Source organism: Oncorhynchus gorbuscha, linkage group LG05, assembly GCF_021184085.1.
Source record: "Oncorhynchus gorbuscha isolate QuinsamMale2020 ecotype Even-year linkage group LG05, OgorEven_v1.0, whole genome shotgun sequence".
In the NCBI taxonomy this organism is placed as follows: Eukaryota; Metazoa; Chordata; class Actinopteri; order Salmoniformes; family Salmonidae; genus Oncorhynchus; species Oncorhynchus gorbuscha.
Window position 1 is genome coordinate 54,655,335 of NC_060177.1, and position 142,988 is coordinate 54,798,322.

The window sequence follows — 142,988 nt, forward strand, 5'->3', positions numbered from 1 at the left end:
GCAAGCATTTGACAGCCAGTAACATTTTTAGAGTGCCTGAGTGAGACATTTACATGTCTACTATTCACACACTTGCTTCGTTCCAGCTAGTTAGATGTGCAACCACTGACTAATCTATAGCTAGGGGCATATCTTTAGTCTAGCAATAGATACTGTTGTTTTGGCTGTATGCCAATCATTGAAAAAGATGATCAATGGTTAACCAGTTAGCTGGGATATAACAGTTAGCTAACCACGTACAGTAAAGCAGTCCATCAAGTAAGTCAATAAACACTTATTTTTGTGGCTAGTTTATAATCTTGAATCTAAAGAAGAAACTGAGAAATGTCACCTTATCGTAACATGAATGATATAATGGAGTTAGAAAGGTGAACCTCTATTTTGAAGGGACAGGAAGTGTTGGTTGTGCATTTGACATGCATTCCACATTTAACCTCACGCACATGTGAAAATCGGAATATCAAGTTGTTTTTTTGGTTTATTTGCAAAAACGAGATTCTCGTTCGCGACGGCTCTGTTTTAACGCAGAAAATGATTCATCAACATGGACCCATCCTAGAGCTCTGACTTCTATGATCTTAAATTCATCAACATCACGATTTTTCAAACTTGGTGCAAAACCACGCCCATAAGTAACCTAGCAACATTCAAAGCTGCGCTGACTGGTCAGAGTTTGGACATTCCCTGTGATGAAGTGAGACAGAATGAACGATGAACGCTAGAGGGGAATCACCGCAAACAGGGAGTTTGCTCGTGCCTGCCATGCCACGAACCGTGGGAGGTGTGCAGTTTCGCGGCCTCGTTTGAAACGCGCTAAACGAAAGGCAAGCAACAAGTGCCTCTATAGATAGCTAACATTACATGATTGTCAGCAATAGTGAATCAATGGAGCTATCTTTACAGCTAGAGCTAGCTATGCAGCATATCTTTTGCCAACTAGCACAAATGTCATGTAGCAAAGTATCTCAATATTCATTTCGTAAACACTTACATAACCACACTAAGCTAATGCTAGAAGACGCACACTACTAGACAGCTTTAGCCCAATCGGCATTGTAAACATAGCGATAACAGTTGTTATAATTCAGTTTACAAAACGACTCGTCTGGTGCTGGTTTTCTTTCCGAATTCCCAGTTGTCTTGAACGCACGCACCAAAAGTAATACGTTTCGGGATACTTTTTACTTAACAGTACGTGCTAAATTTAGTTGATTTCTGGTAGCCTATATCATCAAAATAAGAGCCCCACCTGTTTTGAAACCCACATTTTTAGCAACAAAAAAGGGGGGGGGGGTAATACGAGTCACATATCAGTTTGCAAACAATGTAAAAAATATATATATATCATTGAGTTATTAAAGCCGCATACAAACATAGTCTCTTTTTTGTTTTCTTGAGTAAGACAGCTTCAATATGCAGGTATTTCAGCCTAGCACAGTGCTTTCTCTGTTGGTGAGGCAAGTCGGCAGAAAATAGGAGCGTTGCGCTGTGATTGGCTCAGTGTTCTGTCACTTATGGGGACACTAGTCACCGCCAAGTTTAAGTCCTTAGTCAGGGTAGACATCGACAATTCAAGCCCCTTGGGTGCTGCCATAGAGTTACATCAGAAGTGCCCATCCAAAAAGGCTCAAGGTCATTAGCCCCAGATAAAATGATGTCAAAACACATTATATCTACTGTAGCTTTGATTGGACTGATCATGTCAACATCTTACTTTCAAAATCTTAGCTAGCAGTCATCATCATGAATCAAGTCAGCAATCTACCGGCAAATCCTTTTTAGTCCTTGTCATACGAATAGAAATAATGAAGAGAAATTATAGATAAAACGTATCTGTGCCCATCGGCCACTGGACATAAACATTCCACAACAAGTTGGAAATCGCAAATTCAACAATGAGTGGTTTGGAAGGAATAGTGACAGTGGCTAACTGCAAGCATTGCAGTTATAGCCCCTTATAAACTGTGCAGGGAGAGAAGACAGCTAGCTACATTTTGAAGTATTGCATTTGGATTCAAGTGGGTCGCCAACACCATATGTGTAATGCAAAGATTTTTGGTTAAGGGACAGGGCCGGTCAAAATGTATGCATTTGTTACCCGGAGGAAAATGGGGAAAGGTCATGCTTTTTCAATTTCAGTCAGGGAGTGTTTAGTATATTTTTCTTTAATCCAGGGGATGGTCATGTCATTTGTAATCGATTAAATGTCAGCATTTTAGCATTTACGTATTGGATTCTACTATGTGTAGCTTCTGTGTATAACCCAGAAATGCTGCATTCAAAACAATTGAGAACTTGGGAAACAAACAAACTCCGATTGGGAAAATAGTTCTGAACGGTAATCCAACTCGTATTCAAAGTCAGAAACGTTGGCATCTTTCTAAAGCTCAGATAATAATTCATCATTATTTGAGTTCGTTTTTTTTTCTCTCGAGTTCCCAGTTGTTTTGAAAGCACCAAAAAACTCTTGAGCAATTATGCGAGACCACAGCTTGTGAAAAGTTATCTAATTTAAGTGTTTCTTGCAGTCTTTATCCGTTGAAGATAAATTCAATGGGAGTCAAAAGGAGATGGTTCCTCAATGAGGAAAAAGTGATTGGATTAAATCAGGTGTTTGAGGAGTTGTTACCAAATGGGAAGGACGACAGTCCATGTGGAAGGCAGGAATATCAGTATGTCTATGAGTTGTTCTCCCTTTTTTGAGCAATACGTTTATCCTGTCATTTCATATAAATCTAATTTGTACAATTTTTTTTTGAAATTCACTGTAAATTCATTGGGTAGGCCTACAGGATAAAACAGTAGTTCCCTACCTTTTTTGGTTACTGTACCACCAACAGAATTTGGCTCTGCCCGGAGTACCCCTGAAGTACCCCCTCATGTGCATTTTACTAGTAGACCTATGGCGTCATGAGTCTTCTCAAGTACCCCTAGTGGATAGGCCAAGTAACCGGAGGGGTCCTAGTAGCCCTGGTTGGGAACCATTGGGCCCAAAGCTAGACTTGGCCTACAATAGCTTGTTGTACACTTATTTTGAAAAATGTATTTACTACTACAGCTTGCTCTTGCTTGCTGATTTTAAAATGAAGAAACCAAAATAACTGGGGCGTATTCATTACGTCGATTCTGTTGCAAAATGTTTCGCAAACAGACCTAAAATTGGAGGGACCTACCTGAATTATTCCAATAGAAACTCTTGTTTTTCTCCATTTGCTTCTGTTTGGTTCTAAACGGTTTCCATAATGAATACACCCATGGCTGGGAGCAAGAAGAAAGAGAGAGAGCACGTGCGATGTTGTGATCAAATACACCACATGAGTAGCCTGCTAATGTCCCTTTCTGGACCTTGTAAACTATACTCCCTCTATATAGATCAATTCTTGTATGTTATTTTATTCCTCATGTTTCTATTTTATTTGTATTATTATTATAAAACTCTGCGTTGTTGGGAATGGCTCGTAAGCAATGTTGCCTCAATTATTTTCCGGCACTGAGCAGATTTTTAGGTCTGTCGAGCTCACACTTGAATGCTGTGAAAATCCTTTGCAACTTCTGGTATATGTTTTCTGGTGCCCAAGTAGCCTGCTTTGGCTTTTTGATCAGTGTGGCCTACCATAAAAACTATGGAGAAAATGCATCCCATAACATTTTAACATGGAAATAGCTGTTCTGTCATTCAACCTACAGTAGCAGTAGAATGTGTGTTGTTCATTGTAGGCCTACAATCAATTAAACCTTTGAAAAAAAACATGTAGGGATTGACATGAACCTGTTTATCCACTTGTCCTTCAGAAAAGGAGGTGACTGAAAATGTGTTGTTTGATGCAAAATAAAATGCATTATTATTCCCATACCGTTATTACAGAGAATCAGACAAATTATGAAATCCTCTGCCTATTAGCCACTTAACTTATTCAAGCCTGTCTCAAAATACAACACTGCCCCTTTATTAAGACAGAAAAAAGCTCTTTACCTGACTTGCTTTTCAAAGATGGCTAGAAATGCATACGTTTTGTGCTCTTGTAGGAAGCAACAACTTCCATTGCTGAAATAATAGCTATAACTGGGCTACTAAATGACTTACTAGCAAAGAATATGAACAAATGTGATCTCAAAACAAGCGCATCTACTCACAACCACTCGTGCTGTAAACACAGTCCAGTTCAAAGTGAATGGCACAAATCCATATATGGCAATGGTCTATTTGCATATACTGTAGGGATACTGCAGCTCTGATAGGATACAGTGCACCGGTCTGTGTAGAGTATGGGCCTGTCAATGCAATAGAATCCTACTTCAATGCACTCTGCATACAAGAAAATATCTGTCATAGTTTGTTTTGTTTTGTTATGTTGCATTGAAAGTGACTAATATTGTGTTGATTCGATCTCAATTCCCACAGTAAATGGAAACGTTGATAGTGTTAACTAAAGGGGATAACTAGAAAGTTGAGTAAAGTTCAATCTCGTTGCTTCTCTGCGTGGGCTGACATTTCTTCTGTGAGGCAGTCCTGGGAGAGCTGTGCGCCTGTTCGCAGCTTAGAGGGAACATTGCTCGTAAGCAAGCATGTCACGGTAAAGTCTACAACAGTTGTATTCGGCACATGTGGCAAATAAAATTAGATTTGATTTTATGCAGTCATTTTGGTATGAAGCATTCGAAGAAGGATGTTTGAGTGGTTATTGTCTTGCTCTTCACTGTAATCAGAGGGCTAATACCAATACTATACATGCCACTCTCTCTTGGCTAAAAGTAAAGGAGAGACTGACTGCATCACTTTTTGTTTTAATATAAAAAGCATTGATATGTTAAATTGCAAATAGTTTCCATAGTTAAATTACACACAGCTCTGACACACACACTTACCTCACCAGCTATGTGTGACATTTTAAATGTATGTACACTACCGTTCAAAAGTTTGGGGTCACTTAGAAATGTCCTTGTTTTTGGGGTTACTTAGAAATACAGGTTTTGTGCTCTTGTAGGAAGCAACCACTTCCATTGCTGAAATTAGCTATAACTGGGCTACTAACTGAGTTACTAGCAAAGAATATGAACAAATGTGATCTCAAAACAAGCACATCTACTCACAACCACTCGTGCTGTAAACACAGTCCAGTTCAAAGTGAATGGCACCCACCAGCCTTATTATCCTTTTAAATTGAATTATTAATGACATTACATATGTCATAAGGCCTTTCTTTGAGGCCCTAGTTATACCCTAATATAGTAGTATTAGGAATCTTCTGGTTTACAGGTCGCATCAGGCCACACTATGCTGGCTTGCAAAGTGATGTGAAGTTCCTATTGGAATCGAGCCAGAGTTAGGATATCAAACACGTGGAATTGTCAAATCATCCGAAACCCGCATTCAGAATGAGTGCCAGGGTAAGGAAAATTGAGTACTGAGACTACCTCAATCATCTAACCCGAAACAATAATCTCAGTAAACTTTTGCAATAAATCTAATTACTAACAGATTGGATTAGTTTAGATAACTGTATGTTCTTTATCATTGTGTAGCATAAAATTAATCAACCATTCAATGTACATGCAATAACACAGATATTACAGTAAAACAAATCAAATCAAATGTATTTATAAAGTTATTTTTATATCCTCAGATTTAATAAAGTGCTTATACAGAAACCCATCTTAAAACCACAAACAGCAAGCAATGCAGATGTAGATGCACGATGGCTAGGAAAAACTCCCTAGAAAGGCAGGAACCTATGAATAAACCTAGAGAGGAACCAGGCTCTGAGGGGTGGCCTGTCCTCTTCTGGCTGTGCCAGGTGGAGATTATAAGAGTACATGGCCATTAAGGCCAGAATGTTCATAGATGACCAGCAATGTCAAATAATAATCACAGTGGTTGTAAAAGGTGCATCAGTTCAGCACCTCAGGAGTAAATGTCGGTTGGCTTTTCATAGCCGAGCATTCAGAGATCGAGACAGCAGGTGCGGGAGAGAGAGAGAGTCAAAAACAGCAGGTTCGGGACAAGGTAGCACCTCTGGTGAACGGGTCATGGTTACATAGCCGCAGGCAGAACAGTTGAAACTGGAGCAGCAGCACGCCTGGTGAACAGGTCAGGGTTCCATAGCCTCAGGCAAAACTGCCAGGAGTCATCAGGCCAGGTAATCCTGAGGCATAGTCCCATTAGAGAGAGAGATTAATTAGAGGCAGCATACTTAAATTTAAACTGACCCTATCCCCGACTATTGTAGCATAGACAATGGAAGCTGAGACAGGGGGGGACACTGTGACCTTGTCCAACGATAGCCCTGGACAGGGCCAACCAGACAGGATATAACCCCACCCATTTTGCCAAAGCACAGTCCCCACACCACTAGAGGAATATCAACAGACGACCAACTTACTACTACAAGGCCGAGTATAGCCCACAAAGTTCTCCTCCACCGCACAAGCCCGAGTTGGAGCAAAACCGGACAGGAAGATCATGTCAGTGACTCAATCCACTTATGTCGAGTATAACGAAAAAAGCCTGCCACGATGTGACACATCCCTCTTAGGTATGGCATGAAAAAGCACGAGTAAACCAGTAACTCAGCCACCGTAATAGGGTCAGGGACAGAGAATCCCAGTGGGGCAGAGGGGAGCCGGCCAGGCAGAGACAGCATGGACAGTTCGTCACTCCCGTGCCTTGCAGTTCACATTCGCACCCCTGGGCCAGGCTACACTCAATCATAGGACCTACTGAAGAGACAAGTCTTCAGTAAAGACTTAAAAGGTCGAGACTGAGTCTGCGTCTTTCACGTGGATAGGCTGACCATTCCATACAAATGGATCTCTATAGGAGAAAGCCCTGCCTCCAGCTGTTTGCTTAGAAATTCTAGGGACAATAAGGGGGCCTGCGTCTTGTGACTGTAGCGTACGTGTAGGTATGTACGGCAGGACCAATTGTAGTCCATGTAATGCTTTGTAGGTTATCAGTAAAACCTTGAAATCAGCCCTAACAGGAAGCCAGTGTCGAGAGGCTAGCACTGTAGTAATATATTACAATTTTGGGGTTCTAGTCAAGATTCTAGCAGACATATTTAGCACTAACTGAAGTTTATTTAGTGCTTTATCCGGGTAGCCGGAGAGTAGAACATTGCAATAGTCTAATCCAGTAGGGTATAGTAGTTAAGTAAAAAATACTTGAAAGTACTACTTATGTAGTTTTTTGGGGTATCTGTACTTTACTATTTATATTTTTGACTACTTTTACTTCACTAGATTCCTAAAGAAAAGCGTACTTACTGACCACAACTAATAACCACAACTACAGGCCACAACCACACAACTACAGACCACAACCACACAACTACTGACCACAACTAATAACCACAAATACTAACCACGACCACAATTACTGACCACAACCACACAACTACTGACCACAATTACTGACCACAACCACACAACTACAGACCACAACCATACAACTACTGACCACAACCACACAACAACTGACCACAGCCACAGAACTACTGACCACACAACTACTGGCCACAACTACTGGCCACACCAACACAACTACAGACCATAACTACTTACCTCAACTCCTGTCCACAAATACTGACCACAACCACACAACTACTGACCAAAAGTATGTGAGCAGCATTAGGTGAAGATGGATGAGAAATACTCCTACAAGACAGATGGAAATATATACTTTCTGGAAAATGTACCTGTTAGTGTATCAATAGCAACAGGATGGCCATTCTCTCATTTCAAAAGAAACGTTCTGGAATTTCTGTTTCTTACGATGTGAAAAAATCAAGAGCAACGGTGTAGTAGATGGTAAATGCAAACACAGGTTAGCCACCTATTGGGGAAGAATTCATTAAAACTATATGTATATGTACTGTAGACAAACAGTGGTTATGTGTAGGATGATCCGGCAGAATCAATTCTTCCTTAGCAGTTGACTGTACAGTATGTTATTATTCTACACAAGATTAAAACAATCATGAATGAGCATCATTAGGTTAATATGAATGAGAAAACATATTGAAAAAATGCAAGATGTTTTCAGGGAAAGTGTATTTTTCAGAACAAGTCAAATGGTGGTAACAATATAGGCAGTTTTCATGTTTTTCTCGTGTATCACTTTAATCAGATTATTGACAAAATGTCTGTCTTTCTCATTTTCTTCCACTACCACAAAAATAACTTTTAAAGAGCTTTAGCAAGCCTCACAATTTTACTTATAAAGTTACCCTCAAGTTATACCTCATTGTTTCACAGATTCATTGAATCACAGCCCTGCCAGACTGATATCAGTGCAGCGTTTAATGTAAGCTTGCCGGATCAGGCGGCTTTGTGAGGCTACAGGGGTCCTGAAATTCAAAATCAAATATCTAAATAGTCCTTGGTATGACCATCTTAAAACAATTCCATATGTTAGCGAATTAGAAAGACAGCCCCAGGCCCTTAGACCTTAATGTTGTGTGTTGTGTTCCAGTCACAGAGTTCTTGGATTGACGACACCTTCTGCAAGAGAGAGTGTATTAAATTCATCCCAGCATGTGGAGACATACACAGGTGCACTGGAATTGGTATTTGCTGAACAATGTCAAAATGTCATATGATAGTAGTGTTGGAATAATAATTGCAATAACTTTTACCATGTCTGGTTTTTGAAAAAGCTAACTTTTGGTAACCATACTAACTGTTCCAGGGAAACTCTAGCTATGTGGTTATGTTGCTCATGTATCATTTCCTGTTTATTGCAGATGTTCAGTCCCTCCAGGATATCTTGATTCTGTGATAGCAGAATTTTTTGCAAAATCCACAATTCCCCCGCATGTTATGCGAGGACTTGCATATTTGACCGCATAAAACAGTCAAATCATTCCAATATTATTGCATAAAAATGGACCCATTGCCGCAGTACAAGAAGAGGGCTCGTAATTTCAACCAATCACCACAAGCCACATGCCAACAAATGTTTTCCCTCGTCATTGCATTTTTTTTTTACAAATTTGACAAAATCTTCACATAATGTCATAATTGCAGCAGCAAAATTTTCATAAAAAATGTATCATAAAAAATAAAAAAGATATCATAAAAAATCTCTGCGGAATCCTGAAGGGACTGTGTGTCAAGTATGCCAAAACCTAATAAGATATGACTTTACTGTGTGTGCGTGTGTGTGCATGTTTTGAGAGTGAGATTTCCCATGTTAGTGTAAAGGTAAACTAACTCCATGTATAATATCATGACATTTATAGGGACAGCAATGCATTTTTGTGCCAATGTTTAACAACTATAAAGGTTTGAGTTTTTCCTCTCTCCCCCCAGATGCTACTGCGGACGTCTGGTAGGGGAGCACACCTGGCTGGAGACTGGCCCCTTCATCTCCCACTGGCCTGGGCCCCAGGCAGTGCAAGAAGAGAGGTGGTCAGTGGAGTGTCACACACAAGCCAGTGCCACCGATGCCTACGGAACCATTGACTTCCAGGACAGCGCTGACCGTAACTGCCATGCCAAGGTCTGTAGCTATTGCTGCATTCATGTGCTAGTCGAAACTAGGAAACTCCGAAATATCCAACTGAGCGTGCAACGATGCTACCCGAGTTTCCCACTTGTATTTACCACTTGGAAGCTTGTTAGGAACTGTTATCTCATATTCATGTGGTTGACCATGCTTTATGTGATGATGACTGTGCAGTACGTTCGTGTTGCGGTCGACACAAAGGCTGAGGCTCTGCTGCAGCTGATGCTGAGGGAGTGGCAGATGGAACGGCCTAAACTACTGCTGACGGTCCACGGGGGAGCAGAGAACTTCCCTCTCCCCCTCAAGGTTAGACAGGCCTTCAGCAAAGGCCTGATAACTGCAGCCCAGAGCACTGGAGCCTGGATATTCACAGACGGCATCAACACAGGTGTGTGAAATAATGCAGATTCATTTTGCACTGGGGCTTTAATTAAGACAGTAAGCATGGGTGGATGTGAGCATCTGTGTGTGTGATTTTGGCTGACTACATATATGTGTGTAAGTGGACTGAGTATCCGACCCTTCCTAGGTGTGTCCCTGTATGTAGGGGAGGCTGTGAAAGCATACGGCACCAATGGCCGCAGGAAGAGGAACGCTGTAGGGGTCACGCCCTGGGGCGTAATTGACAACCACGGTGACCTTATAGGGAGAGATGTGAGTGTTGTTCTCTGTAAATATATCAGTGCTTTTAAGGAACGTTTCAAATGAACCTTTTACTGCAGCAGGCTAAATCAGGGTCACACAGAATGTTTCTTGGTAAGTCTTAAACAAATTTACCTTCAAACAAAAGCATACACCTCACACACATGGTTATGGGCTTAAAAAAAGAAGACATCTATAGAGTTGAAATGTAGTGCATTTTGAGAATGCACTCCAATATTGCACTTGTATACATCACAGAAGACTGAAATAAAACCATTTGACATAGAAACACTGGATTTTAAGCGGCTTTTTTGAAATCAATATGAATAACACTCCACCCATGAGGCCACTAGGTCATTTGACTGCAGGAAAGAGCTACACCATTCTGCCACCTTATAAGTGTATTTTTTGCACAGATCTGTACTAATGTTAACCACAGAAATGTCACCTTTTATCTCCTTTGAGCTACCATGTGCTCTCACTTTTCCGCTTGGACTATGTCAAATCCTCTATTTTCTCTCAACCTGCTTTCTGACCTGTTTTTCTGTCCTGTTTTCTGATACTTAACCCAGGTGCTCAGGCCTTACCAGCCCCTGAGAAGCCCCTTGAGCAAAACTGTGTGTTTGAACAGCCTGCACTCCCACTTCCTGTTAGTGGACGATGGAACTCTGGGGAAACATGGCTGCCAGCTGGGACTCAGGAGGAAGCTGGAGAGACACATTCAACTGCAGAAGATCCATCCTAGTGTGTGGCTTTGTGCATGTGTTTGTCTGTGTGTGTGAATGAGAGTGTGTATGTGAATGTGTTGACGCGTGTGTGTGTGTGTGTGTGTGTGTGTGTGTGTGTGTGTGTGTGTGTGTGTGTGTGTGTGTGTGTGTGTGTGTGTGTGTGTGTGTGTGTGTGTGTGTGTGTGTGTGTGTGTGTGTGTGTGTGTGTGTGTGTGTGTGTGTAAGGAAAATAGAGACTCCAATGTGTGTGTGTGTGTGTGTGAGTATTGTAATACACATGTGTTTAACAGTCTATGTGTGTGTGTGTGTGTGTGTGTGTGTGTGTGTGTGTGTGTGTGTGTGTGTGTGTGTGTGTGTGTGTGTGTGTGTGTGTGTGTGTGTGTGTGTGTGTGTGTGTGTGTGTGTGTGTGTGTGTATCTCTCTCTGGCAGGGGTTAACCAGGGTGTGCCAGTGTTGTGTGTGGTGGTGGAGGGCGGCCCTGACATTGTGTCCATGGTGTTGGACTATGTGAGCAGTGTGCCCCCCGTGCCTGTGTTCGTCTTCGAGGGATCAGGCCGGTCGGCTGACTTGCTGGCATTCTTGCACAAACAGACCGCTATGGATAGGTGTGCAGTGCCACTCTCGTCATCTATACTTTTTTTCAGGTTTTCGCTCTCAAAATCACACTTTAAAAAAAATAGAGAAACAACATAATTGGATGTTCTAAGTACACAACAATGATAAAACCAAAAGTTAAAAAAGAAGGGTTCCGTTTTTTTGGGGTAGTTACCCGTTAACTCAAGTGTGAATGCATTTAGCACTGTTGTTTGGTTAGCAGCGTTTCTGTAGGGCACACGTGATGGAGTTTGCAAAACAAATGCCCACTGCATTGATGCAAATAATCATGATATCATTCTGCTAGGTAGGCATAGGCTTCATTCCATAGTCCACATTTAATTGGGATGTTTTTTGGGAAATCCTTTCCATCTACCAGAAGGCTTTCATTAACATCGCAGCATTTTTTCCTGTTCAGTATTTTTTGGGGGTGTGGGCAACAATTTAGCAGCGGCGGTACGTCACTGCTAAATTAAATCAGGGGAAACACTGCTTACGTGTTGAAGACTTTGGTGCTTGTCCATGTAGAGGAACGACAGAACTACAGAGACACACGATTGAATAGAGCCCTGAGGTTTCCCTGACTACCGCGCAACCTGTCCAAAGAAAATGCTGAGCCCTAAAGGACAGATTGAAGTTTACTAGGGGGGAGGGGCTGGTCCAACTTAAGGTGTAATAAAAAAAGGCACCTTTTTGGGGCCCCCAAAAGTAAAACATATTTTGACATGACCCTCCACAGCGACCCTGTGTTAATAAACGGGGATATTGACTTTGCCACTTTTGTGGCACTGTCGATGCCGCGCATGGCTACGGGCCAGAAGGTTGAGAGTTAACCGACCACCACAGACGAGCTCACTCTCCCTGCCTGTTTCATTTACACTACGATCAGAGCTGGCTGCAGATAGTGATCAGCTAGGGGGGGAATCTGATTTTCAACATTTTGATGCATTATTTATAATGATGTCAAATATATGCAACTCATTTTCCACCAACAGATTTCTGTGTCAATGCACCACACAACCAATAAACAAAGCATGCCGAATTCGTGCACTTCAATATCATGGTTTGCGTTTTCAACACTGCAATAGATAGGCTATGTCAATTCTGACAGAAAATACAGTAAATACTTCCCTCCCTAACTTGTGGGCTTACCCAGTATCGAAGGCTTGGCTTGACAATGTCTGAATGTCATTAAACTTTTTGGTGTTTCGTAACAGATGTCTCTTTCTTTTCATCAATTGGCCGCTGCACAGTTTGGATTAATTGATTGATTTTAATTGTCGGTTAAAAAAATACGTATACAGTGCATTCTAAAAGTATTCAGACCCCTTCTCTTTTTTCACATTTTGTTACGTTACAGCCTTATTCTAAAATTGATTAAATATTTTTTTTACTCATCAATCTACACACAATATCCCACAATGACAATGCGAAAACAGGTTTTTAGACATGTTTGCACAATAAAAACAGAAATACTTTATTTACAGACCCTTTGCCATGAGTCTCGAAATTGAGCTGAGATGCATCCTGTTTCCATTGATCATCCTTGAGATGTTTCTACAACTTGATTGGAGTTCACCTGTGGTAAATACAATTGATTGGACATGATTTGGAAAGGAACACGCCTGTCTATATAAGGTTCCACAGTTGACAGCACATGTCAGAGAAAAAACCAAGCCATGAGGTTGAAGGAATCAGGCCTTTATGGAAGAGTATCCAGACGGAAGCCACTCCTCAGTTAATGGCACATGACAGCCCACTTGGAGTTTGCCAAAAGGCACCTAAAGGACTCAGACCATGAGAAACAACATGCTCTGGTCTGACGAAACCACTATTGAACTCTTTGGCCTGAATGCCAAGCGTCACATCTGGAGGAAGCCAGGCACCGCTCATCCCATGGCCATATCATCCCTACGGTGAAGAATGGTGGTGGCAGCATCATGCTGTGGGGATGTTTTTCAGCAGCAGGGACTGGGAGACTAGTCAGGATCGAGGGAAAGATGAACGGAGCAAAGTACAGACAGTTCCTTGATGATAACCTGCTTCAGAGCGCTCAGGACCTCAGACTGAGGCAAAGGCTTACCTTCCAACAGGACAATGACCCTAAGCACACAGCCAAGACAACGCAGGAGTGGCTTTGCAACAAGTCTCTGAATGTCCTTGAGTGGCCCAGCCAGAGCCCGGACTTGAACATCTCTGGAGAGACCTGAAAATATCTGTGCAGCGACGCTCCCCATCCAACCTGACAGAGTTTGAGAGGATCTGCAGAGAAGAATGGGAGAAACTCCCCAAATAAAGGTGTTCCACGCTTGTAGCGTCATACCTAAGAAGACTCAAGGCTGTAATCGCTGCCAAAGGTGCTTCTACAAAGTACTGAGTAAAGGGTATGAAAACTTATATAAATTTTATATTTCATTTTTTATTTTTGCTTTATCATTATGGGGTATTGGTTGTAGATTGATGAGGGGGGGAAACAATTTAATCCATTTTAGAACAAGGCAGTAAACTTAACAAAATGTGGAAAAAGTGAAGGGGTCTGAATACTTTCCGAATGCACTATATACACAAATATTTTAAGTCCCCGAGATTGCACAATGAAGTCGGGAACTTATTTCCATTGTGGTCCTTATTTCTTTTACATAAATACATATACAATTACACAGATACAGACACATTACAGAGATACATTACATAAATACATATATGATTACATAGATACAGACACATTACAGAGATAGAGACAACAAATGCTCATCCTCAAGATGAGTATGGGGGGGATTAAATACAATTCTTACAAGCTTGTTTGGCTGGTAGCTTATTCATTAGATGTTTGGGGCTGCTGGTGAACCATGATATTCAGGTATAATCACAGGGAAACTGGACCAGTGCACTTGCCAGAGTCTTTAGGGTGTCTATAGCTGGGTTTCCATCCAATTGGCGACAGATTTTCATGTGAATATTATAAAATCTTCATAAAAACAATATGCCATTTCAGAGTTTCCTTTCCTGTTTTACTGGATATTTTAGAAATTTTACGGACATCCATATACATTCAGATATTGTTGGATTGTAGGAGTACATCTGGTAGGCCTGAAACAGTCTTCCTCACCTAAAGTTCAACTGTCGGACTCAGTTGGAGCGTCAGGGTGTACTGCCTTCATATCATAGGCATACAGTAGCTAAAGATGAATAATAGCCATACCATACCAAACCTTCACAAACATTTCTAAACTTTATTAGGGTAATATCAAAAGTAAGTCAAGCCATTGTTAATACAAGCAGAAGACAAAATCTCCCCTGTGCCCCCCCAAAAAACACACAACCCTGCCCAAAGCATCAACAAAAAAAATTGGACAACCCTCCCCTATTTGGATCACCCCTCCACAACAGTAAATTTCGATCTGTCCCTAACACAGTGGAAGACCCAGAGTTTTTCCTGGTCTAGTTACGTGCTCAGGAAAATCTCAGGGCTCTACTCATTTGTATGCGTAGCTCTGTAGTCAGTGTGTATGCGGAATACTGTATGTAGGTACAGCATACAGATGAAAAACATGCTGTTTTTTGGGCCAAAATATGACAAAAATTTGAACTGAGTGGAAGAGGAACCTAGCCATCCAGACCTCATATCTTAGCATATGGTCAGGCCAAATGGACCCATGTTGTTAGCCTGTGTCTTACTGTATCTCACTGGTGTATCAGTCTGTACTTACTGTGTTGGTACTGTGTACAGGCAGCTGGACACAGACATCAAGGAGGACTTCCTTCTGAGGATAGGGGGCATGTTTGGTCTGGAGAGAGCAGACGTCAACCAGCTCTACAACCTTCTGATGGAGTGTATGGACTACAGACAGTCTGTGAGTAATGTGACTGTGGGCCGGTTGCCTACTCATGGACTAAAATGCACTTTCAATTGAGATTCTCATTTAAAGAATGATTTAGGCTTAACCTGGGTCTAGGAAACCATCCCATCCATGTTCAGTTCATGATTATTTTCTACTATTCAACAAGCTCCCAGGCGTAGTATAATGTTTACATAAAGGGTGGAAATCCAATGACTGTCATTCACTGCATAGAACTATTTATATATTTATAAAACACAGATCACAATCTTCGACTCGGAATCCGAAGATCAACAGGAGGCAGACTGCGCCATTTTGATGGCCACACTGAAAGGTACCCCTCCTCCTGCCCTTTATGCTTGTGTCTTTCACTGGAATGTGTGATGCCATTCAGTAGATACTCAGATGAGACTTGACCTAGTCATGTCGTGCCTAGGTCTGTGGTGGTCATGACATTTTGTCAGCTGGTGATTGTCAAACAAATAACTGCCGGTTTGCTAATTGACCGTTAATTAACATAAACACATTTAGCGTCTCCTAGCTTCCATGCTTAGCCTACAAGCCACCGATGAAGACCTTCGTAACATCTACATTTCAAAAATTCAATTAAATCAATTTAATATAGCCTACACCATCACAATATTCTGTAGCTCACTTGGTAGAGCATGGCGCTTGTAACGCCAGGGTAGTGGGTTCGATTCCCGGGACCACCCATACGTAGAATGTATGCACACATGACTGTAAGTCGCTTTGGATAAAAGCGTCTGCTAAATGGCATATATTATTATTATTATTACAATAAATCCATGATGTATTTTTAGACAGGTCTAAAGAAACATGATATGAAGATAATTTAGTCTATTTCAGAAGAACAGAATAGCATACTCGAGTTGTCCTTATGTTGGGCCCTGATCTGGCTATGCCATATGGCTGTGGGCTACACTAGTTAATTTAGCAGACAAGATATGCTTAGAATTCTTTGGCATTATTTTATATTATTATATAGTATGAAGAATACAATTGAACATAGCTGAATAAAATTGAAAGGATATTTTCTCCAAACGATTTGAGGGAGTGCGCACATGCCGCTAGTCTATGTTGAGCGGCTAACAAAGAAACAGGTTCTCCGATTTGCTTAATTTAGAGTTATTTATGCAACTTTAGTTGTGATACAAATGTTGGGCTATATGTTTTGATATTTAATACATTCTAAAGGCTGCATGATGCGACTCTAATAATGATTTGAAAAAAGTTGCATGAAAGGCATGTGATTTGCTTTGTTGCTTGCGCAGGCTGCACACACTTCATCAGTCTCCCATTCACAATTTGACAAGCACTTGACAATGCCTCGAATTTCCCAGCAGCATCTCCTTTGTGTGGCTGTAATACCCACAAAAGAATAAATAAAAACATGCCTTTTGCGGCCAGTGGCCGTTGTGCCCTTGTGCTGAATATAATAATTTGAATTCCTTTCTCCCAGCTGTTTGCCCCAAAGCACCTCTCACTCACATGGCTCTCTCAGATATCTCAATTCTTATTAGCCAATACCCTTCACATGATAGGGTCCTTCTCGCAGGCATCCCAGGTCCTTCTCACAGGCTACAAGTGAAGACAGACAAATTGGGGATGCAACTGCGAGCGCCTTTATCTAATTCTGAGGTGCATATTGAAGGTGTTGGAGGAACTGTCCATATTTACTTTTTGTCAGCCAACAAGATGAGAAGGCCTAACGAACAGCAAAAGCACTGGCCCATGTCAATCTACTATCCTCAATAGTACAAAAGTTGACCTATTCTACTGGTCAAAATGTCCTTCTGTGCGATAAATAAATATTCCAAACATTGTCTGGGACAGTTGTGGGATCCGATAGATCTCAAATTACTACAACCACTAGCATCAACAAACGTTTTCAAATAAAATAAAATAACATTTTATTGGTCACATATACATGGTTAGCAGATGATATTGTGAGTGTAGTGAATTGCTTATGCTTCTAGTTCCGACAGTGCAGCAATATCTAACAATTCCACAACAAATACCTAATACACACAAATCTAAGGAAAGGAATGAGCAATGTCAGAGCGGCATAGGCTAAGATAGACAGTATAGAATACAGTATATATATATATTTATATACATACATACATACATACATACATACATACATACATACATACATACATACATACATACATACATACATACATACATACATACATACATACATACATACATACACACACACACACACACACACACACACACACACACACACACACACACACACACACACACACACACATACATACATACATACATACATATATATATATATATATATATATACATATATATACAATGGGGAGAACAAGTATTTGATACACTGCCGATTTTGCAGGCTTTCCTACTTACAAAGCATGCAGAGGTCTGTCATTTTGATTATAGGTACACTTCAACTGTGAGAGACGGAATCTAAAACAAAAATCCAGAAAATCACATTGTATGATTTTTAAGTCATTAATTAGCATTTTATTGCATGACATAAGTATTTGATACATCATAAAAGCAGAACTTAATATTTGGTACAGAAACCTTTGTTTGCAGAGATCATACATTTCCTGTAGTTCTTGACCAGGTTTGCACACACTGCAGCAGGGATTTTGGCCCACTCCTCCATACAGACCTTCTCCAGATCCTTCAGGTTTCGGGGCTGTCGCTGGGCAATACGGACTTTTAGCTCCCTCCAAAGATGTTCTATTGGGTTCAGGTCCGGAGACTGGCTAGGCCACTCCAGGACCTTGAAATGCTTCTTACGGAGCCTTAGTTGCCCTGGCTGTGTGTTTCTGGTCATTGTCATGCTGGAAGACCCAGCCACGACCCATCTTCAATGCTCTTACTGAGGGAAGGAGGTTGTTGGCCAAGATCTTGTGATACATAGCACCATCCATCCTCCCCTCAATACGGTGTAGTCATCCTGTCCCCTTTGCAGAAAAGCATCCCCAAAGAATGATTTCCACCTCCATGCTTCACGGTTGGGATGGTGTTCTTGGGGTTGTACTCATCCTTCTTCTTCCTCCAAACACGGCGAGTGGAGTTCAGACCAAAAAGCTCTATTTTTGTCTCATCAGACCACATGACCTTCTCCCATTCCTCCTCTGGATCATCCAGATGGTCATTGGCAAACTTCAGACGGGCCTGAACATGCGCTGGTTTGAGCAGGGGGACCTTGCGTGCGCTGCAGGATTTTAATCCATGACGGTGTAGTGTGTTACTAATGGTTTTCTTTGAGACTGTGGTCCCAGCTCTCTTCAAGTCATTGACCAGGTCCTGCCGTGTAGTTCTGGGCTGATCCCTCACCTTCCTCATGATCATTGATGCCCCACAAGGTGAGATCTTGCATGGAGCCCCAGACCGAGGGTGATTGACCGTCATCTTGAACTTCTTCCATTTTCTAATAATTGCGCCAACAGTTGTTGCCTTCTCACCAAGCTGCTTGCCTATTGTCCTGTAGCCCATCCCAGCCTTGTGCACGTCTACACTTTTAGTCCTGATTTCTTTAGACAGCTCTCTGGTCTTGGCCATTGTGGAGAGGTTGGAGTCTGTTTGATTGAGTGTGTGGATAGGTGTCTTTTGTACAGGTAACGAGTTCAAACAGGTGCAAATTTCTTCAGCCTTCTGAGGTTAAAGAGGTGTTGTTGCGCCTTCTTCACCACACTGACTGTGTGGGTGGACTATTTCAGTATGTAAGTGATATGTACACAGAGGAACTTAAAACTTTCCACCTTCTTCACTGCTGTCCCGTCGATGTGGATAGGGGGGTGCTCCCTCTGCTGTTTTCTGAAGTACACGATCATCTCCTTTGTTTTGTTGACGTTGAGTGAGAGGTTATTTTCCTGACACCACACTCCGAGAGCCTTCACCTCCTCCCTGTAGGCTGTTTCGTCATTGTTGGTAATCAAGCCTATTACTGTTGTGTCATCTGCAAACTTGATTGAGTTGGAGACGTGCATGGCCATGTAGTCATGGGTGAATAGGGAGTAGAGGAGGGGGCTGAGCATGCATCCCTGTTGGGACCCAGTGTTGAGGATCAGCGAAGTGGAGATGTTGTTTCCAACCTTCACCACCTGGGGGCTGGGTTGAGACCCAGGGCTTCAAGCTTAATGATGAGCTTGGAGAGTACTATGGTGTTGAATGCTGCGCTATAGTCAATGAACAGCATTCTTACATAGGTATTCCTCTTGTCCAGATGGGATAGGGCAGTGTGCAGTGTGATGGTGATTGCATCATCTGTGGATCTATTGGGGCGGTAAGCAAATTGAAGTAGGTCTAGGGAGACAGGTAAGGTGGAGGTGACATGATCCCTGATTAGTCTCTCAAAGCACTTGAAGTGAGTGCTACGGGGCGATAGTCATTTAGTTCAATTACCTTTGCCTTCTTGGGTACAGGAACAATGGTGGCCATCTTGAAGCATGTGGGGAGGGCAGACTGGGATAGGAAGAGATTGAATATGTCCGTAAACACACCAGCCAGCTGGTCTGAGGATGCGGCTAGGGATGCTTCCTGGGCCGGTAACCTTGCGAGGGTTAACACGTTTAAATGTCTTATGTCGGCCAAGGAGAAGGAGGTCCGTGGTAGTGGGTCGCGTCGGTGGCACTGTATTATCCTTAAAGCGGGCAAAGAAGGTGTTTAGTTTGTCTGGAAGCAAGATGTCGGTGTGCGCGATGTGGCTGGTTTTCTTTTCGGAGTCCGTGATTGTATTTAGACCCTCCCACATACGTCTTGTGTTGAGCCGTTGATTTGTGACTCCACTTTGTCTCTATACTGACATTTTACTTGTTTGATTGCCTTGCGGATGGAATGACTACTGTGTTTGTATTCTGCCACATTCCCAGTCACCTTGCCATGGTTAAATGTGGTGGTAGGCGGTTTCAGTTTTGAGCAAATGCTGCCATCTATCCACGGTTTCTGGTTAGGGTAGGTTGTAATAGTCACAGTGGGTACAACATCTCCTATACACTTCCTTATAAACTCACTCACCGAATCAACGTATACATCGATATGATTCTCTGAGGCTACCCAGAACAAATCCCAGTCCGTGTGATCAAAACAATCTTGAAGCGTGGATTACGATTGGTCAGACCAGTGTTGAATAGTCTTTAGCACGGGTTCTTCTTGTTTGAGTTTCTGCCTATAGAAAGGGAGGAGCAAAATGGAGTCGTGGTCACATTTGCCAAAAGGAGGGCAAGGGAGGGCCTTGTATGCATCGCGTAAGTTAGCGTAACAATGGTCCAGTGTTTTTCCAGTGCGAGAGCTACAGTCGATATGCTGAAAGAATTTAGGTAGCCTTTTTCTCAAATTTGCCTTGTTAAAATCCCCAGCTACAATATATGCAGCCTCAGTATATATGGTTTCCAGTTTGCATAAAGTCCAGTGAAGTTCCTTGAGGGCCGTCATGGTATCGGCTTGAGGGGGCATAGACACAGGACTGCAGGAAAAATCGTCTGTTCTCAGTTGCAACACTCACTACCGAGTTCCAAACTGCCTCTGGAAGCAAAGTCAGCACAATAACTGTTCGTCAGGAGCTTCATGAAATGGGTTTCCACAAGTCTAAGATCACCATGCGCAATGCCAAGCGTCAGCTGGAGCGGAGTAAAGCTCTCCGCCATTTGACTCTGGAACAGTGGAAACACTTTTTCTGAAGTGACGAATCACGCTTCACCATTTGGTAGTCCAACATACTAATCTGGGTTTGGCGTAGACCACGAGAATGCTACCTGCCCCAATGCATAGTCCCAACTGTAAATTTTGGTGGAGGAGGAATAATGGTCTGGGGCTGTTTTTCATGGTTCGGGCTTGGCCCCTTAGTTCCATTGAAAGGAAACCTTAACACTACAGCATACAATGACATTCTAGATGATTCTGTGCTTCCAACTTTGTGGCAACAGTTTGGGGAAGGCCATTTCCCATGCACAAAGTGAGGTTCATACAGAAATGGTTTGTCAAGATTGGTGTGGAACAACTCTGGCCTGCTAAGAGCCCTGACCTCAACCCCATTGGGATGAATTGGAACGCCGACTGCGAGCCAGGCCTAATCGCCCAACATCAGTGCCCGACCTCACTAATGCTCTTGTGGCTGAATGGAAGCAAGTACCTGTAGCAATGTTCCAACATCTAGTGGAAAGCCTTTGCAGAAGAGTGGAGGCTGTTATAGCAGCAAATGGGGGACCAAATCCACATTAATGCCCATGATGTTGGAATGAGATGTTCAATAAGCAGGTGTCCACATACCTTTGGTAATATAGTGTATTCACAAGTGATAGGCTAATATTGCCACCCATCAGACTATTATTGATTTAATCTGGTATTTACATAAACGTAGCAACAACAAAAAACGCTCCATTTTCAGGACCCTGTCTTTCAAAGATAATTAGTAAAAATCCAAATAACTTCACAGATCTTCATTGTGAAGGGTTTAAACACTGTTTCCCATGCTTGTCCAATAAACAATTAATGAACATGCACCTGTGGAACGGTCGTTAAGACACTAACAGTTTACAGACGGTAGGCAATTAAGGTTACAGTTATGCAAACTTAGGATACTAAGGCCATTCTACTGACTCTGAAAAACACCAAAGAAAGATGCCCAGGGTCCCTGCTCATCTGCGTGAACGTGCCTTAGGCATGCTGCAAGGAGGCATGAGGACTGCAGATGTGGCCAGGGCAATAAATTGTAATGTCCATACTGTGAGACGCCTAAGACAGCGCTACAGGGAGACAGGACGGACAGCTGATCGTACTCGCAGTGGCAGACCACGTGTAATAACACCTGCACAGGATCTGTACATCCGAACATCACACCTGCGGGACAGGTACAGGATGGCAACAACAGCTGCCTGAGTTATACCAGTAAAGCACAATCCCTCCATCAGTGCTCATTCTGTCCACAATTGGCTGAGAGAGGCTGGATTGAGGGCTTGTAAGCCTGTTGTAAGGCAGGTCCTCACCAGACATTACTGGCAACAACGTCACCTATGGGCACAAACCCACCATTGCTGGACCAGACAGGACTGGCAAAAAGTGCTCTTCACTGACGAGTCACGGTTTTGTCTTACCAGGTGTCACGAACCGGCTCGAAGTTCGTAACTAGAAGGGAGACAAAGCGGAGATAAGGAATAACAAAATATATTTATTAATAGAAGTAAACTAAATACAATTAACAATGATGTATGTAGTCAGTAATCAGTAGTGTAAGTGAATGTTTGCATACATAAATGTGATAATGAGGGGTGTTGAAAGGTGCCAAGGTGGAGTGGCAACTAGGTAGTTTTGGTCAGTGCCCTGGCGCACAACCGTATATGGACTTTGAAACTTGGCTTGAAAAGGAGAACCAACAATTGGCAGCAGAGCAAGAACCTGGTCACCTGGACTAAAGTGACGAGGCTCAGTTCACCGATCAAATATGCCCTTCATCCTCTCCTGTGAATATGATAGCTTCTCTTTAGCCATTTCACCAGCGGCATACAGGCGTACAGGCAAAATCACACACATAAGATACCAGGGACTGAGGGGTCTCGGGAGACATCCAGTCATCCTGGAGAACAGATAGAAGTCCACGCACCCTATGTCTAAAGGTAATTTGGACTGAAACCCGTACTTTCCTGTGAAACCTCCCTAGCAGCTAACCAAGGCAACCCCTCCTCACAATCCATCTCAGTACCATAAGCTGATGGAAACGTTCCAGCGCTCCTTGACTGCGTGTGAGAGGCACTAGACAAATTGTGTTTAATATGGAGCTGTTGGAGAACCTGACCAAACAGATTAAAGGTGAAATTAGATCCTTGATCACCCTGAATGACCTTAGGGATTCCAAACAGTGAAATAAACTGAGTCAAGAGGATAGGCAGCAGGAAACCTAGTGGTTAGACACATCACAGTGAAAAGGTAGCTACTACCCCTTTTAGAACGAGGCAGTGGACCAACACAGTCAACAATCAGATACTCAAAAGGTTGGCTGAGTACAGGAATAGGAAACAGTGGTACCGGCTTTATAGCTTGATTAGGTTTACCAGTTAATTGACAGGTGTGACAAGTTTCGATGAACTCAGAAACATCTCTCTTTAACTGTTAAAGGACTTTTATTCCTATATGTTCATCAACCAATTCAATTAAAACACTGCCCATTTCTAAGAATTTGTAAGATACTTATTTGCATAAAATGGACAGAGACCAGTCTCAAAATTAATCAATAGTGTTTATTCTCGAGAGTACTGATCATAATACAATGTACATTGGTTTATATCATATTTTGTCATAGCGTTTTGAATGCTGCTCCTCCTTCTCTCCGATACAATGGCAATATAGTTCACAAGCCTTCCCACATTGTATGCCACCTGTTAAACAATCTACAACAAGCCCAAGGTCTCTCCCCTCCCTGGGTAGGGACAGAATGTCCTGTAAGGAACACAGCATTCCAGCCAGTCTGACGATAGCTCCATTCGTTTCTAACAAGGAACAGACAGTCCTTCTAATTCTGGACGAAAACTACACATTACATTCAGTATTATGATTATAATAAGATTCATACGTCCATACAGTAACATAGTAGTATTCTGTTTAGTTATAATTTAGTAATTATTCATCAAAATCCCATAACATTAACCTAGGCCAAAAGAAATGTCTTAGTATGCGACTATAGGTTTTCCTCACAACCATATGTCCAGCAACATCGTTGTGGGATGTTGTCCACACCAACTCACGCAGCTTAACAGGTACAACAACCTGACTAATCACCTCCCCCAAAAAACAACTACCATGAGACACCCACTTTCTCATCGGGACATCCGCTTGGATAAAATAGACATGGGCAACATCTACCAACTGTTCCACAGGCACAATTTGGTCACTCAACTCTTCTAATGTGGAGTCAGTCCGTTGCTCCTTGATTATATCGGAGGGGGATACAGATAACGGGATAACAGGGAAAGCAGTAACAGACTTCTTTGTGGTATTCTCGTTAGCTGGCGCAGTGACCAGGTCGCCACGGCTCATAGAACGTGACACTGCACACGCAGAGAACGCCTCTGGGAAACTCTGCGCACTCTCATCAGGAATCCCTACAAATGACGGCTTAGCGGAAACCACAAGAGATGAAACACGACAGGCCATACACGCTCACCAGCCAAGTTATTCCCAAGGATAACGTCGATACACTCAATGGGCAACGAAGGACGCACCCCCACAACAACCTCACCTTTCACCAGTTCACAATCCAACATCAGTTTATGCAATGGAACTGACAGTGTTCAAACCTATTCTCCTAATTAGAACACTATTTCCTGAATCAGTCTCAGCAGAGAAGGGTAACACAGACTCCAACACAAACGACTCAGAGGCACCTCTGTCTCTCTCAGGATCTTCACTGGGACAAGGTCGTTACTTCCTAACATCGACACAACACCCTCTGTAATGAAAGGTAAATAGTCTGGGTCAATATTGACTTTCACATGCCCCATGAGCATGAGACAGTGTGTTAGGAGTGAACTGATGTGGGACAGGCGCTGCTAAAGCCGCAGGCTTAGATTTAATGTAAGCGCAAGTACTGAATTTACCCCTAGCCCTGAGAACCGGACCTTCGTTTTTCCAATGACCTGAACCATGACAGTAATGACACTCTTGACCAAAGTCAGCTTTACCACGGGAGTCAGGCGCAACCCTAGTTGAATGAAACTCACAGGTGAGCGAGGCCCAAATCTCTCCGAATGCCCCCATTCACTCCGAATATGGGGCTCTGCAAAGACACTTCTGTGAGTCAAAACATACTCCGTCCTCCAAAACCGAAGCTTCAGCGACAGTCTTTACTTTTCGTTCGTTAATGTACGCGGCTATACGATCAGGCATTGTGTCCTTAAATTGCTCTAGCATAATCATATCACACAGCCCTTGAAAAGTCAGAACTGCCGAGGCCGGAACACCATCGATTCAACTGTGAAGATAACTCTTGCGCAAACTCAATATGAGTCTGTTTATTATCCCTTTTTTAAGTTCTAAATCGTTGGCGGTAAGCCTCAGGAACCAATTCGTAAATCTGTAACACAGCCATTTTAACCTCATCATAACTGACACTAAGAGCTGAATATGCTTCATGCGCTTTACCAGTCAACACGCACTGCAACATTAAAGTGCGGTCAGAATCAGGCCAACTCCTAGCGTCAGCAACACGCTCTCAAACAACAACAAAAAATGTCTCAGGGTCCTTCTCATTAAATTTTGGCAACAACCGTAAGTTCCCAACAATATCAAACGTGTCCGGGGCACGACCGAAAGAGGAGTGACCCCTAGATAAATCTGTGTCACCTTCCCAGAGCAAACTCTCCCCTGAGAGCTTTCTTTCCCTAAACAACTCTAGCCGCTCTTGATTTTAGCACGCTTCAAATCCTGTTTCAATTCCAATTCCTTTTCATACTTTACCCGATCATCAAGCTCCAAATCTTGTTTAAATGCCAATTATATTTCATACTTCACACGATCATGCTCTAGCTGCAACAGAAGCAGCTCTATCTTCTGTTCAAAAGACAGACCACTAGGTCTAACAGATGGGGTGGCCATTGTAACGTTACGGGGAGATGGCGAGTCCTCGGCAGAGGCTGCCCCAGTGGTGACTTCAAGAATATCACTCTCCATCAAATTGGCCTTCAATATCAACCTAACATCATTTTTTTGATGTTTATTTACATTTACATTTAAGTCATTTAGCAGACGCTCTTATCCAGAGCGACTTACAAATTGGTGCATGAAAGTATTATGTTTAATACAAAATGTGTAACTACCTTAATATTGTAGGACCCCAGGAAGAGTAGCTGCTACCTTGGCATAATAAATACAAACCAGCGCACCTGGCACCTACTACCACACCCCATTCAAAAAGGTACTTCAATATTTTGTCTTGCCCATTCACCCTCTGAATGGCACACACAATCACTAATTTCAACCTTGTAGTGTTCAGTGATCTTCAACAGCTGTTCTTTAGTACATAATTCTAACAGTTCCTCTGATGGAAAGCGAATACATTTGTCTACTTAAGACGCTATAGTCCCAAGTAAATACAAAAAAATAAATCTAGCTCTTCTCCTCTGCTGAGCACACCAGACCGGACCACAAGAGAAATGACAATCACACTGGGCACCACAGAAGAGAGATGAGATTTATATGGAGCTTCCCCAAAACCTACAATAACTCAACCCTAGTCTTCGTGCTGATTTTCATTGGGTAATTACGCAATGTAGCCAGCAGGCAAGGGGGGGAAAAAAACACCCAGCGCACTGGCAGATTCCCACAAGCCAAGGATGTGCCACCGAGACAACTGCTCAGTCCACAGACACCACACAAAAATAAAAAACAAAATAACCATGCCCAACGTATTCCAAAGTGAAACACGTAGCTAAGCCTAACAGGGTAAGAAGAAAGGCTATAGCTCCGGGTAGTAAGTGTCACTACCCTACCCAAATCTCCCACTGAGGAACACAGCCGATTGTATTCACCTCCTCATACCGATGTCCAAACAGCGAGTAGAGCAAGAGTCTCCAGCCTGGGCAGGGGCCTGGAAACTAACCAGTGTACTCTCTCCAACGCAACACACAACCAACTATCCACTACAGTGGCAAGTTTACCAAACAAACAAAGGCAACCAATATTGGTTACCAAACATTACAACTCAAACAAGGGGTAACAAAAGATGCAAACAAAGCACCTACAGAATTCTCAAACATTAACTCCACGTTTTCTCCCAAACACAACACACATACTAGTAAGCCCAACGACACTAGTATTAGTCCTTCATAACGCAACAAAGTGCTATACGCCAAAATGTCTAGGAACCAACCTTATGGCCCGTTCCTGTAGGTTCATGCTCTACAACATCCGCAGAGTACGACCCTGCCTCACACAGGAAGCGGCGCAGGTCCTAATCCAGGCACTTGTCATCTCCCGTCTGGATTACTGCAACTCGCTGTTGGCTGGGCTCCCTGCCTGTGCCATTAAACCCCTTCAACTCATCCAGAACGCCGCAGCCCGTCTGGTGTTCAACCTTCCCAAGTTCTCTCACGTCACCCCGCTCCTCCGTTCTCTCCACTGGCTTCCAGTTGAAGCTCGCATCCGCTACAAGACCATGGTGCTTGCCTACGGAGCTGTGAGGGGAACGGCACCTCAGTACCTCCAGGCTCTGATCAGGCCCTACACCCAAACAAGGGCACTGCGTTCATCCACCTCTGGCCTGCTCGCCTCCCTACCACTGAGGAAGTACAGCTCCCGCTCAGCCCAGTCAAAACTGTTCGCTGCCCTGGCCCCCCAATGGTGGAACAAACTCCCTCACGACGCCAGGACAGCGGAGTCAATCACCACCTTCCGGAGACACCTGAAACCCCACCTCTTTAAGGAATACCTAGGATAGGTTAAGTAATCCCTCTCACCCCACCCCCCCTAAGTTTTAGATGCACTATTGTTAAGTGACTGTCCCACTGGATGTCATAAGGTGAATGCACCAATTTGTAAGTCGCTCTGGATAAGAGCGTCTGCTAAATGACTTAAATGTAATGTAAATGTAAAAAGGGAGACAAAGTGGAATAAAATAAGGAATAACAAAATATATTTATTAACAGAAGTAAACTAAATACAATTAACAATGATGTGTGTAGTCAGTAATCAGTAGTGTGAGTGTTTGCGTGCATAAATGTGATAAGGAGGGGTGTTGAATGGTGCCAAAGCAAACAAACAAACTGGCCACAAAAATTCCACAACCAAACTCTATCAGTGTGTCTGCATGGAGACAGTCTCCTCAATGAATGAGGAAGAGGTGTATTTATCCCGGAACACACCTTGGGCCCAGGTGTGTCCCATGTCGCTGACAACCCTCCCGGCTCCGCCCACTGACATCCTAATAAGGAAAACGAGCAGAGAAAGAATACGGCAGACAGAGTGGGAGGGTCGTCACGCCAGGCATGATGGTCGGATTTGCGTTTATTGTCGAAGGAATGAGCGTTACACCGATGCCTGTACTCTGGAGCAGGATCGATTTGGAGGTGGAGGGTCCGTCATGGTCTGGGGTGATGTGGCATAGCATCATCGGACTGAGCTTGTTGTCATTGTAGGCAATCTCAACGCTGTGTGTTACAGGGACGACATCCCTCATGTGGTATCCTTTCTGCAGGCTCATCTTGACATGAGCCTGCAGCATGACAATGCCACCAGCCATACTTCTCGTTCTGTGCGTGATTTCCTGCAAGACAGGAATGTCAGTGTTCTGCCATGGCCAGCGAAGAGCCCGGATCTCAATCCCATTGAGCACGTCTGGGACCTGTTGGATCGGAGGGTGAGGGCTAGGGCCATTCCCCCCAGGAACTTGCAGGTGCTTTGGTGGAAGAGTGGGGTAACATCTCACTGCAGAAACTTGGCAAATCTAGTGCAGTCTATGAGGAGGAGATGCACTGCAGTACTTAATGCAGCTGGTGTCCACACCAGATACTGACTGGTACTTTTGATTTTAACCCCCACTTTGTTCAGGGACACATTATTCCATTTCTGTTAGTCACATGTCTGTGGAACTTGTTCAGTTTATGTCTCAGTTGTTCAATCTTGTTATGTTCATACAAATATTTACACATGTTAAGTTTGCTGACAATAAACGTAGTTGACAGTGAGAGGACGTTTCTTTTTTTGCTGAGTTTATACTAAATAATATATCTGTGAAATTTGTTTTGATTTCGAATTGACCATTATCATGCTCCTGTTTCGAAACAGGGGCAGGGGAAAAAATACATATCATTTATGCTCTTAAATAGGGAATGGATGACACTTTTCCCATGGTTCGTTTTCATGCCAGCCAGGTAGGCTGTAAACCTGTTGTAAAGAGAAACAATGTGCTTAATATTAGGAAAGTTGAGAAATAAATATAGTTGGCCTAGCCTATAGAAAGCTGAGGGGATCCTCCTCATTTTAATAGAGGCCATCAAAACTTTGTTTTCTCACGGAATTGCATTAACTATTGGAAAGGTCAGAGTGATTAGAGGTACAATAGAGTGCTGAGTACCAGGCAGTTAGCAAGTTTGGTAGGCTACTAAGGACCATCAGCAGCATCAGAGCTTGGAGGAGACTGTGACTTAACAGTCGCATGGAATCACTGCCGGTGAGCGGTAATACGGTCACCATAGCAGCCCTAGTCGTGCCTGTTCTGTGTTCTCAGGGCTGAATCCTAACTTGAAATATGAGTTCACACAAATGTACAATAAATCTACACGTGATCTTTAAAATTGTGAGTTAGGCAGGGCGGATGTTGCGTTAGGATCGGCCCACAGTCGTTAACAGATTTTGTGACAATTGACAGGTACCAAGTCATCTCCAGCGGAGCAGCTCGGTACGGCTCTGGCTTGGGACAGAGCAGACGTGGCTAACAAACACATCCAAGTGTACGGCCAGTACTGGCAGGTAACACAGACAAGGAGGCAGCCAGGGCAAAGCTGCCCAGTGTCATTGATTTTATGTTGATTCTTAAAAATAAAAAATTGTATTCATAAAGTAAAATGCAACTGCTGTGTTTGATGGTATGACAGTCATGCTTGATGGTGGTGGTTGTTGTCTGTCAGGTTGGCTCGTTGGAGCAGGCCATGCTGGATGCTCTCATAATGGACCGGGTTGGCTTTGTCAAACTGTTGATCGACAATGGTATGTCCATGAACCGCTTCCTGACCGTTTCACGTCTGGAAGAGCTCTATAACACGGTAATGACTTAATCACTTTCTCTCTTATCGCCTTTTCAGCTCTGTATTTACGAGTTACAATATATTGTATGCTGTACATAAAGAAGCAATTCTGTGTTGTCATATTGACACTACATTGGCTGTTAGCTTACTCATATACCATAATTGCCATAGCAGTGGTTTCCTTTGCAATCACAGTAATACAGTGTAAGTATCTCTTTGGTTGTTTGGTTTTCCCACTGTTTGAAAATGTTTTGTAGATCACATAGCTCTTTGTCATGAGTCCAGCTGTGGATGATATTTACAGTCATAAACAATATTCAATAATTCATAACTTTCTAAATGATATAGCTCCATAAAGAGACAAGTAACACCATATATGATCATATAAAATTGTGGAAGTTTGTTTTCTGAAAGTTAAAATGGTCTGGTCTACCACTTCATTCCGTAGGAACAAATGTATTATAATCCAGAAAACTAGCCATTTAAGTATTATTCTGGTTGGCATTTGGTTGTTTCTGAGTTGATTGTGGATAATGTCATCATTTTTTATAGCAACAGGGACCAACAGACAATTTCCTCCATCACCTTGTGGAAGATGTGAAACAGGTGAATACGGTTGAACATGCAACATTGGGGAAAATGCAAGGTTTTCCTACGTGTGTTTCTACAGTATTTGTGTGTTGAAATATTTATGGGTGTGTGCACGTGTGTTTTTGTGCGTGTGTGTGCATTTGTGTGTAGAGCCATATACCCAAAGGATACAGAGTCTCCCTCATCGACGTGGGGCAGGTGATTGAGTATCTGATTGGAGGAGCCTATCGAAGCACATACACACGAAAACACTTCCGGGCCTACTATAACCACTTACATGCCCACTGCATGGTAAGTGACCATGGTCGCGTTTCAGGCCAACTATTTTGCAGTTGCCTGCCAGATGTCACAACGTCTGGATAGGTGTTTAACCTAGTCCTATAAACTGACCGCATCATACGATATAGGTTGTGTTCCTCTGCTCAGACGTTGCATGCATCAACCAATGTTTGCGTGTCAAGTCATCGACTGTGCCGTCGGGCACCGTATTGCTATAACGTACACTGAGTATTCAAATCATTAGGAACCTTCCTAATATTGAGTTGCACCCCTCCCTTTTGCCCACAGAACAGCCTCAATTTGTCTGGGCATATCGAAAGTGTTCCCCAAGGGATTCTGGCCCATGTTGACTCCAATGCTTCCCACAGTTGTGTGAAGTTGGTTGGATGTTTTTTTGGGTGGTGGACCATTCTTGATACACACAGGAAACTGTTGAGTGTGACAAACCCAGCAGCGTTGCAGTTCATGACACAAACCGGTGCACCTGGGCCTGGCACCTATTACCATAATCCGTTCAAAGGCACTTTTTTCTTGCCCATTCACCCTCTGAATGGCACAGATACAAAATCCATGTCTCAATAGTCTCAAGGCTTAAAAATGGTTATTTATCCTGTCTCCTCCCCTTCATCTACACTGATTGATGGGGAGTTAACGTGTGACATCAATAAGGAATCATAGCTTTCACCTGGGTTCACCTGGTCAGTCTAAGTCATGGAAAGAACAGGTGTTGTATACTCAGTGTGTGATGTGGTTAGCTGATTGGCCTTGTTATGTTCTAAATGAACTGAGTAGAAACTCACCCACGATTGTTAAAGCTCAAACCAAGTTTATTCCCCCAAAGGGTCAGACAGCTGAACAGACCAAGATATATTCACACAAGCCCTGGTATTTAACCCTTCCTCCTATGTTGAGTCTCCTCCTTACATCTCTGAACTGCTAATACACCTCTGTGCTGGACATAACTTTAGTGATATCTGTTCTTCCTCACTTCATCTGACCTATGTCCCCACTTCTCCTCAACTCACGGCTGTCGTGACTTGTACCAGACTGTGGCCATTCTCCTTCCATAGGATCCCTGATGTCTAGCAATAGAATATTCTGACAGAATGTAATGTTCTACATTCTCCCTCAGTGACATGAATAAGGATATTTCAAGTTTTTCATCAGCCTACATATAATACCTATCCAGGTGTTGTAAGATCTGTTATGCGTCAGCGACGTCTTGCAGAGGAACACAACCATAGTAATGTGTAGCCCCACTACTCAGTCGATAGCATGGCACACAGCCATTGAATGTTGCATGCAGTGTGACTACAATGTAGTTGGTCTATAACACAGCCCATGTTAAATGTCTGTATACAGTACACACAGAGCAAGATATCACCCTTGGCCGTCAAGCAGTTGTAAAAATGGACACCAATAATATAGCTGTATTCGTTTTTGTTTGTTATTTTTTATTTTGAAATGTAACCTGGTGTACATTTCACTTTGCACTGATTTGAGTGGGTATCATTTCCAGGACACTGGACTGGACAGGATAGTTCAGGACCCCGGACCAAACAGGGAAGCCTGCACCCTTCACCCACCCCAAAGCCCTAACAACAGTCCGTCATGCAAACCTGTCTTCCACACTGCTCAGCCCTACAAACGCAAGGTCTGTGAGAGATCTGGGACAAGAACAAACCGATCTGGGACTACGCTAACTTTTCACCTACAAATGCAGTCTTTTAAAGACAATTGTCTCCACTCACACACTGAAACACACACACACACACACACACACACACACACACACACACACACACACACACACACACACACACACACACACACACACACACACACACACACACACACACACACACACACACACACACACACACACACACACACACACACACACACACACACACACACACACACACACACACACACACACACACACACACACACACACACACACACACACACACACACACACACAGGCTATTGATTGCTAGTATATTCTGTGGCTACAAATACCCCATGTGCATTAGTGTTCTCATTGGCTATCTGCCTCTCCCCTCCCTCCTTTCTCTCCAGGAGAGATCCATGGTCCCCAGGGACCCGAAGGAAGCCCAGCAGCAGAGCTCCAAGCTGGGCGACTCTTCTCTGGTAGTGTTCAACTTCAACGACCTGTTTGTGTGGGCCGTGCTGCAGAGGCGCCAGCAGATGGCGCTGTTCCTGTGGCAGCATGGGGAGGAGGCCATGGTCCGGGCTACTGTGGCTTGTAAGCTGTACCGCGCCATGGCCCACGAGGCTAAGCAAAGCAACATGGATGACACCACAGCGGAGCAACTCAAAACCTACTCGCTGTCAGTCTTTCCTTGTACACATCTTGAAATGTTTGTTTAGTAGTAGTGTGTCTCTGGGGTTTTGTGTATGTTGTTTCAGCAGAGTGGACTTTTGTGGTTGTGTGTGTATATTACTATGTTTATGAGTGTGTGTTTTCTGGTCTGTGTTTATCAATGTTCGTGTGTGGTGGCATGGTTGGCCGCAGGGACTTTGGTCAACTGGCTGTAGACGTGCTGGACAATGCCTTCAGGCAGAACGAGCGCATGGCCATGAAGTTGCTGACCTCGGAGATGGAGGCCTGGAGCCACTTCACCTGCCTGCAGATGGCCGTGTCCTCCCGGCTCCGCCCCTTCGTCTCCCACTCCTGCACCCAGATGCTGCTCACCGACCTGTGGACCGGCCGCCTCAACATGAGGAAGAACTCCTGGTTCAAAGTGAGGTTCTCAAACTCATTTGGTCTTCAACAAGGTCTGGAGGGCCACCCGGTATTGCCTTGCCCTCAAAAGCCACGGGCCGTACTTACTAAGACAACCACAGATCGCATTAAATCAGTTCATGGGCTGTATCTAGCCCAAGGGCCGACAGTTTGAGTGTTCCAGGCACCTTGTCTCCTTTTAAGATCCTGGAAAGTAATGTAAAACCAGTGCACCTCGATGTTCTTTCCCCATGATAAGATTGAATGACTGCATAAATAAGCATAAGTTCATGTGTGTTCTTATGTCCATTAGTATATTCATATGATTAGTCTATTAATAAGTCTATTAGTCTATAAATATTTCTAGTGTAGTAAAATCAGTCGATGTTGTACTGTTCTAACAGTTACCCCTCAGATTCGATTTTTGTTTATGTGTCTCAATCTGGTGTGTCAGATCATCCTGAGCATCCTCATGCCCCCTGCCATCCTGCTACTAGACTTTAAGAGCCAGGCGGATATGTCCCATGTACCCCAGTCCCAGGAGGCTTTGCAGTTTATTTGGGACACGGGGAGACCAGAGGCAGCCCAGGAGGAGGGGCATACAGTAACTCAGGTGCCAAAATGTACACCATACACCAGTCTCTCTGAATTTCAGTCCTTCAAATCCTTTTAGGTTGGTATTCTAATGTGAGATTGATGCTAATGTTGATACCGGAGTCGTTTTTATTAGACATCAAATGGTAGGAAATGGACTGAAACAGGGAGGGACTTTTCTCATTATTGATTTGCGTTGCAAAGCGTTTTCTGATGTGTGCCCTAATGAACCATGATCTCGTGCTGCTCTGAAGGAGGGCCAGGATGTGGAGAAGGGGTCAGCATGCTGGGAGAGGATCTCAGACCCCGAAGCTGACACAGTCATACCCGTTACCACCCCGTGTCTCTTCTGGACCAGGAGGCTGTACGAGTTCTACAACACTCCGGTCGTCAAGTTCATGTTCCACACGGTGAGCTAGCAGCACCCCACTTCTGTTAATCACGGTCATTTCTCCCATACAGTTTGCAATATGTCGAGGGGGGGGGGGGGGGGTCATTATACTCTTCTACGCCTCAGGACATGCGTATTATACAAAGACCTTTTGTTGAAGATATTCCTCAGTCTGACACGAATGACAGTGATTAGACTCACTTAGATCCCTGTGTCTTGGTGACGTTCTCACTCTGGTCCGCGAGCTGACGCTTTTTTCACTGTGTGGTCTAGATGTCCTACCTGGCCTTTCTCATGCTGTTCTCCTACACTGTTCTGGTGAAGATGGAGGACCGGCCCAGCACTCAGGAGTGGCTTGTCATTGTCTATATTGTATCCACCGCGGTGGAGAAAATAAGAGAGGTGAGTGTGTAATACATTGAAGACTAAAACCTGCTCTGAGAGCAGCTGTATCATCTCTGGCATGTTAGACTCAAAAGGTCTGACACAGGTTATCCGCTATACCTGATAGGGAATTTCACATCTATCGATCCTTCTTTTCCTCTCTATTTCTCTCGCTCTCTACTTTCTCGTTCTCTTTTCACATGTTCTCCACCTCTTTTATCACTGTTCAACCTCACAACCAGTCTGAATACAACTTCACACATTTCCTTTATTTTTGACATGCAGTCTCATCTTTAACTTAGTAGGACATTGTAATTGCTCACCTTACAAATGCACTTGTTTGTAATTCAAACTTGATGATTGAAGAGTACCAGCAGCGTATATGATGATTGTATGTGAGTGGATGTGTGTAGAGTCAGTATAAATGTGTGTGTGTGAGCAAATGATGGAGTGAGTGTTTGTATGTGTGCTGGAGTGTCAGTGTGCGTAACTGTGTAGGGCCATGTGAGTGTGCATAGAGACAGTGCATATTGTTAGCAATTAAGCAGTCATTTTGGCATGGGGATAGAAGCTGTTCAGGAGCCTATTGGTGTTAGACAGTGCACTGGTAACGCTTGCCATGTGGAAGCAGAGAGAACAGTCTATGGCTTGGGTGGTTGGAGACTTTAATGATTTTCCGGGCCTTCCTTTCAAACCGCCTGATATAGAGGTCCTGGATGGCAGGGTACTCAGCCCCAGTACTGTCCGCACTACCCTCTGTAGTGTAAGATGATCAAGGGAAGTGCTATTGCTGTACCCTTATCCATCTCCTCCTCTGTTCCTCTGGTGATGTAGAGGTTAATCCAAGACCCGCAGTGCCTAGCCCCACTCCTATTCCCTGAGGTGCACTCATTTGTTGACTTCTATAATCGTTAAAACCTTGATTTCATACATGTTAACATTAGAAGCCTCCTCCCTAAGTTTTTTTTCTCTCACTTCTTTAGCACAGTCTGCCAACCCGAATGTCTTAGCCATGTCTGAATCATGGCTTAGGAAGACCACCAAAAACCTTGAAATTTCCATCCCTAACTATAACATTTTCCGCCAAGATAGAACTGCCAAAGGGGGCAGAGTTGCAATCTACTGCAGAGATAGCCTGCAGAGTTCTGTCCAGGTCTGTACCCAAACAATTTGAGATTCTACTTTTAAAAATCCACCTTTCCAGAAACAAGTCTCTCACCGTTGCCGCTTGCTATAGACCACCCTCTGCCCCCAGCTGTGCCCTGGACACCATATGTGAATTGATTGCCCCCCATCTATCTTCAGAGCTCGTGCTGCTAGGTGACCTAAACTGGGACATGCTTAACACCCCGGCCACCTACAATCTAAGCTTCATGCCCTCAATCTCACACAATTTATCAATGAACCTACTAGGTACAACCCCAAATTCGTAAACACGGACACCCTCGTAGATATCATCCAAACCAACTTGCCCTCCAAATACACTTCTGTTGTTTTCAACCAAGATCTCAGCCATCACTGCCTGCATCCGTAATTGGTCTGCGCTCAAACGACCACCCCTCATCAATGTAAAACGCTCCCTAAAACACTTCAGCGCGCAGGCCTTTCTAATTTGACCTGGCCGGGGTATCTTGGAATGATATTGACCTCATCCCCTCAGTAGAGGATGCCTGGTTATTCTTTAAAAGTGCTTTCCCCACCATCTTAAATAAGCATGTCCATTCAAAAAATGTAGAACCAGGAACAGATATGGCCCTTGGTTCACTCCAGACCTGACTGCCCTTTACCAGCACAAAAAACATCCTGTGGTGTACTGCATTAGCATTGAATAGCCCCTGCGATACGCAACTTTTCAGGGAAGTTAGGAACCAATATATACAGGCAGTTAGGAAAGTTAAGGCTAGCGTTTTCTAACAGAAATTTGCATTCTCTAGCACAAACTCAAAAAAGTTCTGGAACCCTAGGAAACACTTACCACCAATAAATCCACTATAATTGAGAATTTCAATAAGCATTTTTCCACCATGCTTTCAACCTGGCTACCCCGGTCAACTGCCCGGCACCCCCCACAGCTACCTGCCCAAGCCTACCCTATTTCTCCTTCACCAAAATCCAGATAGCTGATGTTCTAAAAGAGCTGCAAAATCTGAACCCCTACAAATCAGCCGGGCTAGACAATCTGGACCCTCTCTTTCTAAAATGATCTGCTGAAATTGTTGCAACCCCTATTACTAGCCTGTTCAACCTCTCTTTCGTATCGTCTGAGATTCCCAACGATTGGAAAGCTGCCGTGATCATCCCCCTCTTCAAAGGGGAGACACTCTAGACCCAAACTGCTACAGACCTATATCTATCCTATCTTTCTAAGGTTTGCGAAAGCCAAGTTAACAAACAGATAACCGACCATTTCGAATCCCACCGTACCTTCTCCGCTATGCAATCTGGTTTCAGAGCTGGTCATGGGTGCACCTCAGCCACGCTCAAGGTCCTAAACGATATCTTAACCGCCATTGATAAGAGACATTACTGTGCAGCCATATTCATCGACCTGGCCAAGGCTTTCGACTCTGTCAATCACCACATTCTTATTGGCAGACTCAACGGTCTTGGTTTCTCAAATGATTGCCTCGCCTAGTTCACCAACTACTTCTCTGATAGAGTTCAGTGTGTCAAATCAGAGGGCCTGTTGTCCGGACCTCTGGCAGTCTCTATGGGGTTGCCACAGGGTTTAATTCTCGGGCCGACTCTCTTCTCTGTATACATCAATGATGTCGCTCTTGCTGCTGGTGATTCTCTGATCCACCTCTACGGAGACGACACCATTCTGTATACTTCTGGCCCTTCTTTGGACACTGTGTTAACTAACCTCTAGAAGAGCTTCAATGCCATACAACTCTCATTCCATTGCCTCCAACTGCTCTTAAATGCAAGTAAAACTAAATGCATGCTCTTCAACCGATCGCTGTCCGCACCTGCCTGCCCGTTCAGCATCACTACTCTGGACGGTTCTATCTTAGAATACGTGGACAACCACAAATACCTAGGTGCCTGGTTAGACTGTAAACTCTCCTTCCAGACTCACATGAACCATCTATTTAGCAACAAAGCATCCTTCACACATGTTGCTAAATATACCCTCGTAAAACTGACCATCCTACCGATCCTCGACTTCGGTGATGTCATTTACAAAATAGCCTCCAACACTACTCAACAAATTGGATTCAGTCTATCACAGTGCCATCTGTTTTGTTACCAAAGCCCCATATACTACCCACCATTGCGACCTGTACGCTCTCGTTGGCTGGCCCTCGCTTCATACTCATCGCCAAACCCACTTGCTCCAGGTCATCTACAAGTCTCTGCTAGGTAAAGCCCCGCCTCATCTCAGCTCACTGGTCACCATAGCAGCACCCACCCGTAGCACTCGCTCCAGCAGGTATATCTCACTAGTCACCCCCAAAGCCAATTCCTCCTTTGGCTGCCTTTCCTTCCAGTTCTCTGCTGCCAATGACTGGAACGGACTGCAAAAATCACTGAAGCTGGAGACTCATATCTTCCTCACTAGCTTTAAGCACCAACTGTCAGAGCAGCTCACAGATCACTGCACCTGTACATAGCCCATCTGTAAATAGCCCATCCAACTACCTCATCCCCATACTGTATTTATTTATTTAGCTCCTTTGCACCCCAGTATATCTACTTGCACATTCATCTTCTGCACATCAATCTCCAGTATTTAATTGGTATATTGTAATTACTTCACCACTATGGCCTATTTATTGCCTACCTCCCTTATCTTTTTTGCACACACTGTATATAGACATTTTCTACTGTATTATTGACTGTTTGTTTATTCCATGTGTAACTCTGTGTTCTTGTATGTGTCGAACTGCTTTGCTTTATTCTTGACCAGGTCGTAGTTGTAAATGAGAACTTGTTCTAAACTAGCCTACCTGGTTAAATAAATGTGAAATAAAAAAATAAAAATTGAATTGCCATACCAGGCAGTGGGGGATTTGAGGGCCAATGCTGTAGTCCACCATCAGCTCCTTGGATTTACTAAAGTTGAGGGAGAGATTGTAGTTCCGGGCCCCACCCTGCAAGGTCACTACCTCCTCCCTGTAGGCCATCTCATTGTCGCCGGTGATCAGGCCTACCACCGTCGTGTCGTCAGAAAACTTGATGATGGTGTTGGATTCGTGCATGGCCACTCAGTCCTGGGTGAACATGAAGTACAGGAGGGGACAAAACACACACACCCCTGTGGGGTCCCCGTGTTGAGGATCAGCGTGGCAGATGTGATGTTGCCTACCCTCACTACCTGAGGTCGGCCCGTCGGGATGTCCAGGATCCAGTTGCAGAGGGAGGTGTTCAGTCCCAGAGTCCTAAGCTTGTTGACGAGCTTGGAGTGGACAATAGTGTGTGGACAAACACTGAACTGTAGTCAATGAACAGCATTCTCACATAGGTATTCTTAGTATCTAGGTGGATGTGTTATGCAGGTGAATGAGGACCCAAAAGCGACTTGGCGAAAACAGAGTTTTTAATCCAGTAAAGTAACTTTACAATCAAAAGGCATAATTCTACTCGTAATGACGAGAACAGACTGGAGACTTGATCAAGAACTGCAGGTTGCCTCGGGAAGGCACTTGAACGTAGCAGACTCAGACACCTGCTCACCACGCAGCATCTGAGGGAAACACGACACGACAGGGCGATACATAGACACAGCACGGTGAACAATAGACAAGGATCCGACAGGGCAGGAACGGAAAACAAGGAGAGAAATAGGGACTCTAATCAGGGAAAAGGATCGGGAACAGGTGTGGGAAGACTAAATGATTGATTAGGGGAATAGGAACAGCTGGGAGCAGGAACGGAACGATAGAGAGAAGAGAGAGAGGAAGGGAGAGAGAAAAAGGGGAACGAACCTAAAAAGACCAGCAGGGGGAAAATGAACAGAGGGAAAGCAAAATGACAAGACAATCTAAGACAAAACATGACAGTACCCCCCACTCACCGAGCGCCTCCTGGCGCACTCGAGGAGGAATCCTGGCGGCAACGGAGGAAATCATCAATAAGTGAACGGTCCAGCACGTCCCGAGACGGAACCCAACTCCTCTCCTCAGGACCGTAACCCTCCCAATCCACTAAGTATTGGTGACCCCGTCCCCGAGAACGCATGTCCATGATCCTACGTACCTTGTAAATAGGTGCGCTCTCGACAAGGACGGGAGGGGGGGAGGGAAGATGAACGGGGGTGCGAAGAAAGGGCTTGACACAGGAGACATGGAAGACAGGATGGACGCGACGAAGATGTCGCGGAAGAAGCAGTCGCACAGCGACAGGATTGACGACCTGGGAGACACGGAACGGACCAATGAACCGCGAGTCAACTTACGAGAAGCTGTCGTAAGAGGAAGGTTGCGAGTGGAAAGCCACACTCTCTGGCCGCAACAATACCTTGGACTCTTAATCCTGCGTTTATTGGCGGCTCTCACAGTCTGTGCCCTGTAACGGCAAAGTGCAGACCTCACCCTCCTCCAGGTGCGCTCACAACGTTGGACAAACGCTTGAGCGGAGGGAACGCTGGACTCGGCAAGCTGGGATGAGAACAGAGGAGGCTGGTAACCCAGACTACTCTGAAACGGAGATAACCCGGTAGCAGACGAAGGAAGCGAGTTGTGAGCGTATTCTGCCCAGGGGAGCTGTTCTGCCCAAGACGCAGGGTTTCTGAAAGAAAGGCTGCGTAGTATGCGACCAATCGTCTGATTGGCCCTCTCTGCTTGACCGTTAGACTGGGGATGAAACCCGGAAGAGAGACTGACGGACGCACCAATCAAACGACAGAACTCCCTCCAAAACTGTGACGTGAATTGCGGGCCTCTGTCTGAAACGGCGTCTAACGGGAGGCCATGAATTCTGAACACATTCTCGATGATGATTTGTGCCGTCTCCTTAGCGGAAGGAAGTTTAGCGAGGGGAATGAAATGTGCCGCCTTAGAGAACCTATCGACAACCGTAAGAATCACAGTCTTCCCCGCAGACAAAGGCAGACCGGTAATGAAGTCTAGGGCGATGTGAGACCATGGTCGAGAAGGAATGGGGAGCGGTCTGAGACGACCGGCAGGAGGAGAGTTACCCGACTTAGTCTGCGCGCAGTCCGAACAAGCAGCCACGAAACGGCGCGTGTCACGCTCCTGAGTCGGCCACCAAAAGCGCTGGCGAATAGACGCAAGAGTGCCTCGAACACCGGGATGACCAGCTAACTTGGCAGAGTGAGCCCACTGAAGAACAGCCAGACGAGTGGAAACAGGAACGAAAAGGAGGTTACTAGGACAAGCGCGCGGCGACGCAGTGTGCGTGAGTGCTTGCTTAACCTGTCTTTCAATTCCCCAGACTGTCAACCCGACAACACGCCCATAAGGAAGAATCCCCTCGGGATTAGTAGAAGCCACAGAAGAACTAAACAGACGGGATAAGGCATCAGGCTTGGTGTTTTTGCTACCCGGACGGTAAGAAATCACAAACTCGAAACGAGCGAAAAACAACGCCCAACGAGCTTGACGGGCATTAAGTCGTTTGGCAGAACGGATGTACTCAAGGTTCTTATGGTCTGTCCAAACGACAAAAGGAACGGTCGCCCCCTCCAACCACTGTCGCCATTCGCCTAGGGCTAAGCGGATGGCGAGCAGTTCGCGGTTACCCACATCATAGTTGCGCTCAGATGGCGACAGGCGATGAGAAAAATAAGCGCAAGGATGAACCTTATCGTCAGACTGGAAGCGCTGGGATAGAATGGCTCCCACACCTACCTCTGAAGCGTCAACCTCGACAATGAATTGTCTAGTGACGTCAGGAGTAACGAGGATAGGGGCGGACGTAAAACGTTCTTTTAGAAGATCAAAAGCTCCCTGGGCGGAACCGGACCACTTAAAACACGTCTTGACAGAAGTAAGAGCTGTGAGAGGGGCAGCAACTTGACCGAAATTACGAATGAAACGCCGATAGAAATTAGCGAAACCTAAAAAGCGCTGCAACTCGACACGTGACCTTGGAACGGGCCAATCACTGACAGCTTGGACCTTAGCGGAATCCATCTGAATGCCTTCAGCGGAAATAACGGAACCAAGAAAAGTAACGGAGGAGACATGAAAAGAGCACTTCTCAGCCTTCACGTAGAGACAATTCTCTAAAAGGCGCTGTAGAACACGTCGAACGTGCTGAACATGAATCTCGAGTGACGGTGAAAAAATCAGGATATCGTCAAGATAGACAAAAACAAAGATGTTCAGCATGTCTCTCAGAACATCATTAACTAATGCCTGAAAAACAGCTGGCGCATTGGCGAGACCAAACGGCAGAACCCGGTACTCAAAATGCCCTAACGGAGTGTTAAACGCCGTTTTCCACTCGTCCCCCTCTCTGATGCGCACGAGATGGTAAACGTTACGAAGGTCCAACTTAGTAAAGCACCTGGCTCCCTGCAGAATCTCGAAGGCTGATGACATAAGGGGAAGCGGATAACGATTCTTAACCGTTATGTCATTCAGCCCTCGATAATCCACGCAGGGGCGCAGAGTACCGTCCTTCTTCTTAACAAAAAGAACCCCGCCCCGGCCGGAGAGGAAGAAGGCACTATGGTACCGGCGTCAAGAGACACAGATAAATAATCCTCGAGAGCCTTACGTTCGGGAGCCGACAGAGAGTATAGTCTACCCCGAGGAGGAGTGGTCCCCGGAAGGAGATCAATACTACAATCATACGACCGGTGAGGAGGAAGGGAGTTGGCTCGGGACCGACTGAAGACCGTGCGCAGATCATGATATTCCTCCGGCACTCCTGTCAAATCGCCAGGTTCCTCCTGAGAAGTGGGGACAGAAGAAATGGGAGGGATGGCAGACATTAAACACTTCACATGACAAGAAACGTTCCAGGATAGGATAGAATTACTAGACCAATTAATAGAAGGATTATGACATACTAGCCAGGGATGACCCAAAACAACAGGTGTAAAAGGTGAACGAAAAATCAAAAAAGAAATAGTCTCACTGTGGTTACCAGATACTGTGAGAGTTAAAGGTAGTGTCTCAAATCTGATACTGGGAAGATGACTACCATCTAAGGCAAACATGGGCGTAGGCTTGTCTAACTGTCTGAAAGGAATGTCATGTTTCCGAGCCCATGCTTCGTCCATGAAACAACCCTCAGCCCCAGAGTCAATCAAGGCACTGCATGTAGCACCCGAACCGGTCCAGCGTAAATGGACCGACATAGTAGTACAGGATCTAGATGAAGAGACCTGAGTAGTAGCGCTCACCAGTAGCCCTCCGCTTACTGATGAGCTCTGGCCTTTACTGGACATGAATTGACAAAATGTCCATCAAATCCGCAATAGAGGCACAGGCGGTTGGTGATCCTCCGTTCCCTCTCCTTGGTCGAGATGCGAATACCTCCCAGCTGCATGGGCTCAGTCTCTGAGCCAGAGGAGGGAGATGGTTGCGATGCGGAGCAGGGAAACACCGTTGACGCGAGCTCTCTTCCACGAGCTTGGTGACGAAGATCTACCCGTCGTTCTATGCGGATGGCGAGAGCAATCAAAGAGTCCACACTGGAAGGAACCTCCCGAGAGAGAATCTCATCTTTGACCACTGCGTGGAGTCCCTCCAGAAAACGAGCGAGCAGCGCCGGCTCGTTCCAGTCACTAGAGGCAGCAAGAGTGCGAAACTCTATAGAGTAATCCGTTATGGATCGATCACCTTGGCATAGGGAAGCCAGGGCCCTAGAAGCCTCCCTACCAAAAACTGAACGGTCAAAAACCCGAATCATCTCCTCTTTAAAGTTCTGGTAATTGTTAGAACAATCAGCCCTTGCCTCCCAGATAGCTGTGCCCCACTCTCGAGCCCGGCCAGTAAGGAGTGAAATGACGTAAGCAACCCGAGCTCTCTCGCTAGAGTATGTGTTGGGTTGGAGAGAGAACACAATATCACACTGGGTGAGAAAGGAGCGGCACTCCGTGGGCTGCCCGGAGTAGCAAGGTGGGTTATTAACCCTAGGTTCCGGAGGCTCGGCAGGCCAGGAAGTAACAGGTGGCACGAGACGAAGACTCTGGAACTGTCCAGAGAGGTCGGAAACCTGAGCGGCCAGGTTCTCCACGGCATGGCGAGCAGCAGACAATTCCTGCTCGTGTCTGCCGAGCATGGCTCCTTGGATCTCGACGGCAGTGTTACGAGCATCTGTAGTCGCTGGGTCCATTCTTTGGTCGGATCCTTCTGTTATGCAGGTGAATGAGGACCCAAAAGCGACTTGGCGAAAACAGAGTTTTTAATCCAGTAAAGTAACTTTACAATCAAAAGGCATAATTCTACTCGTAATGACGAGAACAGACTGGAGACTTGATCAAGAACTGCAGGTTGCCTCGGGAAGGCACTTGAACGTAGCAGACTCAGACACCTGCTCACCACGCAGCATCTGAGGGAAACACGACACGACAGGGCGATACATAGACACAGCACGGTGAACAATAGACAAGGATCCGACAGGGCAGGAACGGAAAACAAGGAGAGAAATAGGGACTCTAATCAGGGAAAAGGATCGGGAACAGGTGTGGGAAGACTAAATGATTGATTAGGGGAATAGGAACAGCTGGGAGCAGGAACGGAACGATAGAGAGAAGAGAGAGAGGAAGGGAGAGAGAAAAAGGGGAACGAACCTAAAAAGACCAGCAGGGGGAAAATGAACAGAGGGAAAGCAAAATGACAAGACAATCTAAGACAAAACATGACAGGATGAGGGCAGTGTGGAGTGCAATTGAGATTGCATCGTCTATGGATCTGTTGGAGCGGTACGCAAATTGGAGTGGGTCTAGGGTTTCTGGGAAGAGGGAGTTGCTGTGTGCCATAACCAGCCTCTCAAAGCACTTCATGATTACAGACGTTGACTGTTACAGGGCGGTAGTCATTGTGACATGAAGCCTTAGAGTTCTTGGGAACAGGAATAATTGTGGTCTTCTTAAAACATGAGGGGATTACAGACTGGGACAAGGAGAGGTTGAAAATTACTGTTAATATCCCTGCCAGTCTTTCTGTACATGCTCTGAGAGCGCGCCCTGGTAGCTGTGTGTAGCTGCTGTGTAGCTGCTGTGTAGCCTAACCTACTATGTTTATGTTATTTATTTATTTTCTGAACCACTCCAAAACGAAGTTCCCTTGCGGGGAAAATAAAGTTCTTATTTTTGGTCTTCAACTTTACCATCAAGCACATGAGAATCACAATGATAACCAATCACACTGCCTGTCATTAGTTATACAGTATGCTTTATGACGTCACCATCGTGAGGCAAGAGGTTGCCAAGGGAGCCAACAAATCACTAGCCACATTGTGCTTCTCAAGTCACATCCTACATAGGAGTAGGCGATCTCTGGAATAGGCTAATACTTTTGAGGAGAGTGTTTGTAGTGCGTAAATGAACTAAAGGAAATAGAGATTAGCCAAGAGGATACCTACTAATGGGGAGAGGAGCATTGCTAAATGGACCTTGCATCGGGGGCAATAAGTGCCACCAGTTTTTGCAATCTATAGTTACCTATATTTCACTTATCATTCATTTCATCAAGACCGATACATCTATTGACATCATGTTTGTATGACTTAAAGAGATGCGCCGGAATTTTGGTGACTAACAAGTATTTTATAAACCTCCTGCTTTGGGCTGGATAGGTTAATGTGTAGTTTATACATGCATAATCTATGAGCGGAATTAGTTTTACCTCAATTAGCCACAAAATCCCTAGTTTGAAAGTGACGGTTTACTGGTGGCTGTGCAGTGCCATTATCCCTACATTTTCCCCACACCTGGGTAAGCCCCCTAGCAATTAGAGTTCTAGCTAATGAGCTTCAGCCCCTTGCCATTTGAGTGACAGCTAGCAAGTGGCAAGAGAGAGAGAGAGAGAGCAATGACGTTGTGTACATATGTGATGTAGTATGCAATTTTCTGGGACCACTTTTTGGCTCTTGAGCACTACTTTAACAACTGCTGGCTAAAAGGTATACACAACTACTGGAGAATCTCTTTAGACCCCCACAATAATAGACTGTTCCTCCTCTGCATTAGACTTTACATAGTGATTCTTTCTACCAGCTCTCACAGTTTCACATCAGAATGAGACGTTCATCCACGTTTCTCAAATGTCACACATCGCGCATCGCGCCGACAGAAACAAACATCTTTCTGGTAAGAAGAGGGGCGGGGGCATATGCCTTATGGCTAATGATACATGGTGTGATGAAAGAAACATACAGGAACTCAAATCCTTCTGTTCACCTGATTTAGAATTCCTCACAATCAAATGTCGACCGCATTATCTACCAAGAGAATTCTCTTCGATTATAATCACAGCCGTATATATTCCCCTCCAAGCAGACACATCGATGGCTCTGAACGAACTTTATTTGACTCTGCAAACTGGAATCCATTTATCCGGAGGCTGCATTCATTGTAGCTGGGGATTTTATCAAGGCTAATCTGAAAACAAGACTCCCTAAATTTTATCAGCATATCGATTGCGCAACCAGGGGTGGAAAAACCTTGGATCATTGTTACTCTAACTTCCGCGACACATATAAGGCCCTGCCCCGCCCTCCTTTCGGAAAAGCTGACCACGACTCCATTTTGTTGATCCCTGCCTACAGACAGAAACTAAAACAAGAGGCTCCCACACTGAGGTCTGTCCAACGCTGGTCCGACCAAGCTGACTCCACACTCCAAGACTGCTTCCATCACGTGGACTGGGATATGTTTCGTATTGCGTCAGATAACAACATTGACGAATACGCTGATTCGGTGTGCGAGTTCATTAGAACGTGCGTTGAAGATGTCGTTCCTATAGCAACGATTAAAACATTCCCTAACCAGAAACTGTGGATTGATGGCAGCATTCGCGTGAAACTGAAAGCGCGAACCACTGCTTTTAATCAGGGCAAGGTGACTGGTAACATGACCGAATACAAACAGTGCAGCTACTCCCTCCGCAAGGCTATCAAACAAGCTAAGCGTCAGTATAGAGACAAAGTAGAATCTCAATTCAACGGCTCAGACACAAGAGGTATGTGGCAGGGTCTACAGTCAATCACGGACTACAAGAAGAAAACAAGCCCAGTCACGGACCAGGATGTCTTGCTCCCAGGCAGACTAAATAACTTTTTTGCCCGCTTTGAGGACAATACAGTGCCACTGACACGGCCTGCATCGAAAACATGCGGACTCTCCTTCACTGCAGCCGAGGTGAGTAAGACATTTAAACGTGTTAACCCTCGCAAGGCTGCAGGCCCAGACGGCATCCCCAGCCGCGCCCTCAGAGCATGCGCAGACCAGCTGGCCGGTGTGTTTATGGACATATTCAATCAATCCCTATACCAGTCTGCTGTCCCCACATGCTTCAAGAGGGCCACCATTGTTCCTGTTCCCAAGAAAGCTAAGGTAACTGAGCTAAACGACTACCGCCCTGTAGCACTCACTTCCGTCATCATGAAGTGCTTTGAGAGACTAGTCGAGGACCATATCACCTCCACCCTACCTGACACCCTAGACCCACTCCAATTTGCTTACCGCCCAAATAGGTCCACAGACGATGCAATCTCAACCACACTGCACACTGCCCTAACCCATGTTGCTGATTTATGTGCTGTTGGGTTGTTTTTCAGCAGTTTCTTTCTGGTAGCTAGATGTGTTTTCTTTCTACTAACTGTATTGGTAAGTCATGGTATTTAACAAACTTCAAAGTACACTCAAAAAAAAATGATGGGTTCAACAAGCGTTCTTCTAAGATCCCCAAAGTTCGTCGAAGAACCCTAGGGTTCTTGGCACTGAAAATGGCCCCCAAAAGGTTCTTCCAAGAACCCCAAAGGACGGTGGGGTTCATCAAGGAACCTCCTTGGTTGGTGGGGGTTCTTGCAGGAACCTAAATTCCCAACTGAAACATTTGGATTTGAATTTGAAAAGGACAGCAGGTGCAGACACTTAACTGAAAAAGTAAAGATCTCTTCAAGTTAAGGTAAGGTTTGTCCCTTATATGATCTAAATTGATATTGTTTTATGACAATACCCATTTATCTTTTCATATTTGTGCAAATCTTTCGAAAACAGAAAAAGGACACAATTCAATGGATATCAATCAACAAAGAGGTAAGAATATGTAGGCCATAAGATTATGTTGAAGGCTAGCTTTATTGGGTGCAGATGCCTGAACTGGTCACTTTTGTGTCTGTAGGTATACAGAAAAGGAGGCAAACAAAGCCAATTGGTACTGGTTTGTTATTATGCAGATCACATTTACCCTCCTCCTCCCATCCCTCTTCAATGAATATCCTATAAGCCATAATGTTATGGACAAGGTATGTGTATTAAAACCATTATCAAAACAGTTTTTTTTCATTCACATAACCACAAAAACCAAGGTGTGAATACTGTTGTGTGCATGTTTTGTTAATCATCTGTATAATAAAACAATTTTGGATTCACAGACTTCACCCTCCCTACACCTCTGATGAATATAACAGGAAACCTGTTAGATCAACATTCACTACAAAATAATTCTGGCTATAGATACAGAGAACATCAACACATTATCATCAACACGCCAGAGGAAACACCAATTTGACTTGGGCCTCTGCTGGGAGTTTACCTCATATTTGGATTTTTTTCATTCTGCTTTGCCACTAAAATCATTAACACTGACAACTAAAATATTGTTTATTTTAATGCATATGATTAATAATATGATAATAATAAGGGGGTAGTTAAGGAAATTAACCCCAAAAGGTTCTTTGAGGATCCAGTGAAAGGGGTTATTTTTTTTCAGATTGTATTTAACAAAACAGCATTCACACCTTGGTCTTCGTGGTGAATGTGAATGAAAAAAACTGTTTTGATAATGGTTTTAATACACATACCTTGTGCATAATGTAGAGGCCTCTGGGATATTCATTGAAGAGGTAAGGGAGGAGGAGGGTAAATGTGATCTGCATAACATACCAATAGACATACCTTTGTACGCCTCCTCGTCTATATACCTGCAGACACAGACACCAAAGTGAGCAGTTCAGTCATCTGCACGCAATACAGCTAGCCGTCAACATATTCTTACCTCTTTGTTGATTGATATCCATTGAACTGTGTCCATTTTCTGTTTTAGAAAGACGGGCAAAAATATGAAAAGATAGATGGTATCATCATGAAACAATATCAATTTAGATCATATGGGGACAAACCTTAACTGAAATGTAACGACCTCCTCAATTTAGGGTAAGTGCCGAGACCTGCTGTTCTTTCAAATTCAAATGTTTCAGTTGGGCAGTTAGGTTCCTGCAAGATCCCCCACCAACTACCTCCAATGGGGTTCTTGGAAGAACATTTTGGGGCCATGTTCAGTGCCAAGAACCCAAAGGTTCTCCAAAGAACTTTGGGGATCTTAGCAGAACCCCTCATTTTTTGAGTGTAGTTATACCAATTTGTAGCAGACAGATGGAAGTTGTTCCTATCACATTTGAATGTAGTAACAATCTCTGAGAAATTGACAAACAATTTGTATTTAACTAGGCAAGTCAGTTAGGAACAAATTCTTATTTACAATGACGGCCTAGGAACAGTAGGTTAACTGCCTTGTTCGGGGGGCGGAACAACAGATTTTTACCTTGTCAGCTCGGGGATTCAATCTGGCAACCTTTCGATTAGTGGCCCAACACTAGGCTACCTGCCACCTCACAATTCAACAATCAGTGGTGTAAAGCACTTAAGTAAAAATACTTTAAAATACTACTTACTGTAAGTAGTTTTTTGGGGTATCTGTAAATTACTATTTACTTTTTTTTTTTACATTTACTTCACCACATTCCTAAAGAAAACAATGTACTTTTTACTCCATATATTTTCCCCGACTCCCAAAAGTAAACATTACATGTTGAATGCTTAGCAGGACAGGGAAATGGTCAAATTCACGCACTTATGAAGGGAACACGTGGTCATCCCTACTACCACCTGGCAGACTCACTAAATGCAAATGCATCGCTTGTAAATTATGTGTTGGAGTGTACCCCTGGCTATCTGTAAAAAATGTCATCAAGAAAATGGAGCTGTCTTCTTTGCTTAATATAAGGAATTTGAAATTATTTATACTTTTACTTTTGATACTTAAGTATATTTACAATTGCACTTTAACTTCGTAGTCATTGTTTGATTTCAAATCCAAACTTTGAGCATTGAGCCAAAATAAGAATAATTACTGAGGGCACTGTAAATCATATCGTAGGCCTAATAGTACGGTGGAGCTCTTTATACTTGTACACAATATAGCTGAGTGACAGTTATATTGCCTTAAAAAAGCCTTACCTTAAGGCTTTTCTACTTGTAACAAATTCTAGATCTAACGTCTAATTTACCACAAAATCGTTTTGTTGAAATATCCCCAAAAGTTGTGATGAGACAGAGGGATTTTTTTTGTTGAGCAAGAGCAGTGGCAGCCAGTGAAAGTGTTTGGAAAATTATTGGGTGACATCTTGAATTTCAATTTGTTTAAAAAAATATATACAAGTAGAAAAGCCTTAAGGTAAGGCTTTTTTTGTCAGTGACACTCATATTTGTCTCCGTTAAAAATCATCGCACTCCTAAAATGTAGGCTATGAAAACGTAGCTCAAGAGAAATTGAAAATCTCTCTAACTTTGCTCTTTTCAAACTACGACTGTATAGCCTCATATAATGGTCCATGTGAGAAGCTCTGCTAATTTAACCCATTTCTTAGGTTATTTCTGCACATTTTGATATTGCCTATAGTGACCATGGCTGGCAAGTGATCTGCGTTACATGACTCAAATCACATTGCGAGACTTGTGTTCGGGACCAGTTCTTGCGGTAACGGGTGGGAGTCGGACAGAGACAGACAGTTGGTGCGGTATGAAAAGCTGCGGAGCGGGACGGGAGCGGGTTGAATTCATCAGTCCCGCGCAGACCTCTACTCTGCACCCACTCAGTGTACTTCTACTACTAGCCCGTGAATGTTCATTTGCTGCAGACGCGTTTCTGTTTAAACTGTCTTACCACAGCTGTTCCACAATTTCAGACGACCACACTGGTAGCTACAGTATCCCAATCCTACTACTTCACTGTCTCAATTTACCAGTACAACTCAAATATGTAGCTGCAAGACAAACAAAGCTGGCAACAAAAAAAAATGCAGACAAAAGTTGTGATTTACCGTCACATACAACTAGCTTCAACATGAATGGACTACATGTAATGTGAATTAATTAGGAAAAGTGGCTAACACTGGCATCCATTGCATCGCCTTTTATTTTCGGTGTGAGCGGTCTTCTGATTCTGGTCATAGAATACATGCATACACAATGTCTTGTATTAAGTCACCATTGTAATTCAAGGAATTGCTGTGGGAGACAAAAGAGGTATGATTTCAATTCCATGGCTGGATCAAGCTACAGTTCTACATGTTCTATTGTTGAGTCAAATTTCATTCTAATTTAAAAGTTTAGGGCTAATCAGATAATCAACAGCAGCCCCTAAACAAATGGCTTTACTTTACTACTATGCAGCCCATTGGCCTTAAGGAGGGAACACATTTGGGACACAGCCTAAATGTGTGTACTGGCTTTTTATGATAAAAAAAGTCCAATAAATCAGTAAATGTGACAAATGTGTGGGTTGTCTGCCTGTTAGGTGTTCATGTCGGAGCCGAGGAAGCCCAGTCAGAAGCTGAAGGTGTGGTTCGGAGAGTACTGGAACGTGTCTGACTTCCTGGCCATCCTCCTCTTCCTGGTGGGGCTGGCACTGCGCTGGCACAGCGGGTCCTACCGGACGGCAGGGCGGATCACCTACTGCCTGGACATCATCTTCTGGTATGTCCGGATGCTGGACCTGCTAGCGGTCAACCAGCACGCTGGACACTACCTCACCATGATCACCAAGATGGTGAGTACAGCCTTTCCTTCCTTGGGCTAACATCTAGGGTACGTACAAAACTATATTCCCTATATAGTGCACTACTTTTGTAAGCCATTTCAGGCACACCCTACTGGGTTAGTGTAATAGAGATCCTGAGTGACGCAGCGGTCTAAGGCACTGCAGCGCAGTGCTAGAGGCGTCACTACAGACCAGTGTTCAATCCCGGGCTGTATCACAATAGGCGGCTCACAATTGGCCCAGCGTCGTCCGGGTTAGGAGAGGTTTTGGCCAGGGTAGGCCGTCATTGTAAATAAGAATTTGTTCTTAACTGACTTACCTAGTTAAATAAAGGTTAAATAAAATGCATAGCTCCACCTAATCACAGCCCAGTGTTTTTAGAATCTTGGTCTATAGCCCTCAAACACAACTCTGGAACTCAATGTCACGATCGTCCATTTGAGGAGACCGCAGCGTGGTGTGAATACATACTTTTAATTATAGCCGGGGAAAAAACGGAAGTACACTAAACAAACTAAACAAACTAACCAGACACACGTGACCGCTATAGAAACTGAGTGCTAACATGCAACATCACATAGACAATAACCCACGAACCACAATACAAAACAGGCTACCGAAATATGGTTCCCAATCAGAGACAAAGACAATCACCTGCCACTGATTGAGAATCATATCAGGCCAAAACACATAGAAACAGACTAACTAGTCATGCAACATAGAATGCCCACTCATATCACACCCTGACTAAACAAAACATAGAAACAAACAACGTAAATAATGGTCAGAGTGTGACACTCAAAGCCAGTTCCACTGCATTTTTCCATTGTTCCCTTCAAATCAGGGAGTGATTTAGACTTGGGATACCAGGTGTGTGCAATTAATTATCAGGTAGAACAGAAAACCAGCATGCTCCGGACCTCGTAGGGTAAGAGTTGAATACCCCTGGTTTATAAGGACCCAAAGGGATGCACATTGTAGTTCTAGTCTAGCAATGAAATATCTGATAAAGCGAATCAAGGGCTTGTTGATGAGAATCAGGGATTTTATTTTGTTGCTTGGACAACTAAAATGTGCACCCTTGTGTGACGCCCTAGCACCAGGATAAAACAAACAGACTTGTGCCTCATAGGGATGTGACGGTCATGGAATTTTGGATAACATTTATTGGTCAGCCAAATGACTGTGGTCACCATTATAGAATTAGTAGAACCGGCGTCCCCATTCAAATAATTGATGGCATAATGGGTGTACTGGTGGCCATTGCGAGTGTACCCATAGGATCAAAGCAGGAAATAAAAGCAGGAAGTGTACCCATCAATATGTCCTATGATTTGCGATTTGTGATGTGATTACTATGGAAATTACCAGCCAGCCATGGCGGGGGAGTTTATTAGCCAAATTTCCAGGCTTAGATGTTCCAAGCCCGTTCTATTCATTATATTTCTAGGTGTGCTGCTGCTGCAGGGAGCGGGGCGTTGTCTAGGGTTGTTTCAGCAGGGAGCAACAAAGTTTCATTATGTTGTAAAGAGTCCATGTTACCGCAGAAACGGGCTCAACCGCACAAATGCCTGACAATCTCTTCTTCAGTCAGCTGTTCGTTCCAGAAAAAAGGAAACAGTTATGACGGTTATTTTATTTTCATGGTGGTCTTCATACATAACCGTTGGTTACATAGTTATACGGTAATTGTGCCAGCCCTAATGCCACAGCATAGGGAAGTATTCAGACCCCTTTACTTGGTGGAGGCCCCTGTGTTCTTGGGGACCTTCAACGCTGCAGACATTTTTTGGTAACCTTTCCCAGATCTGTGCCTCGACACAATCCTGTCTCGGAACTGTACGGACAATTACTTCGTCCTCATGGCTTGGTTTTTGCTCTGACACGCGCTGTCAACTGTGGGACCTTATATAGACAGGTGTGGGCATTTCCAAATCATGTCCAATCAATTGAATTTACCACAGGTGTAAAAACAAGGATGATCAATGGAAACCGGATGCACCTGATCTCAAGTTCGAGTCTCATAGCGAAGGTCTGAATACTTATGTAAATAAGGTATTTCAGTTTCAGTATTTCCTGTTTTCACTTTGTCATTATGGGATATTGTGTGTAGATTGATGAGGATGTATTTTTATTTGATAAATTTTTAAAAAGTCTGTAACGGAACAAAATGTGGAAAAGGGTCAAGGGGTCTGAATACTTTCCGAATGCACTGTAGTTCTAAAAAGGGCTTAAAATTGAACATTTTATTGTGATAAAAAAACAAGAAACAATGTGTGATACAAATGTAAAAAGTCAAACATCCTTCCTTTCAATTAAGTTTCCATGTGAGAATTGCCAGAACACTCTGAGATAACCCAAAATATTTACCACTCCCGCTTGCGTGGAATCGCCCATTTTAAAATATTTTCCTCTATGTTCTCGACCCATCTGCTCAGACCAGTAACATGTTTTACATTGTGGTCATGATGGCCATCGTGCTGCTGAGTTTCGGGGTGTCCAGGAAGGCCATCTTATCTCCAGACGAAGCTCCGTCATGGAGCCTGCTCAGAGATGTGGTCAACCAGCCATACTGGATGATGTTTGGAGAAGGGTACCCCGATGAAATAGACGGTGAGTAACTACTAACCGGTGACCAGTTACAGTTGTGCTTCCGTTTGGTTGGAGTTGCTTGCAACACCAGAGTTGTGGGGGTGACTCCTGCATGGGCCACAGTCAATGGGAATATGGTGCCATTTGAGACACCTTGTCCCTTTTGTGTTTATGGCAGCCTGTGCAGAAGGCAAGCCGTGTGCCCCCGGGGCTTTCCTCCACCCTTTCCTCCAGGCCGTCTACCTCTTCTTCCAGTACCTCATCATGGTCAACGTCCTCCTTGCCCTTCTCAAGTAGGGACTCTAAACCCTCCATTAAAAAATATAAATTATCTTTTGAATCTGTCTTTCTCTGCCTGATTGTGTCTTCCTGTTTATGCTTTTATGTACAAATTGGGTTTTGCAGCATCTCTCAGTGCTTTACGGTTTGTTATGGATCTTTTTTTTTTGACAGCAATGTCTACTTTAAAATGAAGTCCACGTCCAAAAAGCTGTGGATGTACAACCGTTACCGTTACATTATGACCTATCAGGAGAAGCCGTGGCTGCCCCGCCCCTCATCAGCCTGAGTCACGTGACCCTGTGTGTGACCGCCATTTACCGGAAACACAGGGGCTTATCTGAGAAGGAGAGGGACTCCTGTCGGCTTAGTGAGTGTGTGTGTGTGTGTGTGTGTGTGTGTGTGTGTGTGTGTGTGTGTGTGTGTGTGTGTGTGTGTGTGTGTGTGTGTGTGTGTGTGTGTGTGTGTGTGTGTGTGTGTGTGTGTGGGCGCGTGTTTTTGGATGAGTACAACTAATTTAACCTTAGTCTCCTATGCTGTTGTTCTATGACAGTATTGATTCAAAGCATTTCCATGTGGTAGGAAAATGCTACAGTACTTCTAAGTGAGTGTATGTGTGTTTGAAATATGGACTTGTTTGTAATCTTTCTCTCCCTCTGTCAGAGCTTTACCTCGGCCGAGAGGAGCTGAAGAGGCTTCATGAGTTTGAGGATAGGTGTGTGATGGCGTATTTCCACAAGAAAAAACAAGATGTTCTCTGCAGCCAGATCCACAGGATCCGAACCACTGCAGAAAGGTGAGACTGAGATTTCGATAGCCATAGAGTTTTCAATAGCCATAGAGATACCCTTTTTGTGACTCCCCTGAATGTCTCTGTGTCCTTGACCTGACAGGGCTGAGGAGATGGGTGTAGTTATTGGTGAGGTGTCTGAAAGGGTCCATTTCATCCAGGACAGCCTGCAGGTGCTGGACAGCCAGCTGGGCCAGCTGCAGGTCCTGTCCGCCCTGGCCGTGGACACCCTCACCCTACTGTCGGCCTCTGACAGCCTGCAGCAGAAGGAAGCCCACCTGGGACACTGCCGGCCAATTGCCCACTCCCATCACCACTCACCCAACAGCTGTACCCTCCCCCACATTGACATCACGCCCTGCCACACACCCAAGGCCTACCACAGCACCCCACCATCCCTGCTGTGGGGCCTCACCTCCCTCAGCCACCGTCCGCCACTGGAGTGGCACCCGGGAACATGGGGGGACAGTGGCCGTGAGGGGTGGGGGGCTGGCGAGACAAAAGAGGAAGAGGAGGTACAGAGTATCATGGTGCATCACGGTGGCGAGGTATGGCCGGTTGGTTTTGGCTTTGGCCCGCATGACTCTCTGCCTCACCTGGGCGGTGCAGGGCTCAGAGACAAGACCCCCTGTGAGTCGTGCGGGCCTTCCCACTGTGGCTCTCCCCTGCACCCCTGGACCTGGGCTGTAGAGGGTTCTCTGGAAAACCCCCACTGCAAACCCTGGGCCTACTACGACCCTGAGATGTCCATGGAGGAGGACAAAGAGGGGGAGGTTGGGCAGCCCTTTAATGTGGATGTGTCGAGGGCCTCTAGCCATGACTTTCTGTTGTTGGACCCCCAGGACGAGAGAGGCTGTGGGGCCATGGGTTTGGTGAACCCTTCCTTCTGTAAGGATGACGACCCTGGGGCAGCTAGCTCCAGACTGGGCCAGTGGGGCAGGAAGTGTCCTCATCGGTGGACATGTCTGTCCAAGGACCAGCCGCATAGACACAGGCGCTCTCCTTCCTCTAGCATGGACAACATGGCTCTATCTAATCCCTCCCTGAGGCCATTACAAGCCTCTTTCCCCGCCCTCGACTGCCTATCAGGGGAGCGGATCTTCACAGCTGACATACCCCTTGGCTGCAGTAAAAGCAGAGGTATTGTACCACCCTCTTATGCTTGGTGAGCATTAGCAACAACGTGCAAAGAAGGCTCAGTAACCCAATATTTTATTTTGTCATCACATGTGTATTATGTACCTCATTTCAAATCAAATCCAATGTTATTTGTCACATGCTTCGTAAACAACAGGTGTAGACTAACAATGAAGTGCTTCTTAATGGGCCCTTCCCAACAATGCAGAAATAAAAAAAAGAGAAGTAGTAGAAAAACAATAACACAAGGAATAAATACATCATGAGGAACGATAACTTGGCTTTATACACGGGGTACCAGTACTGAGTCGATGTGCAGGGGTGCGAGGTAATTGAGGTAGATATGTACATATAGGTAGGGATAAAGTGACTAGGCAATGGGATAGATAATATACAGTAACAGCAGCGTGCAGTATTTGATGAGGCAAAATAGTTTGTGCAAAAAGGGTCAATGTAGCTATTGGTTAACTATTTAACTAACTATTTAGCTGTAGGCCATCATTGTAAATAAGAATGTGTTATTAACTGACTTGCCTAGTTAAATAAAGGTTAAATAAAACAATTCTAAAATTAAAAGCAGTTTTATAGCTTAGGGATAGGAGCTGTTCAGTGGTACTGCTTACGTGTGGTAGCAGAGAGAATATTCTATGACTAGGGTGGCTGGAGTCTTTGACAATTTTTAGGGCCTTAGGGCCTTCCTCTGACACCGCCTGGTATAGAGGTCCTGGATGGTAGGGAGCTCGGCCCCAGTGATGTACTGGGCCGTCTGCACTACCCTCTGTGGCGCCTTGCAGTCGGATGCCAAGCGGTTGCCATACGAAGCAGTGATATAGCCAGTCAAGATGTTCTCAATGGTACAGATGTGAATGCTACGGGACGATAGTCATTTAGACAGGTTAACTTGACGTTACCATGGCCACATAACCATATACGAGTACAATACCCATAAAGTAAAGATTCCACTAATCCATTTCCCAATGCATCTCCAGTGATTCTACCTGTCCTGGTTGTGTTTTGCAGAGTGGTCCAAGTCGTCTGACCTGGCGATGACCTCAGGGAGCAGAGAGAGGTGTCAGGCCAGGAAAACAGTCAAGATTTTGGAGGGGAGTTCTTCAGATGCTGTAAGACAGACAGACAGACAGACAGACAGACAGACAGACAGACAGACAGACAGACAGACAGACAGACAGACAGACAGACAGACAGACAGACAGACAGACAGACAGACAGACAGACAGACAGACAGACAGACAGACAGACAGACAGACAGACAGACAGACAGACAGACAGACAGACAGACAGACAGACAGACAGACAGACAGACAGACAGACGTCTGAACACTGAACCTGTTCAATCAGACTCAAACTGCATCAGCCATTTAACTACTAGGTCCTGCACAGTGCCAGTCTAACGGAGCCATAGCTATTTATATCAGTACATGTAAAGCTGTGTATAGCCCATGTAAATTGATTGATTTGAGATGACCCTTCATTGACCTCTTTGCTCTGGTGAAACAGGTGGACTCTTACCTTTCTGACGTGTGCAGGAAGAGGAGGCACAGGGGAGGAGAGCCTGTGTGCTGGTCTGCATCTGCTAGCCTCAACAAGTTCGGTATGTGTCAATGAGCAGTTCCCATAGAGACAGAAACAGGGCACACCTTTCTTTGCCATAGATCACGTCTGTGACAGCATTGTAAAGCTGCACTCCATCTCTATGACAGTGCTCTACCCAAAATGTCAGAATGTACCTGAACCTAAAGCTATGGATATATCCTACACTCTTAGGAAAAAGGGTTACAAAACGATTCTTCGGCTGTCCCCATAGGAGAACCCTTTTTGGTTGCAGGTATAAGGCTTTTGTGTTTCCATGTAGAACCCTCCATGTCGAACCCTCTGACTTCATATCAGCTTTTGACGATTCACCATTATCTTTTCACCAAACACCCTCTGATGTCAATATTGTTACAGATTTGGAACCCCTGGATACTTTGCAGAAAGAGCATTTTTCACGTCAGGTAAGATTTTATGTTGTGTATAAGCAGTTATATTTCCTGTATTATAAACATGTTAAAGGTCCAATGCAGTCAGTTTTATCTCAATATCAATTAATTTCTGGGTAACAATTAAGTACCTTAACTGTGATTGTTTTCAGTTAAAATGGTTAAAAAAATATATATATATATTAAAAAATAGCTTCTTAGCAAAGGGCAATTTCTCAAGGAATAATTTTTCTAGGACAGAACATTTGCTGTTATTCGCAGAGCAGTTTGGAATTCTTTCGTATTTGTCTATTAACTCATTTACTGTGTAGTGATGTTGTCTTGGAAGGCCAAAACGCCATCCCACCTAAACAGGCTGAAATGTCTTTTCAAACAGCTTTTACACTAAAAGGTCATTATCATAATTTTCACAAATTCATAGTATTATTCCAACCTCGTAGTGTGAAAATATACACAAAAAACAGTGAAATCATGTTTTTGACTGCCATGGGCCCTTAAGTAATAAAACCGTGGAGATGTATACTGTATAGCGATATCTCTATTATAAGGGTTGAAGACTAAAACTATGGCTGCGTTCCAAGCTGACTACATTGCAGTTGCCTGCCAGATCTCACAGCGTCTGGATAGTTGTTTAATTATCAGCTAACCATATCATATGACATACGGTACCTTGTGAACGTCTACTCACCCTTGCAATTTATATGTTTTTGCCTTAAATGTCTATTTTCCCCACCACTGATCTACAGTTTACTCCACATTTAAGTGAAATAAAAACTGTCATCAGAAATGAATACAATTTTCTTAACAAAGACATCGTGATTGCAAAGGTCTTCACACCCCAGGAGCAAATATTTTCATAAAGAATCACAATTTCTTGATTGGTGTCCATCTGTTTGCAAAAGTAGTGGCTCTCTTGATTTGAGAGCAACTTCCTCTGCCTATCAAGTATCAAGGTAAGACCCAAGTGCAGACGAAGTTGAAGTAACAATGTTCATTGTTACAACAGGGGCAGGCAAACGACAGGTCGTGGCAGGTAGGGGTCGATAATCCAGAGTAGGAGCAAAGATGCAGGACGGCAGGCAGGCTCAGGGACGGGCAGAGTGGTCAGGAGGGCGGGTACAGGGTCAAGGGTCAAAAACCAGGAGGATGGGAAAAAGAGAGACTGGGAAAAGACAGGAGCTGACAGGACAAATGCAGGTAAGTTTGACAAAAAAAAGACGAACTGGCCCAGACTGACAGAAAACACAGGTATAAATTCCTGGGGGAAGATTGGTGACACTTGGAGGGGGGGGGGGGGGGGGACAGGTGAAACTAATCAGGGCGTGACACTGCCTCTATAACGTCAGAGGATAGTGTATAGAGAATTCTGCCATACATCAATCATTTCCAAACAAACTGACTGAGCAATTTTGACCAAAAACAATGGATATATGTTGGCCTAAAAGTTGTACATAATTGGTGGAATATTATTCAAAATGATTCACAGCTGCAATTGCAGCAAGTATTAACTCTGGGGTGTGAAGACCTTTGCAATCAAGATATCAGTTAGTTATTATTGTTAGTCATTTTTAAAATGTTTTATACATTTTCCTTCACTTTGAAAATGTCGAGTAAATTGTGTAGATCGGAAAGAAAAAAATCTAATTTAATCCCTTTTTAAATAAAAATGTAAGGCAGCAGTATGTGCAAACTGTGCAAGGGGATGTGTAGACTTTCACTAGGCACTGTAGCAATCTGATGCCCGACTGTGCAGTCGATGACATAGCAATCAACTATTGGTTGATGCAATGCAACAACTGTTATGTATGTTCTGCTCTTCTCCTGTAGGATTCTAGTCAGTCCGTGTTGACCAGCTGGGCCTGCTCTGTCAGCCGCAGGTCCTCGTAAGTCTGCATGGGGCGGGATGAGCTTATAAGATCACATGTATTGTACATGTACCCTTTTTACACTATCCCGGTTCGGCTTAGTAGTGTAAAAAGTCCAAATGGAGTCCGACCTGGGTTAAAAAATGTTCTTGAACTTTCAAATACTTTTGAGCGTTTGATTGAGCCTACCTGGAGTGACAGATGAGCGGGGTTTACTGTTTTTGTACTATCCCATTGGTTCCATTGCGGCAGACAAGATCAATCAACCACAGCTAGTGATTTGCTAGCAGTTAACTAGCAGTTAGTAATTGAAGGAAAACACATTTGATCTCAGGTCTGCATGGAGTAGTGCTGGAATTGTGGAGAAAGTAGTCATTGTGGAAGTACTGAAGTTGTGTATAGTAGGCTAGTTTTATCTGTTCTGTATGTTCTTCTGTTGTAGAGTGCAGGGTGGGATCACACCTGAAGGTAGGCAACCTGACTCGTGTCGAGATAAATTGCTTGTATATAAAAAAATGTATATATTTGTTTTCACTCTCATTCTTTTTCTCATCTTTCCCCTCTTCTAGAATATTCACCTTCCAAATCAAAGTCGTAATTGTTAACTGTAATTGTTCATTCTGTTCTGTTCTTTGTTGTTTACTCTGTGTTTGTCTGTTACATTTCAATCGATGGAAGACCTGGACCCACACTACTCAGGTACTCCTCAACAATCACATGAATCATATTTAAAAAATATATAGCTGCAAGCAGCAATGAACGGTGTTCACAGGTTGACAGATAGGACACAATATCAGTTGGATATCAAAGTAAGCACTTTATCATGTGGGAACTATCTTATTTTATGTGCAAACAGTGAAAGCATTACCATGTTTATCTCTCAATACCACACGGATGACACTAGCAGGACCAGATTACCGAATGGGCCGAAGGGCATGTGCCCAGTGGTCCCCGACCTCCAGGGGGCCCCCAACCAAATGTATTTATAATTTTTTGGGGTTGTGCCCCCCCCCCTCCAAATAGCATATGATAGCAAAATGTGTAGGATAGCAGGAAATCAGCTTTAAAAATGCTAAATGTTAAAGGGTAATTTCACTGCTGCTCTATTCCACTATATATGTCCATTAATATGTTATTAACATATCATGTGTCATAAAAATAGATAACTTCACTACATGAGAATATCAGCATTTCTGCATCTCATTTCCTTGTTGTAAGCCAACCACAATATCTAGAATTCATAGCGATATCAGGACAAGTATCTCACTGTTGAAGGTGGATCCAGTTGATGTGGAGAAATATCAAAATGTCTGTGTTTGTAACCAGCACTTTCGGCCAGAGGATTTCTAAACTGATGGGTTTTCCAGGTCGTCAAACATTGAAAAGTGAAGCTATTCCATCTATTTTCCCTTTCAAAAAAGAAGGCATCCGATCAGCCAGCATATCAGCGCAGCAGAAAAGAATTCATGCTGAGGTAAGGTAGCTAACATTACCTAGCTAACAAGCTAGCGAACTACATTTGTTTATCTAAACCAAAATCTAGCTAGCTAGCTAGATTTAATAGTATGCTAGCTAGACATTCCAAAGCATATCAATATAATTAGCCAGCTGCTATCTGGCGACGTAGCTTTGCAAGCTAATGTTAGCTTCGTTAGATTATGTTAGTTACAGCCTACCGGACCGTATCTGGTCTAGCTATCAACATCAAGCTCAACACTATGGCTCCATGATGAGCAGATACAGTGCATTCAGAAAATAGTCAGACCCCTTGACTTTTCCCACATTTTGTTACGGTATAGCCTTATTCTTAAATTGATTAAATTAATTGTTTTCCTAATCAATCTACACACAATACCCCATAATGACAAAGCAAAAACTGTTTTTTTGAAAACATTGCAAATGTATTAAAACAAAAAAAACAGAAATACCTTATTTACATAAGTATTCAGAGCCTTTGTTATGAGACTTGAAATTGAGCTCAGGTGCATCCTGTTTCCATTGATCATCCTTGAGATATTTCTACAACTTGATTGCAGTCCACCTGTAGTAAATGCAGGGTTGGTCCTACAAAGCCAGAGCCCCCTGATGGAAGAACATAATATACAAAGGAAATCTCAAAGCTACTAATGAGAACCTTGACGACCTTATACCTAGTCGGTGGGGATTCCGGTGGGGTACCCCCACCCAGGTAGTGGTAGTGCTGACAACACTGGCTCCTTTGGCTGAGAAGCAACCTTACACATGAATGGTCTCAGGATGCTTTACTGTTGGCATGACACAGGACTGATGGTAGCGCTCACTTTGTCTTCTCCGGACAAGCTTTTTTCCGGATGCCCTAAACAATCGGAAAGGGGATTCATCAGAGAAAATGACTTTACCCCAGTCCTCAGCAGTCCAATCCATGTACCTTTTGCAGAATATTAGTCTGTCCCTGATGTTTGTCCTGTAGAGAAGTGGCTTCTTTGCTGCCCTTCTTGACACCAGGCCATCCTCCAAAAGTCTTTGTCTCACTGTGCGTGCAGATGCACTCACACATGCCTGCTGCCATTCCTGTGCAAGTTCTGTACTGGTGGTGCCCCGATCCCGCAGCTGAATCAACTTTAGGAGATGGTCCTGGCGCTTGCTGGACTTTCTTGGGGGCCCTGAAGCCTTCTTCACAACAATTGAACCGCTCTCCTTGAAGTTCTTGATGATCCGATAAATGGTTGGTTTAGGTGCAGTCTTACTTGCAGCAATATCCTTGCCTGTGAAGCCCTTTTTGTGCAATGCAATGATGACGGCACGTGTTTCCTTGCAGGTAACCATGGTTGACAGAGGAATAACAATGATTCCAAGCACCACCCTGAAGCTTCCAGTCTGTTATTTGAACTCAGTCAGCATGACAGAGTTATCTACAGCCTTGTCCTCGTCAACACTCACACCAGTATTAACGAGAGAATCACTGACATGATGTCAGCCTTTTGTGGCAGGGCTGAAATGCAGTGTAAATGTTTTTGGGGGATTCAATTAATTTGCATGGCAAAGAGGGACTTTGCAATTAAATACAATTCATCTGATCATTCTTCACAACATTCTGGAGTATATGCAAATTGTCATCATACAAACCGAGGCAGCAGACTTTGTGAAAATTAATATTTGTGTAATTCTCAAAACTTTTGGCCACGACTGTACACTACCATTAAAAAGTTTGGGATCACTTAGAAATGTCCTTGTTTTTGAAAGAAAAACAAAACATTTTGTCCATTAAAATAACATACAGTTGATCAGAAATACAGTGTAAACATTGTTAATGTTGTAAATGACTATTGTAGCTGGAAACGGCTGATTTTGTTATGGAATATCTGCATAGGCGAACAGAGGCCCATTATCAGCAACCATCACTCCTGTGTTCCAATGGTACGTTGTGTTAGCTAATCCAAGTTTATCATTTTAAAAGGCTAATTGATCATTAGAAAACCCTTTTTCAATTATGTTAGCACAGCTGAAAACTGTTGTCCTGATTAAAGAAGCAATAAAACTGGCCTTCTTTGGACTAGTTGAGTATCTGAAGCATCAGCATTTGTGGGTTCGATTACAGGCTCAAAATGGCCAGAAACAAAGTACTTTCTTCTGAAACTCATCAGTCTATTCTTGTTCTGAGAAATTAAGACTATACCATGTGAGAAATTGCCAAGAAACTGAAGATCTCGTACAACGCTGTGTACTACTCCCTTCACAGAACAGCGCAAACTGGCACTAACCAGAATAGAAAGAGGAGTGGGAGGCCCCGGTGCACAACTAAGCAAAAGGACAAGTACATTAGAGTGTTAGTTTGAGAATCAGACGCCTCACAAGTCCTCAACTGGCAGCTTAGTTAAATAGTACCCGCAAAACACCTGTCTCAACGTCAACAGTGAAGAGGCGACTCTGGGATGCTGGCCTTGTAGGCAGAGTTCCTCTGTTAAGTGTCTGTTATGCAGGTGAATGAGGACCCAAAAGCGACTTGGCGAAAACAGAGTCTTTATTCCAGTAAAGGAAATAGGCAATACTCCTGGACAATCAGAGCAGAAAACAAAACATAAAAAACTAAATTCCACTCGTAGTGACGAGGACAGACTGGAGACTCGACCATAAACTGTAGGTTTGCTCGGGAAGGCACCGACCGTAGCAGACTCAGACACCTGCTCACACGCAGCATCTGAGGGAAACAAGACACGACAGGGCGAGACAAAGACACAGCACGGCGAACAATATACAAGGATCCGACAGGACAGAAACGGAAGACAAGGGGAGAAATAGGGACTCTAATCAGAGGGCAAGATACGGAACAGGTGTGAAAAGATTAGATGATTGAGTAGGGGAATAGGAACAGCTGGGAGCAGGGACGGAACGATAGAGAGAAGAGAGAGAGGAAGGGAGAGAGAAAAAAGGGAACGAACCTAATAAGACCAGCAGGGGGAAAACGAACAGAAGGGAAAGCAAAATGACAAGACAATATAAGACAAAACATGACAGTGTCTGTGTTCTTTTGCCCATCTTAATCTTTTCTTTTTATTGATCAGTCGGAGATATGCCTTTTTTTTGCGACAAAAAAATGAAGAATGGGAGAAACTCCCCAGATACATGTGTGCCAAACTTGTAGCGCCATACCGAAGAAGACTCAAGGCTGTAATCGCTACCAAAGGTGCTTCAACAAAGTACTGAGTAAAGGGTCTGAATACTTATGTAAATGTTATATTTCATTTTTTTGCAAACATTTCTAGAAACCTCTTTTTGCTTTCTTATTATGGGGTATTGTGTGTAGATTGAAGAGGGGAAAAAGTTATTTAATCACTTTTAGAATAAGGTTGTAACGTAACAATGTGAAAAAAGTCAATGGGTCTGAATACTTTCTGAACACATTGTAAATATACTGAGGCATAAACATGGTCCATGTTTTGTTGTCATAGTTTGTGTATTCACAAGTAAGCTACAACTTCTACTGTAGTTTGTCTGTATTGTCTGTATTGTGGAGACTAAGTTGATTGTTCATGCAAGACTTGAAGTCTAATTTGCAGAAAATAAGGTCTTGGTTACTGACTGGTTTCTATTGGAGGTGCGTATTGTGTGGAGGGGATGGTGTGGGGAGACTGACTGGTGTCTTGTGGAGGTGGGTATTGTGTGGAGGGGATGGTGTGGGGAGACTGACTGGTGTCTATTGGAGGTGGGTATTGTGTGGAGGTGATGGTGTGGGGAGACTGACTGGTGTCTGTTGGAGGTGGGTATTGTGTGGAGGGGACGGTGTGGGGTGACTGACTGGTGTCTTGTGGAGGTGGGTATTGTGTGGAGGGGATGGTGTGGGGAGACTGACTGGTGTCTTGTGGAGGTGGGTATTGTGTGGGGAGACTGACTGGTGTCTTGTGGAGGTGGGTATTGTGTGGAGGGGATGGTGTGGGGTGACTGACTGGTGTCTTGTGGAGGTGGGTATTGTGTGGAGGGGATGGTGTGGGGTGACTGACTGGTGTCTTGTGGAGGTGGGTATTGTATGGGGAGACTGACTGGTGTCTTGTGGAGGTGGGTATTGTGTGGAGGGGATGGTGTGGGGAGACTGACTGGTTTCTATTGGAGGTGCGTATTGTGTGGAGGGGATGGTGTGGGGAGACTGACTGGTGTCTTGTGGAGGTGGGTATTGTGTGGAGGGGATGGTGTGGGGAGACTGACTGGTGTCTGTTGGAGGTGGGTATTGTGTGGAGGGGACGGTGTGGGGTGACTGACTGGTGTCTTGTGGAGGTGGGTATTGTGTGGGGAGACTGACTGGTGTCTTGTGGAGGTGGGTATTGTGTGGAGGGGATGGTGTGGGGAGACTGACTGGTGTCTTGTGGAGGTGGGTATTGTGTGGGGAGACTGACTGGTGTCTTGTGGAGGTGGGTATTGTGTGGAGGGGATGGTGTGGGGTGACTGACTGGTGTCTTGTGGAGGTGGGTATTGTGTGGAGGGGATGGTGTGGGGTGACTGACTGGTGTCTTGTGGAGGTGGGTATTGTGTGGGGAGACTGACTGGTGTCTTGTGGAGGTGGGTATTGTGTGGAGGGGATGGTGTGGGGAGACTGACTGGTTTCTATTGGAGGTGCGTATTGTGTGGAGGGGATGGTGTGGGGAGACTGACTGGTGTCTTGTGGAGGTGGGTATTGTGTGGAGGGGATGGTGTGGGGAGACTGACTGGTGTCTATTGGAGGTGGGTATTGTGTGGAGGTGATGGTGTGGGGAGACTGACTGGTGTCTGTTGGAGGTGGGTATTGTGTGGAGGGGACGGTGTGGGGTGACTGACTGGTGTCTTGTGGAGGTGGGTATTGTGTGGAGGGGATGGTGTGGGGAGACTGACTGGTGTCTTGTGGAGGTGGGTATTGTGTGGAGGGGATGGTGTGGGGAGACTGACTGGTGTCTTGTGGAGGTGGGTATTGTGTGGAGGGATGGTGTGGGGTGACTGACTGGTGTCTTGTGGAGGTGGGTATTGTGTGGAGGGGATGGTGTGGGGTGACTGACTGGTGTCTTGTGGAGGTGGGTATTGTGTGGGGAGACTGACTGGTGTCTTGTGGAGGTGGGTATTGTGTGGAGGGATGGTGTGGGGTGACTGACTGGTGTCTTGTGGAGGTGGGTATTGTGTGGAGGGGATGGTGTGGGGAGACTGACTGGTGTCTTGTGGAGGTGGGTATTGTGTGGGGAGACTGACTGGTGTCTTGTGGAGGTGGGTATTGTGTGGAGGGGATGGTGTGGGGTGACTGACTGGTGTCTTGTGGAGGTGGGTATTGTGTGGAGGGGATGGTGTGGGGTGACTGACTGGTGTCTTGTGGAGGTGGGTATTGTGTGGGGAGACTGACTGGTGTCTTGTGGAGGTGGGTATTGTGTGGAGGGGATGGTGTGGGGAGACTGACTGGTTTCTTTGGAGGTGGGTATTGTGTGGAGGGGATGGTGTGGGGTGACTAACTGGTGTCTTGTGGAGGTGGGTATTGTGGGAGGGGATGGTGTGGGGTGACTAACTGGTGTCTTGTGGAGGTGGGTATTGTGTGGGGAGACTGACTGGTGTCTTGTGGAGGTGGGTATTGTGTGGAGGGGATGGTGTGGGAAGACTGACTGGTGTCTGTTGGAGGTCTTTCCAGGACACTTGCAGTACAAACAAATCTTCTGCAAGTGGTAGAAGCAGTGGGGGCTGAACAAAGTGTACAAGCCCAGAACCCACCACTTCATGGAGAGGCTTTTCCACCTCGTTGTGAAGTGCAGAAAGGACCAGATAGATGTCTACAAGGAGCCAGAGTCACAACTCCCCAAAGCCAACATCTCTACAGCGCCAAAACCTGCTAAACCATTACCCAACACAAGAGTCGCACCAGTTTAAGAACATTCTGGAACCTGCTGCAACGTTCAACCAACACAACATCCATATTCAGTTAGACTGATGTTGTAGTATAATATAGAATACCTATTATGCTCCCAACTGCATTGTAGTATAGATATTACTAGCTGTACATATGTAGATAATTGTGTTTTATATAAGTACTGTCAACTGACTAAATGATTCCAGCTGCATCAGAAACCAATAAAGTGAGTGACTTCAACTTGTGGATCAGTTCATTGTGATGTCCATGAAATATATTTGGATAAACTAGCTCCAATCTCACTGCTAAAACAAATGATGTAGGAAGTTGGTGTATCATTTAAATTTTCATTTCTTCGCAAGTAATATTGACAGTCTGTCAATATAGCAAATAAGTAGACATTATTTGCTCTAGAGACTGAAGTGAGTTTACAAAGCAGTATGCAGGAACAGTTATGGCAATGTTGCCAGTTGCCATATGTCATAACATATATATATATATACAGTAGAATAAAAATGTACTACTAATGCCTTTAATAAGTATTACAGTTCTACAAAAGGAATACTTGCATAAGGTGTGTTTGGGTGGTGCATTAGGTGTTCGCAGTCACTTTGCTACAAGGGGAGATTGTTGTTATTGTTGTGACCTTTCACATCTCCTCTTGAGAGTCATCAACTTCTTTTTTTTTTTTTTATTTTTTTTTTTTTAAAATTTTACCCCGTTTTTCTCGCCAATTTTGTGGTATCCAATTGTTTTTAGTAGCTACTATCTTGTCTCATCGCTACAACTCCCGTGCGGGCTCGGGAGAGACGAAGGTTGAAAGTCATGCGTCCTCCGATACACAACCCAACCCAGTCGCACTGCTTCTTAACACAGCGCGCATCCAACCCGGAAGCCAGCCGTACCAAAGTATCGGAGGAAACACCGGGCACCTGGCAACCTTGGTTAGCACGCACTGCGCCCGGCCCGCCACAGGAGTCACTGGTGCGCGATGAGACAAGGATGTCCCTACCGGCCAACCCCTCCCTAACCCGGACGACGCTAGGTCAATTGTACGTTGCCCCACAGACCTCCCAGTCGCGGCTGGTTACAACAGAGCCTGGGCGCGAAGCCAGAGTCTCTGGTGGCACAGCTGGCGCTACAGTACAGCGCCCTTAAACACTGCGCCACCCGGGAGGCCCAGAGTCATCAACTTCTTCGTATCCACGTGGTATTGTCGCATGGGCAATCATTGTGTACTGTCTGTATTTCTACTGAAGCAGCATGATGTTTAATATGAGACATCTCACAGACAGTGCCTCTTTGCTTGACATCGATGGAAAATCAAAAGAAATCAGCCAAGGCCTCAGAAAAAAATTTGTAGACCTCCACAAGTCTGGTTCATCCTTGGGAGCAATATCCAAATGCCCGAAGGTACCACGTTCATCTGTACAAACAATAGTACACAAGTATAAACACCATGGGACGACGCAGCCGTCATACCGCTCAGGAAGGAGACGCGTACTGCCTCCTAGAGATGAATGTACTTTGGTGCGAAAGGTGCAAATCAATCACAGAACAACAGCAAAGGACATGGTGAAGATGCTGAAGGAAACAGGAACAAAAGTATCTATATCCACAGTAAAACGAGTCCTATATCGACATAACCTGAAAGGCCGCTCAGCAAGGAAGAAGCCACTGCTCTTAGACCACCATAAAAAAGCCAGACTACGGTTTGCAACTGCACATGGGGGCAAAGATTGTATTTTTTGGAGAAATGTCCTCTGGTTTGATGAAACAAAAATATAACTGTGTGACTATAATAACCATCGTTATGTTTGGAGGAAAAAGGGGGAGGCTTGCCGAAGAACACTATCCCAACCGTGAAGCACGGGGGTGGCAGCATCATGTTGTGGGGGTGCTTTGCTGCAGGAGGGCCTGATGCACTTCACAAAATAGATGGCTTCATGAGGGAGGAAAATTATGTGGATGTATTGAAGCAACATCTCAAGACATCAGTCAGGAAGTTGAAGCTTGGTCGCAAATGGGTCTTCCAAATGGACAATGACCCAAGCATACTTCCAAAGTTGTGTCAAAATGGCTTAAGGACAACAAAGTCAAGGTATTGGAGTGGCCATCACAAATCCCTGACCTTAATCCTATAGAAAATGTGTGGGCAGAACTGAAAAAGCGTGTGCGAGCAAGGAGGCCTCCAAACCTGACTCAGTTACACCAGCTCTGTCAGGAGGAATGGGCCAAAATTCACCCAACTTATTGTAGGAAGCTTGTGGAAGGAGAACTGCAACATTTGACCCAAGTTAAACAATTTAAAGGCAATGCTACCAAATACTAATTGAGTGTATGTAAACTTCTACGCCACTGGGAATGTAATGAAAGAAATAAAATCTGAAATAAATCATTCTCTCTACTATTATTCTGACATTTCACATTCTTAAAATAAAGTGGTGATCCTAACTGACCTAAGACAGGGGATTTTTAGTAGAATTAAATCTCAGGAATTGTGGAAAAACTGAGTTTAAATGTATTTGGCTGAGGTATATGTAAACTTCCGACTTTAACTGTATGTACATTTCCAGCTGCAGACTGATAACGCGACGTCTAGGATTTGCTTCTTCTGTAGTGATCAATAGTTTCAGTGTTTATAAGCGTTTTGCAACATTTGGCTCGTGCCTCAGTGTCACGTTCTGACCTTTATTTCCTGTGTTTTGTACTTAGTTAGTATGGTCAGGGCGTGAGTTGGGTGGGTAGTCTATGTTTGTTTTTCTAGGTTTTGGGAATTTCTATGTTTCGGCCTAGTATGGTTCTCAATCAGAGGCAGGTGTCATTAGTTGTCTCTGATTGAGAATCATACTTAGGTAGCCTGGGTTTCACTGTGTGTTGGTGGGTGATTGTTCCTGTCTCTGTGTTTGCACCAGATAGGACTGTTTTAGGTTTTCTCACGTTTGTTGTTTTTGTTAGTTATCTCATGTGTAGTTTCTTTATAAATTAAAGAAAATGAATAACCACCATGCTGCTTTTTGGTCCGCTTCTCTTTCACCAGAAAACCCTTACACTCAGTCTGCTTGGTCTATAGAGCGGTAGATTTCTGAACCATTTCTAACGTTTTCAGCTGGCGCTGCACGTAACTGGTCTCATATGTTAATTATTCAGTGCGTCCTTTTAAACACTTGGGGAAAAACGGTGTTCCATTATGTTTTGCATAATCTCTGTGCTCACGTGGGCGTGGTTACTGACTTGGTAAACTTGACATAAAACATAATTTTCTCATTTAGAAGACTAAAATCACATTTCTATCTTTTTTAAAGTATTCTGATACTTAATCATGTATTTTTATACAACATTCAGATGCAAACCTCATAATTGAGAGGTACAGTTATATGGTTCTACAGTCTTTCATGATGTCACAACGAGGGTTCTTTCAGTCTGAACATTTACACATTCTCAAAAATATAAATATTGTTTAATTCTCCAATTTTGGGGCGGTAGGAGTTTTGGCGGGAGAAGGTCCTTTGTTCTGCTAAGGTCTCTCCCTCCATACTGCTTGACAAGGGAAGGTATTTACGACCATCATAAAACCCGCCCCGGGGGTGGGAGGGGTTGCCTAGCCAGCACCCCCGATCTCCATCTCAGGACTGGCAAGTCATAACACTAGATATCCTGCAATGTCCTGGCAGACAGGAACATCGTTGAGACAAGTCCAATGGCTCTATTGAACAAGGACAACCATATCTACTCACTGCTAGCGTGATCATGCAATCGGTGAAACACAAAGGCCACAATAGTTGCTACAAAACATGGCTCAAAATCAAACAATGATGTCATTGGTTGAACTCTCCCGGCGCAAAAATTCTAAAACACTGCTATAGTGCATAATTATGTCTGAAACACCTCTCATCACAATTATGTAAGGAGACTGGAAAAACACCCCAAATAGACTAGTCTGGCCCTTGACACAAGTTAAGTCTAATCTCGTGCTGTAGCTTGATTATCTTTGAATGCAGCACAGAATGATTCTTAAAGTCATTACTTAATGTATGTAGTTTATATACCAATTCTGGGGTTTATTCGACTAATGGTTTATGTTAGTGTTGTTTTCACGATATTTCACGTTGTTCGTCTGCATAATTTAAATCTAACAATAATTTGCACAAGACAAAGTCCACTTGATCAATAGTTATTTGTCAGGATTTGGCCAGGGTTGTTCCGGTTTTTGGTCACTAGATGCCCCCATTGTGCCTTTTGACCTTTTGTTTTCCCTTGATCCCCATTATTATTTGCACCTGTGCCTCGTTTCCCCTGATTGTATTTAAACCCTTTGTTTTCCTCTGTTCTTTGCTCTGTGTTTGTATGTTAGCACCCAGCCCTAGTACTCTGAGAACTCTTGTTGATCCCGGTGGACTCTCTTGTGGAATTCTGTTTTTTGTTCTTGTTTGTTTGTTTTTTGAGTATCTTTTGAGGCTTTTTGTGCTTTACCTTCCACCTTGTGGATTTACCTTTTTTGTCTTGGAGGATTACCTTTGTTCTTGTAGGATTCCTTTTGAGGTTGTGGAGTTACATGTTTTCCTGAAGAACTTCACTTTTTACTTCATTAAATACACCGTCTCAAGTACTGCTGTGTCTGCCTCATCTTCTGGGTTCTGCCGACTATTCGTGGCTCAGTTGGTTAAGTGACTGTTTCTCACTCCGGAGACCCGGGTTCGTAACCGGGTCCTGACAGTTAATGCTCTTGTATCCAAAAGTGTCATTGGTGCCAATGGCATCTATAGTACCACTAACTGGTCTGGTGCAGCCATCTAAGGTTGCAGTGACTTTATATTCACACAGCTTCTAAGGACAAATACATAAGGTTTATACATAAAATTTTACACACCGAATTTCATGCCCCAATGTCCATCGGCTCAGTGGTGTAACGTGTCTGACTTTGAAGACAGCAGCTAATCATTCTCAAGTTTATTAGAGGCTAATTCATTGAGTCTACTGTGTATACCAAATCTGGTGTCAATCGGACATAATGGTTCATGAGAATACGTTCTTTAGCATTAGTATATGTACTAACGTGCATTTGCAGGTACAGTGACGCCATATTTGAATGCAGCAATTAATCATTCTCAAAACCATTAAAGACGGATGTAATAAGTCTAAATCCAACATCTGGAGTGAATCTGATGTGTGGTTCATGAGGAGAAGATGATTGCAGATGATTATTGTCAATAGCTCAGCCCTCTTTTGACAAATCCCTTAGATTTTCTCAACTAAGTTAAGACATTACATTTACATTTAAGTAATTTAGCAGACGCTCTTATCCAGAGCGACTTACAAATTGGTGCATTCACCTTATGACATCCATTGGAACAGTCACTTTACAATAGTGCATCTAAATCTTAAAGGGGGGGTGAGAGAGATTACTTATCCTATCCTAGGTATTCCTTAAAGAGGTGGGGTTTCAGGTGTCTCCGGAAGGTGGTGATTGACTCCGCTGTCCTGGCGTCGTGAGGGAGTTTGTTCCACCATTGGGGGGCCAGAGCAGCGAACAGTTTTGACTGGGCTGAGCGGGAGCTGTACTTCCTCAGTGGTAGGGAGGCGAGCAGGCCAGAGGTGGATGAACGCAGTGCCCTTGATTGGGTGTAGGGCCTGATCAGAGCCTGGAGGTACTGAGGTGCCGTTCCCCTCACAGCTCCGTAGGCAAGCACCATGGTCTTGTAGCGGATGCGAGCTTCAACTGGAAGCCAGTGGAGAGAACGGAGGAGCGGGGTGACGTGAGAGAACTTGGGAAGGTTGAACACCAGACGGGCTGCGGCGTTCTGGATGAGTTGAAGGGGTTTAATGGCACAGGCAGGGAGCCCAGCCAACAGCGAGTTGCAGTAATCCAGACGGGAGATGACAAGTGCCTGGATTAGGACCTGCGCCGCTTCCTGTGTGAGGCAGGGTCGTACTCTGCGGATGTTGTAGAGCATGAACCTACAGGAACGGGCCACCGCCTTGATGTTGGTTGAGAACGACAGGGTGTTGTCCAGGATCACTCCAAGGTTCTTAGCGCTCTGGGAGGAGGACACAATGGAGTTGTCAACCGTGATGGCGAGATCATGGAACGGGCAGTCCTTCCCCGGGAGGAAGAGCAGCTCCGTTTTGCCGAGGTTCAGCTTGAGGTGGTGATCCGTCATCCACACTGATATGTCTGCCAGACATGCAGAGATGCGATTCGCCACCTGGTCATCAGAAGGGGGAAAAGAGAAGATTAATTGTGTGTCGTCTGCATAGCAATGATAGGAGAGACCATGTGAGGTTATGACAGAGCCAAGTGACTTGGTGTATAGCGAGAATAGGAGAGGGCCTAGAACAGAGCCCTGGGGGACACCAGTGGTGAGAGCGCGTGGTGAGGAGACAGATTCTCGCCACGCCACCTGGTAGGAGCGACCTGTCAGGTAGGACGCAATCCAAGCGTGGGCCGCGCCGGAGATGCCCAACTCGGAGAGGGTGGAGAGGAGGATCTGATGGTTCACAGTATCGAAAGCAGCCGATAGATCTAGAAGGATGAGAGCAGAGGAGAGAGAGTTAGCTTTAGCAGTGCGGAGTGCCTCCGTGCTACAGAGGAGAGCAGTCTCAGTTGAATGACTAGTCTTGAAACCTGACTGATTTGGATCAAGAAGGTCATTCAGAGAGAGATAGCGGGAGAGCTGGCCAAGGATGACACGTTCAAGAGTTTTGGAGAGAAAAGAAAGAAGGGATACTGGTCTGTAATTGTTGACATCGGAGGGATCGAGTGTAGGTTTTTTCAGAAGGGGTGCAACTCTCGCTCTCTTGAAGACGGAAGGGACGTAGCCAGCGGTCAGGGATGAGTTGATGAGCGAGGTGAGGTAAGGGAGAAGGTCTCCGGAAATGGTCTGGAGAAGAGAGGAGGGGATAGGGTCAAGCGGGCAGGTTGTTGGGCGGCCGGCCGTCACAAGACGCGAGATTTCATCTGGAGAGAGAGGGGAGAAAGAGGTCAAAGCACAGGGTAGGGCAGTGTGAGCAGAACCAGCGGTGTCGTTTGACTTAGCAAACGAGGATCGGATGTCGTCGACCTTCTTTTCAAAATGGTTGACGAAGTCATCTGCAGAGAGGGAGGAGGGGGGGAGGGGGAGGAGGATTCAGGAGGGAGGAGAAGGTGGCAAAGAGCTTCCTAGGGTTAGATGCAGATGCTTGGAATTTAGAGTGGTAGAAAGTGGCTTTAGCAGCAGAGACAGAGGAGGAAAATGTAGAGAGGAGGGAGTGAAAGGATGCCAGGTCCGCAGGGAGGCGAGTTTTCCTCCATTTCCGCTCGGCTGCCCGGAGCCCTGTTCTGTGAGCTCGCAATGAGTCATCGAGCCACGGAGCGGGAGGGGATGACCGAGCCGGCCTGGAGGATAGGGGACATAGAGAGTCAAAGGATGCAGAGAGGGAGGAGAGGAGGGTTGAGGAGGCAGAATCAGGAGATAGAGGAGGCTGAATCAGGAGATAGACATGTACAATGGGCCTACATTCATATGGTTCATGAGAAGTATTTTTTAGGCATTTGTTTTTAGCATATTAGCTTATGTGCTAATATGCATCTACTGGTATAATGTGGCCATATTTTAATGCATTTATGTTATTTTTTCAAACTCTTTAGGGACTTGTGATGAGTCCAAAGAACACATTTGGAGTGAATCTGACTTTTAGTTCATGAAAGGTAGATTTTGTAAGATTAATTTAAGCATTAGCGTTACATTGTGATATTTTTTAAGATATCAATACCAAACTGTATATGGCTCATCGTAGTAATGGCTTTAATGAACCTGCAATGTTTCAAGTAGATAGGCCATTGTGGAGCAGATTTATGAAGGATTTAAATGGACACAGAAAATCGGATTTCCTAATTTTATCTATAATTCAGCCATCTCTGAACCAACCCCTTAGCTTTTCTCAAACTAAGTTAAGAGATTCGTACCATGGGCTTACCCACTGCATTTTGTGTTATTTAGAAAATCATTTAAAAAAAGTTACCAATCTGTGCTTGAGTTATTTGACCATGTCACGAAAAAATAACACACAGAAACAATAGGTTTCACAGCTTTTTTGTGAACCACAAAAATATTTCTAATACTATATTACCTCATTCCATGTGTGTTTTTATCTGGCTATGTTGTGTTATATTGTGTTCCATTGTGCTGTGTTATGATTTGTTATATTGTGTTGTGTTGTTGCCATGTCAGCCATGGAAAAGAACAACCTGATGAGGCTTGCTCACACCATACCTTTCACACCTGGCTCCATAATGGGTAAGTCATCAGTCAGTTACGTTAAAGGGATAGTTCACTGTTTTTGAATTTTAGATCTTTTTTTACTCCTAGGTTGTGGTTGTTTCCTCTAAAATGTTCTTAAATTTGTTAGCTGGTTTATGTAGCACTTTCTAAAATAATCTGGCTAGCATTTTATGAGAATATAGCAATGCTACTGGAATTGGCTGTTTCTGTTAGGGATTGATTCAGAAGCATGCCATCTCCCCCATTGTTGCATGGTCCCTGGCAGCGGGAGAGGAGGTGAGTGTCTACTCCCTGGAGGAGGTAGAAGCTGCAGGTGCGGAGTCCTCCGTAATCTCCTGGTCGCCCCGGGGGCTGTCTGCAGTGCTGCAGCCGCTGTCCAGCGAGGGCTGTCTAGATGGGGCCCTGCGCAGGGCCATGCGCGTGTTGTGTACCTGGGCCGAGGGGGACATCCTGAGTGTGGGCTGTGTGTACGTGGTCAAAGCCTTCCAGCCCAAGGTGATCCGAACCTGGCAGAGGGTCTTCCACAGCGACACCCCCCTCCAACTCTGTCTGCGGGTATACAATTAATATATAACTTCATTATATACATTGTATACTGTAACATCATATATTGTTGTTAGGGCCAGGAGTGTTTTCTGACTATGAGACCTGTTAAACTCTGGGCCCTGGTTATTGTTAGCCTATAGTATCCTATAGTTATAGGCTATAATTGGTGCTCAGATTCTTTACTTGTTCAGGTCACATAGTCAGGGAAAACTCCTGGTCCTACTTATGTATATCCACTTTCCACAGACAGCTGTTCACAACACCTTATTTTTATTGTGTCTATTCGTTGTCTTATTTTTGACCCTAATGTTTTACTTGGCATGTATTACATCCACTAATAGCATCATTCTGGCCATCTCTTATCCTTACAGGAGATACAGCAACAGAGAGCTGCTCAGAAACTCATGCACGTGTTCAACCAAGTCAAACCAGAAAACGTGCCCCTTTCTCCCAGGTCAGTACTCAACATTTAGGACTTGTCTACATTACACGTGTGTGTGTGTGTGCGCTTGTGTGAGCTGATTGACTCTGTCTGTGTAAGGATGAGAGACAGGCGCAGGAATACGTAATAGGTGTTTTTTAATTATCAACCCAAAACAAAAGAACGAGATGTAAAACCTCTAAAATAATTCACAGGACAAGACCCGTAATAACAAAAATACATGTCACACCAAAAACCAAAACCAAACAAGACCAACGGTCATGGGACAATGAGCGACAAGGACAATGGGGAACAGAGGGCACATGTATACACATACTAATCAGGGGGAATGGGATTGGTCCGGGTTTGGTGGTGATGATCCAGTTCAGTGACATCTAGAAGGCTGGTGAACAGAATGAGCAGCAGTACCAGGGGAATCCATGACAGTTTGAATGTGTGCACACATGTGTACGTGTGTTCATATATGCATCAACGTGTGTGTGTGTGTGAGAGAGATATATGTGTTACATATTGTAATGTGTTTCTCCCTCCTAGGTTCCTGGATGTGTCTCTTCTTCACTGTCACTCAGACGGACAGTGGTTGACCATAGAGAGGAACATGTTGGGTGACTTCAGGAAGTACAACAATAACACCGGAGAGGAGATCACCCCCTGCTGTGGAATGGAGGAAACGCTCCTGGCCTTCTCCCACTGGACCTACCAATACTCCTGTAGAGAACTACTGGTGCTGGACATACAGGGTCTGTCTCTCTGTCCTGTTCTGTCTGTCCGTCCGTCACATTCTGCTGCGCTGTCTGTACGTCTGACTATGGATAGATCAGAATGTTGTTAACATCATGCTTTGCTCTTTGTCATTTATACTGTTTTGCACCCACATCACCTAAACAGGGTCATCCTATCAACTACTACATTGAATTGAAGTCTCTTCTGTCTTTCCTTAATCTTTCACAGGAGTGGGGTCGGAGCTTACAGACCCATCGGTCATCCGAGCGGACGACAAAAGGTACTCGCCTCACGCGGTGGAGGTTCAGTGTGTGACACCGACACTTATCATCTTCTTGACATACATTATTTTGAGGTTTGAAGATGTATCTGACAAACGTAGATTTTTGGAGTACCCTATTCTGCCCCTGGTCTAACTGTAGCTTGACTGGTGACATGGTGTTTGGTCCTGCTAACCTGGGAGACACTGCCATCCAGAGCTTTGTCCTCAAACACACCTGCAACTCCTGTTGCAAGAACCTCGGACTCTCGGGTAAGAGAAAGGAACTATTCAGACCACCACTGTCATAAGGGGGTTATGGAGGAGATAGTGTGTGTGTGTATGCGTGCTTGTAATCTGTGAGACTATGTTGTCTATCAGACAGTGGACCTGTAGTGCTCGTGTGTGTGTGTGTGTGTGTGTGTGTGTGTGTGTGTGTGTGTGTGTGTGTGTGTGTGTGTGTGTGTGTGTGTGTGTGTGTGTGTGTGTGTGTGTGTGTGTGTGTGTGTGTGTGTGTGTGTGTGTGTGTGTGTGTGTGTGTGTGTGTGTGTGTGTGTGTGTCACATTCATGTCTTCACCTGGGACATCGCGTTGGCTTGGAGATGAATGCCTGAACTTCAAATGAAGATAGAACCAGCTAATTAAGCCAAGGGAAGAATTTATTTTGATGACAACAAAGCATTGGAGGCAGGGGGAGGGACTTGCTTTGTGCGGTGTGCTGGGCTCTCTTTGATTACATATTAAACAGGGCTTTGTGCTGGCAGAGTGCTGTGGAGACATTAGCTTTGATTAGATATTAATTGCAGTCTCTGGGTAGACCCGAGACACACGATACTAGCATCTAGAGGGAGCCTCGAAATTCACTCCAAAATAAACAAGTGAGCAAACAGATAAACACACATGCAAACATTCAGCCATACTGGTTTTGATATTTTCAAAGGTGCTTTTTTCTTCTTGTGTCCTCTCCAAGATTCCCATGAAATCAAAACATATTAATGAAAAATCCATGGACTTCCTCTCTGGTCTGATCCAATTATCTTTTAAGTGGCAATGACTACGTCGACTGATTGGAACTGATTGATGTTTGTGTTGTCAGATTTGAAGAGGAGCACAGACAGCTGCGGGAAAACAGAACACAGATCTTCTGAAGAGGAAAGTGGAGGGATCGTGACCAGAGTGTAACCTCTGACTTGAAAGCAGAAGTCCGCCATCCTAACCACTGCTTCAGGTGGGATGAAGTTGCCATTAAATCATAAAGACACTGATCAGTTTAGTTTCTTTCTCCCGAAATGGTTATGGATAGGAATAGGGAAGGCTTACTTGATCCAGAGGTGTGCTTAAGGGAAACTTCTACCATGAATAAAAGCACTCACTTGGGGCTTTGCATGGATAGTGTACATTGTATAACGTCATGTGGACTACCTCTTGTGTTAGATGGCTGGTAGGGCTTTGGTTTAAAAAATGATTAACATTGCACTAGTCTCAACAGCAAGCCAGATGCCGTAGTCTTGCATTCGTTCCAACTATGGCGTGCATAGTGGAGGGAGGCCAAGGCGAATACATTTTATGTACATACACTCCCCGCCATATTTATTTGGACAGTGAAGTGAAATTTGGCTCTGTACTCCAGCATTTTGGATTTGAGATAAAATGTTTCATACGAGGTGACGGTACAGAATGTCACCTTTTGAGGGTATTTTCATACATATTTGTTTTACCGTTTAGAAATGAAAGCACTTTATGTATCTAGTCCCCCATTTGAAGTTGTCATAAGTATTTGGAGAAATTCACTTAAAGTGTATTAATGTATTCAAAAGTTCGTATTTGGTCCCATGATCCTAGCACGCAATGACTATATCAAGCATGTGACAAAACAGGAAACCGTCTTTAGAGACAGTGACCAAATTGCTCTGGCTGGACTCAAGCATTTCTTTATGAAATTAAAACAAAACTTGATAAAAAAATGTAAAAAACGATTTATTTATCAAACATTGCACATTAAAGCTTCAATCTAGGATTTTTTTTTCTTCAGCAAAACAGTCCCTCTCAAATGTTTTTTTTTCTGTTTTCAAACACTCATATTTTCATTTTTTTTAGCAATGCTGAATGCTAAAATGTATTGTTATGCTGCTGATGTTCAAACTGGTTACATGAAAAAAAACTGTTCTTCTCATCGAGCATTGGCATAACTCGGTTGACGCATGGTTTATGTCTTACATTCAGAATTAAAATACTAATACAAGAATAACTCAACCTGATCTCTTGGTGGTTGGAATTCGCACAGCTCAGACTCAAACTATTACACGTATAATGGATAGCATAGATTTTTTGATACTGCTATTAGTCCCTTCACAGTTCCCATTGAAGATGTCAGCATTGTTACCCTTAAAATGCTAGTTTGTGTGTTTGTATGTGAATGGAAAAAGAACAAGACAGAAATGCATCCATAACATTTCTTTTATTTTTCTTCCCACAAAGAAATGTCTACAAAAGCGATAAAATATAGAATTTAACAAAAATCACTTCAGACCTTGACTTCATTATTTACATCTCGAAGGAGGAGACACTGAGATGGCTCAGGAAAACTCAGAACTTCAATACAACTGGATCACCAAAGCTCTTAATTTATGTCACAACCTCTCACTCACTCACTCACTCACTCACTCACTCACTCACTCACTCACTCACTCACTCACTCACTCACTCACTCACTCACTCACACACACAAAGCTGGGTCACAGCTGGGTCAAAGTTCTAAGGTCTGAGCTGACTCAACAAGTGAAAAAAGCAAACATATAAACAAACAATTCAATGTAATGAAATACACACTTGCCTCAAAATTCCCCTTTTTGATTGGACCTCAAGTAAACTCACAGTAAAGCAACTATTTCCCATTACGCCAGTCGAGCTTGTCCTCTCTAACTATGGCACTTGAAAAAAACGTGTTCCTTTAAAAAAGTTTTTTTAATTTTTTTAAAGTTTCTGTACCCCATACCTTTAAGGGTTTTGGTCACAGATGCTACATTTACTTTACTTTCTCACCCTGGGAAGCAAAGACATTCTAATCAATAAATTAACCATTTCAACACTACTCCAATAGCACACACGTTTAATGCATTAAGAAAGTATACAAAGCATCAATAGAACAAAGAACCTCAATTTCTCCCTCTCATTCATTCACTCTCTCTCTCTTACACAAGCCCCCACACGCACACACACATACACGGGTTCTCTAAGGAGGCAGAAGTTGGGGTGTAAGTGTATTTGACTAAGCATGTGAAACGTTTCCGATGAAGTATATAAAATGGCGGCGCACGTTGTCCAGTGGTCTCGTTGGGATTAACAACCAATCGATCGTTGGGATTGTCTGCGCTCCATGGTGTCTGTTGATGGAGTAAAAGGCGCATAATGTGTTCAGTCCCTCACACTGAAAACGCTACTCCATAACATTCAGAATAAAATAATCCCACCCCTGCCAAACCCACCCATCACTCCCACCCCCGACCCACAGCATTGCTTGAGAAAACACAAAAGCCCCAATGTTTCATTGCCATGAAACGGCATGCAAAGATAACAGAACGACAATAGGCTATTAGTAATAAGAGTAATAGTAATAATAATAACAATAATAATAATAATCGTAATAAAATTCAAATAATCTTACAATACAGTAGTAAATGCTTTCCAGATATTATTGCTACAGTACCTTACAGTGTTGATTTGTCACTCAGATGACCAACCCCGTCCCCCAAACCCAACCCCAACCCCCTGATTCACAGTCTAGAAAGGGAAAATAAAAACAAAGTGGGTTTAAATTCACTGTCCTATAGGCATGGAATGGTTGGACGCCAGCTTAGTTATGGTCTTCCTTCATTGTAACACAAGCAGCATATCTAGAACAGGGGTGGTTTTATGAATGCACCTGAAAATGTTATTTTCAGGACATTGTTAAAGGAATTTCTGGGACTATTGTAGATAATGGCTCTCCCCATTATATGGACCCGGACAGTGAATCCTAGACAGACAGACAGACAGACAGACAGACAGACAGACAGACAGACAGACAGACAGACAGACAGACAGACAGACAGACAGACAGACAGGCAGACAGGACAGACAGAGACAGACAGACAGGACAGACCTTGTCTGGGTAGGTTCCTTCGCTGGGAGCCACCAGCATATTTATCTCTCCCAAAAACGCTTACATTTAAAAAAAATGTAAAAATGTTATTTTCATGCAAAGACAGAATAATCGTTGCTCCCTGAGAGAGATGCTGTGTAGTGCATTGAAATGCAAGTGATTGTCTTTAACGAGCCACTGACCTCTGACCTATGAGGGGAGAGGGATGGGAACTGCTTTTGGGCCGGGGGGGGGTGTATAGAATGAGGGGGTGGGGGTGGGGAGCTATGACTAGAAGCTCATCCTGTGTATACAGAGGATAACAGGACAACATAGTGGTCACTGCATATGGGAAAGGGTGGGGGGTAATGGATATGGGAAGAGGAGGAAAATGTCTCCGGTCATACTGTTCTGTACACTGGCACTGGCTAGCATCTATTCTCCACTAAAAGCTCAGAGGGATTTGGCAACTGTGCGAAACACGTAAACGTGTCTATTATAACATCTAAGGAAATCCTCGAAGATCTTCAACATTAACATTTAAAAAGCATTTGAAAAACATTCTAAACTGTTCATAAATTAAACAAAACAGGAAGTGATTGTCTATCATAGCTTACTATAAAGATTATACAATGTATTGCAACTTTAAGTGGCAAATGTTTCAGTGAAGAATATCTATTACCCCTAGAATAAGCAGTGCAAGATCTACAGTCTCAGAGTGCACTCTCTGTAATGTGGAATGTGTTTCAAGTATCCATTTTAATCTGAAAGATTGAACGTCCGATTGTCAGTCAAATTGAAAGAAATGATCAGTGGACATCCTGGTGTATCCACTCCAGCTAATCATGACTACCCTGTGATTGACTGTTCTAGAAGGACGAGGCTGAGCAGAGGAATGCAAGGGTAAGGAAAAAGCAGTGTGAAAGTTCTATCTCCTCGGAGAGAAAGAGCGAGAGAAAGTATTCTTCATTTAAGATGCCCAGTGATTAGCATGGGCGTAGATTGTGCAAAATGAGGGGGATGTAAGAGAGGAAGAGGTTTATGCAGTGTCTAGGATTCTTATATTCACTGACTAATAACTAAGCCATCATGAAAAGACACCAAGATCAACACAGTCGTTTTGGCTAGGTGGGGTGGAGAGAGGTGGCGGTAGGTTTAGGGGGGGCTGGCAGGATGGCAATCTGCCAGAAACTTTTTTTTTCTCACACAAAATAGAATATTTATGTACATATCGTCACCTTGAAGAGTAGCCATAATTGTTTTACTCCTTCTTTTACAGTTGAATAGTTCTCAACTGAAAGATGCAATACCCTCTTCACATATCAACAGAGCCCAGACAAGGTTTCTCGACGTACCGAGAGCACCCCCCCCCCCCAGGTTTAACCCAATATTCTTTAACAAGTCTCCTTTAAATCTTGACCAATTCTGTACACATTAATCTATCAAATAAAAAACACATAGACAGGTTATCAGCCACATAGGGCAGCTGCAGTTTTAACTTAGGACTAAAATATTAACAGAAAAATAAGTAATACTGGAATCCGCTCTGTACTAAAGAATATCTACAATAGTTTTTTCTGAATCCACACGAACCCCCCCCCCCCCCGACCTTCAATATCACAATATCATGTAAAAAAAAATGTATCAAAGATAAACAAATTGACTTACCCAGTTAAAAGACAGCTTAAATGTGCTAGTTAAAGTCTGTACATTTCTGATCAGTTCTGAAGAGCCCCTTGGTCATGGGTGCATTATATACATTCTTTAGACTGTATCGGTGAATAGGGTTGGATAAGTGCTGGACATTCCTAGTGTTTGCGGCTGTAAGTGTCTGGAGGGTCCGGGCCTGGGGTCCGGGCTTTGCGGTTGCGGTAATGATGCGTCCGCGGTCACGGTGTGGTCCACTCTCTGAGATTGGACCGTAGGCAGTCACTTGGGTATGGTGATGGCTGCATTGGGGTCGGGATTGAAGAGCTCCTTGTAGAGTGGGGGGAAGAGCACATTGACCGTCTCGGGATGAAGCTGCTGGAAGGCCTGTAGCTCCTCGGTGTGGAGAGTACACAGGGCCGACAGCGTGGGGATCCGACCAATCAGCTACAGAGGACAGAGAGGAGTCAGCAGTCAGGGGTGATGGGTCAAGAAGTCCCAGGCTGTACAAACCGCAGCTTAAGCAAAAAAGGCTGTCTAAAATACACTGCCATCCAGGGGTGCAACTTTCACTGGGGAAGGGGGAAATGCCCCCCCACACGCATTTTTGTCCCCCTCCCAGTTTTATCATTGGAAGGTGATACAAAACTAGGCAACGGTGTGCTTTAGGACCACGCAAACGCCTCAGAGCGGTCAGGTAAGCTGTATCCGATTGGATAAAACTATATATATATATACAGTGGGGAGAACAAGTATTTGATACACTGCCGATTTTGCAGGTTTTACTACTTACAAAGCATGTAGAGGTCTAATTATTATCATAGGTACACTTCAACTGTGAGAGACGGAATGTAAAACAAAAATCCAGAAAATCACATTGTATTTTTAAGTAATTCATTTGCATTTTATTGCATGACATAAGTATTTGATACATCAGAAAAGCAGAACTTAATATTTGATGTAATTTGCAATTACAGAGATCATAAGTTTCCTGCAGTTCTTGACCAGGTTTGCACACACTGCAGCAGGGATTTTGTCCCACTCCTCCATACAGACCTCCAGATCCTTCAGGTTTCAGGGCTGTCGCTGGGCAATACGGAATTTCAGCTCCCTCCAAAGATTTTCTATTGGGTTCAGGTCTGGAGACTGGCTAGGCCACTCCAGGACCTTGAGATGCTTCTTACGGAGCCACTCCTTAGTTGCCCTGGCTGTGTGTTTCGGGTCGTTGTCATGCTGGAAGACCAAGCCACGACCCATCTTCAATGCTCTTACTGAGGGAAGTAGGTTGTTGGCCAAGATCTCGTGATATATGGCCCCATCCATCCTCCCCTCAATACGGTGCAGTCGTCCTGTCCCCTTTGCAGAAAAGCATCCCCAAAGAATGATGTTTCCACCTCCATGCTTCACGGTTGGGATGGTGTTCTTGGGGTTGTACTCATCCTTCTTCCTCCAAACACAGCGAGTGGAGTTTAGACCAAAAAGCTCTATTTTTTGTCTCATCAGACCACATGACCTTCTCCCATTCCTCCTCTGGATCATCCAGATGGTCATTGGCAAACTTCAGATGGGCCTGGACATGCGCTGGCTTGAGCAGGGGGACCTTGCGTGCGCTGCAGGATTTTAATCCATGACGGCGTAGTGTGTTACTAATGGTCTTCTTTGAGACTGTGGTCCCAGCTCTCTTCAGGTCATTGACCAGGTCCTGCCGTGTAGTTCTGGGCTGATCCCTCACCTTCCTCATGATCATTGATGCCCCATGAGGTGAGATCTTGCATGGAGCCCCAGACCGAGGGTGATTGACCGTCATCTTGAACATCTTCCATTTTCTAATAATTGAGCCAACAGTTGTTGCCTTCTCACCAAGCTGCTTGCCTATTGTCCTGTAGCCCATCCCAGCCTTGTGCAGGTCTACAAATTTAACCCTGATGTCCTTACACAGCTCTCTGGTCTTGGCCATTGTGGAGAGGTTGGAGTCTGTTTGATTGAGTGTGGACAGGTGTCTTTTATACAGGTAACGAGTTCAAACAGGTGCAGTTAATACGGGTAATGAGTGGAGAACAGGAGGGCTTCTTAAAGAAACACTAACAGGTCTGTGAGAGCCGGAATTCTTACTGTTTGGTAGGTGATCAAATACTTATGTCATGCAAATTAATTACTTAAAAATCAAACAATGTGATTTTCTGGATTTTTGTTTTAGAATCAGTCTCTCACAGTTGAAGTGTACCTATGATAAAAATTACAGACCTCTACATACTTTGTAAGTAGGGAAACCTGCAAAATCAGCAGTGTATCAAATACTTGTTCTCCCCACTGTATATATAATTGTCCCCCCACTTTTAAAACCAAAGTTGCACCAATGCTGCCATCTAACAGTGCCTAGGTTTGACGCTCTTCGATGTGACGCCTCACAACAGATGTACTCTATGAGGCTCAGTGATCTGAGTGGTGATGCGCCCTACCTTAGCCAGCGTGTCCTCATCCATGTGGTTCTTCTGCATGATGTGCTGCAGCGCAAAGTAGATCTTCTCCTGGAGCTTCTGCACCTTCCTGGGCTCCATCAGCCACGGCCGGTCTGACAAAGGAACACACAACCACATCACATGCCAATCAATCAATCAAATGTATTTATAAAGCCCTTCCCTTTTTTTCTATCAGCAGAAACCCAGCCTCAAACCCCAAAGAGGAAGCAATGCAGATGTAGAAGCACGGCGGCGACGTAAAACTCCCTGTAAAGGCAGGATCCGAGGAATAAATTGTGTCCGTCTTACTACTAATAAAGACAGCCTCGGTAATGTCAGTCACTGTGACCGCAGCATTCTCCAGCCAGGCAGTGCCTCAGTAAGGTCTGCCTGCAGGTGGCAGCAGAAGGTAACTGTGGCTGTGTGTCGTCAGTACTGACCTGTGGAGATGAGCACTGCTGCGGAGAACAGGGCGATTTCCTCCTCAGTGAGCTGCAGAGAGCACAGACTCTTGGCAAAGTCAAACACCGCGCTGACCAGATCGTCACAGCCTGAGAGAGACAATAGAGAGGCGGTCAATTCATTGTCATAGTTATACGTTGTCCAGAGCATTATGGGTACTGTAGTACATCACGCTCCTTAGATGACAGTCGATGAGGTGGTACAGTAGCGCTAGCAGCAGTGCCTTACCTAGAGCTTTGAACATCTGCATGCCCCCGTACTTCCCCTCAAACAGCACTGTGTTGTTGAGTGGGTTAAACGCGCGACACATTCTAACCAGGACCACCTCCAGACAACCTAGAGAGAGAGAGAGAGACACGTTGATTACTTCTTGCTAATCCAATATGATTTTCATGTTGGTGCTGCGTCGTTGATACATTAAAAAAAAAATGTTTTAAAGGATGTGGAAACGTGGCTGTTTCAAGCAGCTTGTTTCCAGTAGGTCAACAGTGTCAGCTCACCTGACTTGAGCAGAAGGATCTGGTCATTCTGGCACAGCTCCATGAAGCCGGAAATGCGCTTGGCAAACTCCACCACATACTGGATGGCATGTGTGATCTGGATGGCACACTGCTGCCACAGCATGTCTCGCGTCTGCAGAGAAATACACACGTTGGCAAGTTCAGAACTTCAGCTCGTATACACACTGCTATAGCACTTCCGCAAGTGCAAACAAATAGAAAACGTATTTAACACACGTTTATGCCACAGGACGCGCAGAGTTGTATTTCCCTTTTTACAGTTCAATGAAGTACCATACAGGAATAGGGAAAATGCATACTTAGAAAATTGTCAGCTCCCTCGCTACTCAGAATATGCAAAGTACAATATCAGCAAATTGCTTTTGTGTGTTCTATAGTGTCTGTCTGTAAGATGAATCTCTATGGAGAATATTTCAAAGGGTTCTTCTGTAATGACCCATAATCCATTAGACACAGAGGAATGAGAGAAGTCACGGTGATATAAAAGAACTAGTGCTGTTTCACACACACACACACACACACACACACACACACACACACACACACACACACACACACACACACACACACACACACACACACACACACACACACACACACACACACACACACACACACACACACACACACACACACACACACACACACACACACACACACACACACACACACACGCAGGCGGAGAAAAGGAGCGAGAGAGAGATAGAAACAGAAGAAGGAGAAACGAGCAGAGAAAGAGAGAACTTGAGAGAAAAAAAAGAGACAGAAAGAGAGGGGGGTGAGATTCTGTAGACAACCAGAGTTTGGAAGAGAATGAGGGCAGCGGTATAGCGAACAAAAGAGACATTGGATGACAATAGAGTTGGGAGGTGCTCAGAGGTTGTACTGTAGGTTAGTGAGCAGTGTAAACTCGGCTGGTCACAAGGAATACACACACACACCACAGGAGGCTGCTGATAGGAGGACGGCTCATAATAATGGCCGGGAACGGTGCAAATGGAATGGCAACAAACACCTGGAAACCATGCGTTTCATGTATTTGATACCATTCTCCCGATTCTGCTCCAGTAATTGCCACAAGCCCATCCTCCCCAATTAAGGTGCCACCAACCTCCTGTGAGGTACACACACTCGTCACACTCACTTTGCTCTGGTACATCTTGATGTCATCGTAGGAGTGTGTTTGCCAGGCCAGCTGCTGGAGCTCATCTGCTGTGTATTGACAGGTCTCCAGGTGAGACTTTATAATGTTCTGGGCGATACGATCTATGGAGGGAGAGGGGGTGAAGATACAGAGTCAGACACACTTTGATCACAATTCGAGCAAAACGGTAGCTTACCATTCATTGTCTATGGAGCATGAATCCAATGAACCGTACACAAGCTTAATGAAAACTAACTTTATTCAACTTCCGAAGGTTTCAGTCCTCATGCAACTTTCTATGTAGTCTCGTCCACCAGCCTGGGGACAAAGTTTATTTTTATGTATCTGAATCTGAATTGTAGAAAATAATTGTTGGGCTAATTGAAACGGGGTGTAGAAAACAGCAGAACGGATCTTTAAAAGAATCAGCTAATGTATTGTGTACCCCCATCCAAGTATGTGACAACTCCAATAGAGAGTGCACTAGTAAAACTGTGTTCAGCTGACTTGACATTGCAACCTTAGTAAGGCAGGCAACACTCAAGCTTCACTCTGCAATCTGACAGGGTGTTTCTTGCATTAATGGGCTGAGCTTCAATATGATGCCCCCCCCCCAGGAAAGTCTGATCTCAGGTTGCTCACACTGCTTATCACAATGACAGCTTATCACACTTAGCTTCTCCATGACACCTTCCTGTTAAAATCATCAACTAAGGCCTGGTGTCTTCCTGCCCCCTACATCACTCGGGCCTCATTATGTCATGCACCTAATGTTTTTGAAGGCGGCACTGATGGTCCAATTGAACACCTATGAATAAACTTAACCCTAACCCTTAGTTACCTAGCTCTCCCATGCTGACATTGCTTGGCGCCAGCTGACTGTCCTGGTAGGAGCTGTAGTTGAACAGGTTGGTCACCGGGGTCAGGTCGTAGACAGGCTCCTGTTTTATGTGCTTCATGCCCGCCATGTCCAGGCCTGACTGATCCGGGGAGGGCTGGGTGGAGTCCATACTGTGGTAGTAGCCGCCGGGGGCACCACCATTCACCTGGCCCTTGGGAAGTTCGATAACGTGGCCGTTGGCGTAGGTGCCTCCGATCTCGTGGTTGAGGGTGTTAAGGCCGTTGGTCAGGCTGGAGGAGTAAACGCGCGCCAGGGCCTCGGCCTCTCCAGTCTGCTGCTGCCGCTCATTCAGGATCCGCTGCTGGTGCTTCTGCACCTCGGCGTACAGGCTGTCTCGCTGCTTCTTTGACATGCGGCCAAACTTCACCGCTACGCACAGAGGGAGGGTTCTTTATTAGTCACATTGTGTTTGGTTTCTCTCTCAGCTTCACCTGTGCTTTTACATTCCAGAGATGACAATAGTAATAGACGATCTTAAAGGGATAGTTTGTGATTTTGACAATGAAGCCCTTCATCTATTTCCCTAGAGTCAGATAAACTTGTGGATACCATTTTTGTTTCTGCACCTAGTATGAAGGAAGTTTGAGGTAGTTTTGCAAGCCAATGGTAACTAGCGTTAGCGCTAGCATGCTAGCTGTAACCGAAGCCTTTCAGTTTTTGCGCTAAGCTAGTTAGCATTGGCTCGCGAAACTACCTCGAACTTCCTTCATACTGGACGCAGAGACAAAAATGATATCCATGAGTTCATCTGACTCTAGGGAAATAGATGAAGGGCTTCATTGTCAAAATTGCAAGCTATTCCTTTACGTAAGCGAGTGTCTACACTTGTGTTTGTGTATGTATTTGTGTGTACATTCATGTGTGTGTCGAAGGGGTCTCACCATCTCTGGACATTCCGAGTGCGAGACACTTCTGTAAGCGGCAGTGTTGGCAGCGGTTTCGGTTGGTCCTGTCGATCAGACAGTTCCTCTGGCGAGGGCAGGAGTATGCGGCGTTGTTCTGCTGACTGCGTCTGAAGAACCCCTACAGGACAATCACAAACACGAGCGGTCAGTCAATGTTTAGTAAATAAAGGAAAATATAGGCAAGAAGATATAAAACAAAATGACAGAGGAGAAGGATGGACAGAGGGAACAACAGAGCTGTGTTGACAACTCACTTTGCAGCCCTCACATGTGATGACTCCATAGTGGATTCCTGATGACTTGTCTCCGCAAATTTTGCATGGTATAACTTCGATTTGGGCTGTGAACAGAGAGAGGGTAGGGAATAACACACACATACCCGAGTTACATAACCGTTTTATTGGATCACACACACTTGCCTGTACTGTAACAGTGTTAATGGCCGCTCAACTTTTCCCCCACTGTCGGGGGCCTCATTAGTGTTTGTGTGTGTGTGTGTGTGTGTGTGTGTTCGTGTGTTCGTGTGTGTGTGTTTCTGTCACATATGACCCAGTGAGGGGGCACAGCACTCCCAATCAGAAGGAACCTCTCCAGTCAGCAGGTCACTGTGACATTGGGACATCCTGTTCATTTTAGCAGTGTTTTTTTTGTAGTGGTAATGACAGGAACACTAGTGACAGACTTTATGTCAGGACGATGAGCAGGGGTCCTTAGATGTGCTCCCAGGATTGTAGTGGGGTTACATCACCAAAGTATCTTCCTTTATTCACTCACTCGCATTGTAAATGTAGTGTACTGTAGGACTGAACTGTGTACTGTAGGTCTGAAATCGCCACACACAGAAACCATTAGGAGTGTCCAGTGACCACAGTAACCAGTGTAGCCACGTAGTTCAAGACAGAGAAGGAGAGTGACAGATAGATCGAGCGATAGGTGGCACATATCTGCTGAGACTGCACACTCACTATAAAGAGATTAGACACTCAATCTAATCCTAAATGACTTCCTTCCTCCCAAGCTGTTTCCTTGTGATGCACACTGGCTTATCCAAAGCACCAATTCCCCAATATTCTTTCTGTACCTGAACCTGGTAGAATCCGGTAAGATGGTTATTAACAGACATTTCAGGTGATAATAAAACATGTTTTGTTGAGTTACTTTTTTCTTGAAATGTTTCTCTAACTTTACTGCAAGTCAAGCTAGCTAGCAAACGTTAGCTAGTTAAAAGATAGGCTAGGTTGAATATAAAATTGTGGCTAGCAACCTCAACCTAACAATTACCATCACAATACACTTAAATGGGAGGCAACAGTCATATATATATATATATATATATATATATATATATATATATATATATATATATATATATATATATATACACACACACACGACCATTCAAAAGTTAGGGGTCACTTAGAAATGTCCTTGTTTTTGAAAGAAAAGCAAAAAAAATGTGTCCATTAAAATAACATCAAATTGATCAGAAATACAGTGTAATAATAATAATAATAATATATGCCATTTAGCAGACGCTTTTATCCAAAGCGACTTACAGTCATGTGTGCATACATTCTACGTATGGGTGGTCCCGGGGATCGAACCCACTACCCTGGCGTTACAAGCGCCATGCTCTACCAACTGAGCTACAGAAGGTAGACATTGTTAATGTTGTAAATGACTATTGTAGCTGGAAATGGCCGATTTTTTTAATGGACTATCTACATAGGCGTACAGAGGCCCATTATCAGCAACCATTACTCCTGTGTTCCAATGGCATGTTGTGTTCGCTATTCAAGTATTTTATTTTAAAATGCTAATTGCTCATTAGAAAACCCATGGCAATTTTGTTAGCACAGCTGAAAACTGTTGTTCTGATTAAAGAAGCAATAAAACTGGACTTCTTTAGACTAGTTGAGTATCTGGAGGATCAGCATTTGTGGGTTCGATTACAGGCTCAAAATGGCCAGAAACAAATAACTTTCTTCTGAAGTTCGTCAGTCTATCCTTCTTCTGAGAAATGAAGGCTATTCCATGTGAGAAATTGCCAAGAAACTGAAGATCTTGTACAACGCTGTGTACTACTCCCTTCACAGAACAGCGCAAATGGTCTCTAGCCAGAATAGAACGAGGAGTGGGAGGCCCTGGTGCACAACTGATCAAGAGGACAAGTACATTAGAGTGTCTAGTTTGAGAAACAGACTCCTCACAAGTCCACAACTGTCAGCTTCATTAAATAGTAAACACAAAACACCCGTCTCAACGTCAACAGTGAAGAGGCGACTCCGGGATGCTGGCCTTCTAGGCAGTTGACAGTGCATGCCATAGCAAACACCAAGCCATGAGGTCGAAGCTCCAAGACAGGATTGTGTCGAGGCATATTTTTGGCATGAATGTCAAGCGCCACATCTGGAGGAAACCTGGCACCATCCCTGCGGTGAAGCATGGTGGTGGCAGCATCATGCTGTGTGGACGTATTTCAGCAGCAGGGACTGGGAGACTAGTCAGGATCGAGGGAAAGATGAAAGGAGCAAAGTACAGCGAGATCCTTGATGAAAACCTGCTCCAGAGTGCTCAGGACCTCAGACTGGGACAAAGGTTCACCTTCCAAAAGGACAACGACCCTAAGCACACTGCCAAGACAACGCAGGAGTGGCTTCGGGACAAGTCTCTGAATGTCCTTGAGTGGCCCAGTCAGAGCCCGGACTTGAAACCGATCGAACATCAATGCAGAGACCTTAAAATAGCAGTGCAGTAACGCTCCCCCATCCAACCTGACACGAGATTGAGAGGATCTGCAGAGAAGAATGGGAGAAACTCCCCAAATACAGGTGTGCCAAGCTTGTAGTGAAGACTCGAGGCTATAATCACTGCCAAAGGTTCTTCAACAAATTACCGAGTAAAGTGTCTGAATACTTATGTAAGAACTTGTGATTTATGTTTTTTAATGGCTTCTGTTTTTTAATGTCATTATGGCTTATTGTGTGTATATTTTTATTTCATCCACTTTAGAATAAGGCTGTAACGTAACAAAATGTGGAAAAAGTCTAGGTGTCTGAATACTGTCCGAATGCACTGTATGCACCAGTCAAAAGCTTGGACACACCTACTCATTACAGGGTTTTTCTTCATTTGTACTATTTTCTACATTGTAGAATAATAGTGAAGATATTAAAACTTTGAAATAACACATATGGAATCATGTAGTAACCAAAAAAGTGTTCAACAAATCAAAATATATTTTATATTTCAAATGACAGTCCATCGTTACTTTTAGTCATGAAGGTCAGTCAATATAGAACATTTGAAGTCTCTTATAAAATTGAGTCTCTTATAAAATGGGTTAGTCATGTATAGTATCCCTAGTTGTAAAGTAGTAAATCATTTTTAAACTCTCAAGAGGAGTAAAACAAGGTTGTCCACTATTGGCATATCAATGCTGGTTGAGAGAATGCCAAGAGTGTGCAAAGCTGTCAAGGCAAAGGGTGGCTATTTTAAGAATCTCAAATATATTTGGATTTGTTTAACACTTTTTTGGTTACTATATGATTCCATGTGTAATTTTATAGTTTTGATATCTTCACTATTATTCTACAATATAGAAATGAGTCAAATAAATAAAAACCCTTGAATGAGTAGGTGTTTCCCAACTTGACTGGTACTGTACACACACACATATATATAAGTATTATTATTATTTGTATTACTATTTTCCCCTAACCGTACTACCCCTCCCCTAATTGGAGTAAACTAATGGACAACAACACCTAGGCTTCTACTTCCAGCTTATACATACTATATACATACTATATTCACTTTTTACGGACAATGCATTTTACAGTAGTTATCTTTTGTTTTTAATCCAATCCTTGAGCTTCCCTCAACCCCTCCCATCTCTCTCTCAAGACCAACCAGTTTTGATTTCTATTTGCCATATATTTTTTAACTGTGCTGTGATGTTTCACAAAAGTTCTGAACCTTTCTATTCTCATCAATTTTACAGATTGTAAATGAAAGAAACATTTTTGCCAAAAGTATTATTATATTATTGATCAATTGACCTAGATTTTTCAAATCACCCAGCGGTGCTATTTGCAGAGTTAGCTCCAGGTAAATGTTGCAGTCCTTCAGCCATTCCTGAACCTTCGACAAGGGACCCCAACTGGGTTGTGTTCATTTGGAACCAAACGGAAGAAAAATGGACAGAAACAGGAAGGGATTACCTGGATTTGTCCAATAAGAAACACTAGTTTCCCTTTTACGTTGCAAACATTATTTTTTATGTGTGCCCTCTTGAACACAACCAATGATTCATTACAATCAGTGGTAGAGCAATACCAGAAAAACTGTACACTATACAAAGTACACAGAGAAATTACATCTAACGTTTTAGCCTATGAATGTAGTAATTTGTGGTCAAAGGCAATGTCCAAAAGTATGTCCTACCTATGGCATCCATTTTCATTTTCCGCGGAGACACATGCATAAACACATGTAGCCGACACACACCGCTCTGTGTTGCAGCTACAACATGATAACAGGTGTTTTAATGTGTGTGCATCAGAAGTGTTTATGGAGTGTGTGTATGTGGTTTGTATCTCATCGGTGTGTGTATAGTGTCATAATGGGATTAGCTCAGGGAGATAATGACTACTCAGAGTTGTCTGCTGCCTAAGCTGGAGCTGTCTTGTACCTCTGTACCCAGGGAGGGATGTCCCACTCACCCCACAAAGCCTGAGTAAGAGAGGGTCCGACTGCAGGTTTAATGACCCTGACCTCTGTGACCCCGGAGTCTAAGACCATGTGGTGACACAAGGTTATTTAGATCCTGACCCCACACGACCCAGGACACTATTATGAGACAGACAGACAGAGTCAGTAGGGGTTAAAACTGATGAGGGGTAAGACAAGGCCCTCTTGAGAGCTGAAAACCTTCAGCAGACAGGACAGTTTGTATTTACCCCCATTTATATAATCTTCCACCTATTCCTTTCCCTTATCGATCTACAAGCCCTACATACCCATTGTGAATGTGAGTCATTAGCTGTGTGTCCGGGGGGGGGGGGGGGGGGGGGGGGGTGGACTGGGACTGTGAGTGATATGAAGGAAGGACTCTCTGGGTTTGTTCTAGAGGTGACCCACTTCCACCAGTTCCTGGCCAGTGCCAAACTGGGTCAGCGCAGCGGGGCTGGACTGGGCCGAACTGGGCCGGACTGGGAAAGAACACACACACAGTGTGATGCAGTGAAGATGTCTATTTATACTGTGAAAAACAGGTCAGTTGTGCCTCAGGAAATGGCAGTAAAAGAGAGAACAACACTGTGTTTGTGTGTGTGTTCAGCCGCTCTCATTTACAACCACGTTCTGCTATATTCCCCAGAATGTCTCTTTGTAGCTCCTTTAGGAACAACTCCTAATTGAACTTCAAGGAAGGACATCTTAAAAACGCATTTATCAACTGACCAGTCTACAGTTTATAATAACGTTTTGAGGGGTGTGTGAACCGACAAAGATTATAATCCAGCTGTGTTCATGTGGGTGAGTGTGTATGAGTGTGTATGAGTGTGTAAGCTTTTGGATGATTTTGTGTATTTCAATTTGTGTGTAGGCGTCTGTATTCTTATGTGTGTGTTTGAGAGTGTCTGTGTGTGTGTGTGTGTGTATGTCTATGTGTGTTAGAGATTGTGTGTGTGTGTGTGTGTGTTAGAGAGTGTGTGTGCATAGCCACCGGGCCTGTCAGGTGGAATAAGGAGCCAGTCGTGACAGCTTGGCTGTTGCTAAGACGACCACCCACTCGCTTCTGTCGTCTGCCTGTCAGAGCAATGATTTGCTGAGCGGTCACACACACGCCTACAGGAAGTGATGTCACCAAACTATGGAGTATTTCTTGCTTACCATCACCATCCTACCCTTCTTACTGCCTCTTACTTGGTGTGCCAACACTGGTTGCATTTTTCACCAAAGTCAAATCAAGTGGCTCTAAAACAGTGTATTTACATAGTAGTACTGCAGACAGGTACATTGAGTGCAGTTACTACTGTATATATGGAACACGTGCTTCAGGATCCTATTCTACATGAGTTTAGAACAGATAGATAGCAGATAAATAGCTGCATGAATGATTCCTAGGCCCTCTGACTGGCTGGCTGTGTGGGCGTGGCTGCCCTCTGACCCTCTGACTGGCTGGCTGTTTGTTATCCAAAGGTTATGTAAGAGTGCAGAGCTGGCGATTCCATGGCTAAGAGGAGCTCAGCCCTACAATCTCCTCAACTCCTCAAAGAGAGAGAGAGAGAGAGAGAGAGAGAGAGAGAGAGAGAGAGAGAGAGAGAGAGAGAGAGAGAGAGAGAGAGAGAGAGAGAGACACAGACACCAACAAACAGAGAGACAGACAGACAGGTGGGTTACAAAAAAGTAAGGGAGACAGTTTTGTAGGGTAGTCTGGTTGGTGCAGTGAGTGATGTGTAGTGAACTGGCACGTGGAGTGTGTTAATTGATTTTTAATGAAGTGAGGAACTCCACTCAGTCTCCTGGGTTCCCAACTCTCTAAATAGAGCCTTAATTAGCTTCATTAGAGGAGATGGGAGCATCCGTACATGAGCACTGGCTTACCATAACTCAATTTATAAAGAACACACACACACACACACAAAGCAAGACAACATCAAAACTTGAAATTGCCATGTGGTCTCCTGATTAAATGGGCGGAAGTTGATGTGCTCGATGTACATATCCCAGAAAACGTAAAAATAGATAGGATGTTGAAACTGTGAAAAGGAAATACCTGTCCATCTACGGAACACGACCCAGATGAATGTCCTATTGATACCGCAGGTTCCATATTTATTCATGGCTCTGCGGACTCCAGGAGAGTCCTTTTTCAAGCCATGCAAGACATTTCTTTTGATTTGGAATGGCAAACCATTAAACGGCCACCTTTTTGTATTATGAACATGAGTGAGGAGGGTTAAAATGAGGACATATTAAGGCATTAAACCTCTCTCAAAATGATATTTAAATCCAAACTGGTTTTGCAGCAGACTATTAAGCGCGGCACATCCAAGGTTCAAAGTGGTCTTTTTGCCGTTATACAGATTAAAACCAACCATTTCTGGTGGATTGATAATGGATCCCTGCTTAAAGTATGATCCTTTTTAAATGAAGCAATACAGAGTTGGTTACAATTCCAATATCATCCTCCAGATGAGGCAGAACAAGTATTACAGCAAATAATGTGGTTAAAACGCCAATGTACTAATAGAGGACATTTTCTTGGGAGAAATGCATAAAATATGTTTCTGAATGACATTGGAAGGTAAAATTGTCACACAAGCTATTAACAAAGGTGTATGGTGATGTATATTCCATCCCAAATTATAGCCAACTCATTGAAGCTCTGCCACAAAAATGGAAGAGGCAATTCCTCAAAAGAGAAAGGAATTCAACGATTTGTCTGCCTCCAATGAAAAACAAAGCGTGGCCTAAAATGTATCAGTTTCACTTAAAGTCGAGAGGTTTGATAACTATGCCGCTTCAAATTCAAGATTGTTGGGAACAGGTTTTGTATGTGCCAAAATCATGGCATCGGGGTTTATGAACTGATGTACAAAACAACAACTGAAGCATCAATCTGTTCTTTTCAATTTAAACTATTATATAAATCTGCCCCACTTATGATGGCAGAACAAGCAGAGGGATGTCTCCGTTCCTTTTCCCGGTAGCCATCGACTGGATCATGAGGAAGACAACAGGGAACAGGCGAAATGGCATACGGTGGTTTCTATGGACACAGTTTGACGACCTCAACTTTGCAGACGATCTAGCACTCCTGTCACACAGTCAAGAGCAAATACAAGATACAATACCAGACCTGGACACCACATCATCCCAACTAGGACTCCATATCCACAGAAACAAAACCAAGATAATAAGGTTCAACATGTTATGCAGGTGAGTGAGGACCCAAAAGCGACTTAACAGAAACTGAGTTTCTTAAAGTCCAAACAGAGAAAACATAATCCTCAATCCTTTACAGGAAATGTCCAAACAGGGAAAACATAAATCCTCTTAGTTGTTGAAGAGAATTGCAGGATAAGCGGCAACAGACTGCAGGTCCCTTCGGGTAGGCGCGGACCGTAGCGGACAGAGACACCTGCTCACACGCAGCATCTGATGAAAAGGCAAAACACGACAGGACGGAACAAGGACACAGCAAACAGCAAACAAGAATCCGACAAGGACAGAGGCAGAAACCGAGAGAGAAATAGGGACCTAATCAGAGGGCAAAATAGGGGACAGGTGTGAGAGAGTAAACGAGGTCGTTAGGAGAATGAGGAACAGCTGGGAGCAGGAACGGAACGATAGAGAGAGAGAAAGAAACCTAATACGACAGCAGGGGGAAACGAAGAGAAGAGAAATCACAGGGACAAGACATGACAATACATGACAGTACCCCCCCACTCACCGAGCGCCTCCTGGCGCATTCGAGGAGGAAACCTGGCGGCAACGGAGGAAATCATCGATCAGCGAACGGTCCAGCACGTCCCGAGATGGAACCCAACTCCTCTCCTCAGGACCGTACCCCTCCCAATCCACTAAGTACTGGTGACCACGTCCCCGTGAACGCATGTCCATAATCTTCCGGACCCTGTAGATAGGTGCGCCCTCGACAAGGATGGGGGGGACGAACGAACGGGGGCGCGAAGAAAAGGCTTGACACAGGAGAAGGGGAAGGTTACGAGTGGAGAGTGGAGAGCCATACTCTCTGACCGCGACAATACCTAGGACTCTTAGTCCTACGCTTATTAGCGGCTCTCACAGTCTGCGCCCTATAACGGCAAAGTGCAGACCTGACCCTCTTCCAGGTGCGCTCACAACGTTGGACAAAAGCCTGAGCGGAGGGAACGCTGGACTCGGCGAGCTGGGACGAGAACAGAGGGGGCTGGTACCCAAGGCTACTCTGAAAAGGAGATAGCCCGGTCGCAGACGAAGGAAGCGAGTTGTGAGCGTATTCTGCCCAGGGGAGCTGTTCTGCCCAAGATGCAGGGTTTTGAAAGGAAAGACTGCGTAAGATGCGACCAATAGTCTGATTGGCCCGTTCTGCTTGACCGTTAGACTGGGGATGAAAACCGGAAGAGAGACTGACGGAAGCCCCAATCAAACGACAAAACTCCCTCCAAAACTGAGACGTGAATTGCGGACCTCTGTCCGAAACGGCGTCTGACGGAAGGCCATGAATTCTGAACACATTCTCAATGATGATTTGTGCCGTCTCTTTAGCGGAAGGAAGCTTAGCGAGGGGAATAAAATGAGCCGCCTTAGAGAACCTATCGACAACCGTTAGAATAACAGTCTTCCCCGCTGACGAAGGCAGACCGGTAATAAAGTCTAAGGCGATGTGAGACCATGGTCGAGAGGGAATGGAAAGCGGTCTGAGACGACCGGCAGGAGGAGAGTTACCTGACTTAGTCTGCGCGCAGTCCGAACAAGCAGCCACGAAACGGCGCGTGTCACGCTCCTGAGTAGGCCACCAAAAACGCTGGCGAATAGAAGCAAGCGTACCCCGAACGCCGGGGTGGCCAGCTAACTTGGCAGAGTGAGCCTACTGAAGAACGGCCAGACGAGTAGAAACGGGAACGAAAAGAAGGTTACTAGGACAAGCGCGCGGTGACGGAGTGTGAGTGAGTGCTTGCTTTACCTGTCTCTCAATTCCCCAGACAGTCAACCCGACAACACGCCCCTCAGGGAGAATCCCCTCGGGGTCGGTAGAGGCTACAGAAGAACTGAAGAGACGGGATAAAGCATCAGGCTTGGTGTTCTTAGTGCCCGGACGATAAGAAATCACGAACTCGAAACGAGCGAAAAACAACGCCCAACGAGCCTGACGCGCATTGAGTCGTTTGGCAGAACGGATGTACTCAAGGTTCTTATGGTCAGTCCAAACGACAAAAGGAACGGTCGCCCCCTCCAACCACTGTCGCCATTCGCCTAGGGCTAAGCAGATGGCGAGCAGTTCGCGGTTTCCCACATCATAGTTACGTTCCGACGGCGACAGGCGATGAGAAAAATAAGCGCAAGGATGAACCTTATCGTCAGAATGGGAGCGCTGGGACAGAATGGCTCCCACGCCCACCTCTGACGCGTCAACCTCGACAATGAATTGTTTAGTGACGTCAGGAGTAACAAGGATAGGAGCGGATGTAAAACGCTTCTTGAGGAGATCAAAAGCTCCCTGGGTGGAAACGGACCACTTAAAGCACGTCTTGACAGAAGTAAGGGCTGTGAGAGGGGCTGCCACTTGACCGAAATTACGAATGAAACGCCAATAGAAATTTGCGAAACCGAGAAAGCGCTGCAGCTCGACACGTGACTTAGGGACGGGCCAATCGCTGACAGCATGGACCTTAGCGGGATCCATCTGAATGCCTTCAGCGGAAATAACAGAACCGAGAAATGTGACGGAGGAGACATGAAAAGCGCACTTCTCAGCCTTCACATAAAGACAATTCTCTAAAAGGCGCTGGAGAACACGTCGAACGTGCTGAACATGAATCTGGAGTGATGGTGAAAAAAATCAGGATATCGTCAAGGTAAACGAAAACAAAGATGTTCAGCATATCTCTCAGTACATCATTCACTAATGCCTGAAAGACAGCTGGAGCATTAGCGAGACCGAACGGCAGAACCCGGTATTCAAAATGCCCTAACGGAGTGTTAAACGCCGTTTTCCACTTGTCCCCCTCCCTGATGCGCACGAGATGGTAAGCGTTACGAAGGTCCAACTTAGTAAAGAACCTGGCTCCCTGCAGAATCACGAAGGCTGACGACATAAGGGGAAGCGGATAACGATTCTTAACCGTTATGTCATTCAGCCCTCGATAATCCACGCAGGGGCGCAGGGTACTGTCCTTTTTCTTAACAAAAAAAACCCCCGCTCCGGCGGGAGAGGAAGAAGGCACTACGGTACCGGCGTCGAGAGCAACAGACAGATAATCTTCGAGAGCCTTACGTTCGGGAGCCGACAGAGAGTATAGTCTACCCCGGGGGGGAGTGGTCCCCGGAAGGAGATCAATACTACAATCATACGACCGGTGAGGAGGAAGGGAGGTGGCCCTGGACCGACTGAAGACCGTGCGCAGATCATGATATTCCTCCGGCACCCCTGTCAAATCACCAGGCTCCTCCTGTGAAGAGGGGGCAGAAGAAACAGGAGGGATAGCAGACATTAAACATTTCACATGACAAGAAACGTTCCAGCATAAGATAGAATTACTAGACCAATTAATAGAAGGATTATGACACACTAGCCAGGGATGACCCAAAACAACAGGTGTAAAAGGTGAACGAAAAATCAAAAAAGAAATGGTTTCACTATGGTTACCAGAAACTGTGAGGGTTAAAGGTAGTGTTTCACATAATATACTGGGGAGAGGACTACCATCCAAGGCGAACATGGCCGTGGGCTCCCCTAACTGTCTGAGAGGAATGTCATGTTCCCGAGCCCAGGCTTCGTCCATAAAACAGCCCTCAGCCCCAGAGTCTATCAAGGCACTGCAGGAAGCTGCCGAACCGGTCCAGCGTAGATGGACCGACAAGGTAGTACAGGATCTTGACGGAGAGACCTGAGTAGTAGCGCTCACCAGTAGCCCTCCGCTTACTGATGAGCTCTGGCTTTTACTGGACATGAAATGACAAAATGTCCAGCGGAACCGCAATAGAGACAGAGGCGGTTGGTGATTCTCCGTTCCCTCTCCTTAGTCGAGATGCGAATACCCCCCCAGCTGCATGGGCTCAACACCTGAGCCAGTGGGGGGAGATGGTAGTGATGCGGAGAGGGGGGACACTGTTAACGCGAGCTCTCTTCCACGAGCTCGGTGACGAAGATCTACCCGTCGTTCTATGCGGATGGCGAGTTCAATCAAAGAATCCACGCTGGAAGGAACCTCCCGGGAGAGAATCTCATCCTTAACCTCAGCGTGGAGACCCTCCAGAAAACGAGCGAGCAACGCCGGCTCGTTCCAGTCACTGGAGGCAGCAAGAGTGCGAAACTCTATAGAGTAATCCGTTATGGATCGATCACCTTGACATAGGGAAGCCAGGGCCCTGGAAGCCTCTTTCCCAAAAACTGAACGATCAAAAACCCGTATCATCTCCTCTTTAAAGTTCTGATACTCGTTAGTATACTCAGCCCTTGCCTCCCAGATTGCCGTGCCCCACTCACGAGCCCGTCCAGTAAGGAGAGATATGACGTAGGCGATACGAGCTCTACCCCTTGAGTATGTGTTGGGCTGGAGAGAGAACACAATATCACACTGGGTGAGAAACGAGCGGCATTCAGTGGGCTGCCCAGGGTAACACGGTGGGTTATTAATTCTGGGCTCAGGAGACTCGGAAGCCCAGGAAGTAGCTGGTGGATCGAGACGGAGATTGTGAAACTGTTTTGAGAGGTCGGAGACCTGAGCGGCCAGGGTCTCAACGGCATGCCGAGCAGCAGACAATTCCTGCTCGTGTCTGCCGAGCATCGCTCCCTGGATCTCGACGGCTGAGTAGCGAGGATCCGTTGTCGCTGGGTCCATTCTTGGTCGGATTCTTCTGTTATGCAGGTGAGTGAGGACCCAAAAGCGACTTAACAGAAACTGAGTTTTTTAAAGTCCAAACAGAGAAAACATAATCCTCAATCCTTTACAGGAAATGTCCAAACAGGGAAAACATAAATCCTCTTAGTTGTTGAGGAGAATTGCAGGATAAGTGGCAACAGACTGCAGGTCCCTTCGGGTAGGCGCGGACCGTAGCGGACAGAGACACCTGCTCACACGCAGCATCTGATGAAAAGGCAAAACACGACAGGACGGAACAAGGACACAGCAAACAGCAAACAAGAATCCGACAAGGACAGAGGCAGAAACCGAGAGAGAAATAGGGACCTAATCAGAGGGCAAAATAGGGGACAGGTGTGAGAGAGTAAACGAGGTCGTTAGGAGAATGAGGAACAGCTGGGAGCAGGAACGGAACGATAGAGAGAGAGAAAGAAACCTAATACGACAGCAGGGGGAAACGAAGAGAAGAGAAAGCACAGGGACAAGACATGACAATACATGACACAACAACTGTTCAGCCCCTGGTTCGACTGTGATCTTGCAGAGTTACTCCACCTCCAAGAATTGCATTTGGTGAAAGGTTCGGCACCAGCATACTCAGGCTGACTGGCTCTAGTTCAGGCAAATGAGAAATAAGTGTACTCAGGCTATCCAGAAGGCCAAAGTTAGTTACTTTAAGGAGCAGTTCTCTCTCTATGGGTCCAACCCCAAGACGTTCTGGGAAACGGTTAAAGACCTGGAGAATAAACCCTCCTCCTCACAGCTGCCATGCTTCTTAATGTTGATGATGTGGTTGTTACTGACAAGAAGCACATGGCTGAGCTCTTTAATCACCACTTGATTAAGTCAGGATTCCTATTTGCCTCCTTGCCCATCCAACATTTCCTCATCTCCCACCCTGTCACGACGTCCGCCAAAGTTGTTGCCTCTCCTTGTTCGTTCGGCGGTCGTTGTCACCGGCTTTCTAGCTGCAACCGATCTACGTTTCTTTTTCTATTTGTTTTGTCTTGATTGTACACACCTGGTTCCCATTACATTATAATTATTTTCCCTATTTAACCCTCTGGTTCCCAATATGTTTTGTGCGTGATTGTTCCTTGTTGAATGTTAGACTGCTGTGTTATGGTGTGTTTTCCCTGCGTGGAATTTTATGGTTGTTTCTTTAAGTAAAGTACGTTATTTTACTCAGTTCTGTGTCCTGCGCCTGACTCCGTCCTCACCGCTGCACACTGACACATGACACACCTCTTCTAATGTGACTATCCCGATGCTTCTCTCTTTTCCCCCTGCCCCGCTACAAAGTTTCTCGCTGCAGTCAGTCACTGAGTCCGAGGTGCTAAAGGATCTCCTTAAATCCATCTGGGTCAGACCCCTTTCTTCTTTAAGGTTGTTGCCCCTACCATCGCCAAGTCTGTCTCTCCTTTCTGGGGAGGTTCCCATTGCTTGGAAGGCAGCCACGGTTCGTCCTTTATTTAAAGGGGGAGATCAAGCTGATCCTAACTGTGATAGAAATAGAAATAGGCCTATCTTCCTATTTGCCCTGTTTATCAATAGTGTTGGAAAAACTTGTCAATAATCAACTGACTGGCTTTCTTGATGTCTATAGTATTCTCTTGGGAATGCAATCTGGTTTCCGCTCAGGTTATGGATGTGTTACTGCAACCTTAACGGTCCTCAATAATGTCGCCATTGTCCTTGATTCTAAGCAATATTGTGCTGCTATTTTTATTGACTTGGCCAAAGCTTTTGATACGGTAGACCATTCCATTCTTCTGGGCCGGCTAAGGAGTATTGGTGTCTCTGAGGGGTCTTTGGCCTCGTTTGCTAACTACCTCTCTCAAAGAGTGCAGTTTATAAAGTCCGAAAATCTGCTGTCTCAGCCACTGCCTGTCACCAAGGGAAACACAATTCATAGATCGGCAGATAAGGGTGCTCTTGAGCGGCTAGATGCTCTTTACCATTTAGCCATCAGATTTGCCACCAACGCTCCTTATAGGACACATCACTGCATTCTTTACTCCTCTGTAAACTGGTCGTCTCTGTATATCTGTCACAAGACCCACTGGTTGATAGGTATTTATAAAACGCTCTTAGGCCTCACTCCCCCCTATCTGAGATATCTACTGCAGCCCTCATCCTCCACATACAAGCACCCGTTCCGCCAGTCACATTCTGTTAAAAGGTCCCCAAAGCACACACATCCCTAAGTCGCTCCTCTTTTCAGTTCGCTGCAGCTTGCGACTGGAACGAGCTGCAACAAACACTCAAACTGGACAGTTTTATCTCAAGCTCTTCATTCAGACTCAATCATGGACACTCTTACTGCCAGTCGTGGCTGCTCTGTGTGATGTATTGGTGTCTCTACCTTCTTGCCCTTTGTGCTGTTGTCTGTGCCCAATAACGTTTGTACCATGTTTTGTGCCACTACCATGTTGTGTTGCTACGATGTTGTTGTCGTGTTGTGTTGCTACCATGCTGTGTTGTCATGTGTTGCTGCCTTGCTATATTGTTGTTTTAGGTCTCTTTATGTAGTGTTGTGTTGTCGCTCTTGTTGTGATGTGTGTTTCGTCCTATATTTATATTGTATTTATTCATTTTAATCCCAGGCCCCCCGTCCCTGTAGGAGAGGCCTTTTGGTAGGTCTTCGTTGTAAATGAGAATTTGTTCTTAACTGACCTGTCTAGTTAAATAAAGGTTCAATAAAACAACCAATCCAAATCACCCTCAAAGAACCACTGGAGGATGTGAGGTCCTTCACCTACCTGGGCAAGATGGGTTAGTCAGGTAGGCAAGATGGGTTAGTCAGGTAGGCAAGATGGGTTAGTCAGGTAGGCAAGATGGGTTAGTCAGGTAGGCAAGATGGGTTAGTCAGGTAGGCAAGATGGGTTAGTCAGGTAGGCAAGATGGGTTAGTCAGGTAGGCAAGATGGGTTAGTCAGGTAGGCAAGATGGGTTAGTCAGGTAGGGAAGATGGCAAAGATGGGTTAGTCTGTGGAAATCTGAGTGATGGAATTAAGATTAGAGTGATTGGTTGATTGTCTGATAAACTTGGAATCCAGTATGATTAGGAAATAAACATTATATATTGAATTGTAATGTTTTCCACCAAGTCCTTCAACTAGGAAAGAGGCGAGTAGGGGCATAATCAAACCTATATAATAAGGAGATTATAAATGATGCAGTAATGGTATTTGATAGACTCCAATTCTATCTGCTAATTTCATAGCTGATCCAACCCCCCCCTCTTACAAAAACACATCAATACCAAGCGCAATACAAGCCCTTCTTAGAACAGCAATAAACTGTGGGGTGATCTTTCTACCACTAGGTGTTGCTGTATTTCAACAGCCATAGGGGCTATTTGTGTAAGGGTGAACAGGAGGGGCAGATTGGACATGCATGTTTCATCTATTAACTAGAGGGGACTAGCTACAAAAAAAAACACACCCGGGGCTGTACTATGTTCAGCATGCTGTTACATGGGATGGGAGCGTGGAGTAGCAACAATAGGGGTTATGTAGCTACTTGTATTGCTGCTCACACATACACACCTGTGTTTTCACTAGGGTCAGCAACGGCTACATTGACCCACTTGGACAGCTCTGGCATCATGGCAGCAGCCGGGTATTGTAGGTAATTACTCAGGCCTGTCTGTATGGTTGGCACTGTCTCCATGGGCTCCGTACAGTCTGCTGGAGTGAAGAGTAACACAGGGCAGGCAAGTAGGGAACTATCCCCCATCCCCCTTCCCTCCCCTGATGCCTGCCCTGTGTTGTGGGGGCAAACATGTCTTTGTCCAGTTGACAGTAGCCATGATGCATCAAGGATGTTAGTTACTCCCCCCCTTGCCCTCCTCCCCTCCCATGTGTAAGAGGGCACAGGCTCGTCCAGTTTGCCGCAATGCTCTGTGGGTAATTGCTCATGGGGCAGGTCTGGGATCAGCTGCGCTGGGCTCATGGAATCCAGCTCTGTGCTCCGATTGTACACCCCAGAGAGGGAACAGAAGGGGGCCACTGGCTGACATTCAACGCATCGATTCACACACACAGACACACGTGCACGCGCACAAAAGTGTACATATGTATACACACGTACAAATGCACTCATACATACGCACACGACAGTGTTTCTATAGTGTTTATGTAGCGTTGATACATCCCATTTTTTAAGTACAGCTGTGTGCATGAGTATACAGTATTTTTCTCCACCCTGTGGAGTATTTCCCACGTCTCCCTTGCATGCCTCCACCCCCCTGCCCACTAGAAGTGAAGCCCACACAACACATTGTGGGGTTCCTAGTGAGTGGCCCTGAGATGGGGAGGCATGCAAAGGAGGCGTGGGAAATACTCCACAGGGTGGACCCAATCCCATCGCCCCCAACCTGTCCCTCCCACCCCCTGCCCCCTCGGGTCTACCTCTCAAGTACACTGTGCCATCTCCTTCCCAGCACCATCCTCTGTGACTTGTAAGGCCTCTCCGGGATTGACCTCTGACCTCTCTTTCAGGCCTGAGAGAGGGGGGGGGGGGCATCGGACTGGAAGGAACAAGTCCAAGGATGATGTGTGTGACCACAGCACCTGGTCTCTCCCCCTCTGCTCTGAGAGCAGGGGTAGCCTACACACTGTGTGCAGAGATAATGATAAGAAGGATCTAAATCATGTGTTTGCTGGAGTGTACAAAAATAAGTAAACATGAAAATGGCTGTCTAGCAATGATCAACAACCACATGGAGGCATGGACACACATACTGTCATCGTAGCGTCCCACCTATTCTGGTTTGAGAAAAAAATGATTTTGTCGTCACTGCCTGCTCCTTAACCCTCCCTTAACCTCACACTGTTCTTCCTATGGTCTTAATCCTAATTGTAGATGACATTGTGTGTGTGTGTTGTGTGTTTGTGTGTGAGAGAGGGGGAGGGTAGAGGGTAGGACTAATAGGGAGAAAGAGAGCGAAAACAAGAGAGCTATAGCGTTACAAACATGCAGATTCTACCACATCTTGGCTGGAGGACACTAGCGAATCACATGGACCCAAAGGAATGGAGGCTAAACATATCAGTAATCCCTCTCACCCCACCCCCCCTAAGTTTTAGATGCACTATTGTTAAGTGACTGTCCCACTGGATGTCATAAGGTGAATGCACCAATTTGTAAGTCGCTCTGGATAAGAGCGTCTGCTAAATGACTTAAATGTAAATGTAAATATCAATTATACTAAAATAAGTGTTACCGTAATCCACAGACAAATTAGTGGACATGCACAAATATTTGGACCAAACTACAACACTTGCCACTTGCCTTGTGTGTGTGTGACACAGAGAGAGAGGGAGAGAGTGTGTGTGTGTGTGTGTGTGTGTGTGTGTGTGTGTGTGTGTGTGTGTGTGTGTGTGTGTGTGTGTGTGTGTGTGTGTGTGTGTGTGTGTGTGTGTGTGTGTGTGTGTGTGTGTGTGTGTGTGTGTGTGTGTGTGTGTGTGTGTGTGTGTGTGTGTGTGTGTCTCTCTCTCTCTCTCTCTCTCAGGGATGGACGCTAATAGCTCGCCTCAGGCCACAATTTAACTCAGTCTAACAAGGTTTTCCCCAAAGTGGCCCCAGGGGCATCTTTCGCAAAGAGCCAAATTGATCACAAAGACAATCAAAGTGTTCGCTTCACCTGCACTCTCTCTTTCCCTCTCTCTCTCTCTCTCTCTCTCTCTCTCTCTCTCTCTCTCTCTCTCTCTCTCTCACACATACAGACACACAATATCAGTATTTTATGAAAATTAATATGAAGGCACTGCTTAAAACAAAGAGGCTATAATGAAATAGGACTTTGTTTTTATAAGGACACTATTCTGAGCACTGAGGTTAGAGAAGACCTGGGTTAAAATACTATTTGAAATCATTCAAATACGTTGAGTGTTTGCTTTAGCCTGTCTGGAGTACCAGATGGGCAGGGTTTATAATTGTGGGAGCTACCAGCAGGTCCTTACCAGCAGATCTGGTACTGAGGTTCAAGATGAAGTGCAGCTCACAAGAGAGAAATAGAACTGATGATGCCCTGGAGAATCTCCTCAATGAGATTAGCTACTGACGCTAACACAGGCTAATCTTTGCCACTCACAAAACACTAACCCCTATTAGAAGCTCACCCGTATAGTTGACACAGTAAGTGCTATAGGTATGCTACCACAAACGTCCTTCTATGGAATACAATGGTGGGCAATACCTTTTTACAGCATCTAATTGAGTTGTAGAATACATGCTAAATGCATAATATAAAATAGTCTTCAGAAAATACCTTTAGGTAACTAAAAATGAGTTGCATCCCATGGTAGCCATGGTCACCTTCTATAGGACGCTATTAAGTGCACAGAAATTTCACCTAGTTTCCTCCCAGGACATAGTAAAGACTGGAATGTAACAGGGACATATAGCAACACTACAGCGCGTTCAGAAAGTATTCACATCCCTTGACTTTTTCCACATTTTGTTGGGTTTACAGTCTGAATTTAAAATGGATCCAATTGCAATTTTGTGTCACAATACACTATAATGTCAAATTGGAATCATGTTTTTATAAATGTTTACAAATGACTTGTATTGAGTCAATACAATGTATTGAATGTATTGAGTCAATAAGTATTCAACCCTGTTGTTATGTCAAGCCTGAATAAGTTCAGGAGTAAAAATGTGCTTAACAAGTCACATAGTAAATTGCAAGGACGCACTCTGTGTGCAATAATAGTGTTTAACATGATTTTTAAATGACTACTGCGCCTCTGTACCCCACAAATACAATTATCTGTAAAATGCTGAATAGAAATTCTTATGTTTGGGGCAAACACATCACTGAGTACCACTCTTCATATTTTCAAGCATGGTGGTGGCGGCAACATGTTATGGGTATGCTTGTCATCGGCAATGACTAGGGAGTTTTTTTAGGATAAAAGGAAATGTAATAGAGCTAAGCACAGGCAAAATCCTAGAGGAAAACCTTGTTCAGTCTGCTTTCCAACAGACACTGGGAGACAAATTCACCTTTCAGCAGGACAATTACCTAAAACACCAGGCCAATTATACACTGTTTGCTTAACAAGATGACATTGAATGTTACTGAGTGGCCTAGTTACAGTTTTGACTTAAATCGTCTTGAGAATCTATGGCAAGACATGAAAATGGCTGTCTAGCAATGATCAACAACCATCTTGATAGACCTAAGGAATAATGGGAAAATACTGTACAACCCAGGTGTGCAAAGCTCTTAGAGACTTACTCAGAAATAATCACAGCTGTAATAACTGACAAAGGTGATTCAAACATGTATTGACTCAGGGGGTTGAATACTTATCTAATCAAGATATATTTGTGTTTTATTTTCCATTAATAATCATTTAAAAGAATGTGAGAATGGTGGAGGCTACTGTAATTCCTCTAGAAAGTACAGCTAAGGGTTCTGCCTGACTTCACACTGTGTCCAATAAATTGTGTTAACTGTGTATTAGCTGTTTATTAACTGTCCTTGTTGAATTGTTAAGTAAGACACCGCATAGACGCACACACACACACAGATGGTGAATTGCACACATCCAGAAAGCTGAATTAACCGCTCACACGATCTGACTGTCTTTATCTTTTCCTTTCTCCCTCCTTCTCTCTTTCCCTCTCCCATCTCTCTTTCCCTCTCCCATCTCTCTTTCCCTCTCCCATCTCTCTTTCCCTCTCCCTCTCCCATCTCTCTTTCCCTCTCCCATCTCTCTTTCCCTCTCCCATCTCTCTTTCCCTCTCCCATATCTCTTTCCCATCTCTTTCCCTCTCCCATCTCCCATCTCTTTCCCTCTCCCATCTCTCTTTCCCTCTCCCATCTCTCTCCCTCTCCCATCTCTCTCCCTCTCCCATCTCTCTTTCCCTCTCCCATCCCTTTCCCTCTCTCATCTCTTTCCCTCTCCCATCTCTCATCTCTTTCCCTCTCCCATCTCTCATCTCTTTCCCTCTCCCATCTCTCTTTCCCTCTCCCATCTCTTTCCCTCTCCCATCTCCCATCTCTTCCCATCTCTCTTTCCCTCTCCCATCTCTTTCCCTCTCCCATCTCTTTCCCATCTCTTTCCCTCTCCCATCTCTTTCCCTCTCCCATCTCTTTCCCTCTCCCATCTCTCATCTCTTTCCCTCTCCCATCTCCCATCTCTCTTACCCTCTCCCATCTCTCTTACCCTCTCCCATCTCTCTTTCCCTCTCCCATCTCTCTTTCCCTCTCCCATCTCTCTTTCCCTCTCCCATCTCTCTTTCCCTCTCCCATCTCTCTTTCCCTCTCCCATCTCTCTTTCCCTCTCCCATCTCTCTTTCCCTCTCCCATCTCTCTTTCCCATCTCTCTTTCCCTCTCCCATCTCTCTTTCCCTCTCCCTCTTTCCCTCTCCCATCTCTCTTTCCCATCTCTCTTACCCTCTCCCATCTCTCTTACCCTCTCCCATCTCTCTTTCCCTCTCCCATCTCTCTTTCCCTCTCCCATCTCTCTTTCCCTCTCCCATCTCTCTTTCCCTCTCCCATCTCTCTTTCCTTCTCCCATCTCTCTTTCCCTCTCCCATCTCTCTTTCCCTCTCCCATCTCTCTTTCCCATCTCTCTTTCCCTCTCCCATCTCTCTTTCCCTCTCCCATCTCTCTTTCCCTCTCCCATCTCTCTTTCCCTCTCCCTCTTTCCCTCTCCCATCTCTCTTTCCCTCTCCCATCTCTCTTTCCCTCTCCCATCTCTCTTTCCCTCTCCCATCTCTCTTTCCCTCTCCCATCTCTTTTCCCTCTCCCTCTTTCCCTCTCCCATCTCTCTTTCCCATCCTCTTACCCTCCCATCTCTCTTTCCCTCTCCCATCTCTCTTTCCCTCTCCCATCTCTCTTTCCCTCTCCCATCTCTCTTTCCCTCTCCCATCTCTCTTTCCCTCTCCCATCTCTCTTTCCCTCTCCCATATCTCTTTCCCATCTCTTTCCCTCTCCCATCTCTCTTTCCCTCTCCCATCTCTCTTTCCCTCTCCCATCTCTCTTTCCCTCTCCCATATCTCTTTCCCATCTCTTTCCCTCTCCCATATATCTTTCCCATCTCTTTCCCTCTCCCATCTCTTCCCCTCTCCCATCTCCCATCTCTTCCCATCTCTCATCTCTTTCCCTCTCCCATCTCTTTCCCTCTCCCATCTCTTTCCCTCTCCCATCTCTCATCTCTCTTTCCCTCTCCCATATCTCTTTCCCTCTCCCATCGCTTTCCCTCTCCCCCATCGCTTTCCCTCTCCCATCTCGCTTTCCCTCTCCCATCTCGCTTTCCCTCTCCCATCTCTCTTACCCTCTCCCATCTCTCTTACCCTCTCCCATCTCTCTTTCCCTCTCCCATCTCTCTTTCCCTCTCCCATCTCTCTTTCCCTCTCCCATCTCTCTTTCCCTCTCCCATATCTCTTTCCCATCTCTTTCCCTCTCCCATATCTCTTTCCCATCTCTTTCCCTCTCCCATCTCTTTCCCTCTCCCATCTCCCATCTCTTCCCATCTCTCATCTCTTTCCCATCTCTTTCCCTCTCCCATCTCTTTCCCTCTCCCATCTCTCATCTCTCTTTCCCTCTCCCATCTCTCTTTCCCTCTCCCATCTCTCTTACCCTCTCCCATCTCTTTCCCTCTCCCATCTCTCTTTCCCTCTCCCATCTCTCTTTCCCTCTCCCATATCTCTTTCCCATCTCTTTCCCTCTCCCATATCTCTTTCCCATCTCTTTCCCTCTCCCATCTCTTTCCCTCTCCCATCTCCCATCTCTTCCCATCTCTCATCTCTTTCCCATCTCTTTCCCTCTCCCATCTCTTTCCCTCTCCCATCTCTCATCTCTTTCCCTCTCCCATCTCTCTTTCCCTCTCCCATCTCTCTTTCCCTCTCCCATCTCTCTTTCCCTCTCCCATCTCTCTTTCCCTCTCCCATCTCTCTTTCCCTCTCCCATCTCTCTTTCCCTCTCCCATCTCTCTTTCCCTCTCCCATATCTCTTTCCCATCTCTTTCCCTCTCCCATATCTCTTTCCCATCTCTTTCCCTCTCCCATCTCTTTCCCTCTCCCATCTCCCATCTCTTCCCATCTCTCATCTCTTTCCCATCTCTTTCCCTCTCCCATCTCTTTCCCTCTCCCATCTCTTTCCCTCTCCCATCTCTTTCCCTCTCCCATCTCTCATCTCTCTTTCCCTCTCCATCTCGCTTACCCTCTCCCATCTCTCTTACCCTCTCCCATCTCTCTTACCCTCTCCCATCTCTCTTACCCTCTCCCATCTCTTTCCCTCTCCCATCTCCCATCTCTTCCCATCTCATCTCTTTCCCATCTCTTTCCCTCTCCCATCTCTCTTTCCCTCTCCCATCTCTCCCATCTCTCTTTCCCTCTCCCATCTCTCTTTCCCTCTCCCATCTCTCTTTCCCTCTCCCATCTCTCTTTCCCTCTCCCATCTCTCTTTCCTCTCCCATCTCTCTTTCCCTCTCCCATCTCTCTTTCCCTCTCCCATCTCTCTTTCCCTCTCCCATCTCTCTTTCCCTCTCCCATCTCTCTTTCCCTCTCCCATCTCTCTTTCCTTCTCCCATCTCTCTTTCCCTCTCCCATCTCTCTTTCCCTCTCCCATCTCTCTTTCCCATCTCTCTTTCCCTCTCCCATCTCGCTTTCCCTCTCCCATCTCTCTTTCCCTCTCCCTCTTTCCCTCTCCCATCTCTCTTTCCCTCTCCCATCTCTCTTTCCCTCTCCCATCTCTCTTTCCCTCTCCCATCTCTCTTTCCCATCTCTCTTTCCCTCTCCCATCTCTCTTTCCCTCTCCCTCTTTCCCTCTCCCATCTCTCTTTCCCATCTCTCTTACCCTCTCCCATCTCTCTTTCCCTCTCCCATCTCTCTTTCCCTCTCCCATCTCTCTTTCCCTCTCCCATCTCTCTTTCCCTCTCCCATCTCTCTTTCCCTCTCCCATCTCTCTTTCCCTCTCCCATCTCTCTTTCCCTCTCCCATCTCTCTTTCCCTCTCCCATCTCTCTTTCCCTCTCCCATCTCTCTTTCCCTCTCCCATATCTCTTTCCCATCTCTTTCCCTCTCCCATCTCTCTTTCCCTCTCCCATCTCTCTTTCCCTCTCCCATCTCTCTTTCCCTCTCCCATATCTCTTTCCCATCTCTTTCCCTCTCCCATATATCTTTCCCATCTCTTTCCCTCTCCCATCTCCCATCTCTTCCCATCTCTCATCTCTTTCCCTCTCCCATCTCTTTCCCTCTCCCATCTCTTTCCCTCTCCCATCTCTCATCTCTCTTTCCCTCTCCCATATCTCTTTCCCTCTCCCATCGCTTTCCCTCTCCCCCATCGCTTTCCCTCTCCCATCTCTCTTACCCTCTCCCATCTCTCTTTCCCTCTCCCATCTCTCTTTCCCTCTCCCATCTCTCTTTCCCTCTCCCATCTCTCTTTCCCTCTCCCATATCTCTTTCCCATCTCTTTCCCTCTCCCATATCTCTTTCCCATCTCTTTCCCTCTCCCATCTCTTTCCCTCTCCCATCTCCCATCTCTTCCCATCTCTCATCTCTTTCCCATCTCTTTCCCTCTCCCATCTCTTTCCCTCTCCCATCTCTCTCTTTTCCCTCCCCATCTCTTTCCCTCTCCCATCTCTTTCCCTCTCCCCATCTCTTCCCATCTCTCTTCTCTTTCCCCATCTCTTTCCCTTCCCTATCTCCCATCTCTTTCCCTCCCCATCTCTCCCATCTCCCATCTCCCATCTTTCCCATCTCTCATCCTTTCTCTCTTTCCCTCTCCCATCTCTTTCCCTCTCCCATCTCTCATCTCTTTCCCTCTCCCATCTCTCATCTCTCTTTCCCTCTCCCATCTCTCTTTCCCTCTCCCATCTCTCTTTCCCTCTCCCATCTCTCTTTCCCCCATCTCTCTTTCCCTCTCCCATCTCTCTTTCCCTCTCCCATATCTCTTTCCCATCTCTTTCCCTCTCCCATATCTCTTTCCCATCTCTTTCCCTCTCCCATCTCTTTCCCTCTCCCATCTCCCATCTCTTCCCATCTCTCATCTCTTTCCCATCTCTTTCCCTCTCCCATCTCTTTCCCTCTCCCATCTCTTTCCCTCTCCCATCTCTTTCCCTCTCCCATCTCTCATCTCTCTTTCCCTCTCCATCTCGCTTACCCTCTCCCATCTCTCTTACCCTCTCCCATCTCTCTTACCCTCTCCCATCTCTCTTACCCTCTCCCATCTCTTTCCCTCTCCCATCTCTTTCCCTCTCCCATCTCCCATCTCTTCCCATCTCATCTCTTTCCCATCTCTTTCCCATCTCTTTCCCTCTCCCATCTCTCCCATCTCTCTTTCCTCCCATCTCCCCATCTCTCCCATCTCTCTTTCCCTCTCCCATCTCTCCCATCTCTCTTTCCCTCTCCCATCTCTCTTTCCCTCTCCCATCTCTCTTTCCCTCTCCCATCTCTCTTTCCCTCTCCCATCTCTCTTTCCCTCTCCCATCTCTCTTTCCCTCTCCCATCTCTCTTTCCCTCTCCCATCTCTCTTTCTTCCTTGCCTGTTCTTGTATCCACGTGACTCACGTCATGATGACTACCACCCACAATAGACACGTCTAGTTACTACTGAACAAAAGTGAGCTGATGAGATCAAAGTTCAATCCCATAGTGCACCACATCACACTTCACCAGACTACCAGGGTGCCTCTGCTTCCACCACCAGCCAGCGTATGGATACACTGCATAACTGAGAGAAACTTCCCGTGTGTTTAACAAGGACATACTAAAGAGAGAAAGGCTGCTTCTTTAACTCAGGGTCAGGCAGCACTGGGGCGATTGCAAGAGATCCCTCACAGCCAATATAAACTAGATGCAATGTACTGCTAGTGTGTCACACACACACACACACACACATCCCTCTCAGCGGGGTATCGCATACAATCCCTCAGACACTGAGGAATAAAATCAACACGGAAACATGCAGTCGTTGAGAGCACAAGTGAAGTGGAAGCGCACAGGGTTAGAGCAAGTTGGATGCCACCCTCACGCTCAGAACCACTGGGACCACACACTGATAGAGAAGCACGGTCTACAGGCTGTGTGTGGCTGTGTGTGTATGTGTGTGTGAGTAATGGTGCAACACCTCAGTGTGGAGGATTAGCTCTCCCGACCCAGGCTTTGAGTAATCTTTCCCCTAGTTACATAACACTGGGCCATTAGTCAGTAACATGCACAAACACACACACATATACATACACATACATACTGTGCACATACAAACGATGAGTATATATTCCTCTATACTGTTTCCTCTCACCAACTAAGTTGTTGCCTGCTCCTTCCCCACAATGAATGCTACCCAGTGAAACAAAGTTTTATGTTCCTAATTATGACAATATAGAGAATGCTGTTCAAGCTGTGGGTAATGTTGATGAGGAGATGAGATAGATCGTGTAATGTGATAAATGATTTGGAGTATATTATGTAAATTAAACTGTGCACCACAGTATAGATTATGCTGTGGATTGCTTCCGTAGACCTTCAGGAAGCATCGATCCCCTGATAACGCCGGGATTGGCTGATCAATGCAGATGCAGGATGCCTCAAATTCTATTGGCATTGGGACCTCATGCATGGCATTGTGGCTATTTGTGTTTTACAGGCCAGAGTTGAGAACAGAGTGGGTGCATGTGTTTGTGCTCACGAAAGAGAGAGATGATGGCGTGGTGCTCTCTCTCTCTCTCTCTCTCTCTCTCTCTCTCTCTCTCTCTCTCTCTCTCTCTCTCTCTCTCTCTCTCTCTCTCTCTCTCTCTCTCTCTCTCTCTCTCTCTCTCTCTCTCTCTCTCTCTCTCTCTCTCTCTCTCTCTCTCTCTCTCTCTCTCTCTCTCTCTCTCTCTCTCTCGAGGAAGTGTTGGAGATTGTGATTGACACCTTTCACTCACAGAGAGGATCACATAGACCACACCCAACCCCATGACCCATCCCCCTCCTGCTCTGGACTGAACTCAGTGACCTATACCGTCTATGGGAGGGTTCGCCTGTGTGAAAATGGCATTGCATTGCAGTAGTGTGTCATCGTGTATCTGTGTGTGTGTCTGTTGGAATGCATTTGTGCATGTGCATACATATACATATTATTACATTGTGTGTTTGGTCACCTGTGTTAGGCTTATGCATGTATGCATATCTGTGAGCATGTGTGTGTGTGAGCATGTGTGTTTGCATGTGATGTGCGCATGTGTGGTGGCATCATACTATTATACTGAAGGTGTATTTTGTGGGTTACTGTGGATGAGGGTGAGAGTGTACAGTAAGTGTAGGTGTAAAGGCACACCTGGTTCCAGAAGCCCCCTGTGGCCAAACATAATCAAACCGAAAGAAATGAACCCATCTACAAATATCTTAAATTCGAAAGGACAATTTGCTTGGACCCCAACCATTTAATCCAAATTAAAATAGCAACAATTAATCAAGAGCACGTAAAAAATATTTGACCCTGAGCACGTTCTTTTTGTATGTGTTTCAGGTGCATCAGGTCATAACTATTTTCAGAACGTTCCGTTCTTGTCATTGGATAACTGCTTGTCATTAAATAACGGAAATTGAACAGTATCAAAACGAGAAACTTTTGTCTTTTTCACCTCAGCATGTTTATAGGCTACATCATCGTCCGCCGGTCAGCCGGGACAGGAGGTTTGAAAATTGCTAAATGATAATTAAACAAGGCATATGAGGGGGGCTCTATTTTTCATAACCTCGTGGATGTGATTGCATTTCTCTGTGAGCAGTGCAGACTCCACAGGCTGCGAAGGTTGGGAGAGGGGCCGCGTGGCGCACACTGATTTAATTCTATCTGACAAACCCTTTGGGGCGTTCAGCAGGATAGACGGAGAGAGAAAGACAGGAGGACAGAGAGAGACGCTTCGGGCCCTCTTCTACCCACCACAGCTATGAAGCCGGATATTTCGGCATCCCCCCAAGAAGCCCATGCACTAGTGGTCGCAAGGCCCAATAAAGTGTGAGTGTAGGCTACAGTTATTGCAAGGCGGGCGGGGAGAGACGAGTTAAGTCATTTGCGCGCGCGAGAGAGAGAGCGAGAGCGAGAGAGATAGATGTCCTCCCCAAAGTTTTCGTCCTCTTTTTCCCCCAGGGTTATAAGAGAAGGCCTGCTAAATTGCTAATCGCAGAGGCAAACAGAGGTGTATTTTAATCCTTCTAATGTTGCTTGATTTTCAAAGCCAAATAGTAATAGTATTGGACACAATAATATTAATGTAAAAATAGGAAAATACTGTTAATTAACATCACAGAATATTGTTGCACATTGAAAAAATATTCATGAATTAGTCTAAATATTGTCTTATAGCTATAACTTCAACAATGGGCTTAGAATAATCATAATTATTATTTGAATGTTGTTTATTTTAAGAGTAATTTCTGTACTGGGCATGTTGTATATTTAATGATGACCAACACAAATTAGTTTAAATTTAGTTTAACTACACTTTATTAATATCAACACAATGGCGTTTTTGTATCATTTGTCACAGGTCTACACACCTACAACGAAGGAATGAGAATGCAGCCAGGAACAACAGACGCTATAGACTACCTCTAAGACTAGACTACCTCTAAAACGAGACTACCTCTAAGACTAGACTACCTCTAAGACTAGACTACCTCTAAGACTAGACTACCTCTAAGACTAGACTACCTCTAAGACTAGACTACCTCTAAGACGAGACTACCTCTAAGACTAGACTACCTCTAAGACGAGACTACCTCTAAGACGAGACTACCTCTAAGACGAGACTACCTCTAAGACGAGACTACCTCTAAGACGAGACTACCTCTAAAACGAGACTACCTCTAAGACGAGACTACCTCTAAGACGAGACTACCTCTAAAACGAGACTACCTCTAAAACGAGACAACCTCTAAGACGAGACTATCTCCAAGTGAGGCCCTCACCTGTCTTTCATTGAACGAACTGGTTACTTTATTTATACTTTTACACTATCATAATAGTTCCTGTAGGCTTATTTTCGTCACGGGTTTCCGTTTAAGTGATGATTGTTATTTTACAATTCACAAGGTAGCCTATAGGCTAGTGATCATACAAATTAATAACACTAGACCTACGCAATTTGACAACAATTGGTCATCGCGGAAATGTTAATTTTCAATAATTGGACCGAACAGCAATGCCATTATGTTTTGTTGTTAGTCTGACATCATTTGTAGGAGTAAATTGTAAAATAGGTCTACTATTCAGCATTGAAGGCCTTGGATCCAAAGCCATGATTGTAAGGGGAGAAAGAGGGAAAAAGAGAGAGAGCTGTGGGTTGAACTTCCGTCTCGAGGACATGGGGACATTACCCTCTCTCTCTCTCGTGTGTGTGTGTGTGTGTGTGTGTGTGTGTGTGTGTGTGTGTGTGTGTGTGTGTGTGTGTGTGTGTGTGTGTGTGTGTGTGTGTGTGTGTGTGTGTGTGTGTGTGTGTGTGTGTGTGTGTGTGTGTGTGTGTGTGTGTGTGTGTTGGACGTGGGGGGCACTAATGTTGCATTTCGATGCTTATGGAGCGGTGCAGCGCTTGACTGATGGATATGGGTCAGTAGAGCGCACTCCCAACACAGAACCTCCTTGCTTGGCCCTATATCACCAGGAAGGTATGTAGGACACAGCCTATACATGGACAACAAGCTTATATTTGGGGTTCTGATGGGGCACGAGAGTTGAACGAAGCTCATGAGGCATGTCTAACTTGTATTCGTCAAGAATTAATGGGTACATATAATTTCTAAGTCCAAAAATGGATGCTGCAACTGCAGATTGCCCTTTAAAGAAACAAAATGTATTTGCATTTTTTTTCCAGAGAGCAAACATGTATAAGACTGTGTGTCCTGCCCATGGCCCATGGTGCTATAGGGCCAAGCTTGCAGGTTTTGTGTTCCAACGTGTCATGCGCTCTACTAAACCATTTACATTTATCCAGTCCCATCCCTCAGCTTTTTGCCGAAACAGGGGTGGGAAAGGCTTTGTTATTGTTTCAACTGCGAATTGCCGCTGTAAAATCGTCAGTGGCAATAGTTTACGGCAATAGCAAATTATGTTCTTCGTGAAGATGATCTCTATTCAGGCACTCCATTCAGCCAGAGCATCTGAAGTCTTGACGCTCCTCCAAACTAAATAGTGTTGCGTTAACTCCAACACTGGGACTTATACAAGTTGTTTAATGGATACACTGCATAACCGAGAGAAACTTCCAGTGTGTTTAACAAGGACATACTAAAGAGACGTCTCATGGAGAACCACACGCACACGCACACACACAGTATAAAGATCCGAATAGGTTACTGAATAGTGAGACTAAATGGCAATTGTATTCTCAAGCTGGGGCTAATAGTGACTGAGGCATGAGCAAGTTGGGATAAAAAAAACTTCCCTAGTAAAGTTCACACAGCGCACATACAACAGAACTATAGTACAGAATGGATGTGGGGAATACCAGTGATGTGAGTGGGTAGATGCGCCTGCTATTTAAATGAGCTGTCAAAAGCAGTCGGATCCTTACCTCGCATGGTGGTGTTTGTGCGACTCTCTTCCGAATGCAGCAGTCATGAAGAAACAAACATAAATACTTTTAAAAAGCTAAATCCCCGGGCAAAAACAAAACAACGTTAATGTTTGCCGTCGTCCACGTTCATTCGGGGAGTGTTGGTTCTGCGCAAAAGCATTCCAGACCAGAACAGGCTCGTGCTTGTTGACGCGCTGGGCAGAGCGGAGCAGAGAGACCGGCCGTGGAGTGTGGAGAGGTGGTCAGACGGTTTGAGTGTCGTCCGCTCAGCGAGCATGCGGCTTTTCACATGACATCTGCGCCTGAACATCTACGGGAGGTTTTCACTGTTTCCCCCGGCGGAGGGGAGAGCGCTAGAGAGGTTTAGAGGAGCAGGGATTGGACTAGCACTTTCTGCTCCTCCCACTCTCGACGTCCCCAATAACGAACCAGTGTAGTAGCCCATAGCATACTATGGGCCCTAATCCAGCACGTACCTTCATAACAGTGAGGATACTTTCGTTATATAGTCCTCCCTAATATGGTGTTTACTAACAGTTAGTTAGCCTACAATAACACATCATCCAACCATCTAACAACCATATTTCTACAACATTTTATAGACTAAAGAGGAGCGTTTGAGTTCAGGCTGTGCATGCCCACATCGTCAATAATCTTTAGAGTTGACTATGGAAAGGGGTCAGAATCACACGTTTCTTTCATTTCACAGACAATTTACAGTCAAATAAATGATTTTGTAATGTATAGGCAGGCCTTAACCTCTCACACTTAGTTAGATTAGGCTACATCAATTAGACTAGCACATTTTGAAACCATTTAAAAATGGTTGAATCTAAATAGTTTATTGGTTACACAGTTCAACACTCTCCCTGGTAAATATTTCATATATTGGATGTTAAACACTGTAATGGCTGTGGATTGAATAGTAAAAGAGAACCACTGACAAAATATTGATACCGCACTACATATATAGTGAAATACTAAATGTTTATCAGTCAAATGTAGCTGTTTAAATGCTTATGTGTCACTGAGAGGATACAGGCTCAAATGATATTACACACGTCTAATGTTTCTTCTCTACTGCACATAAAGCATTTCCCAATGCATATTTCCAGGGTGAGGGCGTTTATTTACAGTGCAGTCGCTGGAAAACTATCCGCTATGTGCGGAACACGTACAAAACAAAATAACAAACAGGACAATTCAAAAACAGGAAATATAAACTTGGGATAACGGGTAAATCGTAGTAGAGTACTCAAAACAACCAGGCCTCAAGTGCTCCTGAAAATGTCGGCATGCCAACTTTTACCTGTCTGATCAGGACAGAAATGAAGGAGCTTACTTTTATCAACATGGCCTTCAAACCTGGACCATAGCCTGCCATTATTTACAAATCCTTAATCAGTGTCATGAAATAAAAATCATATGCACATTTTCCTACCAGAGATGTTTCCCTCAAATGGATTAGTTGTGTATAAAAGTGTAGATATTGTCTATATGGTGAGATTAGCATGGACAAAAGAGCAACACTATTTTTTTATATCTCAAACGGCAGCCAAGCAACGATGATCATGTCACCAGAATAAGACCCTCAATATTTATTGGAAAGGAGCATCAAGCTCATCGCCTTGCTCTTTCACCACCCTGTGAAGTTCATCATCATTTGTATCATCTGTAGCCTAATAAACTGCATGCTTTCCCAACGAGTCGTAGTTGGAGGACCACACATCATATTGTGACTTGAATTTGACTTTGATAAGATGGTTAATACTGTACAGTATATCAATATTTGTACACAAAAGCGCTTCCACTGACATTTCTCGCATAATACATTTTACCGACACAAAAAGATCCCACCTTGTCTAGCGTATTTTGTTTTGCCGACATCTGGAAAGTTTACTGTCAATTTGCTGTTTCCATCAGGCCTGTCTTGACATTTTTCTCAGTACTTTACTCACATAAAAAGGTTGGATGGAAACCTGGTTTGTGACTGACATAACAAGAGGGAAACTGCTGATGCCCAACCACATTTTGAAATTGCACTTTGTGTAGTTTACTAATCTAATGCTTAACAGTAAGTTGAGACCCGACTGAGTTGTTAAAAAACAAAACAAAAAACCTTGGGGCCGGGGCCCTGGGCAACCGCCTATGCCACTTATGCACATGGCCCTCCCTGATTCTTCTTCTACCTACAATGACTACTAGCCTGCTACTACTACTACTACTACTACTACTACTACTACTACTACTACTACTTCTACGAGGCCTGCCACCACTATACGTTTCAATCTAAATAAAGGCACACTATTTACCCCTATGTCAAGAGGCCCCCACCGCCCCACACACACACACAGACTGATTTCATTCAAATTAAGCCCAGTTTCTATGTGCGCCCCTGTATAATGAAGAGTGATTAAAGGTCAGGTGAGGTGATGATCATGGAGTTGTCCCATAGACTTTATTATGCCACTCTTACCCCAGCCTGAAGTCATGTGGGCTCTAACCCCTGACCCCAGACTGAGCCCACATGACTTCCTATTCCGTCTGGCGGCTCTGGCCTCACAGTACCTACATACAGTAGCAGTTTCAGCATGCATTACAGAGACTGTACCTTGTCACTTATGGGACCATTACTGTCCTTACTGATATTTTAACACCACGCCCTGTTTTCATTCTGAGTAGCCCAGCTACGGTAGTTCATCTTGTATTTCATGGAGAATATTAGGCTCTTGATGGAAATTCTTTGAGCACAGATGTGAGCAACTTTACATGCAAGGGTATATGTTGGTTTTTAAATGCAGGCTGTAGCCTAAGAGGTCCCACTAAGTCTCTGTTTTCGTGGCGTCAGAGTGTTGGACCTGGCGAGGAGAAGAGAGAGAGAGAGAGAGTGAGTGAGAGAGAGGATGGAAGGCAGGAGGGAGGGAGAGAGACAGAACGCCCCGAGCACATCTCCATTGACCTACATTTCATCCCTTGCTTTTTTCATCCATCCTTTTCTTCATCTCTCATTTCTCTCGTACCAACAGCTCCATAATTGTGATGTAATGACCAAAGCAAGCGTGACGAAAGCCTAGACTGGTCAAAGTGAGATGGTCCTGAAGAGCAACAGACAGACAGACAGACAGCGAGAGAGAGAGAGAGAGAGAGAGAGAGAGAGAGAGAGAGAGAGAGAGAGAGAGAGAGAGAGAGAGAGAGAGAGAGAGAGAGAGAGAGAGAGAGAGAGAGAGAGAGAGACAAGGGAAGAAAGAGAAGAGTGAGCTGTGTCAAAATACAAAAGCTTTTCCATTTTGTTCAGGCAATAAAACCGGTCCTCATATGATCTTTGTGTGCAGTGATCTTAATGGCATACAGTAGCGCAAGCATGAGCCACTGAGCACTAAGGATCCATTAAGCAGGATTACCACTCAAACTGATGCCTTATCAACGGAGAGAAGACCTATTGATGACATGGAACTGAAATGATTGTTCCTTGAGAAGGGAAAAAAATCAAGTTAAGTTAAAGAAGAGAGGATACATTGTTCTGTCGGTGGAGGTTTCTCTAGATATGTAATGGAAGATAAACCTCCATAGAAATAATATTAATAGGCTTATCAAAAATCCTCCTTGTAAATACTATTGCCGGTATACTAAATGTGTAATTCTGAATTGAAGAAGTCAGATGCCATATGGTGTCTAAGCCAACAAGCTCTCTGAAAATGATTTAGACATTCACCCAAATTTCGAAGTTGTTCCAAACGTCACATTTCAAAGTGTTTAAGGTAAGAACTCTGAATGGTTAATGTTAAGGGTTAAGGTTTGCAATAGGCTTTCAACAAAAATCTCAGAATGGTCCTTCTGTAGCTCAGTTGGTAGAGCATGGCGCTTTTCAATGTCTGTGGGTTCAATTATGTAGAATGTATGCACACATGACTGTAAGTCGCTTTGGATAAAAGTGTCTGCTAAATGGCATATATTATTATTATTATTATTATTATTATTATATTATTATTATCAAAAAACAAAAACAATTTTCAATGTCTGGATTTGAACATGTGACTTTTGGCATCAGAGACAGATGTTTAAACCCAGCTATCGCCCCCATCGCCCTAGTAAAACTCAAACCTACTTGAAGGTAACAGCGCTCACGGTTGCTCCTAGTGGCTGGTTTCCACATCATCTCCCGACCGCGTCAGACATAGATGGACGTCGGATACTGACTTGTATCACGAGTGACCTGGCTGGTCTAAGCAGAGTGAGAAAGGAACAGACCTGGCCATGCCCAAGGGCTTAGCATAGAGAAAGCACTGAAAAGCACTCAGACCAGAGAGAGAATCCAAGGTCCCTCTCTCTCTCTGTCCATCTGTCTGTCTGCTTGTCTATCTCTGCTTGATTCAGTACTCCTGCTTTGCTTTACCTTCTCGGGATTATTATTCTGTGTGTGTGTGTGTGTGTGTGTGTATTTCTATCCCAACCCATCACATCCTCCAATTCTGGCATCCTGAAGTGGATGTCAGTGAACCTGGACTTTTCTTTCCTATCCGTCAGGAAATTTGTGCCACATACAGTTCTTATTTCAACACACAAGCAACCGCCCACCTAAACACACACACATGCACCACATAATTAAAGAGGACATTGGGAGGACTGTTGTGTGTGAGCAGGAACAGGAGAGAATAAGCAATAAGATTGTGTTCCGGAGAGAAAGTACAAGATGTGATCGTACTTTTATTGGGGTAAAACTCATTCATACAACTCTGTCCTGCCCTTGAGTCGACCATCAGGAAGTTAACTTACATATAATTAGATAAGTTTCCTCCTGAAAATAATAAATTAGGCCAGGGGTCTCTGAGGATTCCCCCTCTCGTCTCAATCGACATGTAAAACGTTGCCTTTTATTTTCTCCCGAAACAAGCAGGTGATTTTCACTCTATGAACATGTGTGTGTGCGTGTGTGTGTGGGTGGGTGGGGGGGGGGGGGTGCATGTGTAAATCTGTGTGAGGGAACATTTGTGTCTGTGTGTATAAATGGGTGTCTGTTTGATATTATCCACCTTGAACTTTCTGAGTTGAAATGAAGGGGTTACCCCCGTGCTTCACAATCATCTACCCTACTGTGATATGACATTGACAAAGGTGTCAAAGTAGAGAGAGAGAGAGAATGGGAGAGAGAGGGTGAGGGGTAAGGGAGAGAGAGAGAGATTGAAAATACACTTGAGAAATTTGCAGAGACATACCACAAGTGACATAGGCAATTTCTGGAGAAAAATAACTTCATCATAATTTAAATCCCAAAAAGAATCGAAAGGAAAGCCCTAAAGGAGGAAGGCCGTGTCACCTTGAGAAGCATTTTAGGAAGAGTCAGCTCACACACACACACACACACACACACACACACACACACACACACACACACACACACACACACACACACACACACACACACACACACACACACACACACACACACACACACACACACACACACACACACACACACACACACACACACACACACACACACACACACACACACATTCACACATAATCAAAATAAGCACAAGCAGTGTGCTGTTCATCATGTATGCTCTTCATTATATTTGTAATACGTGGAAAATCATATGTATATGATTGAATAATGAAAATGACTGTAGGATCTGATTCAAGGCACAGGCCTAATCCTATTCTTGTTGCACTCCAGTTACAGTATAAAGGCTGTGGTAACCAGCATCATATCATCAAAGCTTTATATAGAGTCAGTCAATCCGACAAAACAGGCCTATTTCCAACACTATACCTCACAGTACCAATCAACTCATTTAATTGGATTTCTGTATTATCCCTGTTTTTTTCCCACCCAAAATCATTAAGATATTCAATCTCGTTTTACTTTGAGTCAGTCATTTTTTCCCCCCGCTGTCCTTATTTTACTACACTTCGGAATATGACTGTATGGCCTGAGGCGCTCTTTGAAAATAATTTAGTCGTTGATTTCGTTCGGAGAGCTTAATAAACGTTGACGTTGAAATGGTGAGGAATAGCACTCAGAAGCCTAGAAGCTCTCATTTTCAGGGACTGTTGTCTGATATGTTCTGGATGGCTCTGGCAAGGGAGACAATACATACTGTTCTCAGATCAGTTTCTAAATGTTGCACACTTCATCAGAAATCAATAATAATGGTTGTCCCATCAGCCCTTATTGGAAATATCCTTTATAGCAGCTATGAGTAACAAAAAGGACCAAGAGCACTGGCTACAGTATAGAACCCCACAGTGGAGGTGTCATAATACCCACAAAACCTAGAGGTCAAAAAGGGAAATGGTTCCAATATTTTCCCCACCATTAATGTTTTGTGTAAGCTTACCCTGGTGTGACATTTTGATAACTATGTAAATCTCTCTCGGACAACGTGACTTTTATCAATATATGAGGCTCTATTTACTCTCAGATTAAAAATGGCTAATTTAGCAAAACTACAAATCCCTGCAAGCTCCTGTACAACGGTCTAGGTATCCCCTTTCCCCTTCATTTCCCTTTCCTGCACATCATCTCGAGCTGACACCTTTGCTAACAGGTATTGTGTCAAATTAAGACTTGTACAAGACAGTTCACAGAATTGTCAATTTAAAGAAATGTTGCCATTACTTATTCATTACTACATTTAGCTAACATTAGACAGTTCATCCAGAGATTCTTACCGTTGCCTCGTTTCGGCAGTCTTGTCCAGATCATCATGGCATTTGTAGTTCTTTATGATAGCCACATTAGCAGGTAATTAGTGTTTCATTTTCGAGGGGTAAATATATGCAAATATATTGATGAAAGTAATCTTGGCCTAGAGAGATTTACACAGTTAGCAAAATGTCACGCCAGGGTAAGCCTACACGAAACACAGCCCTTATTTTAAGTGTTTCTATAAAAATGAATGGTGGAAAAACAATTGGAACCATTTTCCTGTTTGAACGCTAGGTTTTATGGGTATTATGACTCATACTGTGGTGCTCTATTACCGTTTCCGATGATTCGGTCTCCAATAGTAATGTTTGCTATGACTGCGTAAATGTCATTAAAGGTTAACTTCTTCACAGTTTTTCTTTCGGTAATAGCAGGAATTTCCACCATGTATTTATCTTATTTTCTCAAGGCATTTATGGCCTGTCACTGTGTTACGTCTATACCTGGAATGACAAGATCCCTATTGTCGGAATGATAACACAGCACTTTATCAAATCCTGTCCACCGCTAACCGTTACCCTTAGACTTCTGCCCTATCAGAGGGATGCTTGGCCAGAAGCTTTTACAGGGGACCAATAGATCCTCTTACTGTCTGTTCCACAGGGGCAGCACTAAGCACTTTAATCTGGAGATAGTGACTGTATGGATGTGGGGGAGTGGGCATGGGTAGAAGAGCAGGGGCTCATGTTTTTAACCCCTCACTCGCCCCCTCCTCTTTAATCCCAAGTCTAGCATGAGGATTAGAAGGCAGTGTCCCTCACCACTGTTTGACAGAGAGCAGCGTTTCTTATGGCACATCTATAAGATTACGCCGATAAGCAGTTTACCCTCCCCGCATGTGAGAATATTACAGTCAGCACGAGGCCAATGACTTTATATGCAATCAGAGCATCCCTCCATACATCCACCATGTATGATCAGGGCCTGGTATGTCTACAGCTGTGTGTGTACTGTATATATGTGTGTTTGTATCCAGGTGTGTCCATCAATGTGTCCCTATCACTCACCCTCTAGACTATAGAAACACACACACCCCGCCATGCTAATGCGACCATAACCTTTAACTGTTGGAGAATATTTGACATCTCTCTTTGTTTGTAGTGAGGTGTGTGCGTGTGTGTGTGTGTGTGTTTCTGTTTGTTTAATAACGTTACTGGATTTTAGTGGAAAGAAAATAACCTCGTCATGATACAGTTGACTTACGTAATATACAGTATAGTAAGAATAATGTTCAAAATAGGCTAAATATAGTATATTCCCAAATCAGTCCAAAGTCATCAGCTCTCACTCTAAGCATGAGATCTGATTTTGAGTTTTGACCTCACATAACTCTTGATGTTGGTTCATTTACAGTATGTTGATTCATCTGACCACACTGAGGATAAGTTCCTAAGTAAACACAGAGTAATAATGTTTTTGGGGGATTTGATTGCTAATGTGACAGTGTTGTCAAATGAGGAGGGGACGCATCGGGGATTACATTATATTTCTCTGGTATTACGTACGCTTTGATGAACATCTACTTAAGTTCTGCCTTATGTGCTGCTGTCTGGAACACACACACACAAAGCACCCTGTTCCATTCATACACACAAAGACCATTAGTACAGTCCAGCTGATCCTCTCAATACGAAGAAGAAAGGAGAGAAAAACATGTAAAGTCTTTGTCTTCCTCTGTCTGGCTCATTCTTTCTCTCGCTCAGAGTTGAAGGGATGGGAAAGAGAAAGTGGACAGATTTGTTCATTTTTAGTTTCTGGTTGAAGTGACAAACACTTTACTTAACATGGGCTATACTGTGCCGTTTCATAAAGGAATACAATGGAACCCTTACTCCACCACAAGTACGCTAGACGTACACATTTGACATCTAAACGTTTGTTGTTGTTAATCGAGTTTTGTCGTGGTGAAACACAATTACAATCTGATCAAATGCAGTTGCTCATCATGTCGGTAATGTCAACTACGTTATAGACTTTGTTCAGAGTGTTTGAATAGTAGGATATTAGGGTTTTTAGATACCATTACAAAATGATTGTTTCAACTTTCTCTAGGATTAATGCAGTAACACTTTACATGAAGTGTAATGTAATTGGAGGACTGGCTCTAAACTGCTTATAAACTTTAGTTGAAAAGGTTGTTTCTCTCCAATGCAGCTCGGCACAGGCACCACGTGACTGCAGCAAGTACAACTGCAAGTTTGATTGGCTTCTAATTTGAAGACATTCGAGTGAGCGTTAATATCAAAGTCACAAGATGTGCACAGTTTCAGTAGTGCACTGAGTGTTTGTTTACATTTGCGTCAGAATTGAACAAACTATAAGTATGTCATGTCACATTACTTTGCTTTTGAGGGCCGTCTGAGATTCTGTGGATGTTTCAGATAAGTTGCTCCCTTCGAGAGGTCGATTTGCGTTGGCCGATATTTATTTGGACACTGTGCTTCTGGAAACCACAAAACCCGTGCCACGAATGTTCAACGCCATGCTTGTTCATGGAAATTGCAAGGGAAATCGATTATACTATCCAGGCAATAATGTTTATTGGGTTACGGTCATTTTTATCAAACAAAATGGCAAGACTCGATTTTAATACATTTCTGGAGTAAATCAAAACATTTATTGAAGCAACTATTTTATTTACATAGTCCACATGTGTACATGATTAATGATTTATGAATATTTTAAATCAAATCAAACTGTATAAGTCACATGCGCCAAATACAGCACCTTACAGTGAAATGCTTAACTTACGGGCCCCTAACCACAATGCAGTTTCAAATAAATATGGATAAGAATAAGAGATAAAAGTAACAATTATTTATTAATATCAATGAATGCACGAGGAAATGATATATAATGATTTACTAACAGTTTGGTAATGATAACAAGCTATTTAACAGTAGCATATTCTACAGGCAGACAATCAAACAAAGTATTTCCAAGGATGCAAATTGCAAGGGTTTGACATACAATACTGTACCTTGACAGTTTAGCTCTTGCCTTTACATAGGACACATTTATGAAAGTGGAGGTCGATGGTATCTGCTAGCATTGCTCTAGCGCTAGTTCAAATATTTTATTCAAACTTTTGTTTTTGGCATATTTTATTATGGCATTCAGTGACATTATGGTATACAGTGACATTATGGTATACAGTGACATTATGGTATTCAGTGACATTATGGTATACAGTGATATTATGGTATACAGTGATATTATGGTATACAGTAAGTCGCTCTGGATAAGAGCGTCTGCTAAATGACTTAAATGTAAATGTAAATTATGGTATACAGTGACATTATGGTATTCAGTGACATTATGGTATTCAGTGACATTATGGTATACAGTGACATTATGGTATACAGTGACATTATGGTATACAGTGACATTATGGTATACAGTGACATTATGGTACACAGTAACATTATGGTATACAGTGACATTATGGTATACAGTGACATTATGGTATACAGTGACATTATGGTATACAGTGACATTATGGTACACAGTGACATTATGGTACACAGTGACATTATGGTACACAGTGCCCCTTGACTTATTCCATATTTGTTATGTTACAGCCTCATTATAAAATTGAATTAAATGTTTTTCCCCCCTTATTAATCGACACACAATACCCAACTGGTTTTGAGACGTTTTTTGCTAATTTACTACAAAAAATAAATAATAATATTACATTTACATAACTATACAAACCCTTTGATCAGTACTTTGTTGAAGCACCTTTGGCAGCGATTACAGCCTCGATTACAGCCTCGTGTCTTCTTGGGTATGACGTTACAAGCTTGGCACACCTCTCCCAGTCCATGCCACTAAAAAACATCCTCACAGCATGATGCTGCCACCACCATGCTTCACCGTAGGGATGGTGCCAGGTTTCCTCCAGGTATAACGGTTGGCATTCAGGCCAAAGAGTTCAACCCTGGTTTCATCAGACCAGAGAATCTTGTTTCTCATGGTCTGGGAGTCTTTAAGTGCATTTTGGTAAACTCCAAGCGGGCTGTCATGTGCTTTTTACTGAGCAGCGGCTTCCGTCTGGCCACTCTACCATAAAGGCCTAATTGATGGAGTGCTGCAGAGATGGCTGTCTTTCTGGAAGTTTCTCCCATCTCCACAGAGGAGAATGAATGTCACTCTGACATTTTTTCAGAATGTCAGAGTGACCATTGGGTTCTTGGTCACCTCCCTGATCAAGGCCCTTCTCCCCCAATTGCTCAGTTTGGCCGGGCAGCCAGCTCTAGGAAGAGTCTTGGTGGTTCCAAACAGGTCACTGTGTTTTTGGGGACCTTCAATGCAATTCCTTTGACTTAATGGATTGGCTTTTGCTCTGACAGGCACTTTCAACCTTCAACTTTATTGAAGTGGACTCCAAAAAAGTTGTAGAAACATCTCAATGATGATCAATGGAAACAGGATACGCCTGAGCTCAATTTGAATCTCATAGCAAAGGGTCTTAATACTTATGTAAATAAGGTATTTCTCTTTTAGTTTTTTTTAATACATTTGCAAACATTTCTAAAAACCTATTTTTAATTTGTCATTATGGGATATTGTCTGTAGATTGCTGACTAAATAGTTTTTTTAGAATAAGGCACATTCCACAAAATGTGGGAAAAGTATTTCCGAAGGGATTGTAGATACTCCAAGCTGTCTTCTCCTGGGGGGTTATGGGATAGTGAAAGATAAAGAAAAAAAGTATTGCAGAGACATCATTCAGAATGGGATTCTGATGTAATATTTCTTGATTGGCGTGATTTGAAGTGCTTTCTAAAATGCTTCAGACATATTTTCATAATTAATTGTGGTCAAAGGCAAGTGATGACTCAGCAAAATGTGACAACCAATTTTCTCTGTAACAAAACAAAATATATTTAAAAAAAAAGTTGTTTGGGGGATCAACTACAAGCACAAGAAAGAGTGGAAATAAGGCCATGTAAGAATGGGTTAACTTCACCTTTAACCATTTTTCTCTCATTTTGCTTCAGTGACTTCCATCTCTCCTCATACCCTGCCATCCCTTCCCCCTTTAGACCTCGTTCTGAATTATCCATACCAATATATCTTCTTTCCTTCATCCCCTTCTTTCCTGTCCTCATGTCTACAGTACATCTCTCTCTCCCTCTCAGCCCGTCATCCCCATCTCACTTTACTCTCTCATCCTCTCTCTGCTCTCTCTCTCTCTCTCTCTCTCTCTCTCTCTCTCTCTCTCTCTCTCTCTCTCTCTCTCTCTCTCTCTCTCTCTCTCTCTCTCTCTCCCTCCCTCCCTCCCTCCATCCCTTTTTTTCTCTCTCTCACTCTCTGAATCCCTGTCTCTGTGCGGGTGTGCAGTGTTACTGTAGGATATAGGTCAGCGGGGCGGCTCGGCTGGCTCGTGTCTAGACTCAGCCTCAGTCTTGGGGGCATGCAGTCCCACAGTGAAGCACATTGACCAGCACAATCAGCAAAGCACAGAGGCAATCCAATGCACACTCCACTGTGTGTGTGTGTGTGACAGACATGAAACCTCACTTCCGAAACAGAAACAGGGGGGAGCACTAGGCACTCACGAAACAACCAAAACATTTGCACAAACACAAACAAACACATACACACTCACATACATAAGAACACATGTATGTATACATGTATACATGCACAGACGCACACACGCACGCACAGAGGGCAAGAGTGCTTGTTAGGAGGCCTCACGGCACAATGAGCATTACCAAAAATATTCACACCGTCTGTAATGAAGAAATGTACCCGGCGAAATGTCAGGAAAATGCCATTAGTTGATATTTACATGGGAGCCAATATAACTACAGGCAGTCTTTAAATTTATATGAAATTCAAAGGATGCATCCATGCAAATATAGGTATTCATGAATATAAATTGTACATATAAGCATGCAGTATTTTCAAATTTCTTTGAATGGCAATAGAAATAAAACCCAGCTATTTAAAATAATGAATTGAAATCATCATGTCTACAGAACACATGTGCATAGTATACTGTCAGATAGTAGTATTGTAGGTGTGTGCGTGTGTATCTGTGTGTGGGGGGGGGGGGGCAGCTGTATGGCAATGGGGTGCTGCAGGGTGTAGGATGCTGTAGGGAAGGGTAAAGGGGGGCGAGGGAGAAGGGGCAGAGGGGGGAGCATGTGTGCAGGGCAATGATTCATTAAAAGGAATCTAGCCATGTAACCCCCCCATCATCCCCCTTTTCTCCCCTACTCCCTCCAAGTCTGTAGTCCAGATGTGATCCCCCATGTTTCCCTTGATAAGAGCAGATCACAGCTCTATCCACTACAACCATGAGTCACCAGCTGTCAGCTCACATTCTGATCTCTTCATTATTAGTGTGTGTGTACATGTTTTCCTGTCTTATCAGGACCAGAATATCCAGACAATTCACTAGAATGTCCTGACAAGTCACCAGAATGTCCTGAAAAGTCAACAAAATGTCCTGAAAAGTTACAAGGATGTCCTGACAAAGTAGGAAAAGAAGACCGTTTTTGAAAAGTCATGATTTTATGCTATTTGGTTTTAAGGGTTAGGATTAGTGTTTGGGGTTAAGGTTAGGGGTTAGGGTTAAGGTTAGGGTCAGGTTTGGGGTTAATGTAAGAAGCTAGGGTATGGGTTTGGAGTTAAGGTTAGGTTTATGGTTAAGGTTAGGGGTTAGGGAAAATGTCATTTTGAATGGGAATACATTTTTACTCCTCAAAAAGTATTGAAAAAATGGTGTGTGTGTGTGTGTGTGTGTGTGTGTGTGTGTGTGTGTGTGTGTGTGTGTGTGTGTGTGTGTGTGTGTGTGTGTTTGTATAACCGGTGGTTCCAATGAATATGAGAGGATGAACAGGAAATCTGAGAAGTCGGCAGATATTGCTTCCTCCTCGCGAACAAAAGAAGCATCAGCAAAGAGAAAAAAAGGCTTTCTTATTTACCCCAAAGAATACAGTCTGCAACATGGAATCCTGTGTGCACGGCTTCCATCCATTGTTTTTCTTCATAAATGTTGAGAATATCTCACCCAGTAATCAAACCCGAGACACCTGGCTTATTGTGATGTTGGAGCTGATGGCAGGGTGCAGCCTAAACATCCTAACTCTGCATTAGACTGGTGTCCTCAACCCCACTAGTCTCTCAGACCTGTTCTTAACACCACAGGTCAAATCAACATGTTCTAAAGAGTAGAGACCGGACGAGAGCACCCTGCAGCTATTTTGCACCACGTCTCTTTCCAAAAGGACATTTCATGATCTCAACGAGACTCTAACCAGAATAAATGAAGGTTAAATAAAATACAAATCGTAAGAGGGCTTGGTGGAAGGATAAAGAGAGCAGAGAAAGAGCAGAGTGTGAAGGGAGAGTTGGGCATGGCTGGCCTTCGCCTCAGAGCTGTTTTATTAGGCACACAGCTCTCTGCGTGGTGACTGGGGATGGCAGTGAGCACAGCTGTAAAGCAGCTAGACACATTAAGGACATGTCTCAAGTCCTCAGGCAGTAAAACCCAGTCGAGGAGATGAGCAACCAGAGAACGAGGAAGGGAAATCTGAGGGGGGGAGAGAGAGAGAGAGAGAGAGAGAGAGAGAGAGAGAGAGAGAGAGAGAGAGAGAGAGAGAGAGAGAGAGAGAGAGAGAGAGAGAGAGAGAGAGAAGGAAAGAAGGAAAGACAGGAAAATTTCAGTAAGACAAAAATTATTTTGTTACAAACAAAAGGTCCAGTTGCCAGGACTACAAATACAAATTCCATCGAGACACCCTTGCCCTAGAGTACACAAAAATACGATAAATACAGTACCAGTCAAAAGTTTGGACACACCATTTTCTACATTGTAGAATAATAGTGAAAGACAACAAAACTATGAAATAACACATATGGAATGTAGTAACCAAAAAAGTGCTAAACAAATCTAAATATACTTGAGATTTTTCAAAGTAGTTACCCTTTGCTTTGATGACAGCTTTGCACACGCTTGGAATTCTCTCAACCAGCTTCATGAGGTAGTCACCTGGAATGTATTTCAATTAACAGGTGTGCCTTGTTAAAGTTAATGTGGAATTGACTTTCTTCTTAATGCTTTTGAGCCAGTCAGTTGTCTTGTAGGGGCCCTATTTGGTAAAAGACCAAGTCCATATTATGGCAAGAACAGCTCAAACAACCAAAGAGAAATGACAGTCCAGCATGTCTTTAAGACATGAAGGTCAGTCAATTTGGACATTTTCAAGAACTTTGAAAGTTTCTACAAGTGCAGTTGATTACGGGTCTCGTCCCGTGTAATAATCATAATCGCTGTCACGCTGGTATCTTGGCTCGAGAGACAGACGCAGGAATGCGTAATAGTTTTAAAATTTAGCCCAAATTACGGCGTGCCGTGTTAGCACGGGGATGAAGACCAAACAAACACTTACACAAAACACAGGTTTGAAACCCAAACCAAAGAGTGAGGAGTACCTCAAATAAATACACACGCGCACAATGATTATTACACGGGACGAGACCCGTAATCATCTGCGCAATCCACAAGGGCACGAAAGCCCAAAACACACAGCACAGTTACTCACATGCACCAATGGACATTGTAACAATACTGGACAGCCCAATGGAAACCAAAGGGAACATATATACAATCAATGGGAATAGGGGACAGGTGTGCGTGATGAAAGTTCCGGAGGGATCACAGGAACGCAGTGCGAGTCGATCAGTACCCGATGGAGCTGCCGAAGTTACGTCTATTCGGGCGGGCCAGTTGCCGCTGCTAAAGTTGCTGCGGTGTCGGACGAACCAGTAGCAGTGGCATCGGACGGACCAGTAGCTGTGGCGTCGGACGGACCAGTAGCAGTGGCGTCGGACGGACCAGTTGCTGTGGCGTCGGACGGACCAGTAGCAGTGGCGTCGGACGGACCAGTTGCTGTGGCGTTGGACGGACCAGTAGCAGTGGCGTCGGACGGACCAGTTGCTGTGGCGTCGGACGGACCAGTTGCTGTGGCGTCGGACAGACCAGTAGCAGTGGCGTCGGACGGAATGGTAGTGGCGGATTCAGATGGGCCAGTTGTAGTGGCGTCGAACGGAGCGGTAGTGGTGGTTTCAGACGGGCCAGTTACAGTGGCGTCGGACGGAACGGTAGTGGCGGTTTCAGACGGGCCAGTTGAAGTGGCGTCGGATGGAACGGTAGTGGCGGTTTCAGACAGGCCAGTTGAAGTGGCGTCGGATGGAAAGGTAGTGGCGGTTTCAGACGGGCCAGTTGAAGTGGCGTCGGACGGAACGGTAGTGGCGGTTTCAGACGGGCCAGTTGAAGTGGCGTCGGACGGAACGGTAGTGGCGGTTTCAGATGGGCCAGTTGAAGTGGCGTCGGACGGAAAGGTAGTGGCGGTTTCAGACGGGCCAGTTGAAGTGGCGTCGGACGGAACGGTAGTGGCGGTTTCAGACGGGCCAGTTGAAGTGGCGTCGGACGGAACGAGTGGCGGTTTCAGATGGGCCAGTTGCAGTGGCGTCGGACGGAACGGTAGTGGCGGTTTCAAATGGGCCAGTTGCAGTGGCGTCAGACGGAACGGTAGTGGCGGTTTCAGACGGACCAGTAGCAGTGGCGTCGGACGGACCAGTTGCTGTGGCGTCGGACGGACCAGTTGCTGTGGCATCGGACAGACCAGTAGCAGTGGCGTCGGACGGAATGGTAGTGGCGGATTCAGATGGGCCAGTTGCAGTGGCGTCGAACGGAGCGGTAGTGGTGGTTTCAGACGGGCCAGTTACAGTGGCGTCGGATGGAACGGTAGTGGCGGTTTCAGACGGGCCAGTTGAAGTGGCGTCGGACGGAACGGTAGTGGCGGTTTCAGACGGGCCAGTTGAAGTGGCGTCGGACGGAACGGTAGTGGCGGTTTCAGACGGGCCAGTTGAAGTGGCGTCGGACGGAAAGGTAGTGGCGGTTTCAGACGGGCCAGTTGAAGTGGCGTCGGACGGAACGGTAGTGGCGGTTTCAGACGGGCCAGTTGAAGTGGCGTCGGACGGAACGGTAGTGGCGGTTTCAGATGGGCCAGTTGCAGTGGCGTCGGACGGAACGGTAGTGGCGGTTTCAGATGGGCCAGTTGAAGTGGTAGTTACGCAACAGTACATTTAATCCCAGCTGCCCTCAAACCAAGGCACGCAGTCTGTTTTTTTATTTGGGGAAACCCGTTCCCAGTTGGGAACGTTTCTACATAAATTGCCTAATATGTAATTATCAAAAATATTTAACTTCAATTAAATCAGAAATGCAGCACACCAAAGGAAAGCTAAACCTCTTGCTAATCCAGTCACCATGTCAGATTTAAAAAAAAATCCAGCCAATCTGCTTATTGATCAGTAGACAACACATTGGGTAAGTTACAGCAAAGTACATTTTTCACAAAAGTCAAAAATTTCACTAAAATTCATCAATTACCTTTGAATATCTTCTTCTTTTGGCAACAGTAAAGGTCACCACAAAACAATAAAGGGTTGTTTTGTTCATATAATCCATTTCTATAGCCTAACCGAAACATTTTGGAAATCTTTATTTTTTTCTTCAATTTTCCAAAATATATGTTTCCGGGTATGTGTGAATATTTTTTTAAATTTTGTATATAGTTATTTTCAGCAATGTACCCATGTACCAATTCGGCCACTTGGGTACATTTGGGAAACTTGTGAGGGACACCTGGGTGACTACATACCCAATGGCATGTACCTCACTCATTCCTAGAGGCATCTGTCTGAAACTTTGGGGAAATACTGTTGCCTGGTTAGTCTCTCATGTAAAAGTATCAGAGTATCATAACTGAATATGTTGATGTTCTAGTTGATTTTAAAGATGCTACAACAATAAAATAACTGAAAAACGCCTGTTTATTTCCTTGTATTTTCTTCTACCAGATCTATTGTGTTATATTCTCCTACATTCAATTCACATTTACACAAACTTCAGAGTGTTTTTAATCAAATGGTAACAAGAATATGCATATCCTTGCTTCTGGGCCTGAGCTACAAGCTGTTAGAATAGGGTATGTCTTCAGGCGGAAATTGCACAAAGTGGGGGGGTATCCTTAACAGGATTTATAGGCTGTTTTCAAACTGTCAATTTCAAATGATTTTCTAACAAGTTTTTTATTTTCTAAGAACAATTTGAATTGAGGTGTGTTCCGCCTCATTGATTCACATAATAGTAGTCATTTTTACTTTTGCAGACTAATTAATTTTTTTGACATTTCTGACCCGGTCAAAATTCCCCAAACACTTCCCAATTGTTTGTGCAGTTCAAGTCTGTAGACATTTGCTCATCTCCCGTCCTGCAGATACGTGTTCACATTTTCCGTCTGTTGCCTGCATCGCAGTCATAGTTGTTTTCGCTACCAATAATGACTTAGGAAATGTGTGCATTTCTATCAAAGTGTCTTATAACGTTATAATAGTTTCTGCATGTCGTGTTATGTAGTTTCTACTGTAGCATAATATTTTTGTGTATATTCCTTACAACCGCGGACACGCGAGGTAACGTTACTCATTTCATAACCTTTATGGTGTTATATTCAATCGTGCTTATGTAGCTAGTTACATTCTTCTATTAGCTCTGTAAAACAACGCTAATTGCGTCAGAGAAGTATTGGCTTGTTGTATTTTGAAGCTACCCTGGAAAATTGAAAAATATCTTCTACCACTTGGTCGTTTTCTTAGTGCATTCCACAAAGCTGTTTATCAAGTCTGCCTTATCCACTGCCCCCATTTTGAGGTTATAGTCAAGCACTCCTGTACTTCATCCACTGTCTGCCTCCACCACCACCAGCATCTTCCAAGGGAACTGGGACTTTGTCAGTGGACAAGGGGTCCTCAGATTCAGGGTTCTCAATGGCTGGGGGGCAGCTCCTCACTGTCAGAATCTGATTCCTGACTTTCAGACTCATTGTCAGAATTTTAAAAAATATCCAGAATTTCCGCATTTGTGAGTTGTCTCCTTTTGAAAGGCATTGCTAATGCTACAGCTTAGCTCACTAGCTACATACATAAACAACCCTGAATGGCTCAGAGTGGAAGTGAGAGGTTACGTGATTGACTGCCGGCACGCGCCACTTGTATCAATACAATCAACTATCAGTGTAACGCTTGTCGTCTGGGGAAGGAAAGGAGGAACAAGGTGCAGCGTGGAAAGTGTTCATATTTAAATATTTTAATGAACACTGAAAACAAAACCATAAACAACCAACGAACAGTCCTGTAAGGTGCAACACAACACTAAACAAAAAATAAACCCAGGTGGAATAAGGCTACCTAAGTATGATTCTCAATCAGTGACACCTAACGACACCTGCCTCTGATTGCGAACCATACTAGGCCAAACACAAAAACCAACATAGAAAAACAAACATAGACTGCCCAACCCAACTCACGCCCTGACCATACTAAAACAAAGACAAAACAAAGGAACTAAGGTCAGAACGTGACAATCAGAAAATGTTTTGTGTGGTAATTATTGATGTATTTACTGTTTTACTCACGTTTGTCAAGTACCAGTGATAAATTGCAGGAAAAACAGCCTGGCGGCCCACCGAGAAACAGATCATCATCGGTTCTAGAAAGTGCTTAACTCAATTATTTCTATCAATGATGAGCTCACCCGTGATTTGATTAATTATAAATAGTCATATTGAAGTTTATGTCAGCTGAGAGTTAGAAAATATGACCTCTTGTGTTGCGTCAATCTTTCCTCAGTTAGCGCTAGGACAAAAATAGCCTACATTCTTTTGGTTTGAATGATTGTGTTATGCTATAGATACTTCTGTGAATATCTGAACATTGCATCCAACTTTGTGCGTAAATAGTTTCTGAAAAAAGTGTGGCCAGCTCAAATGCTGATTGTTACGTCATTCGAAACTGTCCGTTCTAAATAAGCGTTCTAATCACACGGGTGTGATGGTACGTGTGAAAGGGTTAATGGTCCATTATTCTGTCAAGTTGGTATGATGGATCGGGAGACAGACGCAGGAATGCTGATTTTAATTTTTTTTATTGTACCCAAATTACGGCGTGCCGTGTAACACTGAACAAAACACAGGGTAGAAACCCAAAACAAAAGCTCGAGGAGTACCTTGAATAAATAACACACGCACAATGATTAACACACGGGACGAGACCAGTATTCTTCTACTCAATCCACAAGGGCATGAAAGCCCAAAACACACAGCACAGGTACTCACAAGCCCCAACGGACATTGTAACAATAATGGACAGCCCAATGGAAACCAAAGGGCACACTTATACGTACTAATCAGTGGGAATAGGGGTCAGGTGTGTGTTATGAAAGTTCCGAAGGGATCCATGACAACCGCCACAGGAAATGAAGATCCAGAGTTACCTCTGCCGCAGAGGATGTGTTCACTATAGTTAATTGCACATCGGATTGCTGCCCAAATAAATGCTTCACAGAGTTCAAGTAACAGACACATCTCAACATAAACTTTTCAGAGGAGACTGAGTGAATCAGGCCTTCATGGTCAAATTTCTACAAAGAAACCACAATTAAAGGACACCAATAAGACGAAGAGACGTACATGGGCCAAGAAACACGAGCAAGGGACATTAGACTGGTGGAAATCTGTCCTTTGATCCGATGAGTCCAAATTTGAGATTTTGGGTTCCGACCGCGGTGTCTTTGTGAGACGCAGAGTAGGTGAACGGATGATCTCTGCATGTGTGTTTCCCACTATGAAGTATGGAGAAGGAGGTGTGATGGTGTTGGGATGTTTTGCTGGTGACACTGTCTGTGATTTATTTAGAATTCAAGGCACACTTAACCAGCATGGCTACCACATCATTCTGTAGCGATAAGCCATCCCATCCGGTTTGTGCTTGGACTATCATTTGTTTATCAACAGGACCATGACTCCACACATCTCTAGGCTGTGTAAGGGCTCTTTGACCAAGAAGGAGAGTGAAGGAGTGCTGCATCAGATTACCTGGCCTCCACAATCACCCGACCTCAACCCAATTGAGATGGTTTGGGATGAGTTGGACCACAGAGTGACGGAAAAGTAGTCAACAAGTGCTCAGCATATGTGGGAACTCCTTCAAGACTGTTGGAAAAGCATTCCAGATGAAGCTGGTTGAGAGAAGGCCAAAAGTGTGCAAAGCTGTCATCAAGGAAAAGGTAGCTACTTTGAAGAATCTAAAATCTAAAATATAATTTGATTTTTTAAAACACTGTTTTGGTTACTACATGATTCCATATGTGTTATTTCATTGTTCTGATGTCTTCACTATTATTCTACAATGTAGAAAATAGTACAAATAAAGAAAGACCTTTGAATGAGTAGGTTTGTCCAATCCTTTGCCTGGTACTTTACCTCGGCCTAAACATCAGTGCCACAATGCTGTGAATGATCTGAGAGTCATGAAGAACCTTCTACGCCATCAAAAGGAACATCAAATTGGACTTACCAATTAGGAAATACTTAAATCAGTCATTGGCCTTTATGGTTGTGAGGTCTGGGGTCCGCTCACCAACCAATAATTCACAAAATAGGACAAACACCAAATTGAGACTCTGCATACAGAATTGTGCAAAAAATATCCTCTCTGTACAACTTGAAACACCAAATAATGCATGCAGAGCAGAATTAGGCTGATACCCACTAATTATCCAAATCCAAATGATTAAAATCTACAACCACCTAAAACGATGTGATTAACAAATATCAAAGCCATCACCTACAGAGAGATCAACCTGGTTAAGTGTCCCCTAAGCAAGCTGGTCCTGGGGCTCTGGTAATAAACACAAACGGACCCCACGGAGCCCCAGGACAGCAACACAATTAGACCCAAGCAAATCATGAGAAAACAGAAAGATAATTACTTGACACATTGGAAAGAATTAACAAAAAATTTAGCAAACTAGAATGTTATTTGGCCCTAAACATAGAGTTCACGGTGGCAGAATACCTGACCACAGTGAATGGCCCAAAATGAAGGAACGCTTGACTATGTAGACTCAATGAGCATAGCCTTGCTATTGAGAAAGGCCACCGTAGGCAGACCTGGCTCTCAATAGAAGACAGGCTATGTGCCCACTGCCCACAAAATGAGGTGGAGAAACTGAGCTGTACTTCCTAACCTCCTGCCAAATGTATGACCATATTAGAGACACATATTTCCCTCAGATTAGACATAGCCACAAAGAATTTGAAAACAAGTCCAATTTTGATCAAATCATATTGATTTACATAGCCCTTCTTACATCAGCTGATATCTCAAAGTGTTGTACAGGAACCCAGCCTAATACCCCAAAAAGCAAGCTATGCAGGTGTAGAAGCACGGTGGCTAGGAAAACTCCCTAGAAAGGCCAAAACCTAGGAAGAAACCTAGAGAGGAACCAGGCTATGAGGGGTGGCCAGTCCTCTTCTGGCTGTGCCAGGTGGAGATTATAACAGAACATGGCCAAGATGTTCAAATGTTCATAAATGACCAGCAGGTCAAATAATAATAATCACAGTAGTTGTCAAGGGTGCAACCGGTCAGCACCTCAGGAGGAAATGTCAGTTGGCTTTTCATAGCCGATCATTGAGAGTGTCTCTACCGCTCCTGCTGTCTCTAAAGAGTTGATAAAAGCAGGTCTGGGACAGGTAGCACGTCCGGTGAACAGGTCAGGGTTCCATAGCCACAGGCAGAACAGTTGAAACTGGAGCAGCAGCACGGCCAGGTGGACTGGGGACAGCAAGGAGTCATCATGCCAGGTAGTCCTGAGGCATGGTCCTATGGCTCAG

At 44.3% G+C, this 142,988-nt stretch overlaps 2 protein-coding genes across 5 annotated transcripts; one reads left to right on the plus strand and one right to left on the minus strand.

The window, feature by feature from the left end:
- Window positions 1-5,376: 5,376 nt before the first annotated feature.
- LOC124034896 (transient receptor potential cation channel subfamily M member 6-like) lies at window positions 5,377-80,713 on the plus strand. The gene is given in 38 exon segments (XM_046348296.1): window positions 5,377-5,388; window positions 8,471-8,550; window positions 9,310-9,499; window positions 9,680-9,893; window positions 10,035-10,159; window positions 10,720-10,891; window positions 11,306-11,546; window positions 15,200-15,323; window positions 15,570-15,642; window positions 29,683-29,783; window positions 29,942-30,076; window positions 30,611-30,664; window positions 30,800-30,940; window positions 33,011-33,282; window positions 33,468-33,696; window positions 34,132-34,290; window positions 34,526-34,681; window positions 34,936-35,064; window positions 51,771-52,022; window positions 54,452-54,668; window positions 54,784-54,898; window positions 55,059-55,150; window positions 55,153-55,254; window positions 55,548-55,680; window positions 55,778-56,814; window positions 57,832-57,932; window positions 58,330-58,423; window positions 58,780-58,826; window positions 60,639-60,694; window positions 61,119-61,144; window positions 61,355-61,375; window positions 76,217-76,282; window positions 76,533-76,822; window positions 77,185-77,267; window positions 77,790-77,995; window positions 78,207-78,258; window positions 78,401-78,510; window positions 79,334-80,713. Coding segments are annotated over 38 exon segments (5,793 nt in total). The 3' UTR covers window positions 79,420-80,713.
- Window positions 80,677-120,827, minus strand: rorb (RAR-related orphan receptor B). Of its 4 annotated transcripts, none has more exons than XM_046350218.1 (11): window positions 106,540-106,654; window positions 90,651-90,736; window positions 90,373-90,514; window positions 89,432-89,860; window positions 88,591-88,712; window positions 87,426-87,558; window positions 87,154-87,261; window positions 86,904-87,014; window positions 86,464-86,576; window positions 82,379-84,451; window positions 80,677-81,620 (listed from the first exon to the last, which is right to left on the minus strand). In XM_046350218.1, the coding sequence occupies exons 1-10, from the start codon at window positions 106,598-106,600 to the stop codon at window positions 84,287-84,289; spliced, it is 1,470 nt and encodes a 489-aa protein (XP_046206174.1). In that variant the 5' UTR covers window positions 106,601-106,654; the 3' UTR covers window positions 80,677-81,620; window positions 82,379-84,286. The 4 variants fall into 4 exon arrangements, with proteins under 4 accessions (XP_046206174.1, XP_046206173.1, XP_046206177.1 ...); XM_046350217.1 differs by having other exon boundaries at window positions 81,944-84,451; XM_046350221.1 differs by lacking the exons at window positions 80,677-81,620; window positions 106,540-106,654 and adding an exon at window positions 120,510-120,827 and having other exon boundaries at window positions 82,622-84,451.
- Between the last annotated feature and the right edge of the window lie 22,161 nt (window positions 120,828-142,988).

Bases quoted from the DNA above. Each gene is read 5' to 3' on its own strand.
- rorb (XM_046350218.1), bottom strand. From the start codon at position 106,600: ATGATGCCAGAGCTGTCCAAGTGGGTCAATGTAGCCGTTGCTGACCCT. The intron at 89,861-90,372 runs GTGAGACCCCTT...CTCTGTGCGTAG, and splicing joins ACTCGGAATGTCCAGAGATG to CGGTGAAGTTTGGCCGCATG. The intron at 84,452-86,463 runs GTAGGGCGCATC...TGTCCTCTGTAG, and splicing joins ATGAGGACACGCTGGCTAAG to CTGATTGGTCGGATCCCCAC.